The following is a 144,179-nucleotide window of genomic DNA, read 5'->3' as shown; positions in this document are numbered from 1 at the left end:
TGACATGTCTGTCATATCATATCTTCACTTGGCACAAGCGTCCTCTTTAGTCATGATCAATATGGATTATGGCTGTGATATGCTGGCGGATGTCACATGTACAGTAATGTTATGACTGCACAAATCTAACTTACATATCTAAACTAGGACGGGATTGTTATGTCACATGCTACAGTAGGCATAGTCTCAGAGATTCAGAGACGGAGACAGACTCTTGGTAGGTTATATTTATTCAGGTGTGTGTGTGTGTGTGTGTGTGTTGTATCTCGGCAGAGGGTCCGTGTCTCGTCCACACCATCACAGGGGACCTGCTGCGGGCCCTGGAAGGCCCGGACCACTGCTCGGGCCCTCGCCTCATCTCCGTGTCCAGCGAGGGCCACTGCGTCATCTGCTACGAGAGGGGACGCTTCTGCAACTTCAGCATCAACGGCAAACTGCTGGCCCAGATGGAGCTCAACGACTCAACCAGGGTAAGACGGCACTCAAATACTCTTGTCCAGGATGTGGTCAGAATATTGACCCTTTATGCACGGCACATGACCTCGTATTCTGACCTCTGTGATGTACATTACCCCCCCAGGCTGTCCTGCTCAGCAGCGACGGTCAGAACTTGGTGACAGGAGGGGACAACGGCGTGGTGGAGGTGTGGCAGGCCTGCGACTTCAAACAGCTCTACATCTACCCTGGCTGCGACGCCGGCATCCGCGCCATGGACCTGTCACATGACCAAAGGTCGGGCCACCCTCGGCGCGGGAAACCCAAATGACAGGAACAATTGTGACATCACAGTAACAGTAGAGCTTGACCATCACAGTACAGTAGAAATGTGTGGCGTTTGCCTGTAGGTAGGTTGTGATGAAATGGCGGGCGTAGCCGGTGTGACGGTGCCCACCCGGGGAAATGAAGCGTTTGGCAGAGCTTTGTTTTTCTTTAAATAGAAGCTGCGCACCGGTTGCCATAGAGACAGCTGTATTGCAGGGGAGGGCTCTGAGAACGCACTTGCCTCGGAGCAGTACAAAACCGTGGCGCACACAATCGACCAAAGCGCACACACACACGCACATACACACACACACACACACATTGCACATAGGCATGCAGCAGCAGTGTATAGGCTATGAGATATCCACTCCCGCTAGCCAATAATGTGGAGGGACTGTGGAGAGCAGCACAGTGGTTGGGTTGTTTCATGTTTCATGGGTCTATTGATGTCATCATGTGACCCTGGCCTGGCAGCCATGGGGGAGGATAGTCTGGCTCCACTCAGCGCCCACAGACGCGCTCCCTCTCCGCCCAGCGGTGTGAGCCTGCCCTGGCCACAGACGTGGGCTAGCATTAGCGCAGCACCATTAGGACAGCCATGACTCATCTCCACCAGCTTGTCCCCAGAAAGGTCCACAATAACGGCCTTTCATTCACGTCTACAGCGAAGTTAAGCAGTTTTTTTTGTGAAGTTTACAGTGAATTTATGCAGTCCTCAAGAGTTCCACTGCACGAATTCACCTTAGCGCCATGAATTAAAAAGCCACGGATTCTACCCTCAAAAATATCCTGTAGTATGTTTTGAACTTCCTGCCCCTAATGGTGATATAATGATCTCTTGATAAAATCTTATTTGGGGGAAAGCCTTCATTTAGTTAGGGGTGGGAGATGTAAAATTGGACTGCAGTAGCACACCAGAGATCCCATGTTTTGAACTCCCTGCGTGTCCAGACAGCTGTTTCGCTGCGGTCATTGTGGCTCCGAGGAGCCCTGAGGGTGCAGCAGTGCAGGACGATCCTATGAAATCAGCTGCTTCCACACATACCAGGGGCCCACCAACACAGGGGCCCCAGTGGCCGCAGATGGACACAGGGGTCAATGGTCCTCTTGAGCTGTTAGAGGAGCTTCATGATTTACTGTCACAGCCTCTCGGTGACCTTCTGTTCTGCTTCATTCACTCATCTTGGCCTTTTAACAAGCAGCCATTACACCATGAAACACTGCGTGCCAACAAATGCTGTAGGCATTAGGGCATGGACTCACACACACAAACACTTTTACAGTGTTGTAACCATGGGTCAAATGCGGTATGGAAGATGTTTCATAATTACTCTAAGCCTAACAACGTATAATAGATGTAGGAGATAGTTGTAGTTATTTCAATTGTGGGTCTCATTCTCTCAAACATTCGCCCATATTTCAGTCAGTGTATGTCCATGTCCTTTCAGTATGTCTAGCGGTTGTTCATGTTGCTTGTCCTTAGGACTCTGATCACCGGCATGGCGTCTGGCAGCATCGTGGCGTTCAACATCGACTTCAACCGCTGGCACTACGAGCACCACAACAGATACTGAGCGCGAGCAGTGACGGGCAGCGCCAGCGCCAGCCAGGGAGACAGCTGGTTCGGTCGGACCCAGCCAGAGGGCCCTGAGACACGGGCAACAGGAGGAGGGGGAGGATGGAGACCGGAGGGGAAACGGAGAGATGAGAAGAAAACAGATGAAAGTGAAAGCGATGGTGCTGGTTAGACTTGAGCATCTGGCCTCTTGGGGAGCATGGCCTGCTATCCCACTAGCGCCAAGCGCCTGAGTCTCGCTGGTGTTTCAGTTCCACACGGGACGCCAGAGCGCCAGCCGAAGCACATGTCCAGAGGTCAGACGAGCAGGCGCGCCATCTTCTCTTTGAAGAGAGAAACTCAAATGGAGGATAAGATGAGTTAAAAGTGTTCAGATCAAAATAAGTAAGTAAGCTTTTACTCAAACCCATGGTCCTATTTTAAATTGTGAAAAATACAAATAAAACGGTCAGTTAGTAACATTTATACAACATTTGTATGCAAGATACAGATCTTACTTGTGAAACTTTTCTAGAGAAAAAAAAGTATAAACGTGTAAATAAGTATCATGTTAAGTGTATCTTCCCTGAAAACGACATGCTCAAATATGCCACTGTAAACATATTTTTGTGGAAACCTTTTCAAAAGTCTTTGTCTTTCATTTCAGCTTAGTTGGTTAGTACCTGAATATTGTTCAACCATCATGCGTCATGCATCATGTATGTGACAAAAAAAGCAAACTAGTGTTTGGTTGTCTATAAGGTCAATTTCAGACACTGTGTGAAATATGTCCACTGTGAATTATTTGTTTCACATTGTATGACATACAGTGCATTAACAAGAAATAATATCATTGTGAGATTTCCATCTTATTTTCTTAAATGTTGTTTAACATTTTTGCTTGGACAAGAATGTTAAGATTTTTTTTATTTGTATGATCAAATATTCTTGATGAAAGTTAATAAGTCAATTAGTGCCGCAGGTGTCACCCGAAGGTTGGTTTAAACAACATCCACATGATCAGTACAGACAGAGAGAGACTAGCAATGAACCCACACAAAGAAGAAGTACAGACAAATACACTTGTTAGTATATTAATATTATATTTAGAATGGGGTACATGTACATGCTGTGGGATAGGGCTACTAGACATTTTGATATGAGGAGTGCAAGTCCATAGACATTCTCTTAGGACTGACAGTAAAAGGACAGAGAACACCCTTGCAGTCATGCAATGCTTCCCAGGTCATCAATCAAAAGACATCTTTCTGTTAGGACCATGTACCAGAAATATACATGTATCATTCTGGAATATTCTCGTCGCTCAGCATCGTATTTCAAATTCCTGGTTTTAACACTAAATAGAAGATCACATAGTGCCACTATGTTGTAAAGCAACTCAATGGCAAGCAATATCATGAGTTGAAAGCCAGTAAGGACACTGCTTCAGGCTACTGTAGGTTTGGAGGGGCATTTTCCTCCTCAGAACAGTAAAAACAATCTACCGATAAACAGGTTATAGCTATCCAGAAATTGTGAACTATTTTGGGATTTACAAAAAATATATTATATCCATGTTTTATGTTTTGTATGCAAAAGATTAAAAAATACAACATAGTGTGACTTGACAGTTTAGAAAGGAAGAAAAAATAAAAATAAAATATGCAATGATTTCTTGTTTGCATTTTCATTTGCCAGTGGTGTTGGTACAGACCTCGTCCTGCCTGAAGCCATAGCTATGTACATAATGCAAGGAGTTCCCGAGGTTGTAGATGGGCTGAAACATGCAATTCACTTTTCTTTGTTTCATTTGCATAAACACTGACGTACTTTAAAGTCTGCCGAAAATAATTTGGGGATTTTGCTAATGATTTATTTAAGCTGACATTTGGCAATGTTTTTTGATTTTATGTGATAAATACTACTGTATGATTTTTGTTGACAAATACTACTGTACTGTATGATTTTTATAAGTTAACTGTATTTACCTGTTTTGCATATGCTGGACGAAGATTTATTTTAAGTGTTTCTTTGGCGTTGTTGAACGTTTACTTCGTATGCCGATATCTGAATATTGATATTGACTGTAAAATAAATAATTTGAGTTGCTTTTTGTTGTATTTATAATAAAAAGGAGTAAACTATACCTTTTGGATGCTTATTTCTTTGTGTGATATGGAAGCGTTTTACCTGAGTAATACTATTCCATATGCTACTGTCCCACATCCTACCAAAGACTAGACCTAGACAATGTACATTAGGCTTGTCCTATCAAGGACTATAACTAGACAATGTGCATTAGCTTGTCCTATCAAGGACTAGAACTAGACAATGTACATTAGCTTGTCCCACCAAGGACTAGAACTAGACAATAATGTACATTAGCTTGTCCTATCAAGGACTAGAACTAGAAAATGTACATTAGCTTGTCCTATCAAGGACTAGAACGAGACAATAATGTACATTAGCTTGTCCCACCAAGGACTAGATCAAGACAATAATGTGCATTAGCTTGTCCCATCAAGGACTAGAACTAGACAATAATGTACATTAGCTTGTCCCATCAAGGACTAGAACTAGACAATAATGTACATTATCTTATACTGCCATCTACTGTCTGGTGGTGGTTACAGTACAGAGTCTCATTCATTCTGGTGTGTTGAAGAATGACCAGACTTAAGACTGAAATATTTTATTCACAAGTATAGCTCGCTGCTGATTATGCTACATTTGGATGAAAACCTTAACCATGACAATTTACGTCATTTTACAACTGGTCAGAAGAAAAAAAGATTATACTGAATCTTGAGTCCCCTTTTTTATACACTTCAGTTTACTTTCAGTTCCTTACATAGGTGATAATAATGAGGATTATTTTACAGCAAAAAACAGACTTGCTCCGTTTCCACACAACACAGATTTACCCCTCTCTCTCTTTCACAACAGATTAGGTTCAAATTGTGTAGAAGACAATATTAAGTTAATGGATTCCCCCCCCCCATTTCATTCCCCTTAGTTCTATGCAAAGCCTAAAAAATAAAGCAACTATCCGTTTTGTAAGGGATACTTTCATACAGAAAAGTAATGACATGCTCTACTTGTGCTTGTTGGTTCATTCACTCAGACCCAGTGTGCCATCAGCCTTTATGTGGTGAGGTTATACATTTCTAAAACTGATATTTACATTAGTTCTGGCTTCGATTGCACTGAGTAAAAAGGACAGATACTTGAACTTCAAAGACAGGGTAGAGTATATACTGTTAACAGTAAGAAAATGAAATTGGGGTTGACAGAATTTAAGAGCCCACATAAGCCATATGGTCCTGCTGTCTAGAATGTCGTATTGTTGTATGGGACTGTCCACCATGTATTGTCTTGTCTTGTACACTGGATGCTTGTTGTATTTTTTTTGTATATACCCCATTCTTTTTCAGAGTGCAAGAACATCTGCCAAGGGACTGCAGTTGAAAACTAGCCACGTTGGCTAACACTGGCAGATTTACAGAAATGTCTATTAATGTGCACTGTCCCTGTAATTTTAAACCAAATAAAGTAAAGCAGCAAAAGTTGTTCATATTCAGACCCCTAATAAGAAGGTGCTTAAAGGACAACTTCACCCTGTTTTAAGAGGTATATTATTGCCATATCGTAGTTAGTCCACTAATGTTTGATTTTCTTTAACGTAATCACCATTTAGATATAAATATCATATCTTTCTGTTACTTTTTACAATTAGCTACCGGTAGCTTTGTAGAAATTAACCAAATTAGCTGACTTACTGTAGGCCTACTTATTTAAAGGCGCAGCAGTCCACACTGTTCTGGCATGCAATGGTGTCTGGGAACCATATGCTCGGCAGTGCCAGGTAAAAGTGAGGATAATGGTTTGAACTAATTAACCTGTGCTTATCTCTGAAGAGCCTATGAAAACAAGTGTGATATTTACTGTAGCAATATAATGTAATTAATGACATACAGTAGGCTAGGCCTACCCATTATCCATGGAAAATATATACTGTAGGCTATGACAAAATAGATTTGGGGTAAAGTTGTCCGTGAACTCCATAACTGGGCATCGCGTGTTAAATATATATTAAATATAATATAATAAATATAATATATATGGTCACACTTTACAATAAGGGTCACAAAAAACATTAGTTAACTGTTAACTAATGCTTATTTAGGGTTAGGTTACTAATGTTAATACCTTAGTTAAGGTTAGGGTTAGGTGAGTTAACCTTAGTTAACATAAATAACATTAGCAAATGGTTAATAGAGACATTAGTTAACTGTTACTTAATGCTTAATAATGCATTAACTAATGCTTATTAATGTACCCTTATTGTAAAGTGTTACCATATATATTATAATTATTATATAAATATTATAATATATATATATATATATATATATATACACACACACTCCATAATTGGGCATCACATCTTAAATATTTCCCCCGTCACAGCACCTGCCCACAAAGAGTCAAAAAAAATATCTTTGGTGTCTTTTTATGAGGCTTTACCAATAGTATTTGCTTGACGAATCACTTTAAATCATGCATGCTTTTAATTGTAAGACATTGGCAAGAGATTATTTGAGGGTTTAAACTGTAGTCACCTGCTTCAAAGGTAGATATTCTGTACAGTAATTGAGATTTGAGAGGGGGAGTGTTCGTAGCTACCTGATGCAGAATATCATGAAAAATCAACACATCTCACTTCCTGTGTCCGGCCCTGCTGTGGTGGGGCTGTCTGGCCCAGTCACTGAGGAGGAACTGCAGTGTTGCGTAGCGCCGATACTATTACTGCACTACAGCTCAAAATCTCACGGTGCTTAGAAATCTTTTGCACAATGCAATAGGCACAACAAGGTGGCGATCGATGCTGATTGTTGACTGCACAGTCCTGATCCTCTCAAACGAGCCCAGAGACAGTTGAAAGATTGCCTATATGATTGATTTGCATTAGTCTAGATAGGCCTATTAAAAACAAAAAACGCTCTTTGTCTCAGTAGAAGTAGCCTAATCCTTGGTGTCTCAGTAAAAGTAGTCTATAATACTCAGGAGGCCACAGAGTTCATAACTTGAGGTGTTTAGAAGCTATTCTAGTTAATTATTTTTTATCATTTTACTTTTTTCTGTAGTATGACAGGTGCGTCAGAGAAAGCCAATGACCAACAAATCTCAATTTAATAGGTATTTTTCAGTCGTATGACCTTCATCAGTTTGTCCTAAAGAAAGTTAAAATCACTTGAGGTTAGAAAAAACTAATCACTGAAATTTTAATTCACTACTGACTTTTGAATAAATGCTTACATTTTAGACCAAACAAAAAATATGATGGGCCAATATGCCGGCTCTAGATGCATCTAATCTACAAAGACCCACTCCACTTACACATTCAACAACTGTACATGCTGACGAAATGCATCATGGGTAGGGGACGACAGGTTCATTTGATTTAGCCTAAGCTCCATTTAACCTCACATTTGAATAAATAAAGCAATAACCAGGCTACAGTATGTTCTCAATCAATTTGGAAGTTAAGATTTACATAAATGTCGCCACATACAGTAGGCCTACAGTACATGAAGCAGTTTTACAAATCAGATATTATTTATTGGCTAGAGCAAGTATATGTAACAGTAGTCTATTGCACTGAAAACCAACTTCATCTGAAACTCCCGTCTATTGATAACACCTGTCTACACAGTTACTTTAAACATCAAGATCAAACAAAAGAGGCATAGGATACCTGTCAAACACTTGAATCCTGCTTTGTTTTTCTATAACCAATAGAAATAGACTTCTGCAACATGCCACAAGTCTCCTCCTATCTAGACGTATTCCACATCTCGCCCTGCACAAAAACTTCAGCGCCGATTGCCACTTTGCTGTGCCTGTTGCATTGTGGGGACTTGCTCCAACCTGTCAGTATGAGCTTATAAAACTTAAAATTAAAGCTTCCTCAGACGGCACCTAGCAACCCACACCCTGACGGCCGTGACAGGAAGTAGAAGTGTTTTGTTTTCCAAAGAGATTCTTCATATGTCACATGTCACTAAGACACTGCTTCTGAGACTGCTGCATCAGGCGCACCCTCCACCCCTCAAATCTTGACTCTCAACTCAAACAGGACCAATAATACCTGTATGTCCAAGGTACAGTATGAGTAGTGGACCCTAGAAGAGGCATCCCATTTTAGTATTAAGTGCCTGTTGTGCGTGCTTATCTTAACTCTGAAAAAGCCCTAAAGACAGCAGTATAGTACAGTATATAGAACAGAAGAGGACCAGGACGATTCATATCCATAGCATACAGTACAGTGCACATGCAAGTTACATCTGATAGAGGTCTTAGAACATTTAAACCCTTGGATAGTTTGGACGTAGGGGAGTTTCATTTCAGGCAAGCAGACAGATGACTGATGAAACAGCTGTTCAGAAGACATGACTGGACAATATACAGTCCCCGGTTAGTTATAATTCTGATAAGTGTAAACATTGCGAAATTTCATCAGAAATTTCATAGAATTTTGTCGATCTCCTCAAATACTGGTAGGGTAGCCATACCGGGAGCACATCGCTCACTATCACTATCCATTAATACAGAGGGTAGGCAAGCAATTATGCCAAGAAAATACATACTCTACACTTGACGCACATCTTGTATACTGTGCAGCAATATCAAATTCTCATGTTTAGTACCGTCGATCTTAGCTTGATCACAGTAACTTGACTGCTAATGAACAAAAATGTATCTGTGCAGTACTGTGACCAAGCAGACTGTATGCAATTCAGTAGACAAAAGTATTAACAAAAGGATTCAGCGAATGCCTATTTTCCTAAAATGTCATCTAGAAACTGCCGATTGCAATCCAGTGACCATAAAATACTGTATACTGTACATTCTGAACGTATAGTTTGTGGGTATCTTCTGTCTACTGTATGCGGCCAAAAATGCTGGCATGTGAGTGATACTGTGCTCTGGGGGCCTAACACCTAATTGCACTTAATGTGTGCCCAGGTATGTCTGACCTGAGCCACTGCCAATTGTTAAAAACAAGAAACCTACAATCAATTCAGGACAATTATAAGAAATACAAGGATTCTAACATTGGTACAACAGTTTTACACTAACATTCATGACATAGCAGCAGGTCTGGACAGCGTTAGGATTTCTTTGTGAAGTGTGTAGGGTGCCTACACCAGCACCAGTAGCTGACGATAACCTGAACCCTAGAAAGAGTCAGAAAAAGTCTAGAATCCCCTTTGAAACATACCATTACATTTGAATTGTCATGGTGTTATTGTAGGTCTTGAATGTGATATTGTTTTATCAATATATGACCAATTCAGTCACACAAGGAACATGGTTTTTGACTTAATTGTATGATGGCAGATTCATTGGATGACATTTAACTTTATCAACTAATCGAGTTGATATTGAAATTACCATAAAAACACAAAAACTGCTCATTTACAGAGCCTATGAGGTACCATGAAGTTTAATTGGAAGATTTTGAATATGTACTTGCTTCTTTCATTCCTACTCCTGCCAAAACGAAGTTTAGCGGTTGCTCATCTTATTTTTTTTTTACCTCCTTTATGTTTTATAAAGTTCCCATAAAGTGACTAAGGCTAGAAGGTTAGCTGTTCCATACATACACCACCAGAGGGCCTCAGCGAGCTAAAACACTGAACAAAGGCTAAGCCGCAGGAGCCGGGGCTTGTTCTCCAGAAATAAGGCTCAATAATGTCTGGGCTGTCTTGAAAAGAGCCCATGTTAGTATCCAAGTGTGCCCTAAATAAAAAGGTAAACCATGCAGTAACCAAGAAAACTCAATGACCAAGTTATGTAGGCTGACAAGTGGTGCTTTGAACAGGAATTAACTGCATCATTGTGCTTAAAAACATGTATTGTTGCTTCTGTTAGTCTCTAATCTCCTTTCCCTCTCTTCTATCTCCCCCCCCTTCTCTCTCTCTCCTCCCACTAAGCCTACTCATCATCCCTGGGGGAGTGCGCGGCATTGCTGTTAGAAGGGGGAGGTTGGCGAGCGGACGGTCTCGGCTGAGCTGGGGGAGTAGTCCTCGGACTCCGAGGTGAAGTCGGCGGGGGACAGGGTGGGGTTGGCGCCGTGGGCCGGGCCGGAGCCGGCGCCGGGGAGGCCGCTGGGCGCGGGCTTCACGTCCGGGTGGCGTCTTCGCGGGAAAACCTGCCTCTCCTTATCGAGCGCGGTGGTCTGAGAGCGGGCGACACGGTAGAACAAACAACAACGACAATAACAACTGTTAGCAGCGCATAAGGAACAGGAGCTGTTGAGGAACATGGCGCGTTGGTTTCAGTCAGAGGGAGCGGTCTCACGACTCCTGTCCAGCATGGTTGTCCTGCGCCCCACCGGACCAGAACACACAGTAGCCCGACCCCAGGGGGGCAGTGAGGACAGAGCAGAGCAGCGGTGTGTAACACATTCAACATCAGGCGCACCATGTCTGACTCTACCCTGGTGATAGAGAATAGACATTTACACAGCCATCAGACAATGGCGCTTTAAAGGATCTGTGTAAAAATGTATGAAACCTGACCTGTATGTCCTACACCCTAATATGCACTGAATATAAGGGATGAGATGCCTTACATACAGCATACTGTACCCACACAAAAGCAGTACAAACCAGGTGAGAGACGGGATTGGCCGGGTGGCCGGGTGGCAGGCGGGGTGTGAAAAGCGGGCCTTGTGATGGATGGGATCTATTCTGCCAAGGACGGTAGAGAGAGGCGTGGCCAGGAGTCGAGCGGCGTTCCGCCCGGAGGCAGGAGTTTCGGTCCTTTTGGGTACGGAGGATGTCACCATGGAAACACTGCAGGTCAGCACCACGCTGTGGCGTTACCTTATCCAGTACAGTACATCCCTGGGCGCTGGTGGTAGCGTCCCTGACCTCTGACCTCTGGATGGTAAGGCCTGGTAGTAGCCCAGAGACCCTGACCTCTGACCTCTGGATGGTAAGGCCTGGTAGTAGCCCAGAGACCCTGACCTCTGACCTGGTAAAGCCGTCATCCAGCTGAGCAGAGAGGGACGACTCAGTGGATTGAAACTTTCAACAGCAGGCTACTGACCTCTGCTGAGTCAACAACTCTCAATCATCACAGCTCCGATGCCCTGACAGCACATTTGATGAAAAAAAACAAGTTGAAGATTGAAATACTTTTCTTTTTTTTTTGCACTGTCAACTAAAAACCTATGAAAGCTGCTACTGTACGCTTTAAAATACCAGAACATTTCCATTGAAGGACATGGGAAACACAATGCTCGCTTTTCCCTGCAAAGTGAAATTGTCGAAGAAAATGATGGTGATAGATGAAAAATTTAAATATTGTCAAAGCAGAAAGCAACTATAGATTCAAATCTAAGCAGGGTCAATGGGATCCCTGACAACTGTGCTGGCAGTCCATTAAAAGAGAGGAGGAGAGGAGGACAGAGGCCAGGGCAGAGAGAGGAGGGAGAGAAAGAGAGGAGGAGAGGAGGAGAGGAGGACAGAGGCCAGGGCAGAGAGAGGAGCAGAGGAGGAGAGGAGGGCAGAGGCCAAGGCAGAGAGAGGAGGGAGAGAAAGAGAGGAGGAGAGGAGGACAGAGGCCAGAGCAGAGAGAGGAGGGAGAGAAAGAGAGGAGGAGAGGAGGACAGAGGCCAGAGCAGAGAGAGGAGGGAGAGGAGGACAGAGGCGAGAGCAGAGAGAGGAGGGAGAGGAGGAGAGGAGGACAGAGGCCAGAGCAGAGAGAGGAGCAGAGGAGGAGAGGAGGACAGAGGCCAGGGCAGAGAGAGGAGGAGAGGAGGAGAGGAGGACAGAGGCCAGGGCAGAGAGAGGAGCAGAGGAGAGGAGGAGAGGAGGACAGAGGCCAGAGCAGAGAGAGGAGGGAGAGGAGGACAGAGGCGAGAGCAGAGAGAGGAGCAGAGGAGGAGAGGAGGGCAGAGGCCAGGGCAGAGAGAGGAGCAGAGGAGGAGAGGAGGACAGAGGCCAGGGCAGAGAGAGGAGGGAGAGAAAGAGAGGAGGAGAGGAGGACAGAGGCCAGAGCAGAGAGAGGAGCAGAGGAGGAGAGGAGGGCAGAGGCCAGGGCAGAGAGAGGAGGGAGAGGAGGAGAGGAGGACAGAGGCGAGAGCAGAGAGAGGAGCAGAGGAGGAGAGGAGGACAGAGGCCAGAGCAGAGAGAGGAGGGAGAGGAGGAGAGGAGGACAGAGGCGAGAGCAGAGAGAGGAGCAGAGGAGGAGAGGAGGACAGAGGCCAGAGCAGAGAGAGGAGGAGAGGAGGAGAGGAGGACAGAGGCGAGAGCAGAGAGAGGAGGGAGAGGAGGGGAGGAGGACAGAGGCCAGAGCAGAGAGGAGCAGAGGAGGAGAGGAGGACAGAGGCCAGAGCAGAGAGAGGAGCAGAGGAGGAGAGGAGGAGAGGAGGGCAGAGGCCAGGGCAGAGAGAGGAGGGAGAGGAGGAGAGGAGGACAGAGGCCAGAGCACAGAGAGGAGGGAGAGAACATGATGAAGAAGCCAGCGGGAGATGGAGAGACTGGACTCTGAGCCACTCGATGACGTAGCAGAGGTTGAAAGAAAAAAGAAAAAGAGGATGGAATCAAGGCAAAGCAGAACTGGTCTGGCACTGAACACCAGAAAAAACACAGAGTTTCAAACAGCACTGCTTTGTGGGAGGATGAATAGGAGAATAGGAGAAAACAAACATTGGAGCAGAGTTTCTATCCGTGTGTGTGTTTGTGTGTGTGTGTGTGTGTGTGTGTGTGTGTGTGTGTGTGTGTGTGTGTGTGTGTGTGTGTGTGTGTGCGTGTGTGTGTGTGTGTGTGTGTGTGTGCGTGCGTGTGTGTGTGCGTGTGCGTATGTGTGTGTGATCTTACTGTGATAACAGACACTCCCGCTGTGGTGCTGCTGGCTTTCGGTCTGGTGTTAAAGTGCTTTTTGATCTTTCCTGCCACACACAGCTGCTGCTCGTTCACTGACAGGCCATCATCCTGAAACAGAAGCAGAGCAGGATCTCTGCTAAGAACACGTCAACACTCAGAACTGTAATGTCAACCTACCTGACCCTCTGCTCAATCATATACTGGGTAGAAAACTCCTGCCAAACTGGTATAAGTTGATTTTTAGTCTGCTTTTAATACTATTCAGTCCCACCCGTTAGTGAACAAACTCACTCATAATTTGGTTTAGACCATATACTGTACTGTTCATGGCTGATAAAACGGATCTTGGATCTTGAATCTTAAATTATGATTTGTGTGGATTTTATATGTACCATGTGGGTTCTTTAAAGTCTCTTACAGGAAACCAATTACTTTAGCTACAAATAATGTTGAAACTTAATATGGGCCTTCATCTGATTGTATGAATAAGTGTATGGGTGAGCTGGGACTGAGTTGTTGTTGTTGTTTTTGTTGTTGTTGTTGAGCTACTGTATGAGGTGGCTCAGGAGGTAGAGCGAGTTGTCCAATGTTCGTAGGGTCGGTGGTTGGAATCCCGGCTCCTCCTGTCCACATGTTGAAGTGTCCTTGGGCAAAGACACTGAGCAGGCCAGCACCTTTGGTGTGTGGATGTGTGTGTGAATGGCTGAATGAGAGGCCATTGTAAAGCACTTTGGATAAAAGTGCAGTCCATTTACCCTTTATTTGTTGAACTTACGTTGACCCAGGGATGGTCCAGCACCTGCAGAGCTGTGTATCTCTGATCCACCTTCACCTGTAGCATCCCAGTGATCAGGTCCTGCACACAAACAGACAGGGCAGGCTTAGCTCGGAGCAGATGGTCAAATGGAGGTAGTAGTGTCTACTAGGGCAAGTACAAGCACTCCGTAGGCAAACACCCTCACAAACCTTAGCAGGGTCAGACACATTCTCCCAGTATGGTGATGGGAAATCCAGCTGGCCCGTCAGAATCTGGTCAAAGAGAACCTTGTGGTCCTCACTGCTGCTGTTAACAGAACAAATAGAAGACATGTTCTGTTACTCATAACAGTCATTCTCAACATCAGACCTGGGTCGATCATAGATAGTCCCGGTTCCACTTCCTGGCACACTCAACGAAGCCTGATGTTCCCCAGCACGGATGGGGTCCTCCAGATGACGAGCGGCGTTTGCATCCCGATATCATTTGCCAGATTGGGAAATTGGGTCTTGTGACCAGCTCTCTTTCTGGGCTACTGCTCTAGTCGCTCTCTTTCTGGGCTACTGCTCTAGTGACGCTGTTTTTGGGCTACTGTTCTAGCAGCGCTGTTTCTGGGCTACTGCTCTAGAAGCACTCTCTCTGGGCTACTGCTCTAGTCGCTCTCTTTCTGGGCTACTGCTCTAGTAGCGCTCTTTCTGGGAAGGTTTCTTCCTGAGTGACCCCCTGAGTGAGCGGACTAGAGTGACTTTACTCCGCTGGGTTTAACTCAGCTGCGAGTAACTCAACAGTCACATTAAGGGGACTGGTTCTCTATCGAGTTAAGTGGTTTGGGGGCTGCATCTCCAATAAGAAAGAAATAGTTTATTTTAATAAGTGTTAAGTCCTTTAACTGTCACTGTTTCGTTTAGGAAACTTGAATGAATGAAGGGAATGTTTACAGTAAAGTAGGCCTATGTAAGCTACCTGTACAGACGTATTACCTCCGCCCCAGCGACAGCGCAGGGAGAGAGGTAATGTTTTCGCTGACGTGCCTGCATTTGTCTGTTAGCAGGATTACAAAAAAACTACTGGACCAGGTTTCACGAAACTCGGTGGAAGCATGGTGCAAGGTGTAGCAGGTTCCATCTAAGAACACATGACATTTTGGAGCAGATCCGATGCAGGGGTCGGGTCCACGGGCCACCCACACACAGCCGGACTGGCCACTCACCTCCATTGATGTTTTGGACCTCCAAACTCGGTGGAGGGGTGTAGCATGGGCCAATTTACAACCCTTTAAATTTTGGAGCGGATCCAAATCACGGATCGGGTCCACGCCATGCCACGGGCGCCCAAACACAGCCGGACTGGCCATTCACCTCCATTTATGTTTTGGACTATGATAACGCAAAAATTACCTAAACGATTTTTATGAAACTCGGTGGAGGGGTGTATCATGGGCCACCTTAGAACCCATAAAATTTTGGAACAGATCTGAAACACGGGCCGGATCCACGAATGAAAACAAAACTTAGAACGAAGCCAGCTCCCTGTGTGAGGGTGCTAGAGATACAGGCTTTGACTGGGATGCGCGGGGCGAGAGCCCAGAGTGCACCGCACTGCCCCCCGCTGGCTGTGACCCGAGAGGGGTGCTACATAGCCAGACAAATACAGCCACCCATTCACCTCAAGGCATTTTTGCCTCCGCCCCAGCCAGTCACGGGGCAGGTCCACAAGCTTCCCAAACACAGCCCGACTGGCCATTCACCTCCATTCATTTTCTGGACTAGGATTACGCAAAAACTACCAGACTGCTTTTCATGAAACTCGGTGGAGAGGTGCAGCATGGGCCAAGAACCCATTCAATTTTGGCATGCACAGAGCCACGAAATGCATTCAAGGGCAGAGGTCTGTGCTCTCTTAGCACCATTTCTCATTTAAAATGCAATGCAATGTAATTCACAATAGAAAAAAAGACTGCCCTTCAAAAAAAGGAAAATAGGATTCACATGATTGTGTTGTTTGTCCTTCGAAGTGACACTATTAAGCATATACAAGGAATTATGTCTGTTATTTTTAAATTATGTCTGACTCCACTATGTTATTTTTTTCATGGCAACACCACATTCAGATAATACACTGCATTTTCCTTTTTTCCTTTAATAGATGCATTATTATTTGTTGCCACCAGAGGGAGAAAGAGGTCCACAGACTCCGGACATCAGCCAGTGTGATTACAAATAAATTACAGCCTATATACTGTAGATAAAAAGATAAAAAGTCAATGTCAGTGGTTGAATACAAATGTTAGAATACATACTATACATACATACCCACGGAATGGTGGAAACCCACACAGCAGTATGAATGTGATGACACCAGCTGCCCAGATGTCAACCTTGAGGCCATATCTGGAAGATTCGTCAGAAACACAGACCTCATCACTTTTTCCCATTCATCGGAACAGCATTTCACAGGAGTAGATATCGCACTTCACAGCTGCATTCACTCAGCTCACTTCTTCAAATATGTCCCCTGAGGAGACGGTGTGTCTCTGACTCACCCAGTTTCAGTGATGATCTCTGGTGCGACGTAGGTGGGGGTCCCACACACACTGTAGAGGGGCCCGTTCACCACGGTGGCCAGGCCAAAGTCCCCTAGTTTAAGTGACTTACTGCCGTCCTGGTGCTCGTACACCTAGGATAGACACAGTCCAATAGGACATGAGGGCACCAGCACTCAAGACAGTCCCTGACAATAATTTGTTATGGTTTATGTTAATGATATGGTTTATGCTATTCAGAAACTGTGAACTCTACTGGAGAGGTGATGAAAGCTGTGTGTGTGTGTGTGTGTGTGTCTGTGTGTAATAAAATAAAGATTAAAGTGCAGTCTCTTGCCCACATTAGGCTGGCCCCAACGATTCCAGTGTTTAAATCCCGCCTGAAAACACATTTGTTTTCCCTGGCGTTTTAATACCAAGTATCAGAGTAGCACTTTTTATCTTTCATTATGCTTCTATTGTCCTATTGTGTTGTCTACTGTGTTTTTGTATTGATTGAAATGGAAAGCACTTTGGTCAACTCTTGTCGTTTTAAATGTGCTCTATAAATAAAGTTGGATTGGACTGGAAAACTGTTGTCAAACACTGATTCATTAAAACACACTATACACCGTAATCTAGTCCATTCCATCATCCTCGCTTCTCATGCTGACCGTACAAGATCACACTCACCAACAAGTTCTCTGGCTTGATGTCTCTGTGGACGACGTTGAGGTTGTGCAGGTACTTAACGGCGCTGGCCAGGTTGTACAGCATCCCGCTGGCGTCCCTCTCGGTGTACTTACTGGAAGATGTGACTGCGTCGAAGAGGTCGCCCCCCTGTGGACACGAAGAGTCATGACACCACTGAACTGAGACAGGGATGAAAGGTCATGTGCTTAAATGTCTTAGAAATTAGCTGTTATTTTTTATTTCTTATTTATTTTCATCAGGCAAGACCAATTCCTATTTACAATACATTAGCAGCTCAGTGGTCATGTGGTTAGAGTGTCCGCCCTGAGATTGGTAGGTTGGGGATTCGATCCCTGGCCGAGTCATACCTATTAAGACTATTAAGAAAATGGTACCCAATACCTTCATGCTTGGCACCAAGGGTTGGATTGTGGGTAAGTCCCTGTGACACACTAGCGTCATGTCCAGTGGAAGGTAAGGAATCAGTTGATAGGCTCCTCCCCTATGGGCCACTAGGCTCCAGAACCATTGATTCACAAGGCTATTTACAATGGTGGCCTGAAAATGAGCTAAAGATAGCCAAATTAGCTAAAGTTAAAGGATATTTTGAAGGTATTGCTCCATTTTCACCACTCATGCATTTACTAAAATCCCTTAGCTGAAATGGCAATTTAGAGCAACAGTTTAGAACATAGTTTAGTAGGTGATGCCAGTGAGGAGTCACATTGACCCAAACGTTGATTTCAGAGAAAGCGGAAAGACGGTACCTTAACCAGCTCCATGACGAGGTAGAGCTCGCTGAAGGTGTCCATTTCCTCGATCAGCAGCACGATGTTGGGGTGCTTAACCCGGCGGAGGATCGACACCTCGTTCTGGATCATGTGCTCCTGAGAGGTCAACAACAGGCTCCAGTCACATAGTGAACAGCACTTAACCTCATCTGAAGAATCACTGTAGTCAAACATTGAAACATGTTTTTTTTTTTTTTTTTTAAAGACCAGATAACTAGAAGTTATTACAGTAGCACATTGAGCCTTAAGCACGAGCAGCCTTCACCTTTCCCCTGCATTTGCCTTTGTTGATGACCTTCAGGGCGTACTCTCTGCCTGTAGACCGCTCCACGCACTCTCTGACCACCGCGAAGTTACCATCCCCTATGGTCCGGCCGACTTTGTACCTCTCCGCTATGGAGGGAGGGACCGGGGGGGTCTCCTCAATCGGCTCTGCTGCACAACCAGACGATAGAGAGAGAGAGAGAGAGAGAGAGAGAGAGAGAGAGAGGGAGAGAGAGCCTGTTATGAAGATTGTATGAATTAGATTTAATCAATGGAGGTCTTAGCTGGTTCATTCCTCGCTACGAGCCCCAGGGTCTGTCTGCCTCACCTTCACTGGCAGCCCAGTCTCCCTCATCCATAGAGCTGCACACCTTGGTGGAGGCCAGGGAGAGGGAGGAGCCACTGTGCTGGGATCCCTGGTGGAGGGAGAGAGAGAGGGGGGGAGAGAGAGAGAGAGAGAGAGAGGGGGGGAGAGAGAGAGAGAGAGAGAGAGGGGGGGAGAGAGAGAGAGAGAGAGAGAGAGAGAGAGAGAGAGAGAGAGGGGGGGGGGGGGAGAGAGAAAGAGAGAGAGCGAGAAAGAGAGAGAGAGAGAGGGAGAGAGAGGGGGGGAGAGAGAAAGAGAGGGAGCGAGAGAGGGAGAGAGAAAGAGAGAAAGAGAGAAAGAGAGAGGGAGAGAGAGAAAGAGAGAGAGAATTCATCAAACTTTATTTGTATAGCGCATTTCATACAGAGGAAATGCAATGTGCTTTACAGAGAGCAAAAGGTGGGATGGACATAGATCCTACCCCTGAGAGAGAGAGAGAGAGAGAGAGAGAGAGAGAGAGAAAGAGAGGCTCTAATGGTGGTCTCATCCTCTGTACTGTTCTCACAACAGACAGAGATCAATAACAATGAAAGCAATGGCATTTCATCTATTACATAAGCTGATACATCTCTGCTGTTTTAAGTGGGTGCCAGAGCAGAAAGAAAGTGGCTCCTGTTACAGTATGTAAAAATGGACACAACAGCAATTTTAATTTAGAAGCCCCCTTGAATACGTTTATAGTATTAGTTGTCACACAAATCTGTGTGGTGTGCCATTCATGGCTTTACATCCTCTCATAGTACTCTGAACTCTCCTACCTCTTCGTCTAACTCAGTTCATAATCTTTCATTCTCTCTCTCCCATCTATTCAAATCCTTCTACATCCCATCTATTCAAATCCATTCAGTGGCAGACACAATCATTCTAATCCAGTATGTGGATCACAAGGTAACAACACAGAGATCTAACTGTAATCCAGGAGGTGTAGATGGATTTCCTTACCCGCCGTCTCCTGAGGCTGACTGGGCTCGTTGGTGAGGGACTGGGAGATTTCCCTGACCGAGGTGTGGACAGTTGGCTGCCTGCTCCCCCGTTCCCTACAGCAGACCAGACAGGGATGTACTGGACACTCACATGACAACAACAGTCATTTTACTGTAATATAAAATACAATTAGAACCTTTCAGGCACTCCTGAGAAACTTAATGCACACATTAATTTGCTGTCTAAATGGGTAGCAGAATTGTGTTATACAGCTGCCGTCTAATCCCTGGAATAGCACTGTGAGATAAACATCCCAATTCTGGGAATACTGGTACAAGATTTTTAAATTTAAAATGTTTAATTTTTTATCTTTATGTCTTATGTTTGGTGGTGTTTTTAATTGTTATATGTGATTTATGGACCCGAGTCTGCTAAATAAAGCTGATGATGATGATGATGACGACAATTTGAGATACTGTAGATCAATATTTCAAAATATTCTGTGAAATAAATGGCCTCTAAGGATACTGCAGACAGGACTGAAGAAACAGAAGCAATTTCACTGACAAGGCAGACAGAATGTCTTCTACAGACCGTTAAATGTACTGTAGGCAGTGTAAAAAACACAAGTCAAAATAATTACCTTCCAAACACAATCACTCTGCTAACAACAACATCAGCAACAGCAGCAGCAGCAGCAACAACAACAACAACAGCAGCAGCAGCAGCAACAACAACAACAACAACAACAACTGTAAGGAGCACTCAAAAGTCCATAACTGCTTACATCAGGAAAACCCATCAGAGCTTTAAATGAACTTTAAATGGCCCCCGCTGAGGGCCCAGTAGAGCCTGAGAGAGCCTCTCTTCCAGTTGCAGCATGATGGAGTACAGTGCTACTGTATTCCCCTGCTAGTTCCTTCAAATCCCACCTCAAAACCCACCTGTTCAAACTAGCCTACTCATTGTAATTGCAGCACACTGTTATGTTTCTTTACAATTGTCTGTTCTACATCCCCCCTCCTATACGTCCGTCTCCCTAGGCCCTCTGTCCTGTACCTTCTTTGTTTTTAATTGCCCTTACTGTTGTTGTACTTTTTACTGTATATATTATCCTGCTTGACCTTGGGTGTCCTGAAAGGTGTCTTTAAATAAATGTATTATTATTATTATTATTATTATTATTAGTCTAATGAACGAGCGCTGGAGAGCCCTGGGGGGGGAGGTGGGGGGTGCAGGCGCAGGGCAGAGTCTTACCAGAGCCGGTGGAGGCCGGGGACTTGCTCCGGTGGGAGGCCCCTCCCCCACGGGGGGAGCAGCGACCCTGCAGGGAGGAGATCCGGCCGTAGGAGGTGGACTTCACTACTCGGCATTCTGGGAAATGGAGAGAACACGCAGTCAGCTGGAGAAGAGTAGGAGTATAGTAACAGTTATTATTAAAGTATGTCTTATTAAAGTCTGTCTTATCTTACTACTTGGGAGTCTTAGTACTGTGTTGTACGTTTTATCTTAAACTCACTTCAGCATGAAAAACAGAACTCTAGATAAGAGCTTCACACCCAAATAATTCGAGTTTACGTGTGAATTAGTGATGTACGGGTCAGCTGTCTGCTCAACTAAACCAGCACACAATTGCTATCAGCGCACAATAGCCCATCAGCAACTGCCCGACTACCTCTATACGTCAGCCTGCATCCAACCCCACGCTGCAAATACTGAAAATACAACGTGCAGTTCTTTTTTTTTCCCTCTCAAAACAACAGGTATTTATTGAACAAGAAGCCGATCCACACTGTAACGATATTGTACTGTAACTATCACTACTAACTAGAACTAAACAAATATACAGTTAGTTGAGCGACCACACTTTGGCTGGCGAAAGTGGTGTTTAGGAGAGGTGGTGACGTGTGTTTGTTAAGTCAGAGGACGCGAAACTGAGCCCAGGGTGGCGGCCAGAAAGAGTGGAAGCAATGCTGACGAGAAACACAGTGACACCTGTTACAAAAGCACAATGTAAACGTGACAAGGTAATACTGTGTGTGTGTGAATTAACTGTAAATTGGTGCAGTATCAGTGTCGTGTGCCACAGTCTTCGTATTGACCAACACCACCACACTTAACGTTTTCTTACCACTTTCATCCAGGAGGAAGTCATCCTGGTAGCGGAACTTCTCTGGTCCGCAGGCAATGAAGATGTCATCCTCCCCGAAGAAGTCCTGCAGGCATGACAGCTGGAACGGAGAGACAGAAAGAGGGAGAGAGAGAGAGAGAGAGAGAGAGAGAAAAGAGAAATAGTGAGAGAAAGAGAGAGAGAAAGAGTGACAGAGAAAGAGAGAGAGAGAGACTTGTCAGTTTCAGAACAAAACCTCGGTAACCTCTGTATCTTTCCAAGGAGCAATCAGATTGTTGTTGACGGACACACACGTGTGAGAGAGATCCTGATGGAGTTTTGGTGGAGCTCTGTCTCGTGTGCAGCAGTGGGAGCAGGCATTCTGGGATCGCTCATCTACACTAACTATCTGATTCATGTGAAAGTCCCCCCCCCCCCTTTTCTAAGTGTCACTCATTGAAGGCCCCAAATGAAGCCAATAGTACTAGTTTTATTTATTTTATTTACTAGTTTTATTTCGTGGAGCTCCACCGCATAAAGATGCTTCATTCCTAGTACATTACATTTACATTACAGTCATTTAGCAGACGCTTTTATCCAAAGCGACTAGCAATAATTGCAGGAAAAGCCATTGTACTACTACTTGCCAGAACTCACAAGTGCATCTCCTTTCTAAAACTCTAGTAGTGTACCCATGTTGCTTTTAGGCAATGCAGGGATTTTTTAATGTACGTACAATATAGCTAATAGGAGTACAGGGGCCCCTATATAAGGGGGATAAGACCCTGATTCTGTCTCCTAAAATCTTTAGCAGAACAAACATGTCTATTATCTTTTTTATACATCACACTTGGAACAAAATCCAGAGCTCACTAAAGTTGGACCCATTGCATAGTTCCTGCTGCTAAAACAATGGTTTGCTAATGAAATTCAGTATTTTTCCTCCACATACGGGGATGGATCTGTAATATAGAAAGAATGTTTGGGAAACCTCTAATTGAGATATAAACGGTACCATACTATATACTTCCAACCAGCAAAATAATTTTCCAGGCCCTTTAAAGCTGTGAATACTTTCAGACACAGAGCACTTTAAAAGGAACATCACACACTGTCCGAACCCCTGCCTCTATCTGGGCCCAGGCACGCACACACACACAGACACACATCAGTGTTTGCCACACCTCTCCCATGATGCTCTTAGCCTTTCTTGCTCTGAAAATGTAGTTTGACGTAATGTATTGCTCTATATATGGCTCTGTGTGCTACTAACCCTGTTCTGCCTCCCCTCTCCCTAGTGCCTCTCTCTCTCCCTCCTATCTTCTAACCAGGTCCAGTGGATGCCCCACTGTCACCAGCAGACCACCCTGAGTCCGATAGATACCCCTGTGTCTGCTGCAGATGTCGTAGCAAATTAGTTAACACACACACACGTACACACAGACATACACCAGTCCACTTCCGGCTTTAGGCCTGGGCCCAGTACCCCCTTCCCCTCACACGGGTCCGTATCCTCTACCTACCCCCACCCTACCCCTGACCCCTGCCTCTACCTGGACCCAGGCACACTCACACACACACAGACATACACCAGTCCTGGGCTCAGATCCCCTTCCCCTCACCCTAACCCGGGTCCGTATCCTTTTCCTACCCCGATCCTACCCTTGACCCCTGCCTCTATCTGGGCCCAGGCACATTCACGCACACACAGACATACACCAGTGTTTGCCATGTCTCTCCTATGATGTTATTAGCCTCTCTTACTCTGAAAATGTAATTTAAGGTTATTTATTGCTTTATAAATGTTCTTAGCCGGTAGACAAACATACTCCAGGAGCTTGCTCGATCGCCTTGTTGAGAGGGGTCAGGGAAGAATTTTTACAGCTCACTTATCTGGCCCCCGGGTGATTACTGTTTTTTTGCTTCCCTCTGGAATATGTAGGGGTGGGACGTCTGCCCACCTCCCTTGTTCTCTGTAAAGCGCATTGTGTTGCCTCTGGGTATGAAATGCGCTATACAAATAAAGCTTTGATTGATTGATTGACTGTCACTGCATCTAAAACCATACCACAAACTACCACATGCACATTACACTGGTAAACATCTTTCAATGATTTCACCAAATGCAGGCAGATGGTTCTAACAAACAAACAACAACAAAAGTGTCTGAGTGAGAAAACTTAGCATAGTACTGCTCAAGCCAAGGAATGAGACAGAACAACTAGATATAAAAGTGTTTTCTCAAAAAAGGAGGGTTAGGGTTCACTTTTCTTCTGAGCTGAAACCTCCTTTGATGCTGTAAAGATACAGACGGGCTCGGTTATGCAAAACTGTCTCTTCATCTCCAACAAACCATATCAGCTTAACCTGGCCGTCAATGTTAATGATATCTCAGGCACAATAAAAGACAAAAAGGCTCCAGCTGGATCAGCAGAGAACCGTGGTAAAATATAATTCCTGCTCAGAATGTAGCGCTAGGAGGGACAGAATCAGTGTGAATTTGACTGCATGCAAATGTTGTTACAAGATAACAGCTCCGTTATTATTCCGATACAGGTCAGCATACATTACTGATTACACCATCTGATGGAAGACACCATCTGTGTATTCAAAGGCATGACAGTTGGACATGTTGTACTACCTTTCTCTGCCAGTGGAGAGCAGTGTTGAATTACAAAAGAAGGCTACGGTGATTCAAACATTTCTTCATAGGCAATGGCCAACTTAATAATGAATTATTTGCATGCCTTGCTTGAGCATCCAGAGAAAGGGGAGTGAAGTCACAGAGCTGTCCATCGCCTCTGAAACGATTAAATCCACATGAGAGACAAACTTGCCAATCACCTTGGACTGGGCCAGTCAGAGGAGAGGCGCTGGAATATAAGTGGCCGTTGCTTATGAGAGAGAAACACAGCTCTGCTCCTTGGAAGCAGCATGATAAATAAATCAAGACGTTAATAGTCCTGACCTTCTCCCTGAAGGGCTTCGTTGCAGAGCTCAGCGGTCCTGGAGAGATAATGAACAGCACCTGCCGTTTGGCCGTCCCTCTAACTGAATCTGTCCCTAGTAGTGAGGACGGTGATGTTGCGCAATTAATTATAGTACCCAGATATGTTGTTTAAATCAGAAATGGCCACACTAGGTTTCTGGAAAGAGAGCTGTATTAGAACTCCTTCATAATTGATGAGGATGTCTCTTGCATGAGATACTGCTGGGTGATTATAAATAATGGATTTTCCTTTCAAGGATGCTACATTATAGCCTGTACAATAGCAATCACACAAAGACCAACAGAAAAAAGACTGTATCTGCTCAGTTAGTTTTGAGATGCAGTTACAGACAAAACTGACTGAGAAGTGTTGTAATATTTAACTTAAAGCAATTTCGTTTTACAGAGATAACTTATTGTTGTGGCAAAATGTCCTCCTAATTGAGATCATGAGTGTGACAATTAATTTTCAAGACTTGACAATTAATTTTCAAGACTTGGCAATTAGCCGTTTGTAGCCTACATCTAATAATGATATAATTTAAGGTCGCCTATAGCCTAATTCTATGTATATTATTATTAAATGTCTCTCATGACATGAATGGATTGCATTTCACAAATTAAGATTATAGATTATTTTTCCTCCACTTAGAGTATGTTGCTTAAACAGATGTCAGAGTAAAGGTCAAGGTATTGGGTGTTGTTTGAATGAGCCGATGAGGCTAGTTTCAGTATTCTTGAGGTAATGGGGTATAGGGGCCTCATGGAGCGCAGTCTAGCAGGTCAGCTACCACATTCCAAACAATGTACAAACAGTTTCCACTAACCAAATCATAACTTTCATGTCATCACATTGACAGATACATAATAATGGGACTCCTACTGTAACTGGAAAAACATTTCCCACAGGACAAGAGGTAGGTTGCCTTCTCTCCCTCACAGCGCAAAGGACCATCAGCACGTGCAGTTTCACAATGAGGATTATTACCTCCGATTTGCTCATTCAGATTAGAAAGCAAGCTACTGTCTAGGGGGCACTTCCCGCCTTCACTAGTCCCTGCTCTTAGCATGTGAGCATGCTCGAGAGTAGTCAAAGTATGGACTGTATACATCTTAATGGACACAGGGCATAAAACAGGTAAACAGGTTGGGAGAGGTAACTGCCCTCTCCCTAGCAAAGAGAATTAGGGATTCACAATATCGGCAATCATATCGGTATCGGCCGATGCTAGTCATTTTTGTATATATCGGTATCAGTCCGATGTGCAAAACAGGGCCGATGTGAACAGACGATAATTATGTGTCTAGCTGTTGTTGTGTGTTGTTGTTGTTGAGAGGAAACAATGCGGTAAATCTATGATTTATCGACGTTTCAGAATGTTTTGGAAGTAGACAGTGTTTACCTGTGTTTTTCAGAATGTATAACATTTGATTATCATAGAAACTTGTTTTTGTACAGAATATATCGACGTCGGTGAATATCCGTTATCGGCCATGACGGCAATGTTAATATTTGTTATCGGTATCAGACAAACTTTTCATAACGGTACATCCCTAAGGAGAATCTCTGAGATTCCTCTGTAAAAAAAAAGCAACTGAAAGATAAATCAGTATCATAGACCAATCATAGACACCAATACAAGTGGTTTGCTACGAACTCTAACCATCCGTTCTAAAACTTATTTTTAAATGATTATGGTCTTAATACCCTCGTAAAAACTAAAATAAGCCGATAGACTGTATACAGTTACATCCTGTATAAGTCCCCAATGACATATCTTTACAGCAGGCTATTATATAAGTTATAATAACCGACTTCATCAGGGCCATTCAGCAACATGCACTGCCATACAGCTCCATTAGGATGCACCTCCGTTTACTACCCCGGTCATGATTTCCTGTGGAGTCAGCCTCTTCGGAGGAACAGATGATGGTTATTCAGTATGCTCAGCTCATTGTCCTCACGTTAGCCCAACGCTCTTCTCTAGTCTAGTTTTCTAATAGACCACAGTGCTGTCATTTCAGCTACCACAAAAACAAGGAGTATCACTACTGCTTGTGCCTGTGATTTCAATAAGAGCATTGTTGTTGTTTTTTCCTGATGAGAACATTCATTAAAGCCGTTTGGACAAACAGAGTGAGCATATAATGAGGGACTAGGCCTGGTCACATAGAAAACATAGATTCAGTCAGACTACTACTGTAAATGCTTTCAGTCTGTGTCTCCCCTACAATGTACTAGTTATGTCACCATCAAATCAAACTGTATTTCTGTAGCGCAGGGGGAGAGGGGGGGCATAGGTCCCACCCCTACATATTCCATAGGGAAGAAAAAAAAGTTTCACACGGTGGCCAGAAAAGTGAAAAGTGAGCTGTAAAAATTCTTCCCTGACCTCTTTTGACCAGCACCATAGCTGTGTGATAGTGCAAACACTGGCGCAAACAAAAGACCTTTGTGAGTTTACCCAGTAAAACTGTAAAACTACACCTTGAGTACTTTCTGGCCTGTAGCTGGTGAGCGTAGGTAAGCAGATTGAAGTGCCATCTGATGTTTTCATCCGTTTGTGAGGGCAGGCCCGTACCGACTGAAGTGAGCAATCACACGGCCATGTGTTAAGCCTCACTCAGCAGTGACATCATCTGTGATGGCCGCTGTGTGCGATCGCCAATAGAGATTGATTGCACGCACCCCTTGGCCCAAGCAAACGGCTTACTCAAGGTCAACAGCAGTAATTGGATCTGAGTGCAGAGGTTAGCTGACACAGGGGGCACCAGTCGTCCCATAACCACACCCCACTGAATCAAAATGTAAGATCCATAGAATAAATATTTGTTTTTTCAGCCCCGGGAGGAGACATGTATCTGCCGGATAAACAATTTGCAGGCTGTGCAAGCCCCACGTTATCTTGCTCTGAAGACAAAGTCGGTTGAATCCTGGCATGTATTCTGATAAGACATACTGGCTGATTAAACTGACAGACCGAGGTTAGTGATGTGTTTGTAATTATCCAGCTATAGCCGAGGGGATGGGATTTCCACAAAGTCAGACCTACTCAGTCAGTCAGCCAGTCAGTCAGTCAGTCAGTCAGCCAGCCAGTCAGTCAGTCAGTCAGCCAGTCAGTCAGTCAGTCAGCCAGTCAGTCAGTCAGCCAGTCAGTTCTGTATATTCCATGCGAGGTCAGATGTTCACAGCCATAATACTTCTGACGGAACCTGTCCGCCAGAAGTCCGCCTGTGTGCCACTCGCTTTCAAAGCTCTGTTTCACATTCCCTGTAATGAAGCGCATGAAGGCGCATGCACCAATAGAAAGGTAGAGTCTGAAATACAGTGTATATCTGTAACACAGGGCAGGCTGAGAGAGGATTCAAAGCCTCCTGTCTATCTACTAGCTACGGAAGGCTAGGCTGTGACCAGGCCTAGTCCCTCATTATATGCTCACTGTTTGTCCAAACAGCTTTAATGAATGTTCACAGGCAAAAAAACAACAATGGTCTTATTAATCACAGGCAGAGGGCACCTTCCGTAGCTAGTAGATAGACAAAGTGGATTCAAAGCCTCTTGTCTATCTAACTAGCTAGCTAACTAGCTAACTAGCTATGGAAGGGGCCCTCTCTCTCCGTGTTGCCAGGCTAATCCAATCCCTGAGGTTTCTTTCCACAGCTGAGCACCGTGACAGAGTGACTCAGCAACACGGCAGCATGGAGGTGCCTCAGTCATGGCTGCCGCCCGCCACCGCCGCACACCTGCAGCTGCCCCTAGCTCCTCAGGGTGGGGTCTGGGAGCACTCGCCCCTCAGGGTGGGGTCTGGGAGCACTCGCCCCTCAGGGTGGGGGGGTCTGGGAGCACTCGCCCCTCAGGGTGGGGGGGTCTGGGAGCACTCGCCCCTGAGGGTGGGGGGGTCTGGGAGCACTCGCCCCTCAGGGTGGGGTCTGGGAGCACTCGCCCCTCAGGGTGGGGGGGTCTGGTAACACTCGCCCCTCAGGGTGGGGGGGTCTGGGAGCACTCGCTCCTCAGGGTGGGGTCTGGGAGCACTCGCCCCTCAGGGTGGGGGGGTCTGGGAGCACTCGCCCCTCAGGGTGGGGGGGTCTGGGAGCACTCGCCCCTGAGGGTGGGGGGGTCTGGGAGCACTTGCCCCTCAGGGTGGGGTCTGGGAGCACTCGCCCCTCAGGGTGGGGGGGTCTGGTAACACTCGCCCCTCAGGGTGGGGTCTGGGAGCACTCGCCCCCTCAGGGTGGGGACTGGGAGCACTCGCCCCTCAGGGTGGGGTCTGGGAGCTATCGCCCCTCAGGGTGGGGTCTGGGAGCACTCGCCCCTCAGGGTGGGGGGGTCTGGGAGCACTCACAGATCTCAGTCCAGGAACTCACTGCCGTCCACTGGAGCTTCACTTCAGAAAGGGAAAACGATGCCTCTCTGTCCATCAAATGTTGAAGCCTGGTAAGAGACTGTAAATATTATTACAAGATGTCGGAACGATAAAGACTGTATGCATGTGTGCATGTTCATCAAAGGCTGTTCTCCAATGAAACGTTTGGTCCAACTGTAACTAATGTGTAAAAGGCTGTCTTAATTACTGATCAAATGACTGCTAGGATTAAACGCTATCTAAACAGGCAGTTGATTCCTCCACCCCTGGGCCACAGCCAGGTACAGTAACAACCAGAAGGGTGAAGAGCCATGACAACATGCCCAGAAGGGGCAGTATGAGACCCTAGAGAGCTGCACCATGACCACAGACGGGCTAAAAAGTGGAATACTGGACAAACTGCTTTGCCGAGCACAGCACCCAACCACTTAGCAGGAAAGCCTACTGGGCTGGGACAATTTAGATCACTTGACCTGAAGAGATAATACCGTGGACTCGTGTGGGCATAACGGACAAACTTGTCAATACTGTACGAACTCTCTCTTTATGATTTAATTAGTGAATGATGCTAATGCCAGGATGTAACGGGACCGAAACCATGAAACAAATTGAAAACGAACACTGCGTGAAGATGAAGGACACTCATCTTGAGGCGTTTCGGCAGCATGTCACACTACAGACCGTGCGTTACACGGACATATTATGTGAAGTCATTCCATTTATTTCCTGTACAAAGACAACAAAGCTGGTATTTTCTCAAGGCTTAATACCCTCATCATCATAACTTATCCTTGCTATTGCACCAGTCTGCTGCCATTGGTAATAATAGGGGTTGCAGTACAAAACAGCAGCGGAGTCTCTCTCACAAACACGGTTGTGACATCACAACTGCAGAGGCTGTTCCTTAGCAACCATCCCAGGCAACCACCTCACTATAGAAACCATCAATGGCGGGGGGGGGGTTGAATCTCATTCTTTGAAAATGGGACCCAAGGGGAGACAAGATAATCTACAGACATACTGTAGAGACATTCCAACTCCCTAACACTACACTTGTGTTAGTGTGCTTTTTCTTACATATTTCCTTTCTCTGCAGGAACAGATGCTACTTATAGAGTAATGAGAAACATTCAGTGACATGATAATTCTAATTGATAGGTTTTTATTATCCTTAGCCATCATCGGGATATCATCCAGCAGTCATTCTGTCGCCACACCATGTGAGAAATTGCAAGCTGTCGCTGATTTCTGTAAATGATAAAGGGATGTTTGAATCCTTCTTTCTAACGGCTGACAAACACTAACAAAGCATGCTACAGTAGTTGGCTTGTAGATAATACAGTAATCGCCAATATATTATTCATACACTGACAATGACGCGATGGGTGTTGACACATAGGGGAGTCTCTCTGCTGTCCTGGGGAGTGCATGTCTCCCAGCGCGATGTGGGGTCAGAGAGGACATGAGGACACAACAAGATGGAGGCAAACCGACCTGATGCATCCATGCCAGTGTAACAGTTTCTCGTTCATTTGACCCATGTTAAGGGATTGTCCAGGGCAGGATTCAAACCTACAACCCTTGGGCTCGCAAGTCGGATCTGCTGACAACTTTGCCAAGAGAGATATGTCTATCGGCAGGGTCGTTAGCGCATCCTTTATACCAGGGGAGTGAGTTTCACCAACAACTCACTACGACCTCGGAGGGCTACCTCACTCCACAAGGGTTTGCGAGGACTCACCGTTCACTCAGTCACACCAGTGGACCTGCCTCTCCCCACACAGCATGTGCTCAAGTACTTCAGCAGCCCTGAGGAGAAACACAGGCCTAGGCTCTCTTCTCACTGCCATCTTCCCACCACTCCACTTTCAACATGCAGCCCAATGCAAATAATATGAGTGTGGCAGCTGTGGCTCAGGAGGTAGAGCTGCTTGTGTAATGACTGCAGGGTCGGCGGTTCGAATCCCGCCTCCTCCTGTCCACATGTCGAAGTGTCCTTTGGCAAGACACTGAACCCCAAATAAGCAGGCTAGCGCCTTGCATGGCAGCTGCCGCCATTGGTGTGTGAATGTGTGCGAATGGGTGAATGAGAGACCATTGTAAAGCGCTTTGGAAAAAAGAACTATACAAGTGCAGTCCATTTACCATGAGTGGTTTAGAATAGCTATGATGGGCTACAATGCCACAGTCATAACTAAATCAAAACTCCTCCCGCGTCCTCTCCTCCTGGCCATGGTTTAGTCTCTGTGTATCTTACACTTGTGGACAAAGAAAAGTGTTGCTTTTCTCTGATGCTGCATGGACTTCAGGAGAAATACAGTCTGGTCTGCTTTTGGCTACTGATGTACATGCAGCTTGACCTGAACAGAACCAGAGCACATCTCAAATCAGACTGCCCCATGACACAACGGGGAAGCAGCATGAGGGCTTTTCAATCCAAATGGTGAGTGCAATGAACAGCCGGGGTGCAATATGTTCTGAACTCCTGCACAGGAATATTGATGCCAAGAGTCCCACTGCCATGTCAGGCCTCAAAGCATTAGTTGCTATTGGAACCATATATACTGCATATAGAGAAAGGAAAATGCCATGCATTTGATCATACTGTAAAGCTGTGCAACCCAGTTTAGGTGCCGGATGCACACACACACACACACGTTACGAAGTATTCTCTAATACTTCATAACACGTTTGTGTGTGTGTGGGGATGTGTTGAGAAGGATACACCTGTACACTTAATAGAACAGTCATCGCTGATAACCTACCAGTTTCCCATCAACAGTGTACAGTCTCTTGACAACCCCAGAGTCTAGCTTGATGGCCTCTGTGATGTCGGTCAGGACCTGGTCAAAGGAGTGGGCCGTTTTCTTGTTGAGCAGGATGCGTACAGCCTTGCGAGGTTTAACACCGCTGCGAATAATGGTCACCAGTTTGGGTCGAATGAAGTCTCTACCCTCCCTGGCTTCTAAGGACCCACTCTTGTCACTGCCCAGGGAGGAGGGGGCACGGGTGGCAGCAGCAGTCATCGCCCCCACTGACCAGTTGGGGTTAACATTCTTGGTGTAGTCCAGCTGCTTGAAGGGCTCTATGGATCCACACACATAGCTTTCTCCTGCAAGTAGTCAACAAAGAGACACATTTCCCATTGACTTGTCTCATGACATTATAACAATAGCATACATTTAAAATGAAACACATTGGGAGTGACAATTTTGAAAAGGCCACACTGCCACCTCACCTTCTATTAATTGGTCAATACTGGAAATCCTATTTGTCCCTTCTATGGAGTAGATGGTTCGGACACCCTGGGGCAAATTGACATTGTCGGATAGTGACCGGGTGAGGTCAGCCAACAGGGCGTCCATGGACCTGAATCTCTCCTGAGAAATCGCATACACAATCCCTTTGAAGTAACGGTCGCCGTTGCGATAGAAACGGACCTTTATGGCCTTTTTCTCCGAACTCAGTGCTTGGAGGGTCCGGGTTCGGTAAAGGCTACAGTGGGCGCTGTGCGTAGGACTCGGAAGCCCGTTCGTCCTGGAGCCCCTGCGGTTGTACCTCAGTGCTTTGTCACGTTCATCAAAGTGCTCTAGTTCCATGGTTGTGTATGATGATCACCTACCTTAGGTAGGAAGGCGTGTAATTAGAACAAACTCATTTTCCATTTTATAAAAATATAACAATAACGAGACTACAGGTAGGCTAAATGACGATTTATCAAGCTCTGAATTGATGGATGAATACACACGAAATTATCCCACATGCCTATCAAATTCTACAAACGCAAACACTTCAGCCATGTTGACAAGTAGGCTAGCCAACATTATAGGCCTACTATGTCTTAAATGAAACGATTATCACCGTGATCAGTTAATTTAAGTAGCCTAGCGAATATGTTGAAAACGAGCACAGTGCATGGCCAAATAGCCTAGCACACGTAGCCTACCTTTAAAGCATGCCAGATGAAACCAGCTCCTTCGATTTCAAATCAATTGCAAGCTTATAAAGCTGTGCCGCAGATTTGTATAATAGGCTATTGGGGTAAGAAAAAAAAAACGTTTCTTTGTTTTCCTGTGCGCCTACGAGAAAGGCGGAGGGTGCAGGACTGCAGCTTGTTTCTATCCCTTTGCAGTGCTGGTGCTCTCATCAATGGGATGAGAACGATGGGAACCCTCTTAGCACGTTCCAGCCTCTCGTAGCCTAGGCTACTGGGTGTGGCGGTCGCGCCCTGTCACAGCTCTCACATTGCGGGCAGACGGAGACGGCATGCTGTAGCATCATCTTACAATCATGCCACTTCTGTAGCATAGACGGAGTATATTAAATTTACCCTTGACCTTTTCTCTGGTTTTGCAATATTCAACTACCAATCACACACAGGACATATAAACAGAAATAAAATAACCTTTATTCACCCTGTTGATGCTCCTCCGGGAAAAAAATAAAGCAGCTCACACACCAGATTGCCATTTTCTCAGCCAAAATAGAGGAGAAGGAGGAATGACATTTAGATGAGCTGTACGGGCCAACCAGCACAAGGTAATTGACATCAAACTAAGGAGGAAGACTGATATGAACTAACAAAAGCATAGCTGGGGTTTTGTTCACATGCTGTGCTCTCGACGAAAGAGAACTCTTAAATAAAAACAGAGTTGTCAGGGGCAACATGGAAACTATAGGGGTTCTGATGAATCTCTGGGTCGAAAGGAGTGAGGTAAGGCTATGGACTGTTAAGTCAATGGGCTATTGGTCAGGTTACTCTTGCCTTAGAATGAGTTCAAGCTTGGTAGAGAGGATGTGGAGGTCTCTGAAGTCAGGTGGGTGATGGGTGAGGCAAGGTGATCTGGCCATGGCGTGGTTGCTGTGCTGAAACTGTCTTCTCCATCCTCAAACTGTGCTGGTGGGACAAGTGGGTAGTTGAGCACCTCTGCTGGGGGACAGGTTTCCTTCAGGCTCACTGGAGGTTGAAGGGTCTGGTTCTGGAGGAACACACTGGGAGACGTCCAGTTCAGGAACCATGATTGATCAGGAGTCATCAAGACTTGGGTTAGGATTGCTGGTGGTACAGGGTTAGGGATGGGATTCCCCATGCCTGGGTCAACACCAGGCAGTACCAGTGTTGTGGCAGGACAAGCGGACAGGCTCGCTGACATTTCTGATTGGAACATCTGGCTCCCTGATGTTAGACCAGCGTTGGGGGCCAAAAACCCTGGAGGCGATATCATCCAGTTATTTTCCATTGACTGACATAGTTGAGCAGTGGACTGATTCTGGCACACTGGTAGCATTTGCCCATGAGGAACTGTGGACTTGTCTAACAGTAGAGGCCTGGGAGGGAGGGCGGTATGATTTACAAATGGAGTGGGAACCATAATATTCCTTATCAAGGGATGGGTAACCGTGATCGGTGTCGGATCGGCCTCGCGAGCCGGCTGATTCACTTCAACGGGGTTCTTAGGCTCCACGTTTCTGTATGTGTCCAAAGCATGACCAGCAATACGAACTGTGAAGATGACCACACTGTTACTGTTGAGACTTATTTGGCTTTACAGTTACAGTTTAACATGTATTGTGTGTCTGGTGAAAAAGAATGGACATTGTATTATTGTATAATTGTAAATTAAATGAAGATTGTATAAGAGAGGGACGTCATACCATGGGAGGCAATTTTAGTGATAGGCTCTGGGGGTTTCCTCTGGAGCCTGCATGTCTTACTGTAGATGGCACAAAATGCATCATATCACAAACAGGACACTATCTCCTCTCAGTATGGGCTATTATGGAACTGGATATCGTTGGAAGTAGATTTCTCACTAAAATGTAGATAAACATTGCTTACAGCAATACTGTGTGAATCTTAAATTAAACTGTAAAAATAGTGTGTCAATTACCGTTTCTTTGGTGCTTTGCTTATTTTTTTCCATGTCACTTTCCTATTTTTTTCTAGAGCTTTATCCACCTCAAACACAAAAATAAGGGGTTATGGTATTGTCTTACAACAAGTGATATCATAAAAATGATACATTACACAGACATATGACACGGGTCCATGGGGGTTATGGTTTTAAGTTGTGTATTGATTTCATTCCTGTGGAAAGATGTGATATCAACCTTGAAGCAGAACATGTTCATCAAAAGCTCATCAAAACAGCTCTTTAACAGAAACTCAAATAAACAATACCTTAGACAGCATGTACTTGGGAAGTTTTTGCTTGAGATAGCCCATGTACTTGGCAGTCAGTTCAAGCGTAGATGCTGTGTCCAATCGGCCGTTGACAAAAGGCAAAAGATCATGCAAGCGCTGACAGCAACTTCTGATTTGTAACCTAAGAACACACAACAAAGAACACCTAGATTTTCTCTTCAGTCGGTGTAATAAGAAAGCTGAAAGACAAAATTACAACAGCAGAGAGCTGAGCAGCAGAGAGCTGAGCAGTTGAATAATGTGTTGCGGTACCTCCTCTCCTGTTCCTTGCGAGAGCGTAGTGAAGCTTGAAGCTCACTGTCAATTTGGATAGGAGGTCCAGGCTCAGCGTCACTGTGTCCATCAACATGCTCCAGCCTACACCTGCGGAAATCCAGACATACTATACCAACATACAGTACATAGCTGTTGAGAACAATATACAGTGGACATGTCTATGCATTATTGCAATGTTGCTTTTGAAATGATTTTCCCCAACTCATTAACATACCAAGCTGAAGGTCCTGGTATGACTTGAATGTTGGACTGTTGAGATTTCTCTGGTTCCATTCTTCGATCATGAGATCATCTAAAGCAGGTATGCCCGCATGAATTATGTACAACAATTTGCTACTGCAGTACCAACTGCAGTCATTTTGACACTTATGTTCAAGAGAGTGGCTAATTAAGTGGTATAATAAAAAGGAACATTCTTGTTAGCTGATTGAGGTAGATGTCTGCATAGTTCTATGGGGGTATTATGTAGGACCTTTTCAAAGAGGGTCAACCAAGCCTGTCCTGTAGAGCTCTTTCACAGGTATGACAAGACTGTTGTCTGTTCTGGGCCATGTTCCTGTCACTCTCAGCTTCCCATTAGGCAGTAATACACTTAAGCACTTGACTATTTAATCGTTACTCTGATCCTGCTTTTCATTTGTACATGTTATCATTAAGGGCCCAGCAACCCAAATCCTGTGCCAGAGTTGAGTACAAGCTTGTGATGTTTGGTGCGATTCACATAATTATTTTTATTGCTGGTGATTTGCTGTATCAGATTTTTTTTTGACAATACAAAGACAGCCTGCCAGAGTGGTGCTAACAACTAGCATATAACTCCAAGCATGATCGTCTGCATGACCAACGACGCTTGTCATCAATACATTCTAGTCTTAAAACTGACATGTGATGTGATCAAACATTGTCAAATTTAATCTGCCAATGTCTGAATAGAACCGTAGAATCAGTGTAGTCAAGAATGTAGAACCAGTGCGCAGGCGAGTTGGGTGATTGATCATAGCGATATCACATAACTATACATACAGTTATGAGTTGGGCTATTTCAATAAATTAATTCCGTCATAAACGGCCACGTCCAAATGTATCACAAAAACAAGGCTACACGTCCCAATGCGAGCGTCTCAAAGTAGCTAGGCTACGTTCAAGTGGCCTATAGGCCCTAAACCTAAACGCCACGCCAATAGAAACGGAAATGAATATCAATCTCCCTGCATTTAACGTTAGAAAATGCACAATTCACTTTAAAGAATTTTAAAAAGCATGTGCCGTAGTCGATAGGCCTATTTCTGTAAGCTAGTGTCAAATGTTGGGTGCCCGTCTTCCGCTTAGCTTTATACGCTACATTGTTTCATTTGTTTAACCGCAGGTGAGATTGTGAAACAGTAGCCTACACCTGAGTATCCTACAAAATGTCACATTTACGCTGGAATTGCTCATTCAATTATCAAGGAAGGCTACGCGGGCAGCAGTAAAGTGAAATTTATCCTACCTTCTTACTCAGGTAATTTTTAAGTGGTGTGTCCGCGTGGAAATGCACCTACCGGTGAATACATGTGCACGCGGCCTCGCCATTTTATAATTAACCTTCATCGTGAACACCTAAACTAAAGGGTGAGTTCAGCCCCGACAAAACGTTGCAAAACTTTTATTGAAATTGATACGGCGGTGCAAACGTTGCAGCTATGGCAGGGTAGTCTGCTGATTGGGTAAAACCTTTGACATTTTGATCCAAAATAACATAAAGGATCAGTATTAGGCCATTTGTTGATTGTGCACTATTGCAAGTCGCGTAGGACAAAAGTGTCCGCGAAATGACTGTAATGTAATGGCATGTGAGCCCGAGTGCACCGAACCGCCCCCCACCCCCGCCGGCTCCAGCCCAAGGGGGGCGTCACAGAGCCGCCCTACCATGGCCACCCATTCACCTCCATTCATTTGGACTTAAGCTCAGATGATAGATAGATAGATAGATAGATAGATAGATAGATAGATAGATAGATAGATAGATAGATAGATAGATAGATAGATAGATAGATAGATAGATAGATAGATAGATAGATAGATAGATAGATAGACAGACAGATAGACAGACATGTATTGAGCTTCTGATTAGAATGTGAAAATATATAAACATTAATTCATTTGGCTAATTAACTGATGTGTTAATTCATTCAAAGCCTATCAGTCTACCGCCTGGATAGTGCGTGTCACCGACGCGCAATATTTTGATTGGCTATGATCTGAAAAAATGCTTCCGCAAAGCATACACACGTGTTCGCCTTCGGAAGTTGTTCCCATAGGGTTGTTTCGGTCAGATGAGTGAGGTGGGACGCAGCCGCTGACAGACGTCAGTGTCAAAGTGACAAACTCGAAAGATCAGACGCTTACACCATTTGCTGAAAGCCTCGTCTGCCTGGTAGGTACATTGGACACTCATACATTCTAGTCAGGTTACGTCTGTATGTGATGTATACTGTAGCTAGCTTGCCAGCTATATTATGGAGTATTTTGCTTTGTGTATAGCAGCGGTAGCCAGGATTACCCAGCTAATGCCTAATGTTACATTAGCTGTACACCGAGCTAGCGTTAGCTAACGCTGTTAACGTTGAGCTAACAGCAAATGCTTGCTACGTAGTTAGCTAGCTATGTCAAGCTTGTCTAACCTACTTGACGTGTTTACCTTAGCTAGCTAGCTAGCTAGTTATATATTTGTGCTGGTCAAAACTCCTTTAGAATGGCTAATACATTATCATTAAAGGTTCAAAAATGCTTTGGTGGTGGAGACTTTTCCTTTTGGTTTTAATGGCTTGTAAAACAAGCAACACATGAATTAGCGTATTCGTTGTTGTATTTGATTGTTGTGTTCCAATATATAAATGTTATCATCTATACCATGTCTGTATTTAGTGTAGTCCGCAATGGCACACATGAAGTAATTCTAATCTAACTCGATCTTGTTTACAGGAATGGAGAAAGCCAAACAAGTTGCTTTTGACAAAGCCAGACTTCAGATGATTAAGGATGGCTACGATAGGGCCTTCGATTGCATCAACAGAGGACTGACAGCGGACGAGGCAGGTCACAAGGCTGATGCCCTAGAGCTGTACAGGCAGGGGCGACAGTACCTTCTTAGGGCAATCAGTGTGCCTTCCCAGGGAGAGGAGTGCACCGGAAGCTCCTGGGACTCAGCCCGCCAGATGCAGCAGAAGATGGAGGAGACGCTGAATAACATCACCACACGCCTGGCTGTGCTGGAGACCAGCCCGGACCTCACAGCTGCCTTTACCTCCGCTGGGGTAAACGGGGCATGTGCTGCAGGGACAGCCTCCGGAAAGCAGTCCGCCAAAGAGAAGCCAGAGAGGCCGGCACCTCCAAAGTTGCTCTCCGCTCACAGTCAATCGTCCGGGGCTGTGGGAGGGGCACCTTCGCTCGGCAGCGTGGCTCACCCTCTGTCTCCCACCAGACAGGCTGCTGTCCCGGGCGAGCAGCCTCCGGCCTACTCTCCCCAGGCGGCCGATGGTCACCAGACCATCTCCTATGGCACAGAGGCAGGAGAGCTGTCGCTGGTCGGGGACGAGTTCTACAGCCATACGTCCAGCTCCTCCATCTCTCCTCAGAGTCTCTGGGAGGAGGGGGAGGAGATGTTGTTCCTTCACCACGGGGTCCAGATATTCTTCGTCACACCTGAGGGGGAGGTCAGTGCCCCCTCTTACCCTGGCTACCTGCGGCTGGTCAAGTTCACCCATGAGCAGTCAGAGAGGATGCCCAATCGACCTCCAGCCTTCCTGCAGGTGAGAGAAAGGGCCTATACTGTAACTAGGACTTGGTATTGTCTTGGGAGTGAGGTGATGTTTTCCCTCACTCAAAATGCATCTGGGTCCTGATAGGTTGCGTAATTTCAGAGATTTGGGAATGGTTACTATATGTTGCAAAATCATGATTAAATATGAACAATTAGTGTCATTTTGGTATGTTTCTGACAAATCAATTCACGTACGACAATGTGACCTAGCTCTGGGTTAGCATTGAAGTCAAATCAAATCAAACTTTATTTGTATAGTGCATTTCATACACAGAGGCAACACAATGCGCTTTTACAGAGAGCAATGGGAGGGTGGGCATAGGTCTCACCCCTACATATTCCAGAGGGAAGCAAAAAAATCTGTTTCACCCGGGGGCCAGAAAAGTGAGCTGTAAAAATTCTTCCCTGACCTCTCTTGACCAGCACCATAGCTGAGCTGTGATAATCTCAACGAGACGATCGAGCAAGCTCCTGGAAAATGTTTTTCTATTGGCTAAGAAGATATACAGAGCAATAAACATGGGCTAAATACTGACTAACAGCAGAGTGTACAATTAACGCTGTCTTGCTAGTGGAAGGTATGGGAGGCTTGAGCATAGCATCCAAAACCATTGATCTCGTAGGCTGTACATGTTGCACCCTCACCTAATTTCCTAAGTTGTTTGTTTGCTCTCTCTGTTGTCTGGGCCTTCAGAGGGATGAGATAGGCCCATTAACGATCCCTCCGTGTCCCTTATGACCTCCCCGGGTCATGTGAGAGTGGCCCTTAACAGAAAGTGTGCGCCAATGACGTCATCAGGGAGAGCCCCAGTGTCATGTGCTGTGAAATTGTTGTGGCAACATGTTGCAGAAGGAATGAAATGAAGACCTACAAGCGTTTTCCTGACCCGTTGGCCAATGCTGCTCCTCTCTTATGACATCATCATGACCCTCGCCTGCTTCTATCTCTTATCCACATGAATAAAAGATTACAACAGCACTACTCTTTGAACAGCTCTGTAGATAACACAGTGCCTATTAAGCAAGCGCTGTGCACTAGGCTAGCCATAGGTACTTTGCCATATTGATACTCCTTCTATTTACTGTCATACTGTATAGATTAGGAGCCATATAAATATCCAAAGCCTAAAAGTCGCTCAAATGGTGTTGCAATTGGCGAGATTTTTTGCAGGCGAATGTATTTATCATAGCCTCAAGGAATGGCTTAGCCTCGCCTCTTCTGTAATGCATTGTTGTGGAAGCATTATATAATTTGATTTTGGCGTGTGCATGAGTGCTAATACTTAAACACTGCTAATACTGGTTGTGTTCAATAGCAGTTTGCCAGGCACTGCATGTCGGTCCTAACAACTTCCACTACCCGTGAAGATATCCCCATTTGGCACAGCCTCTTGGGTATTTTTGTATAAATAAATCCCAAAACAACTGCTTGATGCGACACAGTATTGTTGTGGGGTATGTTGTACATTCATTGGCTATGACCTTATAAATGTCTAATAATGCCTTACACAATATAATAATAATATAAATAAATACTTACACACTCTCTAATAAGCTACAAATTAGTGCCTAATGTGTACCTTTAAATGAGTGTTACCAAACTCAAATGTTTAGGCTGACTAGATCTTTTTCTTTGCTCTATCTTCCAGGTGTGTGACTGGTTGTACCCACTGATGGCCACCGACTCCCCAGTCCTGCTGTGTAACACGGGGGTGTTCATGTTCCCTGACATGATGGCCCCCACCCCAGGCTCCTACGTCGGAGTGGTGCTGTCCTCTGAGCTCCCTGTCTCAGAGCGGGAGCTGTTCCAAGACCTCCTCTCCCAGATGACCGACCTCAGGGTTCAGGTGAGCAGCTGACACCTCCTCTCCCACCGTTACTGAAATAGCCTGGAGCATGTCTGGGTCAGCCGGCGAACGCCGTGTGACTTCTGAGTCTGTGGTCACTGAACGAACAAGCTCATTCTCACCTGCTGCACACTGATAGCCAAGGGAGTTGGAAGCCCGTTTATTGTCTTAAAATGCAGTCTACTCAATTGTATTCAGATTTCAGGTGTTTTTGAGACAGGTACCAAACATTAACACACCACATATTGATTTTTGAGCTGTTGATTAGTGAAGAGATTAAGAAGTGGGCTGTCTACTTCCGTTCGTAATTGGGGATCATAAAACATGTGATCAGATGATGCCATTTCTTTACCCATAGTGCATTTCTACCAATAATCCCTGTGGAATGAGAGGCTTGGTCTTAAATACTTTGGGTTGAAAATTGATCGTGGTACTGTAGACTTTTAGAGAGAGCTTTGACAAAGCTATGCTTTGATTTAGGATGAACTGATGGGTGCAGTGCAGTTTTAGCAGTCATCAATCAATCAGTCAAAGCTTTATTTGTATAGCGCATTTCATACCCAGAGGCAACACAATGCGCTCATAATCTAAGAAGGATCCAATTTAGCCCTGAGGAGCCTATCATTGAGGGATTTTCATTGTCAATTTAACTACAGTAGCTTAACAAGCCATCTAGCCAATGGAACAAGATCTGTTGGTACAGGGCACTTATTCATGCCACTCGCCTGTGTTTCCTACTGTATTTCTCGTGAGGTGGCGCGCTTCTCTAAATATCTTTCCTACCTCAGCAGTCCAGGGATTTAGAACTGGCCGGTGAAGAGAATTAATGAAGCATAATGCTCTTACCACGGCAGCCATAACACCTCGACTTCAGAGGGCTGAATGAAAGACATGCCAATCGTTACTTTAATCGAGTACAAGGAACCACCTCAGAACTCTATCCAGCCAAATCTTTATTAGCGGATGTACTGTATATAGTATTAGTATCTAGTTGCTAGACTACCGGTAGCCTACACTTCCCATGGACTGCTTCCTGGATCCCAATAAGCAAGTATTTAATGTAGGCACATTATATAAACATAGAATAGCCTACTATTCTGTTCTATTCTATTTGTATTCTGGGCCAAAACTCTAGTGTAACAGGTGTGTGATGTGAATGTTAATACAGTAGTTTTGAACACAAGGCCTCACTGTTTTTCGTGAACAAGGGGACATTTGGAAATGTCTGTCTCACTGCCTCTTTGTTTTGAGGATAATTGGACGCTGTATTAAGCAGCATAACACTGTGAGAAGTGACCTTGAGGTTTCGTTGGTGACACACGGCAAGCAGGGCCACCGAGAGAGAGTACAGCACCACAGAGTGCATTCAGAGGTGCAGTGTTCACTGTTCAGAAAGCGATTGGAAATATTGTTGAAAAGAGTGCATCCAAGAATGCTTAATTACAATGTTATTATCACATACTTTTGTGCGGATGATATAACTCTAGAAGGTGCAGCCTAATCATTCATTACACATGGACTAGTTGGACTATGGATTGGTTGATTTGCTAGCTAACTAAGTAGGCTAACGTGGGGGTGTCTCTTTCAAATATTGATTTGGAATGGTAACAATGCAAAAAAAAGAGATCCTTCTCGGCCAATATTGCTTACAGAAAATCTAAATCGACAGGTCGACCCATCCATTTGCAGGTTCGTGCTACAAATAATACACGGTCTGTTAACAGTTTTAAATTAACCTTCAACAAAAGAAAAATATCCACATAAATAGCTCAACAGCGCCATTCCCAATTCAGTCGTCCTATATCGGACCTAATAATCAGTTATGTTTTTTTTTTTGTCATGGGAAGAGATGGGGGGGGCCTATTGTCCAATAATACACACGTTTAGAGTAGTGGAATAATGCCAATTCAGTTAGTCTGCATATGGACTGTATTCAATATGAATTTGAGTCACTATGCCATATCAGCTAGGCTGCTAACCTCCATCCATGCATGCTGACCAGGACAAGATATCCTATGTGGCCATGCGTTATCCACTAGGGCTTTGGTTTATATCAATAGTCCAAAAAATGTATGGTTAAAGTCCGTCACAGATCCAACAACTCTCATTTGCGTGCTCTCTGTTGTTGTTTTCAGGCTATTCGGTTTATTTGTTGTTCTTTGTTGTCCCCCATAATGCCTCCCATTATTCATGTCTGTTAGCCCCCAGACGAATCAGCAGAAACCCTGAACCTCAGTCAGAAAGTGCCCATCACTCCTCCTGAGGAGCCGCCTGCTGCAGAGGAGGAGAGCCCCCTGCCGGTGTGGAGCGAGAAGGTGGCTCACGGCATCCTCACAGGTAAAGCTTTAGAGCACGGGTTCTCATCTGGGGGTCACCTGGGGGTCTGCCCCCCCCCGGGGGCGTACTGCAGGGAGTCCTTGGGAGGATTTCCCCCAAAATACCCTAGTTATAAAATATAGGCTGTTCTTATTTTAAAATGTTTGTATAAATGTTTTGATAAGTTGTGTAAAACAAAATGTAGGACGGCCAGTAACTCACAGCAGAGCTAAGATTTTCTGCTTTTTCAGAGACAAATTTTGTATATCATTGTGTTTGACATTGTAGTTACAGTTATTAATGTCATTGTGAAACGTGCCTTGGGACACATCACTTTTTGAAAATATGGGTGAGTTTGACACGGTCTGAATTCAGGGCTTCGTCCCTTTAAGGCCAGCAGTACTCGGATGTGCAACGCGACTCTCGCAAGGGCCACGTGTTCTAAGCACAACATTCAGAATTTGCAGAATGGAAATAAAAATGTGGTGTGTTGGCATGATTATATATATATATATATATATATATATGTATATTTTTAAATCACAACATTCAAGAGTAAGACGAGCATAAAATAAACACAAATATTTAAAAATAAGAATATAGTCTATATCTCATGAAGCGATGTCACCAGATCTCAACCCAGCTGAACACCAATGGGAGAGGATGTGTCAGACAGCACTCACCACCGCCATCATCAGAACACCAAAGTTGGGAATATCTTTAGGAAGAATGGCGTTTCACCCTTCTAGTAGAGAATTAATCAATCAATCTATGTATCAGACACTCAACGGAATTCATGGCCTGACGGTTGTGGATGACGGAACGGTGACGTGACTCCTGGAGGTGTGCCCGGATATATTGCCCGGGTGACCCCTCACCCAGGCTCGGGGTGGTAAAAGAATAGCCACTTGGCCCCGAGCGTGGGTGAGAGGATGTAACAACGAACACACATGACGAAGAAGAAGAAGAATTGGTCTATGCAAAGACGATCTGAAGCTGTTCTGGCATCTTGTTGTGTTCCATCACTTTACTAAGACACTTTATGTTGGTTTGATTTTATTTTATTTTTTAAATGTATTCAAATTGGGGATTTGGAGCACTGCCAAGCGGCCCTGACTGAATCTTTTTTATCTTGAATCTCCAGGTGCGTCCTGGCTAAGCTGGGGACTTGTGAAGGGGGCAGAGTTCACAGGCATGGCCATTCACAAGGGGGCATCCAAACTCCGGGAGCACATCACTCCAGAGGACAACCCCACACATGTCAGCCCCACTGTCACCAAAGGCCTCCATGTAGCTAAGCAGGCCACTGGTGGAGCTGTCAAAGTCAGCCAGTTTTTGGGTAAGAAGGCTATTATTCAGTAATCACTTGTCGGGTTTCCTTCTGACATTGATTTGCTTGGGTCTGAGTTTTCAATTTTTTATGTGTTGCAGCAGTTATTTATTTTTTATTTACTTTGATTGCACCTTTAGTGGACGGGGTGTGCACTGTTGCTGGCCACGTTGGCCGAGAGCTGGCCCCGCACGTGAAGAAACACGGAGGCAAGCTGATCCCAGAATCCCTGAAGAAAGACAAAGATGGCCGCTCCAACATTGATGGAGCCATGGTGGTAGCCGCCAGTGGAGTTCAAGGTATGGTACTGGCCACTTCATCTGTTCACCACAAAAACAGGGCCAAAAAGATTTAACAGAATTGCACCATATTATACCATTTACCGCTGTTCTCATAGTTTTGTCTGTTTCCACACAGGATTTGCAACCATGTGGACGGGATTGGAAGTAGCGGCGAAAAACATCACCACAAGTGTCGCTTCAGAGACTGTCACCACCGTTAAGCATAAGTAGGTCTCTCTCTTTTTCTCTCAGATCCCTCTCAACGTGTCAGTTGTTGTCTCACTTCCGTAAAGCTGCAATATGTAACCCTGTGCTATAGGCCAGCCACAAGCTACTATGAGCCAGCAATGATGGACATTTTGTAAAGTAATGTAAAATTCAGTTAGCTTCAAACTCCGGGTTTGTGGGTTTGTGTACCCATAAGGCTGTAGAAGAGTAGCCCATGTTGCTGATTGGTTCTCAGCATGTGCACAAGCTTTGAACCAGGTGTGGCCACACCCCTAAGCTTTTTTTGTTTGTTTGTTTTAATGCTCCCATGTCGACCCCACACCAAATTTATAGAAATAATTGTATTTTGCCAAGCAGCAATGTACAAAGACGCAGTTCAGTTGGTCGGATAAATATTTAAATGTTTCAATTCTGGCTCAAATAGTCAGGGTCACATACTGCAGCTTTAAATGTACTTCATTTTCAAGATGGTCACTCTGCCAGTTTGTACTTTGTATCTTGCAAACAAGCACATGCATTTTACAAACAATAGCAAACACTTACATGTCTCTCCTCTTCCACTTACAGATTAAACCTCTTAGACCCACCTAATGAGAATGACAATGAGAAGAAGACATGTACTTTTTCTTAAACCCATATTAAGAAGCTAACCCTTACCATGACACATGATCACTAGCACGGCTAATGCTCTGTGTTGGAATGATTTATCCCTGTTGGCATTGGGAACTGTGGAGCAAATATACCCTTTGCTATTTCTGCCTGTGCAGCCATAATTTACAATGTAGCCTTGAATAATTTATCCCTTTGCTTGTAATAAAAATTCCTCTTAATTTGCTTTTCAATAATTTGACAAGAATATAGTTCTCCTAATTGAAGCACATTAAATCATATGGGGTTTTGCATGAGGTCATGTATCCCAGAATCCCATCATTTCCTTAGATTACTTAGAGGTGCTTACTTGTTGATAAAATCATCCTCAGTCAGATAATCCAGAATGTTGTGTGCTTGGGTGTTGCCACAATCCTGCACGCCTTCATCTTTCCTTGCTCCTATCTAGTACAGTATAACAACCCCGGCCGTTCCAGCCTCCACTGTAGTCCCAACCCTTTCACCAAATCTTGCTGAATTTTAATTAAGGTATGGGGCAGCAGCAGGCCAAGCCACAGACCATGCTGTCAACTCGGCCATCAATGTGGGCGTAACCGCCTTCAACGTCGACAACCTGGGGATCAAAGCCATTGTGAAAAGGACGGGCAAGCAGACAGCCTACGCCATCCTGGAGGACTACAAACTCCAGGACAGACCCGAGAATCAGAAGAAAGTGGAGAAACGAGGCGAATAGCCTCCACGTTCTCCTCCTCTCTTTTCCTTGCCTTCACAGTGGTTCTCAGACTCTTTTGGTCCAGACCCCCTTTGATAATGGAAAATTTTTCAGCACCCCCTCTAACCCACCTGTCAGTCAAATTCGTTCACGTTATGTTTTATCTCAGAGCTATGTTGGTCAAGTAAGGCAGGAGGGACGTGCATATATTTAGGCTATATACGCTGTGTGCATGTATTTAGACTATATACACGATGTGCATGTATTTAGGCTATATACACTCTTGTTAATAACCTTGCATCTGAGATGCAGAAAAATAGGGGTCAATTTTCAAACAGAATCTGAAAGTGTTGACTAAAATGTCACTGTTCATCAGATCAAATGTTTTTGCAAATAATCCATATTTTCCTTGCTTTTACTCTTCTAGTGGGGATGCGGTCATTAAAATGACATGGATTTTTGGGGGTGATATTTTCATAGTTGAAAGTTTATAGTTATCATATGGATGGCCCTTTACCTTTTCTGTTTCACTTTTTTTTGTTTATCTTCCACTGTTTGAGAACCGCTGCCTTAAAACATTTGTATTCTCAAAGAAATCTATATATTCAAATGTTTTATTTATAAAATGTATTTAAATATCTCAGAGTTTGATACAACTGCACTTTAATCTTTACAATGAATAGTATAATTATATAAAATGGACATATTATATTAATACACGTGTGTGTAGATGGGCTGCAGTGTAATGATTAATGTGTTTGTGTGCAATGCTTGTAAGAAGAAACGAGTGTAGTGTAGTGGTGCGGTTGATATGAACTGAAAGTTTTCAGATTGAGTCGTATCACTATATCATGTTACACAAAAGCTTACTGAGATTATAGGGAGGAAATCTAATTTTATAATATTGTATTTGAAGCGAGGAGGAATGCCTCTATTTTGCATACTTTAATCAACTTAGAAGAACACTAACACAATTACGTTTCCTGTACACCCTGTTGATCTATAAGGCTTACTGTAGCATTTCTACAACTGCAGTGTTGTTCTGTGGTCCAGTTCATTGTCTTGAGAAAATACATATTGTGTACACAAATAATGCCTACATAATTGTAACTCCCTGATCACTTTTTAAATGTGCTTTTGGCCATAGGCAAACCAAACTTCTGAGACATTAAAATGTTTGTCTTGAAAAATGTATTGTTATTTGTGTACGTTTTCACAAAACATCTAAAACTAGATTCAGTAACTAAATTGTACCACCTAGTGACTGTACAATATCACATGCATTTAGACTACAGACTACATCCAAAAGAGTACCACAGTCTGAGGACACATTGTTCACCCTTTGCCCAAATTTCTGGATCTAAGCATTTTGCACTTTGAGGAAAAATGAATAGAGATTGTACAGTGAGCTGCAAAAATTCAGGGAATAATTTTTACAGCTCACTTCTTCGGGCCCTGTGGGAACTCTTTTTTTTTTGCTTCCCTCTGGAATATGTAGGGGTGGGACCTATGCCCCCCCCCCTATTGCTCTCTGTAAAGTGCACTGTGTTGCCTCTGTGTATGAAATGTGCTGTGCAAATAAAATTTGATTTGATTTGACATGATTGTCACAGATTGTCTTCTGTGGTTAATACAGGATTTGTCACTCATGCCACACAAATGCTAAAAAGTTCACACAGCAACCAGATAAAGCTCATAATCATTTTTGATAAGGTTTGAAAATTAATTTTACTTACAGTATATGTAACAGTAAATGGTTATACATTTCCATACAATTCCCATGGAAAGTTTCCTTTTGAAAATTCCTGGAAATTTGCAACACTAGGAGAGAGTGCTGTTCTTCAGTTGTTTTTCCTAGGCTACCATGCCATACTATAAGTATATAAACCCATAACCAACATGTTCACCTTAGACACCTGGATTCCCCTAGGTGCACCAGAATATTCAATTTTAGTGAGTGATTATGTGGGAGATGATTTAATGTATGTGACCTCAAAGAGGGTCCGCCTGCTTTCAGGTAGAGAATGCACTGATGTGTGCTGAAACTGTCATCTTAATAAAATGAAGTGCAGTCTGCTCTATGGCAGACAGCCACAATACTGAGTTTACTTTTGTGAGAGAAGAAAGGTTCATTTCTGCCTGTCTAAATTCTCAGGCGGGCGGATTTGATCCCTTTAGGAAATCCCTTGAGGCCAGGACCCTCCAGGCAAGGCGCAAAGGTGCCTGCAAAGTGCTGTAGGAGCATATTTACACCTAGCCCGCCCCTTGAATTCGGGAAGTTCCAGGTGATGAAGATGGATTTGATTCCATAAACGTTGAAGCGCTGGTATGCATCGCCACCTACATTGGAGGTATTTATTGCAAAGTTCATACACGTCCACGTGGCCAGCTTATGCTAGCAGAGTGCAACCCCAATGATGAAGCGGAACATTCTGTTCGAATGCGGTGGCAGCATATACTGTATCCCTTCACTTTTTCCACATTTTATGTTACAGCCTTATTTCAAAATTGATTAAAAAAAAATCAAAATTCTACACAGAATACCCCATAATCATAAAGTGAAAAAAGTTTTGACATTTTTCCAAATTTATTAAAAATAAAACACTCAAATATTATGTGTGCATACTGTATGTATTGTATGTACAACCTTTACTCAATACCTTGTTGAAGCACCTTTGGCAGCAATTGCAGCCTCAAGTCGTCTTGAGTATGATGTCACAAGCTTGGCAGACCTATTTGGGCAGTTTCTCCTATTCTTTCCAGATCCTCTCAAGCTCTATCAGGCTGGATGAGGAGCGTCGGTGCACAGTCATTTTCAGATCTCTCCAGAGATGTTCAATTGGGTTTAAGTCTGGGCTCTAGCTGGGCCACTCAAGGACACTCCGTTGTCTTGGCTGTGTGCTTAGGGTTGCTCTGTTGGAAGGTTAAAGTCCCAATGATTGTCACACACCTGACCTGAAGGTGGTGAAATTAGTTTTCTGCATTTGATCCATCCCCTGGAGAGAGAGAGAGAGACTGTGGTCTCATTATAATGTGTCTCGTAAGTTGTATGTAACTTTTGCTCCATTGTAAATGTATTATGAGAGGTCAGAGACGGCATCTATTAGATATTAGTTTATACATCAATCTGTCAGATCAGCTGCAAACATAACAGACGCAAGATGGCACTGACACCAGACAAGGTGATTATACTGTATACATTATTGTTTATATAGTACTGTAGATGCATCACACTAATGTTTCACTATGATCATTTCTGCTGTGTCTAAATATGTATGTTCTTCAGTTCTTCAGTAGGGTTGCAACATTGGAAACTTTCCGTGGGAATTAATGGGAATTTATGAAAATTAACAGGAATAAACTGGAAATTTGGGGGCTATTTATACCAATTGTAATAACCTGGTCATATACAGACATACATATTTAAACAATTTGTTTTGTCATAAGCAGACACGCAGACAAGTATTTCTAATACACATTTTATGTTGACATTTTGACATTTATATTGACATTTGACTCTAATTGCGGAGAAGTGCTCTACAGCCCTGTTGTAGTGTGTAAGATGCTAGGAATTATCTGTGCCTGTGATGGAGGAATGCACATTGCAGGGTTGAAATTCAACTGGATTTGCACTAAATCAGGTTGTTTTAACCAAAATCATGCTGCAAGATCTAGAATTGCATTTTATGTTGTTTTTTCCCCAACTACATCTAATGCATCGTGTTCCAGTGCAGCTGCCCACTGGGAACTGGTGGTCTTGCCAGATCCAAGTATGGCCGGATCCCAGAGGGAGTGGCCTATTGGGCCACCGCTCCCTAAGGGTGGTTAGTTTAATCTCAGCTTGAAAGTTCGTTGCACCACAGCAACCCTGTCTGGTGTCAGAATTACGGACACCGTAAGTTGTCTCTCCCCTTACGGACACCAAGAAGTTGTCTCTCCCCTTCGCATCGCAGACCACCCCCTGTAACAGTTAATAGGCGGCAGTTGGACGCTAGGTCATGGTCAATTTGTTACAAAATTGGGTGAAAATGGGGAAAAAATCCTAAAACAAATTTCATAAAATTTATAAAAAGTTCCCTTTTTTCCCCAAATTCCTGAGCTTAACTTCCCATTCTAAATTTCAGAACATTATCCACCCCTTTGCAACCCTATTCTTCAGACATGGAAAAATTATCAACTTTAGACGTAAAATTCCTAAAATAGTTTCCCACTGGATAGAATAGAAGAGCGGCAGGCTCAGGATCACAACGTCCCCGATTCCATCCCAGCTCCTGGAGTTCATGTGTCTTGAGCGAGACACTGAACCCCAAAACCGCTCACGTGCAGCACGGTGGTGCAGGACCCATAGTACTGTAGTACTGTCACCTCACAGCAAGAAGGTCCTGGGCCTTTCTGTGTGGAGTTTGCATGTTCTCCCCGTGTTCCCAATGGTTTCCTTCCAAAAAGAACCCATATCGAAAAAACATGCAGAACAACGGATCGCTAACAGTCTGTCCCTGACGAAGACGGACAGGAGCGCTTGGTTGGTCCCCGTGGCGCGTCCCCTGCATGCTGCCTGCTGTCTGCTCCCGGCTGCCCTTGGGGGAAGGACAACGTGATGGGTTAAGAGCAGAGGAGAATTTCATCAGTGGACACTCCTGTCACTCTGTGTGTGTGTGTGTGTGTGTGTTTCGGTGTTGACGCCCCATCACCGTGTGCTGTGCAACCACTGTATGACAATGAAAGTTGTTTGTGTTGTTTTTTGTTTTGTATAAAAACAACTTTGAGAGAAAGAAGAGAGAATGATTGGTCCAGATCACCAGCAGCCTGGAGAGTACTCAGGAGCTTGACCGGTATTAGGATTTCAATATCCCAACATACACTGTCCAATATCAAGCCTGATAATTCACTGAGCACCAGCAAGCCCTGCTTCACTTCTCATCCCATCCTTGTACAGTAAGGTGTTAGACTGCCCTCCTTTTCCCTGTGAGACACTGAGACATAGCCTACGGCACTGAGACAACACTGAGACATACAGTGTAGCCTACTGATGATGTTGAGAGTGCTCATTTTCTTTTCTGAGTGTACAATCCATCAGTTCAACTAACATTTTCACATTTTCTCCGTCTGGAGATGTCGGAATCACTGCGACCTAGGTCTCTTACAAATGAGCACTGCAATTACAATACAAAATAACAATATCAGTATATGAATAAAAACAGATGTAAAACCAAACAATCATACAAAACACACTTATAGGTAAAAAGGTTCTTCAGCTCCTTAAAATGTCTATATTTTGAACGTTATTCTACAAAGATTGTACATAGAAACTATCGCCACGTAGATGGAATTTCCTGTGTTTCCATGGGCCAGGTTTCCACTGAATGACATCCTCTCTGACCAGCCACTCTGGTGTGTTTGGCCTTGGCTCTATATCGTCACTGTCAGATGAAACACACTTATCTCCAAAATGCCAAGTTTTCAGAATGTCGAAAAGAAGATTCCAATATCTATGTTTTTGAACATAAAATCACATATGATGTTTAGAAGACATTTAATAGGTCCCAGAGGCTGTAAAGGGTAGTCCCAGCTTTCAACTGATGTTTAAAAAAAAGTATCTGAAATGGAGTTCCATGGTTTTCATCTAACAGCGACGATATGCATCTCCATGTCAGCACATATTGCATTATATAGCCTAATATAATCGTTGTGTATGAAAAACACTGCAAATGCAATATAAAACAGATGTTCTCCCAGTCTAGGTCAATTACAAAATCAATAACTTTATTATGAGAACAGTATTGGCCAGAGTGTTGACGTCAGATGCAGCTAAGCAGGAATGATGAGCCATGCACATCTGTTCTCAAAACACAGTTAGTCTACTGCCCACTGGATATACTTGCTCTTGTTTTAGTATGGATATTTAGGCTGCTTTCAGACTTCAACAATACCAAATAGACTACTATATTCATGTTGTGGGGGAAGCAAACCATTTGAATGTCATTTTGAGGAAGGTTTGATGCAATAATCCATCACTCATTACATTACATACATTAGTCATTTAGCAGACGCTTTTATCCAAAGCGACTAACAATAATTGCATTTAACATAGGAAAAGCGAGTATACTACTACTTGCCAGAACTCACAAGTGCATCTTCTTTCTAAAACAAGTGACTAAGAGCATAATCTAGTGCTGAAGGCAAAGTGCAAGAATAGCAATCTAAAGTACAGTGCAATACAATAAGTGCTTAGGAGGGAGGATTGTTGTAGTACTTCTTGGAGAGATGAGTTTTGAGCCTGCGACGAAAGATGGGCAGCGACTCTGCTGTCCTGACATCAGTGGGCAGTTCATTCCACCACTGCGGGGCCAGGACAGAGAAGAGCCGTGACCGTGTCGATCGACCGCAGGGGCCTCGGAGTGACGGGGCAACCAGTCGCCCCGAGGTAGCAGAGCGTAGCGGTCGGGAGGGGGTGTAGGGTTTGACCATGGCCTGGAGGTAGGAGGGGGCTGTTCTGTGATGGTTCGGTGTGGGACCCAGGCGCAACAGGAATGGAGGAGGCAAGGAACGGTTAAGCCCGGAGGGGCGATTTAATAAGGTAACACAAAGGGGGAGCCACAAAAAGGGATGCCACAAAATATAAGGGGAGAGAAAAAATAGGAGCCACCAAACTGCCACTAAATAATAAAAATGTTCTTGGCTCAAGGGAGCCAGAGGGATCCGGAGGTGGAGCAGGGTGAGGGCTCTGCTGGCTGGTATAACACAGCAGAGGGGGTCCGGGATACTGGAGAGACGAGGAGGAGAGGCAGGGTGAGTGATAGTAATCACGAGAAGGGAACGAGAAAGCACTACAAAAACACAGGTAAGTATAATCGTAGGCTAGGCTATACTTTACCACATATGTTATGGTAAGAGCTGGCGATGAGTGGAGTGTAGACCAGGTTCTTGAAGGGGTTGAAGGTGATTGCAGAACGAGGGACAGGTGTGGTGATGATGAATGGGAAACCGGTGAGTAGAGCCGCGCCCGCGTCATCGTCGGAGACGAGCGCGCCGTTCTTGTCGTTGCGCACGGGCCGATGTGCTGGGCATGTCGGGATCCGACTCTTCGTCACCGGAGTGGGAGGAGACTGCCGAGTCCGCGGAGCTGGCCGGAGACGGGGAACGCCCGGTAGTGGGGGGAAACTCCGGAGAGCCAGAGCGTCGCATGCCTGGGCCGATGCGACGTGCGGTAGAGCGCGTAGGACGCCCCGAGCGCGCAGCGGGCCCAGAGGGGAGAGAGGGAGGCGGTTGTGGAGGCGAGGGCATGCGAGCCGTAACATGTTCCTTTCATTGCCCTGTAGGTTAGCGCCAGAGTTTTAAACTGGATGCGAGCCGCTACAGGGAGCCAGTGTAGGGAACGGAGGAGGGAAGTTGTGTGGGAGAACTTGGGGTGGTCCACTCCATATTTTCCAAGGCAGCAAATGCTAACCAGAGATAACATGATTTCTCCCCATACGTGTCAGAAACAAGTGCGAAGACAAAATGTTGAAAGTGTTAAAAATCTTGGCATGCACCTTTAATACGAAGTCTAGAGGTCAAAGGAGAGGGCCTGGTTCGAATCCCGGGTCAATCAGAGAAATTTGTTGTAGACGGTTACTGGTTTCACCATTGTGCTCTTGAGCAAGGCACTTTACTCCTACTCTGTTCCAACTGGCCAGTGCTGAGGTAGCATTGTGCTGTGACCAGCTGTATGTGTGTCCCAGGAGAGCATCAACCTGCAACTTACTGCACTACAGTGTGTGCCCCCTTCACCACGAGGCCGTTGCTGCAAAAAAGAAAAAATTATTCGTTTTTTTTTTAAGTTTACTTTTTTCGGAACATACTTCCCCCATGATCCCCCATAGACTGCCATTCAATTTCTTCAACAATCCAGACTGGGCATTATTGAACCAACACACAATATAATAGATGCCTAAACTGATGAGTGTTATAACTATATGGCTTAATAAAATCTACCCAAAGGTCAAGGTCCATCAGCACCGGCTCCCCCAAAGGCTACGTCCTTTCCCCCCTACTCTTCTCCCTGTACACCAACAGTAGAGTGGATTAGCCACCAGTCTGTTAGGCTCCTGAAGTTTGAGGACGACACCACCCTCATCAGATTGATCTCTGAGGGAGATCTCAACACAGTGGAGATGATTGTAGACTTTAGAAAGAAATCAGCCCCCCTCCCTTCCCCCATCACACTGAATGACACCCCAGTGACCACTATTGACTCCTTCCGCTTCCTGGGCACCACTATCTCTCAGGACCTCAAATGGGAACTAAACACCAGCTCCCTCGCAAAGAAGGCACAGCAGAGGATGTACTTCCTGAGGCAGCTGAAGAAATTTGGACTACCAAAGAATATGATCCTCCGTCATTGAGTCCATCCTCACCTCCTCCATCACCATCTGGTACTCCGCCACTACAGCCAAAGACAGGGCCAAACTGCAGCGCATCATCCGATCCGCCGAGAAGGTGATCGGCTGCAACCTGCCCTCCCTCCTGGTCCTGAACAACTCCAGGACCCTGAAGACCGGGCCAGGAAGATCACGGCTGACGCCTCTCACCGCGGCCACAATCTCTTTGTGCTACTCCCCTCAGGCAGGAGGCTGCCATCCATCAATGTCTGCACGCCACAGAGGCAGCTTCTTCCCCACGGCCATCAGCCTCTTCAACAAGGCTTGTGTCCCCCTCTGACCCCGCTCCACCCCCGCCCACCACAGACCCCACCACCGCTGAGAGACACCGTTGATAGACATGACCTGAATGTACTGTATAGGGCGCACCACACTCACATACTGTATCACGCCGCACACACATATACACATACACACACTTGCACATGACCCGAATGTAGGCTACTGTATATACTGTATACTGTACACATCGCACTCACATCACGCTGCACACACATATACACATACACACACTCACTTACACATTACACTAAGCTCACGCACTGTATATACACTGACTGCACTACTTTTTGTACATTTTTCTTTTTCTTAGCTTACCCTTTTTTGCACAAGCATTTTGCACTGGCTCTTTGCAATGTCCTGTCTCATTCCTGCACCCTGTCCAATGTTGTCTCAATGTTATGCACGACTGAAAGCAAATTCTTAGTACGTTGAAAAACTGCATGGCAATAGATGAATTCTGATTATGTAACCATTTGTACAACTGACTAACATAACACTGACTGTCTGTCCCACATTTGGTTCCAGAAGAATAACTCAAAGGGTTGAATGAGTTATAACCTCCTTGGCAATATCATGTAAGCTTTCTTCCAAGAAAGCGCTCGTAAAAAGTAATGCAATTTGCAGAACTTGGATTGGCTCAGACAGAGAGAGGCTTTGAACTTAAAGATACACCGAAAGCAGGCCCCCAGGATTTGAAATCTAAAGTGAAGCCCTATAGGACTGCACCATCTTTGAAAAAAACGCGTCATTGATACCTTTGACATGGCAGTCAAAGGTATCAATGACGTGTTCTTGTAGTCCATGAACAGATTGTTCAGTCAAACCATGTTCAGTCACAATTATACTGTTAAAACTAAGATGCCTGGATTTAAAAAAAAGAAGTTTTCCAACGGATATATTTGACGAAAATAGATTAATAAGCAAGCCGCTTTTCATTGCTAACTCAGAGCGGGGAGAGCCATGAACACGCATTTGCATTTCACATGAACGCAATCTGTTCGTGGTCTACAAGAACGCGTCATTGATACCTTTGACTGCCATGTCAAAGGTATCAATGACGCGTTTTTTTGAAAGATGGCGCGGTCCTATAGGGCTTCACTTTTCCGAGCAGTCAAAGTGACATATTTCCGCCTGAAACGGGCTGCAAGGGCGGGACATACGTTTAGATGAATTTCATTGGAACGTTATCGAGCAGGCGGGATATTTAACACTTGAGGCTGCAGAGTAGTTGACGTTTTGATTGACAGGGTGGATGTCGTGAGATTATTGGCCTAAAATCTAAGGTACCTGGTGTTGTAATTGCACGTGACCTACCGTTTTCCAGTAAGTAAGAAATTATATACTTTGATATAAGATTACAACAAAAGTAGAATATTGTAATTTTTTTGACATACATAATTGAATAGGTGAACACTATGACCAATTATGTGAACCAAAATGGGACAGAATGCTTTTTCCATTTCTGTGCGACTAAGAGTGATTCGGCAAAAACAATTAGGACTTATGGTGCATTCGTTTATAACTGGGAGGTGGCAAATTGCGACTTTCTTCTAGGAATTATTAAATAAAACACCGCATGAACTCGCACTTCCTCGTCGCAAATTCGGATATGTTTCTCAGCCCCCAGTTGCTCGAATGCACTAGATATAACTAGGTAACTGTGATATAATGGTATATAGCTCGAATGCACACAGGTCGGAGGTAGGTATTTTGCCACTTGCGACTTGCCACCTCCGACCACAAACGAATGCACCATTAAGCCTCAAATAGGCCTACCCCGATTACCACAGGTGTTACTTCGAAGCAGGCTCCAAATCAAACCAGTCACTACACTGTTAAAAGATGGGGGGTCTGCGGTAGTGTAGCCTAACGGTCTAATGAGTCGTTCTTTTGAGAACAGTAGCCTAGTATGAAGCGGGCAAGAAAGATTGTGGCCGACCCCTCCCACTTTGGACACAAACTCTTTCAACCACTCCCCTCTGACAGGAGGCTGCAATCCATCAGGACCAAAACCGCTATGCACAAAACAATATTCTTCCTGACTGCCGCTGGCCTCATCAACAAGGCCCGGGAACCTAAGCAAATTCCGAGTAGGCCTATGTGAAATCCATACCCGACCATTTTATTTCGATGCAGTTGCCCACTGTGTACCCGGGTTCCTGCTTTGGTCTTGTCAGATCCGAGTATGCCCAGATCCCACATGGAGCGGCACATTGGGAGCTCTCTGAGGGTTGCTCGTTTACTTTCAGCTTGAAGATTCGTCGCGCTCTGGAGTGGGATCACGGTCACGAGCCAAGAGTCAATTAGTTGTATTTCTTTCGTATTGTCGACCAGCAGTTATGCAACGAATATTCAACAGTAAGTAGTGGTATTAGACAATATGCCAGGTCAGTTGGCTACCAAATTGGGATGAAAATCGAAAATACGTTTATTTAAAAGGGCAATAAGGCTCAAAACATTCAAAATGTATGGTAAAAGTAGTGGCCCCCCCAGTTGAAGCGATGAACATTTTGAACTGTGATGAATTTCACACTCAGAGATGATACAATGCGAGGAGAGTCTGGCAAACCAGCGCTACAAAAGTATGGGGAGCAACAGAGTCTCCCAGCACATATTCATCGGTTCATCTCAATGTCTGTTGTCTATCCAGCAACACCCACGAGACAACCCACATAACGCAAACCATCCCTCTGCTCTGGTCCACGCCGTTGCTGGCCGTATGTCTCATCAGGTTTCGCAATCGGCAAAGCAAATGATTGGTAGGATGGCAGACTCAGAAAATGAAACATTTCAGAAACACCATCAAAACGGCGCATTCAAGAATACCAAGACAATGTAATTCTGTGGGGAATGACTGTAGCTCTCTAGTTCAACCATTACACAAGGACAGAAGTTGGCTAATTAATTATTACTGTATGAGGGTCTTGATTTCGAACGGTAACAAGGCAAATAGCAGAGGTGTGTATTTATTGAAAAATAATACACACCTGAATGATTATAAACTCACTTGGGAGCTACATATGTCATGGATATCTGGATACTTCTAATGAAAAATACAGTTGGTTGTGAACACCTAACAACTGTACAGTTAAGTAACTATCAACATTAAAAGCCAACTTTTGGGTGAAATTATACAAAGATACATGGACATGAAAATAGAAAATACTTAGCCTATAATTTAGATTTTTGTTTTCGAGAGCACCACAAAAATATTACCATGCTGACAAAAAGTATTGTTTTCATCTTGAATCAACCCCTGGCAAGGCCTCTAGCTTGGTTTAAAGATCAGATTTACCGCTCATCTCCAATGTTCTGCAAAAATCAACAAATAGGTTTACGCTATTTACATTAAAGGGTGACTTTTATCATATTTGTCCCCACTATACATTTTAATCCATTTATTTTTGCTCATAGGTTTATAAGCACAATTAAATTGTTTTTGATATTGCTTTATTCCACTAATTTCAACCACATAGGCTACTATATCAAACATTCCTCAATCATTTTTTAATGTAGACCTAATATATGGGACCACTGCCATTGTCTATTGTGGACCCCAGGAACATTAGCTGTTGTTCTGCAACAGATAATAGGGATCCAAAATAAACATAAACATAACATTGTCTGGGATGTTTCTTTCTTTACTTTTGCCATACAGTATCTTCAGTATTCTGGTGTATCTAGCATGCGCTAGATACGTCTCTTCTTAGGAGTTTGTCCTCCTCCTCTGCCCCGCTAGAAACAAAGGTAGAAGAAAGTTTATGCAATCACTGGTAGACTGTGAATACAGAACTTCAGTAAAGCCCAATTCATACCAACCCAACAGTCAGCGTTCCTAACCACACTTATCATGAGGGGATATTCCTTTCAATTCAGACCTGCCTTCTGCCCAAAGAGACTGCAGCAAGCTCACATTTAAACTGAGGCGGTGCTCAAAGTGAATGACATGACATGAGCTTAGGAGCCTAAATACGTTTAATGATTTACGTAACTAGGATACTTCAACTGATTCTGGAGCAGCACTCTGACTGGCTCAACTATAAATTGTACATAGCCTATTGAGGACAAAAAGTGAGTCCAACCTCTTCCATTCAGCTCAAACATCGACCGACAAGGTGTTCACACCAAACTGAGGCGTGTCGCTGGTCGGACCACTGTTTTTCACCAAATGTTGGGTTGGTGTGAATTGGGCCAAAGATGAATAGTACTTTGCAGATTATTATCATTTACCTGGAATTCTTCTACCAGGTACTCGTCTCACTGTCTCCTCTGTAGACAGATGCACATTAATAAAGTTGCAAGTAAAGTCAATTAAAAATCCACTGCAATCCATGTAACAAAGTTGATGTGGTTCTTACCGTAAGCTATGACTGGTTTCGTCTCAAAAAAGTGAAACTTAGAAACCTGTGGACCTGTGGATGAGAGTATCCAGTAGATCCAATAAGGACAGCTCTACTTACAGTATATAGTTTCCAGCAGGAATGCTGTTGGAGCCATACAGTGTACTATAGGGTGGTTATATGTGAGCTTCCCTCAAAGTTCTTTCACATCTTTCTACTCTGAGGGTGTATTTGATTTGATATTCTAGGAAATTATAGTTCTACAGTACTTGACATTTCTAAATAGCAAAATATTAAAAAAACATTGCTTTATGTTGTATCTGGTCCGTGTGTAGAATGTGTGTAATTGCTGTTACTTGTCCAAGTCAGGGGTTTAGGGGTTTTTGGACATTCTTTTCTTTTACTGGGTGACAACAAGATACAAGGGCCATTGGCTGCCTACCATCTACAACCAATCCATGAGTACATTAAAGGAACAGGCCAATATTTGGGGAAATTAACTTATTAACCATCTTCCCCAGAGTCAGACAAGAAGATATTCCCTTCTCGTGTCTGTGCGTGCAGTATACTGTAGCATTGAGACATGCACTGTTAGCCTAGCTTAGCTGCAATCACTGGAAGTGGCTTTGAACCATTAGCCTAGCTCCCTCAAAAGTGACCAAATACACTTTCCAACAACTCCAAAACTTTCATATTTACATGTTGTGACTTGTAGACGTGTAGAAATATATTTTTTAAATTCCACATCTGTTGACGGAAGTTACAACGGGGCTTTTGAGATGCCGTGTGCAATCACTAGGGACTTTAAAGGAATAGTAAAGGGAAAATGCATGTTTAGCCCTGTTTTAAGCACTTTTGAGAAAGTCTGATAATTGCTCTACTAATGTTTGGTGACAAAGTCTAATTGCTCTACTAGCGTTGGTGTTCTGACATCAAATTCGCCCCAAAGTATGAATCCTGTAGGGTTTTATTGATCACTTTATGAAATCCATTGACTTGTATTGAAGCGACCGTTGTAGATGTGTAGATCAATCCGCAGAGGGGATTCAGGAAGCGGAACTACTTACGGTAGCTATTGTTATTGTTTATGTTGCTAGGCTACCTCGTTTGCGGAAGTTTACACACGTATGTGCTGCGACTAAATAGTTCTATGCTAAATATTTAAAAAAGCCTTTCCAGGTGAACTAGAATCTCACTTTATGGCGAATTATATGTCAGAACGCCTCGGTGAGTTTCTTGTCTTTGAAATTGACATGTTTTTTGAATGATTTTTCAAGGTGCCCATTCACATCCATTGTATGACCAAAACGGTGGTAGAGCAATTATCAGACTTTCTCAAAAGTGCTAGTTTTGTCAACGTTTTGATCTGAACCATTGTATATGATCATGAGTAACCTTAAAACAGGGCTAAACATGCATTTCCCCTACTACTCCTTTAAGCAACGACGGTTTTCAGGACTGCTACGGTGGCCGGAAATAGATCTGCTATGACGCTATCGCCGTAGCGTCAAAATCGTTAAGAAAACAGTTCAAATCTGCTTCGAAACTTACGATGCCTAATTTAAAATTGTTATTTCCACACATCTACAAGCCACAATGTGTAAATGTGAAGGTTTTGGCTTTGCTGGAAAGTGTATTTCGTCTCTTTTGAAGGAGCTACTGGAGGCTAATGATTCAAAGCCACTTCCAGTGATTGAAGCTAAGCTAGGCTAACGGCACACGTGTCAATACTGACTACTGCACACACAGACACGAGAAGGGAATATCTTCTTGTGTGACTCTGGGGAAGATGGCAAATATGCTAATTTCCCAAAATCTCAGCCTGTTCCATTAACTTCACTAACCAATGCAAACGTTGCGTCATAATGGTTGACATGTTAACCTGTAGTTACAGGTATCCAGTTGCAAAGATGTAATGGCCATCAAGTAAGGCTGTCTATATGAGTTGTTTTACCTGGGACTAACTGAAACTTGGAACTTGTTTTCTTGATGATGGACACTTGGTAGAGAAAGAAGGCAACACATTTCAGCACATCACAGGGAAAACAGAAGAAGAAAGGACTGGAGGGTAAACTGAAGCATTATTATCAGTAGCCTTTCACGGGCTTGAAATGAATTCAGGCAAATGCAAATACAGTATAATTCATATTCAAAGGATTATGTCCACACTGTCTCCATTTCTATCCTCAGAGTGAAATGCTCCAAGGCTTTCTGGAGATAAACTTGTTTGCGTACAATTGACATTAAAGCTTAAAGTGCATTACGTACTACAAAGTACTTTATGTACTGTACAAGTATCATTCATTTGGCTGAATGTCTAGTACATGTGCATGTGCCTAAGCAACCAAGATAGATGATCCCAGGAACATGCAACATGGCTTGTTATCTTATATGGGCCTGTGTATGTGATTACAGTATCTGAATAATCATAATGGTTCATTCTTAATCAGTCATAAGTCCTTGTCCCATCATACAGGAGCCTGCCTGTGCATGCCAACTCTTACATCAAGTCAGAATAAAGACATGTTCTAATTGTAATACTGTACTGCATGTAATTTGGAGAGAATATCACACAGTGATGATACTTAGCTGTCCTTTACTCTACCTTCTTCAACATGTGTGGTTGTCCTCGCTGGATAACAACAGCACAGATAAAGTGTTAGGAACTAAACCAAAACATAGTTGTAGCCAATTGAAAAATCACAACTTACCTCCAGACAATATGAATAAACTGTATACTGTTATGTGGACAAGTATACTGCTGTACTTACTCATGAATGTGAGGGGAATTTCACGATAACTGTATCCTGACACATACTGTAAATAAAAGGAAAGCATTTACAGTATTGTATGAAGTCTGTCTGATACTAGACACACAAGTCAGTCTCTAAACACTGCGCTCATCTAGTCTGGTGTTGCGAGACTAGTCTGAGTCATGCAAGGGCAACCGTGAGCATGTTGGTTCACTAGCTGCCTGGGGGTTGCATAAGAGCATATCTTTTCCCCATTATGATTGGACTACTTTACAGTATATTACATTTTAATTGGGTCTATAGAAAAAAAGGAATTGAATTGAATTTTAATAAATAATGTGTGCACCTGCTATATACAAAGTACTTAATGGATATATTCATAAAAATTGCCTCTCGGAGTATCCTCCATAGTTATGTTACAGTATGTGGCTTAAACATATGGACATTCACTGATTATTACCTTGATATTTATATAATTGATGAGCCTCTTCAGGAGGTCGAAGAGATCCTGGCTTCCAACAGGCTGGTCTAGAGACAAGTACACAACAAGTATACAACCACACTGAGATGCCAATTATACTGTAGCGCTGGCAATGAAAACAGTATGGAACTTCGGTGCTATGAGCCTGCTAGCCAACTACGAGCTTGCGCTGAAGGAAAATTCCATCTGCCAAGTTAAATTCAGTCTGCTTTAACCTCACAGTTTGTGGATTTGGGTACCCATAAGACCGTAGGAGAATGGTCCGTGTTTCTGATTGGATCTCAGCACACCCACACACTTAGAACCAGGTGTGGCCTCGCCTCCCGCTCCAGGCTTTTTATTCATGTACAGTATTTATTTATTTATTTTCTTAATGCTCTGCTGTCAACCTGACATAAAATTATAACTATAATTATTTTAATTTTTGCAAACAGCAGTCTACAAAGATGTGATTTTCACAAAGTTGCTCAATCACTTATGCCTCTTGATTTATCATAGTAATAACTTATAGCAACATTTCCATTTTTTAAATCTTACATACTGCAGCTTTAACTGGGGAATGGGACATGAGTGGCCCTATGAAAAACTGAGGACTGAGGAACTAACTCTTACCTGCAGGATACAGAAGACGTTCGGTGAAGTGAATGACTCCATTTGTAGCCATGATATCATGTTCAAGAACCTCAACAGTATTCACTTGCACAGTGTTGTTAGCCTAAAAGGGATGAATATGGGAAGAGAAAATACACAAAGTAAGAGGGGCAGTGACTGGTTATAAAATGTAGAAAATCTGGAGTGCCAATCATTTATTTTGCTCAAAAGGATTCTTTCTACATGCAATAAAAATTGATTGATGAGAAATTGTTTTTACAACAGAATTTCCAAGTCCTTACATGGCATTTGATAACTACATGTGCTCCAATAGCTGCTTGTATTTCAAACCAAGCAATATTTTACTTATAGTGTACCGCTAGTTTAGGTAAACTTCAATTGTAAAAAAAAAAAAAGCCTAAACGGAGGGATAGGTTTAAAGCGTGTTTAAAGGTGTACATTAGTTTAAAGGGATATGTTTCAGGTTCATGGTAGACAGACCACAAATAGGGCTAAATGTCCAAAATAGCACACTACCACTTAACATGTTTTAAAGGTGCACATCATAGTTAATTACTTATTCTTTATGAAACATTTTACATGTTTATAAAATGTATTACTTTTATTTTGAAAATAATTATTGCTACAAGAGGGTGATGCATCAAGGGAGTCTTATGTTTACTGTGCACTTGTTCATGTTAAAGAAAGCAATGGGTTTCAATGTGGAATTGTGGGTACTTCCAAGTGACAGGGCCTTGTGTTCCTGTCTTTGGAATACTCACAAAGAGCACTCTGAGATTGCTGCCCATGAGAGTCTTGAGGAGGTTGGTCACTCTGGTCTCCAGGCCTCCACCGATGAAGACACCTTTACTAAAATGATACAGCAGGACCGTCCTCAGGGCATTCATGTCACCTGCTCATTAAATGAACGAAAAGAGACATGAACAACAATAATGCAGCGGTCATATCTGAGATATTAAAATGTGACCCACCACCTTCAGGACATACAGCAGAAACACAGAGACTGATATGGTTAGAGAATGACACAGTCTGAGAGACTGACCCATCAAAAAAACGTCTAGATCACTGGTGGTCATGCCATCAAAGGCATCATCGCTGGGGGCGAACAGGGTAAAATCGCCTTCCTGTTTCAGCAGGTCAGTCAAGCCTGCAGCCTCCACCAGATACAAGAAGATCCTGCAAACAACATTTGATTTGTCACAACTAATACTGACGGCAGGCTGTAGGAGTGTACAGGTATTTTGATACTCTCGTACTTTGGCTTCAGCACTAGATTATGCTCTTGGTCACATGTTTAGAAAGGAGATGCACTTGTGAGTTCTGGTGAGTAGTATTACATTGACTACATTAAATGCAATTATTGTAAGTTGCTTTGGATAACAGCATCTTCTTAATGACTGTAATGCAATGTAATGTAAAGTTCTTCGTTGCCAATTCTCCAATCCACAAGTACATTTCCACAGCTTACTTGAAGCCTCCATTGTTAGTAAGGATCTGGAACATGCTGGCTTCTGCAGGTTTCATTAGCATCTTCATAAGGTGGAGGGCTCCGTTGCTCCCCTCCTTACTGCCCCTCACCAGGCAGGCGTTCTCAATGCAGACAGCCTACAGACACGTGGTATAGGTAACGGAAGGGGCTACGTTAACACCCACTCTGAGGCGACAATGTCACAAAAACTGTATAAAACCAGACAATGTTTGGTGACAACATTTTAGTTTACTTTGTAGCTCAAAGTGTCCTCTAAACAATTCCGGTTTTCAAATACAGCTGTGTCGGTTTTAAACTGGGTTGCTAATTTTGACAATAGCGCTGCAATTTGGAATCCTGGAGAGGGGCTCCATTAACCTCCATTCCACCAACTCCTATGTACAGTAACGTTGGTACAGTAATATGGAATTCTCATACAATGACCAGGCATCGCCAAGCAATATTTTCAAGGCGACACTTCACAGAATTCATAGTGATGGTTTGTGGTTGTTTTAATACAACTAAATATGCACATAACAAGCAAAAAATATGAAGGTAGACTCTATGATATGTAATTGTAGGAGAGTCGGTTACTTAAATCAGTCTTGTCGCAGCGTTTGGGCGTTAAGACCGCCCCTCTCGAACGTGGGAGTTAACACCACCCCTTACGCTAATGAACAGAGGTCAGCGTGTTGGATTGTGTAGGCTACTGAGAGAATGGAGCTGTACTCACGGTGCGATAGACAAAGACCCTAAGGAACTTCCCTCCGATGGTCTCCAGTTGCTGACCGTTGTACAGTTGACCTAGCACGATCTTTTCCTTCAGAACATGGTTCTCCAGGATGACCTTGAGGAGCGCATGGTCCATCGACATCACCTCATCTGTGATGGGAAAATAGATACATTTTATGAATTTGTAGATTTAAAAGTAACAAATATCTTGATACATTTTTGTCATAGTCATACAAACTTTTAGCTATAGTCATGCAACCTTTTTATTAAATCAATTGCAATAGACACCCAGACTGACTCATCACAGAACATTTTGTTCCTGCTATAGACAAGGATATATAGTACAACACTATCCTTGGAGGAGAGTCTTGCCACTGTTAAGCAGTTTGCTAGTAAACAGTACATTGATGTGTATGGACCATGAACAAATCATATTTTGGTTCCAAGTGCACAATTTATAAGTGGATTTAACAAGTATCCCTGGATGCAGCATCTTTCCTCAGAGGGTAAGTGTATCCCTCAAATGAAGAATGCTTTCCGCATAAATAAACAACATGGAAATTCATTACAAAATACTGGATTAAGATTCTGAAATATTCCCTGGGCAGAGTTAATGGTGTATTCTGAAGGCTTGGCATGACATGCTACTTCCGCAATGCTATATCCCAGTGCTCAGCCCACAAGAGACCCTTATGGACAGAATATTGCACACTAGTGAGTCAGCCTGACAGAAAGAAAAATGCCCAGTGTTTTACAGACCAGAGCAATGTTTTCAACAGACTGTGCATTTACCCACTTGTTTGGGGGGAGAGGCAAGGCAAGTTTATTTGTATAGCACATCTCAGCAACAAGGCAATTCAAAGTGCTTGACATGAGACATTAAAAGCACCAAGATAAAGTGCAATGCATAAAAGGTCATATAAAACGAAATGCAAAAAAGGACATTTAAAACAAAATGCAGGAAAGATTAAATACAGGAATAAAAGTTACAGAGCAGTGTATGAAAGTTACAGGGCAGTGTATGAATGAATAATTATTTGATTTAATAAAAAGCAGCAGCAAAAGGTGAAGTCTTCAGTCTTGATTTAAAAGAACTGAGAGTTGCAGCAGACCTGCAGTTTTCTGTAAGTTTGTTCCAGATACGGTATGAGGAGAGAAAGCGATGTTCTGGGGGTAGGGATATGTGACTCACCAGTGAAGGCCGTGTTCATGGGAGCCAAGAGAGTGTACTCTGCCTTCGGTCTCATGGCAGCGGACAGGCCCAGCTCAGCCACCATTTCACTGAAGGTGGACTGAGAACTGCCAACCAGCTCCATAACCTGCTTGGCTAGTCAGAAACAGGACATGCTCATTTTTAACACCTTCATTACATCCAGCACATTTGTACACCGATTTATCATTTTCACGTGATTGGTGAGAAGAGGACAAAGATGGCGTCCCCTACCAGAGTCAGGCATGAGCACTTGGTCGATGAGGTGGATGACACCGTTGGTAGTGATAATGTCCTTTTTCAGCACCATCTTGACGCCATTAACAGTGAGGCTGTCTCCATCGCAACCAACTACAATATTGTGACCCTCCAGAGTCTCAAAGGAGGTGCCAGCCATGATGGCCTCTGAGCACTGGACAGAGTTCAGGAGGTGGAAGTTCAGCAGGGCTGCAGGAAAGACAGAGCGTCATTTCAACCATGGTCTGACTCCGTGTTTTAAAGGTTCCAAAAGATGTGATGACACAGTGGAATTATTTTATGACTGCCTATTATGTAGAAGAACTGGATGGATTTATAACAGATACAGTATGAATGTGATATGAGAGGAGTCAAATCAGCAGCAGAATATGAAGGTGCCATCCATGGGATTATGCTTTTGTCCCATAGATCCTTGTAAGGGGAGACTCATACTTTTATTTTATTGCTTGATTGATTTGGTTTCTGTGAACTGGTCTGATCTCTCAGGTTAGGGCAGGCAGCTTGGTAATTATGAAAAAGTTACAGACTGGGTGACTGCCAATTTGCCCAGCTGTGTTAATGATGCTGCGTCCTGCCTCATGCCTTTGGGCACTATCTTTTATAATTTAATGTTGAGGGGCTTTCAGAGAGTCTGCTATTATTATTACAGAGTGACTGCCCCAATTTGCCAAGCTGTCTGAATGAGGCAGCTGTTTCTTGCCTCAAGCCATTGGGCACTATCGGTCATAATTTAATGTTGACGTGCTTTCAGAAACACAAATTACTGCAGTATTTGCCTTATAGTATGTTTTGTTTTGCTTGAGAAGTACTTTTGTGCCACTCAGACATGATCTACAAGTGACAGTGAACACTTTTTAACATGAAACTGTCAAATCCAAATGCTTTATCACCAGAGAGATCTGAGCTTTGTATGAATTTCCAGCACTATGGTCTTATTTCAGTATTTCATACATCGTTTGAAACTAGAGCCTTTCTTGTCTTTACACACTTGCACGACAGCGGTCAGTGTTCAGTTTGCCAAATGTCTGAGAGTTACAGATCCATAACTCAGACTGTAGTGCTCCCATCTGTTGAATAGGGAAAACACTTACATTTGGGGCTTTAGATTCACTCAGTCTAGCAAACGTGCCAACTGGAACCACTGGGTTACTGTTCCTGTACCTTCATCTTATTAAATATGACCCCAGGTAGGATATCTCCTGTCATCAATATAAAGTCTCCCTTTCCCTCCCTCTAACTCCCTCTCAAAGTAAATCTCTCATGTGAGCTTGACTTGGTATGCACTGTGGAGCCTGTTCTCCATCTTTAACCTTGGGTAGGAAACAGCCTGAGGCATTTTTGCACTACAATCCTGCTACGAGCTAGCAGGGAGGGAAACTTCTGGCTGCTTCCCACTCACGGTTTGGGATCTGTGCTTATAACCAACATGTCCCACGTTCGACCTCAGAAAAGTACAACATTTTTTGTTGTTGTTGTGCTTTTTGTTGTTTAAAACCTAAACCCAACCCTAGCCCTAATCTTAACCCTAGCGCTGACTACTCAAGTAGAACGCTTAAGCTTAACTGGCGGGCTTGGTCATTGCGCAGGCTTGGTAACGCATTTCTAAGCGTGTACAGTACTTAACACTTTGGTTTTGTATAGGTGAAAAAGCCTATTTACTAAACTAAAGCATTGCCAGGGTGTGATAGAATTGCGAGTCTAGCCAGTGGTTTGCTATACCTTGGAGGACATCCTTGTTACTCTTAAGTCTTTCTAGTACACCTGTATCCAGCTTCTCAAAGGCTTCGTTTGTTGGGGCAAAAAAGGTGTAATGTCCTGGCTGGCCCAGCTTGTCCAGCAAGCCAGAGGCAAGAGCCACATCCTGAAGGGAGATGTCACACACAATAGAATGTATTAAGACAGCATTCAGCTGCACATTAAAAGACCATTAAATGAAGAGAAGAGAAGAGAAATGAAGAGAAGAGAAGAGAAGAGAAGAGAAGAGAAGAGAAGAGAAGAGAAGAGAAGAGAAGAGAAGAGAAGAGAAGAGAAGAGAAGAGAAGAAAAGATGAGATAATCATTACAACTTACACTCAGTGACGTCAGGTCATCATCCACCTCAATGAAATCTTGTATGGTGGTGCCGACAGCTTTGATAACACGGTCGATGACATGCACCACGCCGTTTGTGGCCACCTGGTTACCATTGATAATTCTGGCGCAGTTCACAGTCACCACCTGCACACAATACAGCACTGAATACATAACTTCAAACGATATGTACATTCTGAATATATGTAATCATAACTGCACTTAGACTCACCCCAGTGGAGTAGTGGTTGATGTAGAGGCCCAGATCGCTGTACATTGAGGTGACCGTCATGTCATTCCTCAGGTCTTTGGTTAGGAAACGTCCGTTAGCCATGTGGTAGTGCAGGGCATTGTACAGCTCAATGTTTACATTGCTGACCAACGCACTCCTCACTGTCTGTTAGGTAATGAGGTAGAGGAAGGAGGTGAGGTGACATGTTTTCCATGGGAGAAATACGGACGCCTGAGTGTCTCCTGGCGCTGCACTTACCTCATCCAGGAGATCCCAAGCCTCATTACTCGGGGAAAAGAAGGTGTAGGATCCAGGTCCCTCGATCTCAGGCCTCAGCTTGGAGACGTCAGAGTAATGTTGGGTCGCAGAAGCCTTCACCAATCCCAGAGTCCCATACACATTGTCAATAGGGGCCACTAAGGAAAGAGTAAGACACCAACATCATTACATCACATTCAGTAACTGAATCGGAATGTGAGGCAGCAAACTACATCCAATTCATATTGTTGAATTTCCTAAATCAGTAATGTATTGTGTGTGAGAGGTCCGAAAATGCACATACAGTATTTAACCTTTGTACACTGAGAAGGGTTTTTCCTGCATGGAGGATTTTTTGGCACCCCCCCAAAGAGATTCTAGCCAGAGCCAAAGGAAAATCACCAATGCCAAAATGCTAAAGTTTTTGAATAAAAATAGCAATTCAAATCCTCTCCAAATGTGTTTGATAGCTTGTATCAAGTGCAGCCCATCCCTCTTTCTTGCATTGTCCATGGTTTGGACCACTAGTAATCGAGATAATTAATAGACAGGTTATCAGTATCTTAAACATTTTGGCTTCATATCCATTTTGTGTCATGTCGGGAGATTTCCCACGATTGTGTAAAGTGAGCTGTCAGAACGACAGTAAAGACTATAGGCCTATATATGCTGGTAGACTACTCGGCATAACATGGAGGTTTCCCCCCAAAATTGTGTACGCCCCAAAGACCCATTCCGAGCCAGGAAAAACCCTTCTGAGCACACATTAACCTACAGGACGTGACAAGTGTATCAGCACAAACAGCACTGTACCTGCAGGACAACCTCGCATACCATCCAGCTTCATGTACCCAGGACAGCACTCATACAGCACCGCTCTGCAGGCCAAACACAGAGACACACTCCAATCACCGGCACACAGATAACAAGCTCTCCACCACATGCACTGCGAATCGATCAACACACCATCTATCAACACACCATTGCAGAAAATGTATTTTGGAGACCGTCTTGTTTGTTTTAATAGCCTGACTCATCACAAATGGTTGGATTGCCCGGGTCTCGATTCTGTGTTTTTAACATTTCCACATGGTCATCATCTCTTTCGTTAGCCATACAGGCCATGTGGTTCAATGGTTTGGGCCGGGATCCAGTGGAAATGCTGCCTCCAGGATTATGTGGCCATTACACTGGGGGATATGAACTATTAAGGCTTTTGAACCTAAACAATTAGCTTGGTTTGAGAATTTAGTTTGGTTAACCTCTAGTCTAGAATATGTCTGGGTCTTGAAATGGTGCAGGGCAATGAAAGCTTTGAGTAGTCGGAAACCTTAGGCAGGATGTGGAACTTTTTAACTGGTGCCACAGCGTTTAATAAGACTGTATGGAAAAACATCCTATGATGAACAACCAGAAAGAGAAAATACTGGGACGGATGAGAGATATTTTTATATAATCGCTGTCATAGCAAAATACAACTGTCCATGGCTTTTAACTTGATTGTAGCAAATTCGTATTATTTCAGACTTAAACATCTATGGAGTTCTGTACAGTACGTTAAAGCAGATGAGTTATGAAAGCCACTTCATTTGCATGTGTGCGATCATATCTTAACTCTGTCAAAAGGAACAGGACTGGACAAAAAAAGTAACCATAAATCAACATGAAGATGAGGGAATCCATCCTGTAGATACTGGGTCTGAGAAACGATACTTCAAGTCTCAAGATCTTCAAGTCTGAACAAGTGGGAGCTGCAGTATAGGTATGCAGTAGGTACCCAGCAGTACTTTCCATAAGAGCAGGGCCCCAAATATTTTAAATTGAGTCCTGTTAATTACCATATTAAGTAACAATAAAACCATCGACCCTAACATACTCTTACAGAGCCATTAAAGTCAACCATATCCACATACAGTAGGCAGTAAATTAGGGTGGGAGTTTAAATATAGTTAAATATAGAACGGTCCTTCCAGCGCGGTTGCCTTTACAGAGAGAAACCTCCAGAGAAGGACACCTGAGCTCCCATTTCCCCTGTTCTATTTAACACCCTATAAAGCAGAAGAGTTTATGGCCTGTCTTTGGAGTATTTCACATCCTCACAGTTTTTAGATGTGTTTCTTATTTATAGTAGTAGTTAAGGTAGTTTCCTGAGACCCAAATATCTGTTCATAAAATGTCCCTGTGAAAGCGACAGAATACTATGGAATACAACGATAGAGACACCGCTGTGAATTAAACAAAAGAGATATCACTATAGATGAAACAAAATTAAAATAATACAACAAAAAGAAAAGAACATGAACACTGTACAAATATCCAACCTGGTTGAGATACTCAACATGAGTCGTAAAAGAAAGATTTCATATACTTTCAGTTTTGGAACCATTTTGTGCACCCTGCTCCGCTCTGCTCCCGGGGTCCTTGGCTCTGTGCCTCCTGTCACTCCCCCTTGGCATGGACCCCCCCACCTCCCCTGACTGGTCCCTGGTTACCCCCCTCTGGTCCCTGGTCTGCCTGCTGGACCCCTTCCTGTTTGAGTCCCTGGTCTCCCTGCTGGTCCCCTTCCTGTTCTGGTCCCTGGTCTCCCTGCTGGTCCCCTTCCTGTTCTGGTCCCTGGTTACCTCCCTCTGTTCTCTGGTCTTGGCCCCTTCCACTGCTATGCCCCCTGCAGTGCAGGGCATGATCGTCCTCTGACTCTTTCTCCCCGGGCTTCTCGGCGCACGCCATGCCCTGAGGGCCGCTCTCGGCAACGGTAGCGCACCTGGCCCGGCCCCACTCCACACCTGGCGCAGTCTGGACTATTCATTGCCAGCTCGTGCCATAAGCAATGTAGTGACATATTGTACTGTACCTAGACGATTTTCCAGTGTTCCTAATGTTCCATGATCCATAGTATTCCTAGCGTTCAGAGTTCCTAGTTCTATGACTATTCCTTTGTGCCCAGCCCTACCCATCTCTCCCTCTGCCCAGAACATTCCAGTCTCTCCCCTGGATCCCACGGGGCCTCTCGCCACTCGCCCCCCCCCCCCATGGAGCCTACCACCTCAACACCAACCCGCCGTCCTGCCACCCCCTTCCCTCAAACGCCTGCTGGGCTTTCTCCTCTGCCAACGCCATAAGTTCTGTGGTGCCCTAGCAATTTGGGGTACAAAATGTTACTAGAAATGGAATAGCGTCTCGTTGGGAAAGGTAATTGAATATTTGCATGGGCTTTGTGCTGTCTGTGCAGTTCAGAACATACCACATTCATTCAACAGTAGCAGTAGAACTCGGCTTCCAAAAGTGCAGCTCAAGCATAAACCCTGAGTAGAGTACAAGCTGTGGAAATGCTGATTGGAAAACTAGGCATGGCACAGATTCATGTCAGAGAACAGAAGTGCTGAGGGAGCTGGAACAACATCAAAGTGATCTTCTGAGAGAACATGTGTGCAAAATTGCTGGGCTGAAGTTTCCACTTAAACCGTAAATATGCTCCACACCATCAGTGTGGCATCCGAGGACCACCACACTGACTCCCCAATAACCATGACCTTATGTTACATTGAGTTGCATTGAGGGAATTAATTTTTAATCTTACAGTGTTCAAGGTCTTACATTGTCTCCTCTCATCTACTCTCCCTAACAAGTATCTTTTGTCATACAATATGTTCTGAATTTTCTCCAAAACCTTCAGACTACTTTGTTTTAAGTGATCAAAGAACTGACAACCATCTCTACATTTGTAAATTGCTCGCTCTAAGCTTCGAGACACAGAGGGAAACGCAGTGATATCCATACCCTTCCATGAGATGCTGGAGATGTTGTTCTGGGTCATGGAGTTCACTTCCCACCTCTGAATTTGAGCGTGGAAGATCTTTGAACTCAAGGAAATAACTTTTCCTGAGGGGGGCCATAAAATGACACTTACGCTTTCTTTCCACAGATGGCGCGTTGGTACCAATTACGGCATGTGCTGAAGTATTTCTTCTTGGTCCCCAAGACCTGCTGGAGGGCGCAGAGATTGGGCCTGATATGCACCAGGAACACAGAGGAGAATAAGCGTGTAATACATTACCATATTTAACTGAAACATTTTGCTTGCATTGGAACATGTAATTGATATTACTGTAGCTTTGTATCAATTAGTAACTTTTGCAATGCATACATGTATAAAACTTACAAATATGTGGACAAAGAATTATCCATTGTGCATCATTTACTCCTTAATTATACTTCCCCCATTTGGAATAGCTAAACCTTAGATCCATGTGCTTTTCTTTGTGATTGACAGATCTTCAATAACAAGAACTAGAAAACTATAATATAAATAACAACAACCACTAGTACTTCTTCTTCTTCTTCTTCTTCTTCTTCTTTTTCCTCTTCTACTGCTACTACGACTAATAATAATAATCATAATAATAATAATAATTATAATAATACGAATAATAATATATAATAATTATAAAATAAAAAATGGCAAATGTATGTGCTTGCTGAAAGCAATATTAAGAATTGAAATAAGATATACTGTATGAAAGATGATGGAGGATCTTGAGAAAGAGACTTTACATTCTGAATGGAGGGTCTAGCTGAAGAGATGACAGAGATAAAAGGAAGTTCTGTACTGTATACTGTATCTCCCATGCAATTCCATGTGGTTTGTAGGAGCGTCTTAAAGCTTCCATAACATAGCCTACGTATTAATGGTACCAAAATATGAGCATAACACTTAAATAAGTGTGTTGTTGTTGTTGTTGTCAATGTTTCAAATGAATCACTGGCTTAAAAAAGTAGTTAAAGTAGAGACAGACAGTGGTAATTAGTCTCCAATAGATTAACAGTCATTTTGAGTTTCAAAGGTTAGCTCAAAAGGTACAAAAGGTATCGAGGTGAAAGTAGCCTTAATGAGTGTGAGTAAGATGTAATGGAAATTTCACTTTAACAATAGGCTACAGTATATCTCCCATAGACATCCATTCATTTTGGGGGATTTTCACGAAAAGCATAAATGCTCTAGGACACTGGGATTTTATATAGCATTAATACGCTTGCCATTCAAAGAATTTCGAGGCTCAGATTAAGTGTCTATTTTAAGAAATTAGTGAGTGGTTAATGAAAGTCTGTATCCCATAAGCATCCATTCATTTCCGGGCCCCTTTCAACATCTGTGGTATAAAAAGTGTAAGCAGTGTCAAAGTGAAAAGATTAGGAAGAAGCATACTGTATCTGCTTTCACAATAACGTTTTCTAGAAAGGGCATTCTATCTTCAATGGTTTTAAAATCGTAGCGATCATAGAAAACAAATGCATGCAAATGAGCCTACTTTCAGCAAGCGCACTAATAATGCGTTCTTACCCTTCCTTCCTTGCCCTGATGCGACTGTGGGACACGATTTTGTCATAAGCCGAGGAGTCAGCCCTGTCAAAGGCAGACAGCACAAAGAGTGAAAAGGCTGCTGCAAAAATGAGCTTCATCCTTAGGTCATCAACTGGACCCAAACCCTGAAAAATGTGAGCAGGCTCCCAGAGAGTGAGTTTATATACCGCCTGTCTCTCCACATTAGGAGTATGGCAGAACATTTGACTCACACGTGGAAGACAGAAACCCCCCCCAAGAGATGTTTTTTCCTCCAGTGCTACAGCCTAATCTATGCATGCCTCTGCAGTAACCTATGCGTTGACACTAATTACAAATATCTAGATTTCTAGGTGTGTAAATGAAATGCATAGGCTACTATAACTAACATTTCTCTCAAATAGGCTACTATGATTATTTTGTACAGTATTTCAATGTATTTAGTTGTAACTTTGTATTGATCGGTAGCCTATACAATCAATGAACATGGTTTGTAGTATGAATACAATCTTTTTTTAAATGATCATTGCACCATACTATAGCCTACATATGGTTCTCATGCAAGGAATGGTAGGCTATGTGGGAACAAAGAGGGTTGTCTAAGAGATTCGTCATCCTTATCGCGAATGGTAGGCGTTGTTTTTTATGGAATCTGGGTATATATACCGACATCCTCCAAATTTGGAAACCATTAAATTCAGGGAACACGTCAGTTTCTTGAGAACACTTCTGTTTCTCGTCTGTGGTAATCCCAGTTTATTCATTTGGGACCCACAACAAAAATAGATAGGCCTAACTGAAACTTTGAAGCACCATCATGCTGAGAATGGTCATGCTGGCCAAAGTAGCTTCATCAGAGTGCAGCGTACTCCATCTAGTGGTGAGTGATGGTAGTTCGACCTCATGGTAAACCAGGACATGAAGTTAAAGGACTACTGTAGTTTGGTATTTAGCATTAGAGCCCTGATATAAGGATCATATACAATGGTCCATATCAACATTATGACAAAGAGGAAACTCACCGAGCCAACCGCACAAGACTGCTAGTGAGCAACAGAAAACTACAAACTATCCAAAACAATTAGTCCAGTTTCAGGCTGTGGATGAATGAAAATGTATGTATCATTTTATCTTGGCATAATGCCAAATGCAGGTCTCAGTTGTTAAACTTGCTCTCTGATCGTATCTTCTTATTTAGATTTTGACAGACCTTCAAATTGCCACCACCATAACTCCACTAGATATGACATTCGCGACTCCTGCCAACCATGTGTTACAAATGAGCGTGACAGTAATGCTTGCCAACAAGAGGTGTTCCCGAGAGCAAGAGAGAGAGAGAGAGAGAGAGAGAGAGAGAGAGAGTCATCCAGACTAAAGCCTGGGAAGGGCTCAATGATGTAAAGGGGTAGTTGAGAATTCTGGACATAGAGCCTCATTTACGACTTATGTTGGCTCACACTACAGAATAATAAATAAAGAAAAAATCATAATTGATTTTGAAATCAGGTTGCATCACGCACATAAGGAGAATCTTAAAGGAGTAGTAAAGGGAAAATCATGTTTTGCCCTGTTTTAAGGTTACTTATGATCATATACAATGGTTCAGATCAAAATGTTTTTGAGAAACTTTTGAGAAAGTCTGATAATTGCTCTACCACTGTTTTGGTCATACAATAGATGTAGGTGGGCACCTTGAAAAATCACTCAAAAAAGATGTGCCTGAGTGGGAGTCTGTTATACAGTATGTAGCTGGCCTCCAGTACAGTAACTAGTGGATATAAACATATATATAATTCAGCAAATTATCTCCCACCGCACCCCTATTACCATAATGAAACAGTCAGGTGGATCTAATATGAAAAACCTGATATCCGTTCCAGTGAATATACCATCCAGGCCTACTAGTCAGGCGAGCCAGCCCTTTTCTCCGGAAGCTATTTCAATGGCGATTCTGAATGTCAGGTCCCTACCAAGCAAAACTTTTCTCATTAATGATCTTATATGTGAACGTAAATTAGACTGTATGTTCCTAACTGAAACCTGGCTAAATATAAATGGACCAGCAGCCCTCATTGAAGCCTCTCCTCCTAACTACAGCTTTTTTAAATCTATCAGAAGTGGGAAAAAAGGTGGAGGAACAGCCACCATAGTTACAGATGCCCTCAGCTGCAGGACCATCTCCTTTGATGATTTTGCCTCTTTTGAATACCACGCTATTGTCCTAAAATGCCAGCCCCCAGTTCTGGCAGTAACCGTGTATAGGCCTCCCAAACAATGCTCTGCCTTCTCTACAGAATTTTCAGAACTCCTGTCCATCATCCATACAAATTATGATAAGATTATCATCATTGGAGATTTCAACATACACGTAGACACTGAGGCGGACTCGAAAGCTAGGGACTTTATCAACCTCCTAAACTCCATGGATTTTACCCAACATAACTCTGAGCCAACCCACAACCGCGGCCACACCCTTGATCTAGTTATTACTAAGGGCCTGACTATCATTGTTTCCTCTATTAGTGACCTCGCCCTCTCCGACCATTTCTGTATCACTTCACTGCATTGGTTCCTAAAGTCAAAAGTAGTACTGAGCGCTTTATCAAGAAACGTTATCTTACCTCCGCAGTAGCCGATAGTTTTAGAGAAATAATGACCACAAACAATTTATCAACTCCAGAAGTGGGGCCCTTAGGAACTATTGAAGATTTGGCAACCACCTTTAACACCAGAGTAAGGGCAGCCTTGGATTCTGTAGCACCTATTAAACTAAAAAGGATCACAACCAATAATAAAGCTCCATGGCGAAATGAGGAAACATATCAACTAAAGAGAACCTGCAGAAGTTCTGAGCGTATATGGCGAAAAACCAAGCTTCAGGTCCACCATGATATTCTCAAAGAACATCTCTCTGCTTTTAATAAAGCAATAAGAAATGCAAGGAAAGACCACTTCTCAAAATTGATATCTATCAACCGAAATAATTCAAGAGTGCTCTTCTCAACAATTGATAGCCTAATAAACCCTGCCGTAAAAACACCTGATAACCTGCTCTCTACCTCCAAATTAGGGATGGGCACGAGTACTCGAGTACTCGAGTACTCGTTGTTGACGTCAGTACTCGAGTAACCATGGCGAGTAATTGTTTCACTATGAAAAAAAAAGCTTCGTTATTCATGCACCTGCGCACTGTGTTTTTGGCTACCTGCGTGAGGCTACTCACATCAGTCGCAACATGTCTGCTGCTCGTAAAAGTACAGTCTGGAAATACTTTGAGAAAGAAGGGGAAAACAGTGTGCAGTGCAAAATCTGCAATGTGAAACTTGATTATCATAAGCAAACCAGCTCAATGCTCAACCACATGTGGTTAAAGCACAACGAAACAATGAATTAGACGACTGGACAACAATCCCGAATCACATCATTTGCTAGCCCGGCTAGCTCACGACGATGCGATGCCAAACGAACGGAAAAGATAAGTTAAAGAACACAGTATGTCCGCTGTGACGTTTGTTCTTTAATAAATGCAATTGGATTGAATGGCTTAAATTGTTGGTTGTTTATTCATATGCAAATTCGCTATAACGAAATACGTCGGGATAATTTCTAAACAGTCGGGCACGTTTACTTAATCGGGCCCATAGCCTACTGTAGGCCTACATCGATGGCCACGGACCTCCCGGATTTATTTTTACGGTAGGCTACAGAACAGCGAGTACTCGAGTACTCGTTCATTATGAATATAGAGTACTCGAGTATTACAATAACTGAAAATGCCCATCCCTACTCCAAATGTGAGGAATTTGCAGCTTACTTCAGAGATAAGATTATGAATATTAGGAGGAATATCACCCAGGAAAGGCCATGCATCCCGTTCACAGATCCTCTCCCTCCATGTAATGGACATATGAGCCTGTTTACACTGATGGACACAGAAATGTTGAGAAAAGTAGTATCCAAACTCAAAACCTCCACATGCCTGCTGGATCCCATCCCCACCGATTTTTTCAAAACTATTTTTGACTGTATCTTATGACATTTTATCCATTGTTAATGACTCCCTATCTACAGGTGTCTTCCCACCAATACTTAAAACTGCTCTGGTGAGACCCGTACTGAAGAAAAACAACTTAGACACTTCAGTTTTTAGCAATTTTAGACCAATCTCCAACCTTCCCTTTTTGAGTAAAATTCTGGAAAAAATTGTTTTCAAACAGATTAATGATTTCCTAGCTACAAGTTGTACCCTTGACCTTTTCCAGTCCGGCTTTCGTGCCCACCATAGCACAGAGACGGCATTAGTCAAAGTTGTAAATGACCTCAGAATTAATGCTGACTCCAAAGATCTCTCTGTTCTCGTCCTTCTGGACCTGAGTGCAGCCTTTTATACTATAGATCATGCAATCCTCATCGAAAGACTGGAAAAGTGGGTTGGCCTCTCTGGTCCAGTCCTAAATTGGCTTAAGACCTATCTAACCGGTCGTGATTTCTTCATTGCCCTCTGTGAATATAGCTCAGGAAAGATCCCTATGACCTGTGGGGTGCCCCAAGGATCGATCCTAGGACCTCTACTCTTCAGCCTGTACATGCTGCCCCTTGGCAGTGTTATCAGGAGGCACAACATTAGCTACCATAGCTACGCAGATGATACCCAACTCTATATTTCCGTAACACCCAGAAACTACAGCTTGGTTGACTGCCTTGTCAAGTGTATTACAGATATAAATGTATGGATGGCACATCATTTCCTCCAACTAAACCAGGACAAAACAGAAGTACTGATCATTGGAGAAAAAGCTGAAAGAGAGAAACTAGCTGCACACCTAAAAACTCTGGAAATTGACACCAATTGCCAGGCTAAAAACCTAGGTGTCATACTTGACTCAGATCTTAATTTCGAAAACCACATCAAGAATATTACAAAGATATCCTTTTACCACCTAAAGAACATTGCCAAGGTGCAACATTTTCTCTCTCAGGCTGACACCAAAAGATTAATGCATGCTTTCATCACAAGCAGGCTGGACTACTGCAATGCTCTACTATCAGGCCTACCAAAGAAAGCAATCTCTAAGCTACAAATGATACAGAATGCTGCAGCAGGAGTCCTCACTAAGACTAGACGAAGGGCACACATCACACCAGCCTTAAAATCACTACACTGGTTACCAGTCAACTCTAGAATAGACTTTAAAATACTATTACTAGTCTATAAATCTCTCCACAGTCACTCACCAGAATATATTTCAGACATGCTTGTTAAGTACATGCCCAACAGACCACTCAGATCCTCAGGTACTGAACTTTTAACAGTTCCAAAAGCCAGGACCAAGAAACACGGAGAGGCAGCTTTTAGTTTCTATGCCCCCAACCTCTGGAACACCCTACCGGAGTCCCTAAGAAGGGCCGAAACAACGGAGGTCTTCAAGCGAGACCTCAAGACGTACCTTTTCGACCTAGCCTACAATCACTAGCTAGGACCTTGAGACACAGAAAGGCAGCCTCAAACCTACCTACCTGTGAATCCTCTGTATACATTGGTATTTATCCTGCTATGCAATGTATGTATATCAAGTAGTGTACAGAAGCTGGTTATCCTGAAACAGGCTTGTTCTGTTCTGACAGCTGTGTTGCTTCAATGACTCAGTGTGCTACTAACCGTGCCTCTCTCCCTCCTATCCTCTAACCAGGTCCAGTGTCAGCTGTGGAGCTGTGGATATCGTAGTACTTAGTACACACACACACGTACACACAGACACACATCAGTCCACATCCGGCTTAGGCCTGGACCTGATGCTCTTAGCCTTTCCTGCTCTGAAAATGTAATTTAATGTAATTTATTGTTCTTTAAATGTTCTTAGCCATTAGACAAATATATTCCAGGAGCTTGCCCCAGGTTGCCTGTTTCAATATCTGTGTGGTCTGTATGGCTCTATGTGCTACTAACCCTGTTCTGCCTTCCCTCTCCCTAGTGCCTCTCTCTCTCCCTCCTATCTTCTAACCAGGTCCAGTGGATGCCCCACTGTCACCAGCAGACCTCCCGGAGTCCGATAGATACCCCCGTGTCTGCTGTGGATGTCGTAGCATGTCCGTAGAATGTTCTCTCTCCTATGATGCTTTTAACCTCTCTCACTGTAAATGTAATTTAATGTAATGTATTGCTTTATAAATGTTCTTAGCCGGTAGACAAACATACTCCTGGAGCTTGCTCGATAGCCTTGTTGAGAGGGGTCAGGGAAGAATTTTTACAGCTCACTTATCTGGCCCCCGGGTGATTACTGTTTTTTTGCTTCCCTCTGGAATATGTAGAGAGTGGGTCGTATGACCACCTCCCTTGTTCTCTGTAAAGCGCATTGTGTTGCCTCTGGGTATGAAATGCGCTATACAAATAAAGCTTTGATTGATTGATTGATATCTTTCTACCAATTAATAGAGTGAAACCCATTTATAATCATCATCAGTCTTCATTTTCGCTGCATTGAATTACATGTCACTCTTTATGTTAGCTAGTGCTTAGCTGAGGTTTGCTAGCTAGCTATGGTAACATGTTTACAGCTGTTTGGATTTGAGTCAGAGAAGCCGGTGATGTAATGTTCCTTAGCTGTTGGTAGGTTCTGTAAGAGGATCTTTACACAAAAAGAGAACAATGAATCGACCTACGTGACTTGAGAGAGGGCCTGCATTTATACAGTGCACAGTAGGCTATAGTCAAGTAGGCTAATAAAATTCAGTGCACTGTGATAGACTGCATAAAGTGGTTTTAATAGCCTACAGTTAACTTTTGTTTGCGTTGTGTTCAACAGTTCGAGCCATGTGGGCTTGCCCAGGACAGGATTTGAACCCCCGTTCTACAAGTTCTCCTGCTTGTGAGGTAGACACGCAGACAGGGGTGTGCTGGAAAAAATGATGAATTTGCTAACGTGATTTTGAAGTTGGAATTACGAGTACTAGAAAAAAGACCTCATGCAGTAGGCTGTATCATAATTAAAGCAATACATAGCGTTTTCTCCGGTTTTCTCGGAACTGCGCCCACACAGGCTCTGCGAGTAAGTGCACTGTCGTACTGTAGTAATGTTATCAGATTGTCTTTTTCTTTTTCTGGCTTCCTATGTGATGTTTCGCTTCGGTTTTCTCACCTCCGTCATGATATCATTGAGCTAAAAAACGCATGATATCCATAGACGCCGGAATAGTTAGCTACTACTGTGTTGTTTAAGCACAACGTTGCGCATGCGCACTTTGACTGAATGCTGTGTCCCGGGGGCGTGAGTTTTAAAAGGTAATAAATGTCAATGTATTATTTTTATGAGTAGACTGTTTGGACGATTCAGCTTACTTTTAATAAATCTAATTGGAGAATTAGCACCAGACATGTTTGTAAAGGTCCAAATATCGCGATGTATTGCTTTAAAGTATGGGTTAAATCAGAATACTAGGAATTTGTTTCGGGCATGGTGCATAACATGGAGACAACGTTGGACAGGTTTTGGGATGAGACACAAGTCCTGAAGAGAAGCAAGCTGGAATGAAGATTAGTTCGTTGTTGGTCTATGACTTTTCTTGTGTTATATCGCCATCTTTTGGTACAAGCAGTAGCAAGACTGGACAAAAGCCCGCGGTTTAAGGCCTGGACCACACGAACACAGCGATTTCACCCACTCAATCGGAGATTTCTTTAAACGGGTAAAAAAGTGAAGAAATAAAAAAATATCCGATTGAGTGGATCCGTGTAGTTAGATTAAATGGAGCTGGTGTCGATGCGATGACGTCAAGCGTCAAGGGTCAAGCTGTTCACACATGCGCATTGAAGCAAAACGGTTTTCTAAAACAACAATGGCGGAAATGTACCATATTATTCTTCGCCATTATTTTTCTGTCTATTTTGTACTTTTTTCTGTCTGTTTCAAAGAGTGCTCTGTTCACGTTTTGAATCACTGCCGCCGTTTGAGTACAACTGGCTGCGCATGCTCAAGGCTTTAGGGGCGATCGTGTTCGGTTTTGGCTGTTTGTATGGTTGGAGTTATTTTTTTAAACGAGGACGAAAAAATCCACGTAAAAAAATATCCATGTACGTGTGGTCCAGGCCTAAATTAGTTTTATTTGGTGACATGGTACAAATATAAATTATACAACTTGATCTAAAGTGTTATATAAGTAGCCTATGAAAATGTAAGTAGAATAATGGTGTCTTCATTTCCTAAATGCAAAAAATATGCAGAATATCAACATACAAATAACACGTGTAATGGGATGAGGGCGGTGGTGTCCCCATTCAGGACCCAGGTGGCCTGAATGCCTTTAATAAGCTCACTAAAGGGTCTAAACCATTGCTTTGATATTTTATATTATTATTTTAAAACTTCACAGTAACAAAATAGCTAACATTACAGGAATCATCATTGTAATGTTAGCTAACTGCTTTAGCCACCAACAGCCAGGGACATACACAGATAGACACGAGGTGGTGCTAGAGCACCTGCCCTTTGCCCTCTGGACAAGGCAAGTGCCCTTTTGAAAGTTACTTTTTAATTATTTATTTTTTTACAGTGTAGGCCTACTGTATGTGGCCCATGGTGACATCGATCAATTCTCGATTAAAAGCGTGTAATAATAATGCCCCAAAATGCGTTGTAATTTTGCCAGACCCAACCCCCCCACACACACACATGTGCCCGCGACACACCCGTGCCCCTCCCCTCCCTCTCTTCCTTTGTCAACGCGAAAAACGGACACAAACAGAGGCGCGCTGCAGCAGCACTGCACACAGCACAGACATCTCCTCCCTGCCCTTTCCCCATCCAGAGTGCCTGAGTGATGACAGCTAACCAGCCAGGTAACACATAAACAAAACGAGTGTATTGTTTGCCCCCTAAGCCTCAGTTGCCAAACTATAACTTGCATTTATTTGTCTCTGTGAAGTAAGTCTCTTACAGTGCCAAACAGCTGAGCCTAAATTAGCCGACTGCCCACCTGCTTAACAAGCTAGCTTGTCATAATCAATTAATGGATTTAACGTAATGATGACCACCACATGACCACCACACAGCCATATTTAGTAGCCTAATATGTAGTAACCTTACAGGGCTGCCAAGTCTCACGCATTGAGCGTGAGACACACATGTTTCAGCCTCTTCTCACGCTCACACGCCACACTTCACAATTCTCACGCAGAGAAATGACCAAACCCTACATACTACAGGCCCGTAGCCAGGGGTGGATCGGCGGGATCGAATGAATCGAACAGGGCAAACCCCCCCCCCCAGGTCAACAACTTGTGCAACAATCAAAAATCTCTGTCAACCCCGTCAACATCTCGCCACGCAAGGTGCCCTCATAGTGCTGGATTAACATTGGAAGCATTGGAACTGATGTGTCCAGGTGATGAGACATCTTAATTTGGCAGACATTAGATGTCATGTCCTTTCAGTTCACAGCTAAACAAACAAGCTGGCATCAGCCCATAAACCAGGCTTGACCTGGTCTAGTTTGGCTCCATCTATCATCCTGCTTACTTCATTTCTCTGTTTCTTGAAAGCCAACCAGTGTTCCTCATCCAGTGTATATACAGTGTAAAGCACCTACTCAAGTATGAATGATGCTGTTTGAGACTGTTTGAATCCTAATTATCCTGTCCAGTGGTGAGCAAATGTTGTCTGAAGTAGGTCTATGTAGACCAGCATAGCTACAGTAGGCTACCTATCTGAAGTGTCAGATGCTGTAAAAACCTTGTACGTGCATCAGTAGGACAAGAGTTGGGGTTGTGGAATTAATTTGAATTTCCTGTCTTTTGAGGGTTTTGACAAACCAGAACTGTTTTTAATTTACTTTATTGTACTGGCAAAGTGAAACTTCAAATTGGGCAAAGATCTAGTAAGAAAAGCATAGATTACCACAAGAGGGAGCCAGAGCGTATCACCTTCCACTGTCCATTCAACATACATTTTCCTAATCACCCTAATTACGCACGCGGTCGTAGCCAACTATACAGCCTTTAAAGGCCGCACTACATCTACTGTATTGTTAAACCAACACTATTGTCATATATATGCTAATTTATTTTGCATAGACTCTGCTGTTTTTGTTTAGGCTATTCTGGTTATTAACTCATACAAATCAATTTTATATCTTGTGCATTCCTTGCTATAATGCTTTCATTGTAGCAGGAAAAAACAGGAGTATAAAGGGCACAAAACAAGCCGGCCAAATGCATGTTATAACTAGGCTATAAGTGTAGATAAGTGTAGCTATTAGACTGAATGAAAGATTGATAATTGATTCTTACTACCTGCTCACACTAGTCTTCTATTAGCCTACTGTCACTTTATTCAATCTGCTCCCAATGTCCACCCACGCTGACGCCCCCCCCCCCCCTCCACACAATACACATTCACAGCGAAAAGAGGGCGTAACTTACTCTGGGTTTCGAAGTTTGTCTTGGAACAGCTGTTGTGAGAGAATGGTGCCCCATAGCACGGATGCGTGTGTGATATTTCTCATCTCAGATTTTTTATTATTATAACTGTAATCACTGCAGCCAGTTTTAATTTGTTTTTGAGTGGTAAGCGTCTTCCCCGTGGCCTCTCTCTACAAATGGCTTGGATTATCCCCCCGCATCGGAACGGGGCTGGCGCTGTTTGTATTTTGTTTGCGGTAATACTGGCAGGGGATGCAGTTGCACAGTTTTTTGACAGTAATGGATTATCATATGCCTTGAGATCGGAATTGTCAGAGGATGCGATATTGGTTACCAACAACGGAATACGCGTGCCTTTTGGGAGATCGGTTTTCATCGATCCCATAAATGACTTGGTGATCCAAGTCCAGCCGGGTGACACATGCAGTATAACGGTGCTGGATAATGACCCGCTGTCCCAAAGAACCGGGCATCTATCTCCTAAAAAGTTCCCATGTGAATTTGGTCCACATGACGCGAAGTACTCCCACTTCGGGTCCAGGAGCCCTATAAGGGATAGGGTCCAATTACAACTCAGGTATGACACGCAGACGGAGACCATCATTATACCATTTATGATGGAGGTGGAAGTCATTTTTACGCAATTGGAAGTGTTAACCAAAAACATGCCCCTCACGGTTGAGAAACTGCTTGGCACTAGTAATCCTATTGATCGGAGAATTCTAGAGTTTACCTTTGATAGAAGTGCACATAAATGCAAAATGCAATCTCTCTCAAGTGGAAGCGCATTGCCCATGTATGGCAAACTTGTGGACAATAAGCTTGGAAAGATGGTGGACTGTGATGAATTTATTAGAATGAATATCCGTTACCAACACGTTTTTGCGCACAGATCTCCAAACAGAGATTATATTCCAATGCTGGTTGAACTGCAAGACAAAGAGGGTAATCAACTCAAACAGGAGTTTTTCCAAATCTTGGTGCGTATCAAAGAGGGCGAGGAAAACTCAGCCCCCAAACCCAGCTTTGTGGCGATGATGATGATGGAGGTGGACCAGTTCGTAATGACCGCTATAACTCCTGACATGCTGGCGGCTGAGGACGTAGAGTCAAATCCTGATGATTTAATATTCAACATCACATCACCTCTCTCCTTCGATGAGGGCTACATCGTGAGCACAGATGATAGAAATTTACCAATAACGTCATTCTATCAAGTAGACTTAAAAGACTTAAAAATAGCCTACAAGCCCCCCTCTGTGGACTCTGACACTGAACGGATTATCCAGATTGAGTTTGAGGTAGTGGACACAGAGGGGGCTGTGTCTGACCCGTTTGCTTTCATGATTGTTGTTAAGCCCATGAACACTCTGGCTCCTGTGGTGACCAGGAACACAGGTCAGCTGCTGTACGAGGGCCAGTCGAGGCCACTCTCCAGCTCACACAATCTGGAAATCAGCGATGAGGACAATTTGGATCATGTGAGGGTCAGTGTGATAAATGGGCTGCGCCATGGAGAACTAACTGTTCTGGGCTCCAGGAGGAAATATTTCACCCCAGGGGACCTTGATGCAGGAGTTGTCATTTATCAACACGATGGAAGTGACACCTACAGTGACAACATTATTTTCAGGATGACGGATGGTAAACACGAAGTAGAATTCCTGTTCCCCATCACTGTTGTGCCAACTGACGATGAGCCTCCTATCATTAATGCCAATACTGGCCTGGCACTTTTCAAGAACCAGATGATGCCTATCTCTCCTTTAATGCTCAGTGCAGCAGACATCGACTCAGAGGATTCTACCATTAAGTTCACTATAAAGCCTCCTTTCTCCTTTATTGGAGTGGTTCTGCTGCGCCAGGCTGAGGCACCAGAGGACCCGTCGACCTGGCAGTTTAATGTGGAGGATGAGCTGTATGAAAAGGTAGTAACAGAATGGCTGCAGCAGGATATTATTGATGGTAAACTGTTCTACAAGCACACCGGGCCACACAGCACCTCCACAGTCATGGATCAGTTCGTCTTCGAGGTCCAAGATGACAATGACCCCCCAAACCAATCGGGCGAGAGCACATTCCTCATCAAGGTTTGGCCTATTGATGACATACCCCCGGAGCTGTTCCATGGCACCACTCTGCAAATGACTGTTCATGAGTATCAACTTACCTCCTTCCGCAAGAAATTCCTCCAGTACACTGACTTGGACTCAGAGGATAGGGATCTTAAATACACAATCACTCAGCCTCCGACCGACACTGATGAGAATAACCCTGTTATACTGGGATCTATAGTTCTAACTGAGAGATCTGACACAGAAGTGACAGAATTCACCCAGGCACAGATAAACCATCATAAGATCGCTTATAAACCCCCTGACCTTGAGCTGGGAATCACTGCTCGTGTTCTACAGTTCCAGTACACGGTTGAAGACACTTCTGGTAATACTGTTGCTGGAGTCTTCTCCATATTTTTGCAGCCTGTTGACAACAAACCGCCCCAAATAACGAACACCGGTTTTACTATATTTGAGCGGGGCACACATATCATTACCAGTGCTGAACTGGACACCATAGATGCAGACACTGACAGGAAACAGATATCATTTACCATTACTCAGCCCCCACTGCATGGCCAGGTAAGGTACACGTTTGCTGACCTGACTAAAGGGGATGCCTTCAATCTAGAGGACATTGCAAATGACAAAATATCCTACAGTCACAACGGAGATGAGTCAACAAGTGATTTCTTTCAAATAGACGTTAGTGATGGCATTCATGTTGTTCCAATCGTAGTTCGGATTATTGTGAAGCCTATTGATGATGAGACACCAACTATCAGTCTCCCGTTCGGCACCATAGGCTCTTATATTGACGTTTTAGAAATGGGAGCCACTGAGATCACAACAAATGTTATTCAGGGGAGGGATGAGGACACTGATGACCTTCGACTGACCTTCATTGTGGAGGACCCCCCAGTTTTGGGTGAGATCCTTGTGAACGGTGTTCCCTCAGGGAGATTCACCCAGGCTGACATCATCAGTGGGCTGGTGATCTATGCGCACACTAGCGGAGAGATAGGCCTGGCCACCAAGGAGGACGTCTTTAACCTGACCCTTACAGACATGTCTGACGAATGGACAGTGGGGGGCAATAGAGTCAATGGGGTTAGAGTACAGGTCACCATCCTTCCAATGGACAGCAAGGCCCCAGACGTCTTTGTCGGACCACAGTTCAGTGTCGTGGAGGGAGAGAAGGGGGTAATTAACATTCTACACATAAGTGCTGAGGATGTGGACACTCCGAACGATGACCTCCTTTGTACAATCATAGTCCAGCCCACCTCAGGCTATGTGGAGAATATTTCCCCAGCTCCTGGCTCAGAGAAGTCAAGGTCCGGGACCGCAATCAGCGCTTTCACCATCAAGGACATAAGACAGAATCACATCTACTATGTACAAAGCATTCATAAAGGACTGGAGCCGGTGGAGGACAGGTTCACATTCAGGTGCTCTGACGGCATCAACTTCTCTGAGAGACACTTCTTCCCCATTGCCATCATCCCCGCTAATGATGAAAAGCCAGATATTTACATGAGAGAGTTTGTTGTTATGGAGGGCATGAACATAGTGATTGACACACCCATTCTGAATGGAGTTGATGCAGACATCCCCTTTGATGAACTGACATTCATTATCACCAGGCCTCCCAAGCATGGATATATACTTAACCAACTGACCACTGGCACTGTCCAAGTGACCAACTTCACCTTGGACCAGATAAGAGAGGCCTCCAGTATTGTGTACGAGCATGATGACACAGAGACCTCAGAGGACAGCTTTGACCTGGTTCTCACTGACGGGAAATTCAGGGTGGAGAAAACCATGATAGTCATGATTATCCCCGTTGATGACGAAACACCGCGAATGGCAACCAATGACGGTCTTGAGATAGAGATTGGTGATGTCAAAGTTATTGATGACAATGTACTGAAAGCCACTGACCTGGATTCTGAGGATGGCACCCTGGTGTACATTATCCGCTATGGGCCTGATGAGGGCTATCTACAAAAGAAAACACCTTATGGGACATTAGAAAACATAACAGTGGGGATGAACTTCACACAGAATGATGTCAACCAGGGTTTAATTGTCTATGTCCACAACGGTCAGGAGGGGATCAGAGATCTTATCAAGTTTGATGTGACTGATGGGATCAACCCTCTGATTGACAGGTATTTCTATGTGTCAGTGGGCGGCATAGACATGGTTTTCCCTGACGTGGTCAGTAAAGGAGTCACTCTGAAGGAGGGCGGGAGGGTGACCCTGACCACAGACCTACTCAGCACCAGTGACCTGAACAGCCCAGACGAACACCTGGTCTTCACAGTCACCAGAGCCCCCATGAGAGGCCACCTGGAATGCACCGACACCCCGGGCATGCCTATAGTCTCCTTCACACAGCTCCAGCTGGCTGGCAACAAGATCTTCTACATCCACACGGCGGACGACGAGGTCAAGATGGACAGCTTTGAGTTCGAGGTGACGGACGGTTACAACCCGGTGTTCCGCACGTTCCGGGTGTCCATCGCGGACGTGGACAACAAGAAGCCGGTGGTGACGGTGCACAGCCTGGTGGTGAACGAGGGGGAAACCAAGCTGATCACGCCGTTTGAGCTGACCGCTGAAGACCGCGACACGGCGAGCCACCTCCTCAGGTTCACAGTCACCCAGGTGCCCGTTCACGGCCGGCTGCTCTTCAACAACACGCGGCGGATCGCCTCCTTCACCAAACAGGACCTGAACGAGAACATGATCAGCTACAGGCACGACGGCTCCGAATCTGCCGAGGACAGCTTCTCCTTCACCGTCACCGACGGAACGCACACAGAGTTTTACGTGTTCCCGGACACAGTCTTCGAGACCAGGAAGCCACAGAGGATGAGGATCACGATCCTGTCTGTGGATAACGGCGTGCCACAGATTGTGGTGAACAAGGGCGCCCCTACGCTGAGGGTCCTTGAGACGGGTCAGCCGGGCTTCCTGATCACCAGTAAGACCCTGAAGGCTGAGGACAGGGACAGCCTCCAGGCTACAGTGACCTTCAAGATCACCGTCGGCCCACAATACGGCTACCTCATCAATCTGGGCAAGGGCAACGCCACCATCACCACCTTCACTCAAGGTAAGAACGGGGATCCGTTTTAAATTACGCTCATAAATCAAAGGTGTTATTTTTTTTGTCATTCTCAATGCTCATATAATTCCTAAACTTTGTTGACTGCCCGTAAGACTTTAAGCCACTATTGAAACAGGCGTCAGCTCTGATCAAATATTCAAGCGAGCTAATGTTTAACATTATTGTTGTTTCACTCTAGACTAGTGGCTGTGCATAACTGAAGTTTAACAAATGCCCTAGACAGTTAAGATTTCCCCTGCAGCACGTTCACATACCTCACCTATTCCACTCCAGGATGGCGTTAGTGGGGTTCAGTAAATGTAGATGGGAAGAATGGAACTTTCAGAAAAAATGTTAGTCTGTGGGATTGAGACTAGTATTAGTACTGTAGTAGTAGTAGTAGTAGTAGTAGAAGAAGAAGTGGTACTAGCAGTAGTAGTAGTAATAGTAGTAGTAGTAGTAGTAGTAGGAGAAGCAGCAGTAGTAGTAGCAGCAGCAGTAGTAGTAGCAGCAGTAGTAGTAGTAGTAGTAGTAGTAGTAGTAGTAGTAGTAGTAGTAGCAGTAGTAGTAGTGGTGGTAGTAGTAGTAGTAGGAGCAGCAGCAGTAGTAGTAGGAGTAGTAATAGTAGTAGTAGTAGTAGTAGTAGTAGTAGTAGTAGTAGTAGTAGTAGGAGCAGCAGCAGTAGTAGTAGCAGCAGTAGTAGTAGTAGTAGTAGTAGTAGTAGTAGTAGTAGTAGTAGTAGTAGTAGTAGTAGTAATAGAAGAAGAAGTGGTACTAGCAGTAGTAGTAGTAGTAGTAGTAGTAGTAGTAGTAGTAGTAGTAGTAGCAGTAGTAGTAGTACCGGCAGTAGTAGTAGTAGTAGTAGTAGTAGTAGTAGTAGTAGTAGTAGTAGTAGTGGTAGTAGTAGTAGTAGTAGTAGTAGTGGTAGTAGTAGTAGTGGTAGTAGTAGTAGTAGCTGTATTTGTAGTAGTAGTAGTAGTAGTAGTAGTAGTAGTAGTAGTAGTAGTAGTAGTAGTAGTAGTAGTAGTAGCAGTAGTAGTGGTAGTAGTAGTAGTAGTAGTAGTAGTAGTAGTAGTAGTAGTAGCAATAGTAGTGGTAGTAGTAGTAGTAGTAGTAGTAGCAGTAGTAGTGGTAGTAGTAGTAGTAGTAGTAGTAGTAGTAGTAGTAGTAGTAGCAGTAGTAGTAGTAGTAGTATAAGTAGTAGTAGGGGGTGGTTTCACTGTTGCAGCATCAAAAGACAACGAACATGAAAATGTATGGCAAAATATCAGATACAAATATACAGTGATCATTTTCAGTACACAAATGATACAAGCCACAAGCCAACACATTTGTTCTACCCACATAAAGAGTTACAATCTAGCGCAAATGAAAGTGGGGATTTGAAAAACACAGCATATCAATCTGTCTTCACATAGGACTACTTCCTGATAGTATTTAATGGTCCAATTCTCTTTGCTGCCTAATCAATATTCTAGGAGGATCTCACCTGGTGTAGGCAGACTGTAAATAAAGCAGTCGTCCCATGGGCATTGGACAATTGTGGCTTCACAGTACGTTTTTATGAGCCAACCTAAGGGAAACGTCTTGACATAAGATTTTGAAGATAGCAGGGGCTGTAAACTATTGCTATCTTCCCTGTCATTAAGCAGTCTAATATACTGTCTATAGAACCCTTTTCAGGCCCATTTCTGGTCTCACATCCCTCTGACACTAAGTAGTGCCCCATTTATCAGCCTTCATATGAAGTTTTTTTTTTGGAAGGTTTTAATGCGAAGTATAGGGGTTTTTGAGCTATAGGTATTAAGTTGATCTCAACGAGTCAGCGGACAATGAGATGCATGAAGTTCATGGAACTATCTTAGACTTCGTAATGCCAAACAATATTCTATATTTATATTTCAATATGCTTCTTTTCCCAGCTGAAATTAATGAAATGAAGATTTGCTATGTGCTAAGGGATGGTGAAAACGCTTCAAGTGACATCTTCCATTTCTCCATTGAGGACAATGGTAAGTAATTTATATTTTGCATAGATGGATTATGGATTGCGTTCATTTATTGCTCAAAGAGATTTCTAGATGTTCAGACACTAAAGACTGATTACGGTAAACAATGACAATAATAAGCTTTTATTTCAGTATTTATACAAGTAAATAGTGGTGTGAATTGCACAGTATGTGAGGCTGGTGATCCTCTGTTGTTGCCTTAGCCAACATGACATGATATACTGTAGACTATGATATTTTATCATGCATGCACTGAGAGGGTAACTGGAAGTGGACTGGAAGTCGTGTGTGTGTGTGTGTGTGTGTGTGTGTGTGTGTGTGTGTGTGTGTGTGTGTGCGTGCGTGCGTGCGTGCATGCATGCATATGTGTGTACTATAAATTGAACAATAATGTCATAAGTGATTGACAGGCAGAAAAAGCACCTGGAAGCAGACAGATTCTACGTTTCAATATTTTTTTCTCCCACTAAGCCCATAGGGGAAAATCACCGTGTTCCACTGAGCTGTCATGTCCAACCCTCCTGGTCCATGACGCTCCTCTGCTCTGAGACACCCTTGAATGGCTAGAGAGCATAAAGGGAGGTCGATGACCGGGCCTCATCCGCTGGCTCTCTGAAACACAAAGAGATGCTCTGTGTCCACGACGCTGGACCGACCAGCTCAGGCCTCTGACACCAGCATGATTTGCCCATTCATTTTTTTTGCATGTACTGTATGGGTGACTAGAGTTAACAAAAGAAGGACCTCACTTGTAGGTATGCAAGTAAGGAGAGGCTACGTGAATGGTCTCTGGACGGTCATGCTGGTGTTACCGATTAGTCGTAGCAGAGCGGCTGACAGTGTGTCCTTTCTTCTTCTCCTCTGTGGCGGTGAGGGAACACAAAGGCCTCCTCTGACAGAGGCCCCACTTTCTCACAGCCACCTAAGTGGGCCTCTAAAGACATTTCCCCCCACGCATTTCATTGAAGAGTGCAGGTTAACAGTAGTGAGAGCAGGTGGATGTGGAGCTAATGAGAGCGCTGACCGGCAGTAACGGGGCTGCGCTTTATGTCAGGAGGAGAGGACGTTTGGTCTAGGCAGCCGGAGATGGTCAAACTGATTGAGAGCATCATCGCTGGGCTTTCAAGTTCAGTCACTCCTGTTATTTGCTCAACTGGCTTATTTGTCATGGATCTCTCTCTCTCTGTCTGTCTGTCTCTCTCTCTCTGTCTGTCTGTCTGTCTCTCTCTCTCTTATTGCGTGTTCTATAGCACACCTTTCAATTCCTTCAGTTCCATAGAATAGTTTTCAGTAAGTGGAAAATGTATCTAGTAGATGGCTTCAGTATGTAGAACACTTCAATGCGCAGTTTTTCCAACATCACCATCAGAGAGGTACAAGGTACTGGAGCAGCTGTGAGCCAGTGGAATAGCATCTAAAACTGCTCAGTGACGGGGGCCCCTGGGTGTGATGGAGGGTTGCCCTGCAGATAGCTAGTAAAGGAGTCACTCTGTGGTGTTTTTATAGCTCTGTGGCAGCTACTCTAAATCCCCAGGTACGGTAGCTCCTCCGGGTCTTGGCGAAGCAGTAATGGGGAGGTGGGAAGGGGTGTTAGTGCACTGGCACAGCTGTGTTCTGTCATGTTCAGCTTGCCAGATGCTCTTTGCTCCTAGCTGCAGCTTTGCTGGGATTTGAATGCAAGGCCGTCCGACTAATTCTTTTTTGTATTTTATTTCTTTTTAAAAACTTTTTGTCGCAGTTTTTCAATGCCGCTGGTGGAAATTGTTTCAATGGCCCACAGTAATATTGTGTGTGTGGTCCCTTGACACAACAACAGACATGCAGGCTCCACTGTTGAGTTGAAGCGGATTAGCCTAATGATAGCAGGCTTCTCCCATAACGGCAGGTTAGCCTAAGCATAACAGACTTCCTCTTCCATAACGGAGCCAATCTCAGCTAAACTACACAGTTTATCTAGCTACCATTCAGCTTTTAAATCCCCCACCCTCTCTCTCTCTCTCTCTCTCTCTCTCTCTCTCTCTCATCTTCCAACATTCCCTTCTGCTCCATATACTGTAATTCAAAGCAAACAAACACTGTAGACTTTTGTCCTCTTCACTATCTCCTCTTACCTCAACGTACTTATATGGTCCTTCCTCCATGGTTCCTCTGTGCCTGTTCCCTGACGACTGCTATAGCAGCAGCTGGGTTGAAAGGCTCTACTCCCCTCATTGTGCATGTGCCCAAAGTCAAAGTGAAAATTCAAGGAGTTTTATTTATCAAATGCACATAAATAAATTCAGAACAATGCAATTCTTAGGACAAGCAACAACTACTGCCTGCACTCATTACAAGGCATTAGTGCAATTTGCCCTATGTGACTTTCACTCGAGGTGGAATCCATGTTTAAATTTCAAGCAGCTGATATTGGTCTATTATGGCAACCGTTTATTTTGAAGTTGGTCATCCGTTACGGGATTATCGGGTTATCTTGATGGCACCACCTTACTTACGAATTTAGCTACATATTTTATTGGAAATTAAACTGCTACATTTGGAGGTGTGGTTTTGCTCCAGTACAGAGAGTAGCCTAGATCTGCCGGCACTTAGAACTTGTTACTCTGTCTTTTTATTGTGCATGTACCCTGCCAGGCTGGATGTGAAAAGCTGAGAATGACCTTTGACCTTCTTACTGTAGATTTGGGTCTCTGCCAAATGCCATCCGTGCTGGGAGATTTATGATTTCCCTGTTCTGCTAGAAAGAGGTGCAACAAATCAAAGTTGGTGCAGCGTTAGGAGAGAATGCTAGAGGTAGTGAGAGTCATAATTGGATCTCGGTATTTTCAGTCTGTGTCCGTCATTGGGGAACAACATGTATTCTCTTAAATTCCCTTGAAGAACAAACACTAGATGTTTAGAAAAAAAACATTCTTCACCTCATTTACCTGCTTGAGATAGAACTGGAACATGGTGAGCAGGATAGGAACTTGATCTCATTCCAAAGCATTTATTTTAATACTGAAATATTGAAAAAGGAGTCCCAGGGTCTAGCGCTGGTTTTAAGGTGGATGAATCCTGTGAAAAGGAAATTATGGATGGTAATGTTTGAGAGGTATGTGTGTGTGTCTTACAGTGTTGGGCAAGTTACTGAAAACATAGTTATTAGTTACAGTTACTAGTTACTTCTTTCAAAAGTAACTGAGTTATTTTACTGCATATAGAAAGCAACTAGTTACTTTCTACGTTACTTTTCAATTCTCTTATTAATGCACACACTATAGTATATTATTATTATTATTATTGTTATTATTAGTATCATTATCATTATCATTATCATTATCATTATCATTATCATTATCATGATCAGTATCAGTATCATTATTATGATTATTATTATTATTATTATTATTATTATTATTATCATTATTATTATTATTATTATTATTATTATTATTATTATATTTAATGCTTAACAAAGGGTACCCAGCGGTACAATGGGTTAACAATAACTCCTAGGCGACCTCACGGCGTTAACAGGAAATATAGGCTCTTTGTCCATTGCACAAAAGTAACAAGAAACAAGCCCATTTAAATTGCAGTACCTGGAACTGCGCTGATTTAATTTGAAAAGTATTAAGTTACATTACAAGTTACCACCAAAAGTAGTGGCGTTACAGTAACACGTTACACATTACTCCCAACACTGGTATCTCGCTAGTCGTCAAGATTTTTATCAAGATTTTAAATGAAATGTCACACCTGCACTCTGAGAGCAGACATCTCAGTGAAACTGAAACCAGCTTTAATTATGTAAACAGTGTGAAAAGAACGTATTTAGAGCTAGATAGGGTGGGGGGGGCAGACACATTTCATGTTTAGGCAGTTAATTGTTGTGTCTTGGTGCAGCTCCAGCACTTCACCTGTCTCCTCTGGACCCCTGCACATTCAGGGGAGCTTATCTGAGCACACACAAGCCCTGGCAGTCCCAGGCAATCCCTGTCTGCCTCCAGCCCCTGATCCAGACAGCCAGTCAGCATCAGGGATGTTCCCACTGACAGACAAACAGCTCAGGGTTTTGTTTTCCATTCCAGGCCCCTCTCTCTCTCTCTCTCTCTCTCTCTCTCTCTCTCTCACACACACACACGCACGCACACCCTCCCTCCCTCTCCTCTCTCATTCTCACTCTCCTTCACTCACAAACTTTCTGAACTCCCTCAACTTTCTGCTCCAGGGCCAAGCTGACAGGATGGGACGATGGTCTTGTAGAAAGGATAATTATACTTTTCACTCATCTTTTCACTCACCTAATGAAACTGGATAAATTGAGATCTCCCTGGATGCCAGGTTCTCAGAACCTGACTGTCTGTGTTAGCTGTGCTCTTGCTGATCAACTATAAATAATGAATAAAGTATCAGCTATATCGCTGGTGATTCTTAGTGCATATTTAAACACATCTTGCTCTCCTTTCCTGGGCTCTAATCCGATGTTAGGGGGGATTATCTTTCTCCTCATAGCATTCAGCAGAGCACCAAACGTAAGAGTGAACATGTGCTCACATGCTAGTGGGAGGTCGGAGTGTGTGGGATATTCTATAATCCCCTTCAGCACAGCTGAGGACAAATTTGATTCAGCAGTTTTTTTTAATGTTTTGCTATTTTTAATTTTTCCATCCTCAGGACATACTGCTGCTACAGGCAAGACTGTGGTTTAAATGATCACGCTTTTTTTTGTTATTGTTTTTTTTAGAGGTTGAGAATTCTCTCTTTGTGTGGAGAGTGTCAGGATCTCCATGTTTGAGAGTTAGAGAGATTCCTCCACACACCTGCCCGTTGCTGAGGTGTGTGAGGTCAAGACGCAGACAAAGGCCGAAAGGAATCTCTGCATACTCATTTGCTTATTGCAGCATGTGCTGAGCTTTTCATTATCAGACCTTTATGGGAGAATATACAGTACAAACGCACAATGGAATAGGAAACAGGCCTAGTGCTTCAGTGCAGTTAGACATGAATAAGGACGCCCGCAGCTAAAGAAGCCCAGGGCGCATAACTGGGCAGGGTTCAGCAGTGGAAAACTACACTCAGCTTTTGAATTCAGTTTGTTCAGCCCATGTGTTCTACTTCATATTTACATTCTCAAATGTCTATAGAACATAGTAAAATCACAGAGTAAGACACGGGTGTCCATCTGCAGTACCCCTTATAAAACACATTCCGTGTTATTTTGTTGTGGAAAAATGCTCGGATAAAACATCTGGGAATTGATTACAGACTCTTTTCCAGGTAACAGCTTGAGCAAAGTAGGAATGAAAACTAAATTATAGAGAGGATTTTATACTCGTTGGTGGAATGCGATTATACCTCATATGCTTCCTTTTTTCTTTTGTCACTTTGATAATGAATGATGAAAGAATGTAACATAGTAGATATAATAATATCTTTATTTTATATAGAAATTAACGATGATGAATGAATATAATGGACAAAGGAACGATTATATTTAGTTAATACACCAAAATGTTTTGTTTTTAGATGTGTCACTTCCACTAAAGTAACATCCAGAACAGGGTTTTATGTGTATAGGTGTGGGATTGGCATGTCAGGGTTCACACAGTGTGTCAAGTGTCTCAATTTCTGCCCTCTCTGCATTGAGAACATGAGCACACTTCAGTGTGGAGGTATGATGAACAGTAGTAACTAAGGACAAAGCACTGTTAAAAAAACGATGTCTGGACAGCTTCCAGATCTTGGTGTCCTTTTGTCTGTTTCAAAGGGGAGGGGCTCACAGTATCTGGTACGCAGGGCATGTGCTGTCGTCTTGCTCATTCCTCAGGGCATGTCTGGTTTCTTTTCCCTCTCTGGCAGTCGTGAATGTGAATGAACGCGTGAAATATGAATGCGTTAATTAAGACAAAGTAAAGGAAACAACAGAGTTTTAGAGAACTAGGGGTGGCTTGGCATTTGTTTGACCTACTTTGCTGGAGTGCCAAGTCCTGGAGGCTGCCACGACCCTTTCACAGCATTGACTTAGTGCCCTTATTATTCCTCAGAAAGAGGAGAGGAGGGCCACTCCTTCAGGCGCCCTCTTAAGACTGGGAAAACTAATAATAATAATAATAATAATTATTATTATTATTATTATTATAATAATTCTCCTCTCAGGCACCCTCTTAAGACTGGGAAAACTAATAATAATAATAATAATAATAATAATAATAATAATAATAATAATAAAAATATGGCAAAATATATGGACATACAGGCACCGTTAAAAGGAAATAAAAGCCAAATAGATTATATTTTAGAAATGTGAAGTCCAGCAGCTTATCAGTCAATATTTTCTAACATAGCCCGTTTATTTTGAGCCTGAATTATCTTTAACAATGTTTTTCACAAACATTATCAAATTATTTAGAAACGCAAATTCATATCAGAATTCATTTTCTGCTCACGCGCAGAACAAACTGAGCTTATGAGCTCACAACCGTCACCTGGTGTGGCTCACTCACGTCTTTTGACGGCCTTGTGGGCAGGTGGCTAAACACGTTGGTTGCAGTCTTTGTGACTGAGGACTGAAGTATGCTGCCAGAGTCAGATAAGGGAGTCAGGGTTCACATAGTGGGGCTCAAATTCCCAAGCCGATGAGAAGTCCAGGCCCGGGCTTGTTCCGGGGAGGATGGTGTGTGTCGTCATCCCTGCCTTAGGATGTCGTTCTAGCAGAACTGAGGTTGTTCAGGCACAGCAAAGATCTAGTTCTAGAGCACAAAGGTGGGGTGCAAGGCAGTTCATTTTTGTGTTTTGGTACAATTGTCCCTTGATTAAAATATTGCATATGTATATACTTTTTTGTGACCAAACATTTCTCCAGTTCCAGTTAGGATTTGTATTTTTATTTATTTATTAAAGTTTATACTTTTATTTATTTGCTCTTTTGTATAAGAGAGTACAGCGACAACAGAACATAAACAGATAATGCAGGTGAACATGTAGAAACCCCTAAAGGGCTTATAAAATTGATATCACCTCAAAAGATCATTGGTACATAGTCATTTGTACACTACTAGTTACCCAACCCATCCACAGAAGGTTCTAGTTACCCAACCAATCCACAGAAGGTTCTAGTTACCCTACCCCATCCACAGAAGGTTCTAGTTATCCTACCCCATCCACAGAAGGTTCTAGTTACCCAACACATCCACAGAAGGTTCTAGTTACCCTACCCCATCCTCAGCAGGTTGTAGTTATCCTACCCCATCCACAGAAGGTTCTAGTTACCCAACCCATCCACAGAAGGTTCTAGTTACCCTACCCCATCCACAGAAGGTTCTAGTTACCCTACCCTATCCACAGAAGGTTCTAGTTACCCTACCCCATCCACAGAAGGTTCTAGTTACCCTACCCCATCCACAGAAGGTTCTAGTTACCCTACCCCATCCACAGAAGGTTCTAGTTACCCCACCGCATCCACAGCAGCCATGAATAGAAATTGAAGTCGTTGGCGGAAAAGGACTAATCTTGGAGCCTTTCTACTAGATCCCCAAAACTGGCCATGACTGTAGTATCGATGATAAATTTTCAGCGGTTCCACTGTGGTTGCTGCTCTATCGAGTTGCGTCTGAGCTCTAGCTCAATAGATCACTCTTGACAGTGTGTTTTGGTCTCTGGTTTCCAGCAGTGGGCCTGATCAGCCCTTCTCTGTGCCCTTTTCAGAGGATATTGACAGCTGAATCAGAATTTATTTAGCCAAGAAGGCTTACACCTACTGTACAAGGAATTTGCCTTGGTCTGACTCTGTTGGTGCATGGCAATTAACATATTGCAAGGATGAGACAGGACAGTGCAAAATGCAATAATGAAATGACAGAACACAATATACTGTACGTACAAAACAATCTACAAAAATGGGCTGAATTTGCAGCCTGACAGCTCTTCTTTGCTGGGCCCGGTTGTTGTGCCTTGAGCATGATGAGGCCATCCATCACACGCGGGCACACACACACACACACACATGCGTGTGCACACACCCATGCGAACATACATGCCCGCACACACATACACACACACTCACACGCACACACACACTGCTGAACCGCCTGCAAGAATCTGACCGCTATGAACTCCATGAAGCTATCAGCCATTTCAAGCAATAGCGGTACTTTTGAGTGGCACTCTATGATGCTCCCTTGACTGAAATATGATCCACATATTTATTTCATCACGGAATATCCACATTATGAAAAATGTGTGTCTGTTTGAAGATAACATTTTGAGTCCGTTGGTAGTGGAATCTCGACCTGTGTCTCTGGTGGCGAGGCGCTGTATGCGGGTCTCTCATCTCCCCTGGGGTTCGTGTGGGTAGAGCAGAACACGCTGTTGAAAAGCTCCGGAGACGTGGACATGTGTGGTTCACCCTCCCCCTCGCCTCCTCACTGCTTCCTGCCTGAGTGGAGGTTGATAGGCGAGATGTGAGGACTCATCTGGCTGGGAAATGAACGGATAGGACAGCCCGTGGGAGAAGAAAGGTGGACGTGTTCTGCAGTCCCGGTGGGTACGAGGTGAGGCGAGGCGAGGCGAGCTTCCTGCAGCCTCGAGCGACGGTATCAACGTGCTGATGTGCAGCTCATTCTCTCAACACGGCCTGTGTTGACAAGTTGTGAGGGCCGGGGTACGCCTCATGGATACTAAATGAAAAGATCATTTTTGAGAACCGTCACGGTTTGCTTTGGCTGTGCTTTTGAAAGATGGTTTGTAAGCAATGCTTACTCTACAACCGTGTCTTGAGAGTAACTCAAATTAGAAGATTCATAATGTGTTTAATATTTGGAGTGAAATTGTGTTTTTCCTACCAGGGTGATTTTTCTACCAGTGCTGGAGAGAATTTCTCAGTTTCCGAATATTTTTTTAGGCTACAATCAGAATCTGAATTAATTTATTGCCATTGTACTTACATATGATTTTTTTTTTTTTGACCTGTGATGCTTACAGAAATACGACAATGGAAAGGTGCAAGGACAGGACAGGACAGGACAGTGCGTGACAGGACTCGTAAAGTGCAATGATACAAACATAGTGCAAAAAATAGCAGTGCAATCATTCGTGGTTTGTACCACCTTTCTTTTTTCAGCTACGGCAGCTATGGATCAAGGGTTCAAACGCACTGGTCTTTCAATCAGCAGCAAATTAGGACTGAAAGAAAACTGAGTCAAAACATCCATTTTTCCTTAGCCATGCGTTTCCTCTGTAGCAAAGTGTTTCCATTAATAGCACGAAACCTATAGACAATAATAATATCATTATCAGAATTAATTAATAATATTGTTAGTAGGTATTGTGGTCCAATTAAACAATTTAGGGAACAACACTGGTTGCCCGTACAGGGATACAGTATATCTACCGACTCCCTAGGGATAGTGCAAAATAACTAAAAGTTAGACAGACTTTCCCAACTCTGTTGTGACCAAAGGGAAGCATCCATCCCTGAGACCTAGTGCAGCATGTCTAAAATCGATTAAAGAGGGAAGACATGAAGGTAGCGTCATGCTAAGAGGCATAATACACAAAAAGAAACCAATGAATTGACCTACCAGCCTACATTATTAAACAGTGCAATGTGACAATGTGCACTGAAATGGTCACCAGTAATAAAGCAGCAGCAGCAACAGCAGTCCACTGTTATAGACTGTACATGTATAGTGGTTTTACAGTAGTAAGAGTATTCATATAGATAATATCTCCATAATCAAGCACCTGCATAGAAGTAGGCTGGACAATTTGTTTTATACAGTGAGAGGCATGTCCTATTAGTACTATAAGACTACTGTATACTGTACAATAAGCCCATTATTACTTTGAACTTCTTGTCCAGCTCATACTGTATTTTATTTTTTAAGGAAAGTGTATCATTTATCGAAATGCCCATGTACTTGTGACATAATCAATATGAGCACCATCTGAAGTAACTGAGTACATGTCATCAGATGCATTCCTATGTGATTGTGGAGAATAACATACTGTACCTTTTGTTTTATCATTATTCAACACCAATTGTAATTCAACTTGGCTACTCATGCACTTTGGCTTTAGCACTAGATTACTGTATGCTCTTAGTCACTTGTTTAGAAAGGAGGTACACTTGTGCGTTCTGGCGAGTAGTAGTATGTTGACTACCTACGTTAAATGCAACTATTGTAAGTCACTATGGACAAAAGCTTAATGACTGTAATGTAACAAATGAGTATTGTGAGGCAGTGAATGCAGATTGCAGCTTTGGCAGAGCCTGGTCATTTGTGGGGGCAATAGCATACACCACATTGCCATCAGCATACAGGTGCAAGCTCCAACCTCCGACAGCCAAACCAATATTGTTAATGTAAAGATTGAATAAAATTACACCAATAATTAATCCCTGTGGGTCCTTCCTTGTTATGTTCAAAAGAAAGATTTAACTTCCTTGTGTGTACACACTGAAATCTGTCTGTTCAATTGCTTTCAAACCGGCTATGTACTGTATGCGGTCTGATCCAAACCAATAGATGACAGCCTTTGAATAAGTAGTGTCTGATCAACAGTATTGGAAATGTCAATAAAGAGGGCTGCACCATGCCTCTTTTGATCAATATAATTTATCACATAATTTAAAATCAGGGATGCAGCAGAGATGGTACTATTACCTGGATATCCAACCGATGAACATTTAAAATACAGTTGGCAGTTGAATCCCTGATCATTAATCAGGGATTCAAACATTTTAGCCTTTGGGATTCAACCTGAGTCAATCATCACGTAAAAATTTGTCAATGAATCAACAGTCAGTGGGGCAGCAAGCAGCAGGAAAAAAAGGTCATGCAAATCTGCCCCCGTTGACTAAACATCGTTTCTTATAAAGGTATCCAACACCTTATCTGTAGAAAATTCTTGGAGTGAAAACAAAGATTAACGTGTTGTTGACTAATTTTTCGCTTAACCAATTTGAAGCTAGCTGGAGGCAGTCTTGCCATGGCCAGGTGATACAATTTCTTTCCCACGAAAAGCCTGCTGAGAAAAAATGTTGATTAAAAGCCCTCATACCTCTGTTTTATCTGGATTAAGGCCAGAGTAAGAGAGGATTTGCTTATGTACTGTAGGAAAGCAGAGGACTTGCCTGCTTCAGATTATTCCAAAATCTAGACGGATCTCCAGTAGAGGAAGCGATGAAAACTTGACCAAGCTTTTCCTAGCCTTATTCCAGGCCTGATTTCGCTGCTGATGAGTTCTGGTAAACAACAAAATATGCTACCATAGCTACGCAGACGACACACACATTTATATCACCATATCACCAGGGGACTATAATCCCATACAAGCGCTGAATACATGGGTGATTTTATAGGTGGGGCAGGGGGGGCATCATGACCCCTGATTGGCCAGCCCAACTCTTCTCAAATTCTTAAAAAAAATAAAATATATATATATATATATATATATTTTTTTTTTTACTAATTAACACAATTATTAAATACATAATTGTGGTTTGTACCAGTTGTGTTAGGTCATCATTCATTTTAAAAGTGTATGTATTACTTAAACTAGGCTACCTTTAAAAAAATATATAGTCATAATCCACCAATGGCACAACTCGTCCGTCGACCTCAACTATTTCCGGTTTGATCTGTTACCGCAAAAAAATTAGATCTGGCTGTACTGCTCAGTGCTCAACAAGCTAGAACTAATCAACATGCTCACAATGGCGAAAAGAGCAATAAAAACAATTGACCACTTCTTCATAAAAAAAAAAAAAGGCAATGCTAATGAAGAAGCTACCACTCGAAATGAGGTGCAATCGAATGCAGAAGTGCTCCAGAGGCTATCGAAGCTAGCACTAGCACTAGCAACATCACCATCGGCGAGGAAGCTAGCACCAGCAGGCAGTTGCCATTTGATGTTGTGATGTTGGGTATGGCCTAGTGCTCGGTCATAAAGTCATATTGACATGCTTGTGGTGTCTAGATGAAGTTTGATGCGTTGTGCATATTGAGTCGTCATATGGATTACTTATTAGCATACTGTTCACAACTGGCATTCTCTGTAAATAGATGGGATGGGACGGCAGAACTGTTTTTTTTTCTCACGTCAAAATGTTGCCCTCCCTACTCTCAGAGGGTAAAATCGTCTATGGCTGAGTAAGTGCATTGAACAAATCAACGATTTGATGTGCCAGAACTTTCTTCAACTAAACAAAAATAAAACTGAAGTCATTGTCTTTGGAGACAAAGAAGAACAATTAAAAGTCAGGACTCGGCTCCAATCAGTAATGCTAAAAACCACACACGAAGCCAGAAATCTTGGTGTAGTCATGGACTCAGACCTGAATTTCAACAGTCACATTAAGACAATTACAATGTCAGCCTACTATCACCTGAAGAATATATCAAGGATTAAAGGATTTATGTCTCAGCAGGATCTGGAAAAACGTGTCCATGCGTTTATCTTCAGTAGACTTGACTACCGTAACGGTGTGTTTACAGGTCTCTCTAAAAAATCGATCAGACAGCTGATTCAGAACACTGCTGCTAGAGTCCTCACTAAGAACAAGAAAGTGGATCACATCACTCCAGTTCTGAGATCTTTACACTGGCTTCCTGTCTGTCAAAGAATTTACTTTAAAATACTACTGTTGGTTTATAAAGCACTGAATGGTTTAGGGCCAAAATATATTTCTGATCTGCTGCTACGTTATGAACCATCCAGACCTCTCGGGTCGTCTGGCACAGGCCTGCTTTCTGTCCCCAGAGTTAAAACAAAACATGGAGAAGCAGCATTCAGTTTTTATGCTCCACATATCTGGAACAAACTTCCAGAAAACTGCAGGTCTGCTGCAACTCTCAGTTCTTTTAAATCAAGACTGAAGACTTTTCTTTTTGCCACTGTTTTTTTTATTAAATCAAATAATTATTCATTTATACACTGTAACTTTTATTCCTGTATTTTATTTTTCCTGCATTTTGTTAATGTCCTTTTTTGCATTTCATTTTATATGGCATTTTATGTTCTTGCTTTCTCTTAATGCTTTTAATGTCTCATGTAAAGCACTTTGAATTGCCTTGTTGCTGAAATGTGCTATACAAATAAACTTGCCTTGCCTTGGTAGCTCTAGATGGAGGTAGGAGTTCTGGTAGCTCTGGATGGAGGAGGTAGGAGTTCTGATAGCTCTGGATGGATGTAGGAGTTCTGGTAGCTCTAGATGGAGGTAGGAGTTCTGGTAGCTCTAGATGGAGGTAGGAGTTCTGGTAGCTCTGGATGGAGGTAGGAGTTCTGGTAGCTCTAGATGGAGGTAGGAGTTCTGGTAGCTCTGGATGGAGGTAGGAGTTCTGGTAGCTCTGGATGGAGGTAGGAGTTCTGGTAGCTCTAGATGGAAGTAAGAGTTCTGGTAGCTCTAGATGGAGGTAGGATTTCTGGTAGCTCTGGATGGAGGTAGGAGTTCTGGTAGCTCTAGTGGAGGTAGGGGTTCTTGTAGCACTAGATGGAGGTTTTGTGGAAATGGGGCAACGGGGCAGGAAATGGAAATGGGGCAAGATGGCGGTGATCGTGGCAGCCATAGCGTTGTGGTCTGCACTTTACGAGTCCGGTCATGCACTGTCCTATCCTGTCCATTGTTGTAAGCACCACGGTGTCTGAACAAATTCCTATGTATGTTAAGTAATGTACAATGGCAATAAACAAATTCTGAGGTAGGAGTTCTGATAGCTCTAGTTGGAGGTTGGTAGCCCAGTCAAATGCTCTCACTACAACTTGACCGCATGAAAAAAGCTATGACTCATGCTACCGTTTGTATAGAGCTAGCAATATAGCACTATACGATGTGGTTATAAGCTATGTAATGGAAGTATTACTGTATATAATGAATAGTGGAAAGCAAGGAGGTTGGGTGTGCGTACAACGTGCCGTCCTTGGGATCTAGCGATTCATGTTCACTCCCAATGTGATTACATTTCCAGTTCTACTCGTTTCTATCTCTAACCCTAACCCCTTTTCATGCCTAGACTTAACCTAATCTGGATACATTACCAGAACTAAACCACACATTGCCTTCTTCAGTTACAGTAGGCAAGACAAATTGCTGTTTGCCTGACAAAAGCAACAACTGTGTAATGTGGTTGAAAACATGTTACACTAAACGATAGCAATGTGGCCTCAGCTTTGAGAAAAGGCTGGACAAGACCCACCGCTCTATTAGTATGGACCTCACGGTTCTCTGATCGAGGCCCAGGTTTGATATTCTATGGCCTCACACCGCTGCTTTCAGCAAACAGTCTGCCATTATTCTGCTTGATGAGAGTGTGAACACGGAGCTTTGAGGCCACGGAAAGGCACACCCTCTCTCTCTATTACAGCCCTTTATCCTGAATCATCATGTGTCTTTGTTTGCTCTCACTCTGCTCCCTTTTTATTCTTGTTACCTCCCAGTTCTGCCCTTTTTCCTCTACCCCTCTCCTCACCAGAAACATTAGGGAGCTGAGATGTCTTTAACACATGTGCAAGTCACAATTCAAGGCTGTCTCTCACGGGGATCCAATGTTTTCTGTGGCAAATGTGTTGCGGACATAACTTTTAAAGTATTGTTTGTTTTTCTGAGCATGTCAGCTGCAAAGGACTGTTACCTACTGTTCTTTTGAACCTCAGGTCTAGTATGATATGATTTTGGTCAAGATTATGGATATTTTTTTATGTGATGTGTTAATTTTTTTTCTTTGATAAAAATTGAAAATGGGGTCTCTGGCCTGACTGTGTCAGCTGCTGGTTTGTTCAGCATATTTCTCTCAGTGGGTAACTGCAGATTTGTTAATGTTACTTAAGCACCTGTGGCAGCCGGAGTGGTCATGCATAATTAATGAGCAAGGGGCTGTCAATATGTAGCCTAATCTGCAATGACCTTTATGTGGGAGTGCCATAAAAAGCCCTGCAGCTGCTAAAACAGGCCTTTACTGTTCTTTCCAAAACCTCACAGTATCCAGGCTTTTATTGTCCCTCCCTGCATGAAACTAACTGTTAATTAAGACACTCTGCCTCCCTGACAGACAGATACCTACAATCAGTCCAAGCTCAATCAAGCAAGGTTTTATCCGACCTCAGCCAATCAAAACCTGCAGTTGCCTACGCCTGCTGGATCATTAGTTGATTGAATCAGCCCTAAAAACTGTACTGCTGTTGCTGTTCAGGCATCAACAGTACAAACAAACTCTGCAACCTTAGAGTTGATATGCATAGTATACAGTGTGATCCCGGCCACATCATGAGAGAGAGAGAGAGAGAGAGAGAGAGAGAGAGAGAGAGAGAGAGAGAGAGAGAGAGAGAGAGAGAGAGAGAGGAAAAAAACAACTTGTTGAATAGCTGGTGTCCACTCATGTCTGAAAAGCCTAATCTGCAGATTTAGCAGTGCTGCCTTGGCCGGGGATAAGGCCTGGAATTGGGTGCTTGGCAGTACACCCTCCTCCCCTGGCTGGAACAACCCTCTCATGACAGACTGGGTCTTCTGCAGTGCTGGCTATGACGAGTGGAGAGTCTAACAAAGTATATCTACAGTACAGTATTACTCTTCAACAGTTGTTCTTGTCTGTGTTCAAATTGGCTTCATATTACACTTGCCTACAGAGAGAACATGTATTTATTATAGAATGGTCTTGAATTTGCTATGAGATGTACAGTATACATTTATTTTAACATTAGACTAATGATGTACTGTAAATGAAAGCAAACATGAAAGTAGCCCCAAATTTACAATGGGCTACATGATGGACCTAATGTACTGTATATGCCTACAGTATATGCCTATACATATAACCTATATGGCCTATAGCCTATATGGTGTGGCTAGTTTGAGGCAAGACAGGTGTTGATGCAATGTCTGTGAAGTACAATTAGCTGAGAGTGATCTCACCCTGTCTCATCCTGGGCACAAGTATGGCACTGCAGGATTGAGAGAGCATGCATCTGGTTCTGCCCAGGGCACATTTGTTTATGGGGGATTCAGTTAAAAAAGATGGCGGTGAGATCACTAAAACCAACAATCTGATGAGTGACAAGGCCAACACAGAAGAGGTTCAATAAGATTTTTGGCTCAGTACAGAGTAACAAGGGCCATGTTATCAGCATACTGCAGTTTCATTTCGTCTGTATATATTGACAATAACAAAGGTGATAGAACACAGCCCTGGGGTGCTCCTGTACTCAAGACAACCTCACCAGAGAGCATTTCATTAAGACAAACCTTCTGTGGGTGATCAGTTAAAAAAGAAAAAAAGAACTGGCTCTACAACATCCAGGTTATTCAATGTAATTTCATTGGTGGGTGATTGAAATCAGGGACATTGGGTGTATCATTTGGAATTCAGAAATTCTTACAAAAGTTTTCTCATCATAAGGCCGAATAGTTTCTTCCGTTCGGCGTGCGTGCATTATATTGGAGATATAGGCCTAGTGACGTTAATATGAATGGAATAATACAATATGAAGAAGAGTTTAATAGAAGATACCAACAAAACAATTGTTAAGTTGTTAATAATAAGTTACTTATTACTTATTACTGTACATACATCGTGCCCATCTTGATACTGTATGTAAATTGGAATGCCACTGCGCCTATTGTCCCTTTTGATAGACACCTCCTCCCGACACTCCTGTGAATTGCTTCACCTACTTCGAGAGAAAAGCCCCTGTAGATGGGGCAAAAATTCCAAAATGCCTATTGCTCTAATTTCTGTTCATAGTGGCATTGTGCCATTGTATGGGCCTAAATAGAAAAAGTGAGTCTTCATTTACATTCAATTGCTATGTCTTTGAAGAGAAATTAGAACACAAAACTGTGTTGCGCAACATGACTGGGAAACATACAGAAACAGATAGGATGACTATATAGGTTACCATAATCTGGCCTGGCACCTTGAACAGAAGTTAAACATTAACCCTTTTTTCCCTTGAGGCCCTTTGAAATGGATTTACTCCAACCCCTGCTTATCTAAATTAGAAACAAATTGTGACTGAAGTGGTGCTTTTGCAACACCCTCCACACTCTTTCTATGGAATCCATTTCTTGGTTTTGAATGTATGGCCCTGCTATAAACTTTGCTCTACATCGCTGAATAATGGGCAACTTATATTTTATATACTGTACACAAAAGTATTGGGGCACCTACTGTACACATTACACCTACAGGAGTTTTTTTTTCCATTTCTGGGAAGGCTTTCTACAAGATTTTGGAGTGTGACTGTAGGATTTTTAGCCCATTCATCCAGAAGAGGATGACCCTTCTTTGGCACCGGGATGATGCATGAGATCTTCCAGAGCCGCGGCACCCTCCTCACTCTCAATGACAGGTTGAAGAGGTGCTGGAATTTATCCGCCAGATCCCTGGCGCACACCCTGAGCATCCTGAACTCCTCCGGCTTTGTTCACACTGACCCTGGAGAGCCGTGACCTCACCTGGTCAGTAGTAATAATAAAGGGGGAGTGAGGCTGCCTCCAGGTGTGAGGCCTGGACTATGGTCTTGCATGGCTTGTTGTTAGGGAAGCATCATACATTTTTAATGGCCACAATCCTATCCTCGCAATCCTATCCGGTCTTGTTTTACAAGTGACAGACTGTGTGAAGTTCGTCAGCCTCCTTGACACATTGACATGGTTAAATCACCATTAACCAGTATGAATGTGTTGGGATGAAATTACTGTAAATAACAGTATCCAAATAGTTGAAAGTTAAATGGTGAGGAATTCATTTCGTGCCAAATTCAAAAAACAGTTATCACTGAAAACAGCAGTTGTTGACGAATGCCAACTGATCTCTGCCCATTCTGTTGCATATTAATTGCAGTGGCCTGTCTCCCAACAGTGGGACCAATTCTCTCCTCAAACTTTCAGATAACCTGGACACAGGACACAACCCCAGAATCCACCTGTGTTCAACATTAATGGGGCACCCCAATATTTCTAACATTTAGCTTATTTTTGCACATATTATTGGAAGTATAGTAGTTTTATTATATATTGTAAAGCTTTTTCGAAACACCATCACTTTGTGGGCTGCAGGTGTACATCCACACAACCAAATACATTTTCTAAAGCTACTGAATGGTGAAAGTGTGTTCGCAGAGTCAATAAAAAAAGCACTGTACTGTAGGTCCTCATTGACTGATCCCTCTTGATCATGTTAAAATCATACATATTGTTGGTGTAAAAGATTGGCTGTGTTTTTGGATTCCAACAATTACTACAATGTCCAGATAGACTACCAAGGCAGTTAGTTAACAAACAAGAGTTTTGGATGGTATGCTCTAGCCCACATACTTTCCTTTAGCAAGGCGGCTAATGCTAACTGGAGGTAGCACAGCTTGTCCGATGTTCGAGCTAAGACACACTCCTTTAAGTGGGTACTGGCGCCATTTAAGCTCATCCTTGCAGTACTATGAATGTGTATATTCAACATGTCATACATTATAAATTATAAATTATACAGTATGCAGAATGCCAGTGGACTATACCTATAAATGGTCATGGAATGTCCTTGCCTTATATCAAGTTAATATCAACAATGTAATCTAAACATGCGTTATGCCAATGCCTCCACAACTTGCCCTGGCTACCCAGTCATCTCCCTCTCTCTTCTCTCTCTCTCTCTCTCTCTCTCTCTCTCTCTCTCTCTCTCTGTCTCTCTCTCTCTGTCTCACTCTCTCTCTCTCTCTCTCTCTCTCTCTCTCTCTCAGAGAAGGTCATCAATTTTTGTATTTCCTCTCCAGGAATGGAGCAATTGCTTTCAATTAAACTTAAAAAAAGATAAAATAGCCCAGCCCCAGTCTAGATATAAAATAGACAACTTATATTTTTAAAATATTGACTAAGCAATTAAACACTATTTTTCCTCTTGTGAGCAGATACCTCCCATGGAATATTGACAGGGAGCCAAGGGAGACCGCTCCTACAGATACACAAGAAATCATGTTAATGAAAGAATATTGACATTAGATTACATTACATTAGTCATTTAGCAGACACTTTTATCCAAAACAGCTTACAAATATAGCTGCAAGCAGCAATGTGGGGGCCAAGCAGGACGTGCGACCAGCTCATCAAAGACAACAAGTGAAACACACCATAGCCGCATTCGAATCCCTACCGCAGTTAGGCATACGGTTCAGAATAAATGCACTTCCAGCTTTGACAGGTTAGTGGCGCTAGAGAGTTTGAAGTGTCAACATAGACTTGGTGACAGAGGTCAGGGGACTGTCCACGATGAGTGTGCCTAATGTGGTTATGATACATCAAAACGTTACTGAGATATGACCACACTTCCTGTTTGGCGGCTTGGATGCCAAATTCGATTGGCTGCAGCGGGTGAACGCCTTCGTCAATCAAAAATCCCTGTAATACATTTGTGGACATTGGTCTAGAGAAGGTGTACAGCCAGTTTCATGTAGATTGGTGAAAATTCCTAGGAGGAGATACATTTTAAGTGTACAAAATACAAAATGGCGGGAAATCCAATTGGAAAATCGGTCACACAGGTCAAACGTTGTGTGCCTAAACGCACTTCCAACTTTGACATGGTAGTGGCGCTAGAGAGTACGAGCTGTCGCGATGACCCCGATGAATGTACCACATGTGGCTTTGATACATTAACAATTTGCTGAGATATGACCCCATATCCTGTTTGGCAGCTTGGACGCCAAATTTGATTGGCTGTAGCGGGCGAATGCTTTGGAAAATCGAAAATCCCTGTAAGGTCGTTTAGAGAATGTGCACACTGAGTTTCGTGCAGATTGGTCGAAAGTCTTAGGAGGGGATACATTTTAAGTGTTTTTCACAAAATCTCAAATGGTGGGAAATCCAAGAGGTGGAAAATGATGTCATAGAGTGCGTTGAACTCGGCTTAAGCCAAGGAATCCAATGATCCCTCGGTTTTGAAAATCGGGCTTACAGGTCAAAAGTTGCATGCACAAACGCACCTCCAAATTTGACATGTGGCGCTAGAGGGTTCGAGGTGTGGACATGAGTCTTGGTGACAAGACTCAGGGGACTGTCATGAATGAGTGTGCCAAATTTGGCTGCCATAGACTCCCATGGCAGAAGAAAGAAAGAAAGAAAGAAAGAAAGAAAGAAAGAAAGAAAGAAAGAAAGAAAGAAAGAAAGAAAGAAAGAAAGAAAGAAAGAAAGAATAAGAAAAGGTACAAGAACAATGGTGGCCTACGCAGCTTCGCTGCTCTTGCCCCCAATAATTGCATATGGCAAACATATGATATGAGGAACATAATAATTATATGATGAGAGGAATTTGTTCCTAAAGTTCATATGGAATCTCCAGAAATGTTTTGAATAAAAAAAGAAAAACATTATCATAATGATTGTATTTATTTTTTGCATTTGTTCTTCTTCTTCATCGTCGTATGGGTAGGTTGGTTACGTCCTCTCCCCCCAGACTCGGGGCCAAGGGGCTATCCTTTTACCACCCCGAGCCTGGGTGAGGGGGTCACCCGGGCTATATATCCGGGCATACCTCCAGGAGCCACGTCACCGTTCCGTCATCCACAACCGTCAGGCCACGCATTCCGTTGGGTATCTGATGATAGGTTTGCGATTTGATTCACTTAAAATGCCATTTTTAACTTACTTAAAAGTAATTATTTGTATTTTATTATTTGAATAAAAATCAATTTCTCCAGTCAAATATATAACAGCGTAACAGCGTTTTAAAATGAAAATCTCCATCCACAAACGTTTTAGCACAGTTTCAGGTATAATCTCTGTTCTTACATGCCTGAAAACATACAAAGACATGACCATTCACGCACACTGGGCATGTATGTGCCGGTGTAAACAGGAAGCAGATTGTCTACTCTGTGACTACTGAATTGTTCCTAGCAAAAAAATAAATATACAGTACCCACTGTTTCCCATCAGTGTCTGCTCAATCTGGGCTTTGGCTAATTGATACACAAACGGTTAACAGATCTCATCACCACTCAATTTCTAGTTGTAAAATGCACGCATGGTGCACACTATGCCATTTGACAACAATGTCCATGAAACAGTACTTGTAGTCACACAACACATTCAAATTAAGTTTCCCCTTTCTGTAGTCTGTGGATTTAGCAAGTCAAGATTACAGCAAAAATAGTAGTCTTCATGACTGCATTTCACAGGGACAAGAAGTGAAGTCAAAGCATAATTGCTTTCTACTCTCCTGAGGTGCGAGGGAATGGACCATATGGTATATTTGTCATCATTTGCTAATTTTCAGCATGTAAAATGATGTTCCTGTTTGTCTCTTTCCCAAAAATTTAAGTAGGCCTATCGAGCTATCTTTCTTTGGGATCTGCCTGTGTAGTAAGATAATAGCCTGAGTTGGAATGTAAAGCGGGCTAGCTTTCTAAAAGCTTGACTAGGTCCAGCTTTCTTCGTAGAATACTCCTCTGATTGTTTGTGTGGCACTAGCTACAATATGTGAACAGCATGAGATGAAGCAGCAATAACTGATTGAATGTGATAACTGTTACCTGTTCTCATACAAACAGTCATTCTTTAATCAAAACAATGGTTTAGTGGCTGGTGCTTCGACTGCCACAAGGGTTCTAACAATATATTGGAAAACAACAGTACATCAACAACAAAACAAATAGCTTCCTGAAGACATATAGTATTAGAGGCTACTCATGAAGTAGGATCCATGACACTCAAAATGCAATGTGTTGATCTACAGCAGGCAACAAGCTGAAGAAGCAGCAGTATCGTCTGAACTGGGCCTGGATCTCTCTAGAGAAGGAGTACTATGTGGTGGACGAGGAGGCCAAGTTCCTGGAGGTGGTCCTCAAGCGCAGGGGCTACCTGGGGGAGACGTCCTTCATCAGTGAGTGCATATTATTTTACACATTATCTCAGTGTAGGTATTTAGACAATAATAATGCTATCTTTAGATCATATTTAGGCCTGTGGATGCAGTTTTATACAACATGGAAAATACCCTTGTTATATTGTCTTTGAAGTCCTTTGAATACAGATGTTTACCATCTAGAGCTCTTCCCCACCACCTCTGCAGCGCCACTCTTAGTGGATTACACTAATACACATTAGCCGAAAAAAGCATACATTTTCTTCCATATGTGCCTAGGAATTACACTACCCTGAAAACGACCCTCGAATCCGGAGTCCTTGGAGAACACTCCGAGCTGCGTATTCGGGCTAGAAACCCAGAGCAGAGTTGAATTACTGGGCCAAAATGGCCGTGTAATCATGGATTGTTTTCGCGGTTTGAATACGTAGCCATGCACATACCCATGAGTGTCATCCAGGCCTCAGGCTCAACAGGGCAGTAGAACACTTCAATTTCACCTAATTGTTAATTGCCCATGATCACTCCAAAGCAGGTTCTCAGTGAATGTGAGACTGTCAGCCCGTCTGAACTTGTATTAATTACTGCAGGAAATTGTTTAACCTCACAATGTCAGTATAATCTACATTACAGTATATGATTAAAGAAGAGGGAAATGCATTCCATAACAGTGTTTAAGACAACCTGAACTGGGAATACATTTACATTAAACCTAGATCACTGTAAAATGATCACATGTTTAAGATGAACTCATAACGAAATGCACATCTTTTGTTGTGATATTAGCACCTATGCACAAGCTATAGATATAGCCTACATATGCAGTAATTATAGAACCAAGAGACAGTGTCCAATGTTCAAAATGCAAATGAGTAGGAGCACGAGACACAGTACAAGGAACAATGCATCACAGGAAAAATGAGGCAGAGATGAAAGAATTCTAGCACTGCACACTGTTTACAAAATGTAATATGTAGCCTACAGGGAACAAACTAGGCTACTTTTTACATAACCTCATTACCAGGCGGTGTCACTATATTCACGTAATAAAAAAAGACAGTTTGATCACTGGTGATTATATAACATGTCCACAACAATGCATTACAGAAGAGATGAGACTAAGCCATTCCTTAAGATTATGATAAACACATTTGTTTGCATAGCATCTCACCAATTCTGGTCCCTCCCTAGGTATTGGAACCAAAGACGGCACCGCGGAAAAGGATAAAGATTTCCGTGGGAAGTCCCAGAAGCAGGTCCAGTTCAACCCGGGTCAGACCACGGCCACCTGGAAGGTGCGGATCCTGACCGACAGCAAATACGAGCAGTCTGAGACCTTCCACGTCATCCTGTCAGAGCCTGTCATGGCGGTGCTGGAGTTCCCAGACAAAGCCACCGTGGAGATCCTGGATCCTAGTGATGGTCAGTATCACAAAGTAACTTGTGTTTTGATTTGGTTCTCCTTGGACCAGCAGGCTCCTGAAAGATCGCAGGCTTGCTACCCCAGTCATAGTAATGCAGAACAGAGTGGAGGTGGAGATAAGAGTGGGATATGGGGAAGAGAGGAGAATGGCCAGTAATACAATGACATGTATTACTTGCACGAATGTCTCTGCTTGCAAGTCAATAAAGTCGCATGCCTGGTTTATCCAGGCTAACTCATTATTCCGCTTTGCATGCATAGTCCACAATGATATGTTTTATCTGGGATTATTCACAATCAAAATACCGCATAATCATTCTCATGCAGTACTACCTATGCATGTAATTAGCTGTTTGAAGGATCCTTATCTACTCCTGGATGGATGGATTCTTACTGTACTCGTTTTCACATAACCATCCATCCGCTTGACCTCCTGGCTGAACAGCGGCTGTTATCTGTGTGTGTGATGTTGGCTTAGGGGAAGGGTTTGGAACATTTGATCAAAGACAGAGGAGCACGAGTAGAGGGGGCTCTAATGAGAGCGCAGTGTAGGATCTTGGCTTTTTATTGGTCCCAGTGCGTCCGTTGTCAGCTAGACATTCTGTGCCAGCGACTGATGTTACAGTAGGTAGATCCTGTCTTTTGATGTTCTCAGTTTACTGGGCCAGTAGATCCGGATCAGTCTGGGCTAGTAGATCCGGATCAGTCCCCACGGGACTCTAACCTAACAAGGTCCCCAGCGATAACCACTCTAAAATGAATATTGAAAATGTTACTGTATATCCTAATACTTATCAGACAGTTTGAGTACTGTACAGTTGATGTGATGGTGTGTGTTTGTTTTCCTCTACAGAGTCCACTGTGTTCATTCCATTAGCTAGCTATTCCATAGAGGAGGACATTGGTGAGCTGCTCGTCCCTGTGGTCAGGAGTGGTGATGTCAGCCAAGAGCTCATGCTCATCTGCTATACACAGCAAGGTAAAAAAAAAAATATATAGATACAGTATATAAATATAAGATATAAATAAAACACACACACACATATATATATATATATATATATATATATATATATATATATACACAGTATATATATATATATTCTTTTTTATTAAATGTTTTTCCTGAGAATGTTTGCATAGGGCACTGTGACTACTGTTGATATGATTTCCAAAAATATTAAATCAAGCTTTTCTCATGCAAAATAGCTCTCATAAACTCAAATCAAAATCATGAAAATCACACTCACAAAAAAAACCTCAATAAATGTCTTGAAATTCAAGAGGGTTCAAAATGTAACATTCCTACGTCAGTAGATGATAGCCAAAGCTCCTCTGAAACATGCGCAAATCCGTAATAGCTGCAACCACGTATAGTACGCGCACGCATCCACGTACGCATGCATTCACATCGCCTTGGTCATGCCTCCAACTTTGCAGACATTTTTGTAGACTGACTGACTGGGCGAGATCCGCTGGGTGAAAATGAGGGGATGCGTGCTCCGGCAATTTCAGTAGCGACAGACGAGCCTGCCCAAAGGCACGCTTATATCCATGCAGCTAGAGCTGGAGGGAGATTTACAGTAGATTTCCAATGAAGTTAAATTGTATTGCAACTCCCAATAGTGCCTGACTGACGATTCAACTGATTCAGCTTCCTCATAATCTTGCCTTCTCACCGATGGGACCACTGACATTACAGTATGTGTCAACAAGTCAGGGAATATATGCAAGTATTTGAGTATTGTGACACTTAAAGTGGATTTACACTCAAACACCCTCCAAACACCAGATTTCCGCATTTGTACAGTACTTTTCATGACTTTACCGCACAGTGTTGGTATTTCAAATCTTTCACATGTGTAGTGGTTGTCATGTAACCTGCTGTACAGTCTACAGTATTATCATCTTCTTTGCATGGTAGTGCTACTATATAAATAGAATCAGGCCGATCTCAGTCGCACGCAGAGGGCTTTATACCTGGAGGTTTGTAGTGGTTGGGGGCCCTTTTAATATGAAAAAGAAAAAGTAGCAAACGGTAAAATCCACATCTAGACTGTAATACGATACGAACTCAAGTGGGTCCTGGTCTTATGTTCCCCTCAGCATCAGCCACAGGCACCACACCCACCAGAGTGCTCTCCTACTCTGACTACATCTCCAGGCCGGAGGACCACCACAGCGTCCTGCGCTTCGATAAGGGACAGAGAGAGAAGCTCTGTAGGGTGGTGATCATTGACGACTCGCTGTACGAGGAAGAAGAGAGCTTCAATGTGACCCTCAGCACGCCCATGGGTGGAAGGCGGGGCCAGGAGTACCCCTCTGCCAGGATCACCATCCTAACTGACATGGATGACGGTAGGAAGAATCCTCACTTGTGAATCCACTTAGCTGGGACCATTATAATAGCCATGACAGTAATGACAAGTGAAAAATGTAAGCATTCTTGTTATTTTGCATTTAAAAAAGAATATATGTTTTATGCAAGTTAGGATTGGATTAAGACAAAATTTACTGCAGGCTATTGTGCAGGCTGCTTATCAAAGGTGGTCTCCTACTTGTGTGCACACGATGCTCATGGGATGAGCATTTAATTGAACAATGAGCATTTTATTGTTGTTCATTTCATTGTACATGGTGTCTGTATCTGATATGTAATAAACAGCCTTGGGGCTGGGTGTCAAGTTCTAGGTGTTGGAGATCTATGAGTGTTGGAGATCTATGAGTGTACTGAGTGCACAGTAGACTATTAAGACACATCCTTCATCACAGTGTTTCTCTGCTTGCACAGACAGCTGCCCACTAAATTCCTGATGTTTGACAGTGGACAGTCAGGGCGTGTAATAATGCCTATATCCATATATTTACCTCTGCTCATGAACATAGAAAGACTTGTCTTTTCATGCAGAGGTAATTACTGTTTAATATAGACTAAATTGCCAGTACTAGCATCCGGGGAACTTGCTGGTAGGGCTGTAAAACATGAAAATGCTTGTACGGCAGGATTAGAGGCGTGGATTTACGGTCGTGTCCTGAAAGTATGTTTGGTTCTGATCCGTGTCCCCTGGGCAGGGATGAATCAAATCCTAGCAGAGAACTCCAGAAGCCCTGTCATTACGCCCCACCTGAACCTGATACTGTATGTATAGATGAAGTAGAAAAACATCCGGTTCTATGAGAAAAGCCACTGTGTGCTGTGGTAATGCTGTGTCAAGTTTAAGTGTGATCACCCAGCCAATCAGAGTGCAACAATCCCCTCAGGGATTCCTCTGTGTTGTGCTTTGTGCTCAAACATGCAGTACACACACACACACACACACACACACACACACACACACACACACACACACACACACACACAAAACCATCATGAGGGATGAGGACATTGTGATGGGACAGACAATGGACTATTTGCATTTTAGTGACACCCCGTTAGAGAGCAAAGTCGGTGAGCGCAAATCAGGACAGCATACAGCAGACACATGTCTATTCTTCTTTGGAAAATGTCTAACTAAGTAACTATGGGGTAGACAATTTGCAGAATTGCAGATAAATTGCAGATGTCAAGGTACTAGACACAAGCGCTAAAGCTGCGATATGTCAGATGCAATGCCCTTTTAATCATTCTTTTTCATGATCAAACATAGTAGAGTGAATCCATCAGCATACAGCAGGACGACATGCCAAAAGACCCATGACCCATTCTTATTTCTAGTAGACTAGCCTTTAGCCTGTATACTGTACTGTAGATTGGTTTCCCTTCCCTAAGCACCACAATGCAGGTGTTACATTCATAGTCATGGTGACCATGATACTGCGCATAGCCACCAACATTCACTTCATTAATTTATACATTATGCCTCCTCCAGTCTGCATAAGGCTCTCTCATTGCTCAGTAATGCCATGTTCAGGTGACTGATGAAAAAACATGAGTTTGACCAATGTAATCAATTAACATTTCACAAGGCAGATGTGAATAATTCAGAGCCAACCAGGTTGTGTTTCTGAATCAGTTGTGATGTTAGTTGACAGAAACTCCCCAAGACAACTAACAGAGCAACAGAGCCAGAGAGAGAGAGAGAGAGAGAGGGGGGGGGGGTGGGACTGTGTAATACCAGTGGGGGCTGTAATGGAATCTCAGCTTGTAGACGTGCTGCATTGCAGTCAGACAGGCCTGGACTGGCAAATCAACCCCTACATCCCCCAGACCTCCTGTCAGATCTCCCCCTGTCGACTTCACAGCACTGCTTTGCCAAAGACTACCACACCGGGCTCCTCCTTAAGAAGACCCCACTGCATCATATAGTATACCACTTTAATTAAAAGTAAAATGTATCAATTTAATAAATGTATACATTATAAATTACATTAATGAAAACGAATAAATGAAAGTTATATCACTTTAATTGAGGCTAGTGCTGGAATTACAGTGGCCCAGTTGACTGCCTACTAATTGCTCAGCAGGAAAATGTTTAATAATCAATTAATCAATGAATGTGCTCTTTACTCCTCTAATCAGTGTTAATTGTACTTTATGCAAATTCAACTCAATAGTTACATAAGGTTTTCTGACATCCTGCTGTGAAACAGACTGCATCAGGGTAATGATGTACTACTGTACACTGTTCTCTTTCTGGTTTTGCTGCTCTGTCTCCCTAGCCCCTGTCTTCTACTTCGGGGACACAGACTACCACGTGGATGAGAGTAATGGCTTTGTGGAAGTCCGCGTGTGGAGGACTGGGACTGATCTGTCCAAAACAGGGACTGTCACCGTGCGCTCCAGAAAAACCGATCCAGTTTCTGCTGAAGGTAGGGGTTTTACAATAAACAGCTGCCCATTTACACCTTCTTTATCAAAGTTTGGCTTATATGAATAGAATAGAATAGAATAGAATAGAATAGAATGTTTATTTGCCATATGTAACAAGTATGATACAGGTATTGGAATTCTTGTAATCACTTGTCTTATCAATGCTAATCAGATCCTCATTTCAGCCCTAGCTACTCAGCTAGACATTTAAAGGTTCCCATACTGGCAATTTACTATACTATCCGCTGTCTATCAGTCTTATCAGTATCATCCTCATCTACTTATCCCATCCGATCATGGATGAGTATGTCTGTGTCCATGATGTAGGCAGTGCAATTAAATAACGCTCAAGTATACAGTTGTGCATAGTGATCATTTGTTCAAGTGCTGTCAGGTTCAAGGTTGGTTTCAAGTGTGCAGTAGTGCAGCGTCCAATGTGTATTGTATAGACAAGCTGCAAGGTGTTCAGAGTGTCAAGTGGTCAGTTGTTAGTCGAGGGGGGGGGGGGGGGGGGGTCTGACCAGGGGGTGTCTTCACAGTCACCTGGGTGAACTAGGGGGACAATAGGCGTTTGGGCAGCAACAAGGCATTGATGGAAATTACAAGTGCACAGTGAACCTGTGTCCCCACTCCTGACGCATGTTGTCAGCATGTACAGTTGTTGTGGTTGACCCTTCTGGCAGTCAGTATAATCGTTCCGTTTTGACAACTGGACAAGTTGGTATATTGCATAACCAGATAGACGAAACGATAGCCAAATCGACTTTGACTATCAACAACCACTTCAGCCAGACGATCTGTGAACGTGTGCTGGTGCCCAGTGAGAATGCCTGTGCTCTCCTCCTTTAGCGCACTATGTTGAAAAACCGAATGGCCTCCTTGTTCTGACGCTGAGTGAGAACAAGGAGGCCAAGTGAGAAACTTGGCCAAGAGGGCAGCATAAATACATACATTTATTTTTCATACAAACAAACACATATCTGTTCCAACTGAACGAGCTAAGCTGCTGACCTACTGTACATTTCCTGTGCTGTCTGTTGTGCTGCAGCTGGTGTGGACTATGTGGGGATTAGCCGGAACCTGGACTTCGCCCCAGGGGTCACCATGCAGACGCTCCGGGTGACTATCCTGGATGACCTGGGCCAGCCGGTGCTGGAGGGAGTAGAGATGTTTGAACTGGTCCTCCGCATGCCAATGAATGGCATCCTGGGTGAACCGGGCAAGGCCACTATCCTCATCAACGACTCTGTCTCCGACTGTGAGTCCAGTGTTTTACAGCAGGTCATCCTAATGGTACACGTCCTGAACGACCTGTGTCGTAGATCGTGGAACTTTCAAAACGATGAGATGAGAAGATTTTGTCTCCACCGCTTCATCCGATCATCAGATATCACTGCACCCCTATTGCTTTCTGTAGGACGTTACACAAAGTTTGCAAAATATGAAAATCATATCGCTTCACTACTAATCAAACATGCTAATTTTTCAGTAATCTGGAAAATTGCCAGATAATGCTCCCTGGCTAACTAGACCAGTGTTAGGCAAGTTACTCAATAAAAGTAATCAAGTAAAGTTACGGATTACTTTCTCTAAATTGTAATTATATTACTTTACTAATTACTTTCTCAGAAATGTACTCGGGTCACTAATTACTTTACTTTTGAGCCACTTTCTAACGCCAGATCATTGCTTACCCGAATCATAGAAATGCTGATCTAGGATCAGTTTTGCATCTGAGATCATACACTAGAAAATCTGATCCTATACCAGCACTCTTGGTACATCTCGACCCTGATGACATACAGTAAACAGTCAGTTCAGCCTCGACTGCGGAGACCGCATGCGCATATAAACCACATGAAAGGGAGCAGGCACGTGCTAAGTAATCTCATTTTTATTGGGTCAGTAAATCTGCTTAGTGAAAATATCAAACTTAATCCCTTACTTACTTAGTTACTGGAAAAAGTCATCTTCATTACAGTAATCCGTTACTTTATGATCAATTACTCCCAACACTGAGCTGGACAAATACATTTTCATGCACACTCCCAAACAATAAATACTGTACCCACAACTTCAAAAGTGCTTGGCTATTCGAGTTACTTTACTAGACATTGTATGTACAAAAATGCCAAACCCAAATCATTTGAGATTGGGACTATTATCACCACATTGTAACCAAGGTAATGCACATCAGCACATTTGTGCCAGAGCAACGTAATGTATCGCATGAACACTTATGAGATATTAGATTGGATAGGTCAGTGCTGACGTCATTATCTAACATGAAACAATGACTGTGACTCACCATAAATTCTTGAGTTATTATCTGATAGTTACATTTATTAATTGATTGATTTTGTTTTTTTTCAGTGCCAAAGGTTCAGTTCAGAGATGCCATGTACACGGCCAATGAGAATTCGGGTCAGATCTCGGCCATTGTCTACCGTAGCGGGGATCTGAGCTACAGATCCACAGTGCGTTGCTATACCAGGCAGGGGACGGCTCAGGTCATGATGGACTTCGACGAGAGGCCCAACACAGATGCCTCCGCCATCATCTTTCTACCAGGTGACAAACTGCGTGGGGCAAACGTCGTTTCACTCTTCATCACATTATACCTGTATGCATTATATATCTCACAAATACCTCCCCTACCCTGCAAAAAATGTCGGAAGTCCCAGGCACTCGAAAGTTAAAAGGAGGAAGAATGTAGATTAAAAAATGTATCTACACTCTGATTTAATAAAAATTTAATTATGGCTATGGACAGAATAAAATTGGCAACATGTTTCGACCTAATTGTCTTCAACAGGGCAAACTTTCTCTCAAAACAAAACTCTCATTTACACTCTTCCTCCTTTTTACTTTCGAGTGGCTGCGACCTTCGACATTTTTTGCAGTTATCCATTTCCCAAACCCCCAAGAGCACCGCTTCATTTTTGAATACACTCACCTGAGCGCCAGGTGGACTCTTCTTCTAATTACCTCCCCTACCCTCGTCCTCCATGCCCAGGGGAGGCGGAGAAGCCGTGTGTCCTGTCGCTCGTTGACGACACAGAGCACGAGGAAGACGAGGAGCTGCGTCTGGTGCTGGGAAGCCCCAAGAGCGAGTCTCCGTTCGGGGCATCCATCGGAGTGCCGAACGAGACGCTCGTCAAGATAAAGGATGACACAGACAGTATGACTGGGTTTTGTCCAAAAACTTTTTTTCTTCGTGTGTGTGTGTGTGTGTGTGTTTGTGTGTTTGTGTGTGTGTTTGTGTGTGTGTAACATATGCAGCATTTTACAACTAGTAACTGGTGTTAACTCACCGATTTCCCCACCATATTTTTCCAGAGGCCATCATCAAGTTTGGGGAGACCAAGTTCAGTGTGAGTGAACCTGATGAGGCTGGGCAGGTGTCTGTGGTCAAGATCCCCGTCCTGAGACTGGGAGACACCTCCAAAGTGTCAGTGGTCCGAGTTCACACCAAGGACGGCTCTGCTACCTCTGGAGAGGACTACCACCCCATATCTGAGGGTGAGCACTGCTAAAAAAACACTCGCTGATCAAATGGTAGAGAGTTTTTCACTGTACTTGACTTATATTGTATCCTTAGACGTTGAATTCAAGGAGGGCGACACGGAGCACTATGTAGAGGTGGAGATCTTGTTTGATGGAGTACGAGAGATGAGGGAAGCCTTCACAGTCCACTTGAAACCTGATGAGAACATGGTAGCAGAGACCCCGGTAATTACCGGACATCCGGCTGCAACTACTTCTGCGCTTGGATGGAATTAACAGCACTACATCTCCTATTGTCCTGTACTTTGAGATGTGTAACATTACGATTGTACTTTTGAATGTATGTTTCCTTTATTTTCTCACCAGATAAACAAAGCCGTCGTCTACATCGAGGAGACCAACAGTATGGCAGATGTCACCTTTCCCTCCTTACCTCAGGTGGTGTCCCTGCTCCAGTATGACGACGCCAGCAGGACCAAAGACGTGTTCCCTGGGGCAGGCTACCCTGTCATCTGTATTACGGTAGGGCCCAGGAACCCATGTGCTAGAAAGTTAATGTTGCACTCATGTGTTTTCACAGTTATTCAGTGGGGGTTTTCCTGTGTTGAAGCATAATCTTGTTTTGAAGCGTAGAAAAATTATGTTTCTACATAACAGCTTAACCCGACCTGAAATCCAGGTGCAACTGAGGTGAAAGAGTAGTTTGGTATATAGTATTTAATGTAATTCATTTTCAAGTGATTGAAATCTGCGTTCACATTAGTTTTTTCACATTGGGCAAACGGTTCCGGTTGAAATGTGCATAAAATGTTTTGTGTATTTTATGTACAATTTAGTCACAAAATGGTACTCCAGAATTAAATTAGGACCAGAGGAAAAGTACTCTATTAACTCTTTCTGCTGATTGGAGAATGTACTTGGCAGACATTGTGCCACATGATAAAACCTGCTGACGTCCCCATGGGAGACTGAGGTTCAATCCCTGGTTATGGCATTAAATGGTTGTTCAGTACAGTACTTGTATGGAAAGACCGGTATGGCAGAATGTGCTTGAGTGCATATTAACTATATACTGTCTCAGAGTAAGTAAAAGTGCATGATACTGGAATATCCAGTATCCAGTAGCTCCTTGCACCACATGAAACAAATCCTGATCCCATACTCTCCCAATTCAGGGCTAACCTTAGCATGTGGTTTGATTCCTGGGTGTACATACAGTATTAAATTATTGATCTTATGATGCCTGTGATGATAAATGTATACGTTTGTTTGTTGAATGAGCGGTGAGGAATAATTTAGTGTTGAAGGAAATAGCTATGCAGGGCATGTTTCACCAGAAACTACCAGATAACACCAAAGCCTCTGACCATTCAAGCGCCCAAGACTGCCCCGCTTAATGCCGGCTGAGACTTTTATTCTCACTAGCATCCAACTTGTGCTCCCTCTCCAGGCTTGTAACCCCAAATATTCAGACTATGACAAGACAGGCTCCATCTGCATTAGTGAGAAAATCAACAACACCCTGACTCGCTATCGCTGGCTGGTCAGTGCTCCCACCGGACCTGATGGTGTGACCAGCCCCATGAGGGAGGTGGACTTCGACACGTTCTTCACCTCCTCCAAGCTCATCACCCTGGACTCGGTATACTTCCAAGCCGGCTCCAGGGTCCAGTGCGCAGCACGGGCGGTCAACTCCAACGGGGATGAGGGCCTGGAGCTCAGCAGTCCTATAGTCTCCATCAGTATGGATGAGGGTGAGGACTTGGCCTGGCTCTCCCAGGCCGGATTCATCTCCTAATAGGAATGACTCATCAAGCATAGTCATGTTCAGTTTTTCAGCCTGTTGGTTGTTTGCGCGCTTAGATTCCAAAAAGCAAAAGATAAAAATGTGTTTTAGTCTCTTGTTTTTTCCCTATGTTAAATACAATTATTCTTAGTCGCTTTGGATAAAAGCGTCTGCTAAATGACTGTAATGTAATGTAGTGTAATGTTTTTGTGGTTGTCGATGGGTGCAAAATCAGGTTTTGAGTGTTTGTGTGACTGATAATTTGGGGTGTGGTTGCAGGGATGTGCCAGCCACGTGTGGTGGGCTCGGTGGGTGCTGAGCCCTTTTCTGCCCGGCTGAGGTACACGGGGGAAGAAGACCCGGACCACTCCAACCTCATCAGGCTGACTGTAGTCATGCCTCACATTGACGGTGAAGACCACAGATTATTGATGAAACACATACTGATACTCTTATCAGAGATTAGATATGCTGTAACGCTGCAATGTCCAGTATCAGGGTCTTTGCCAGAATAGCTTGTCTGCTATAACTGATGATTGTGTTTTGAATCAAATAGGGCAGTGTTTTCTTTATTAGTTCCGTCTCTCTGTTAAATCTGATACTGCACTGTTCTCTTTTACCAAATCCTCTTGTGAAGCTACTTCACTGCCTGACTCATCTCATCCAATCAGCCTGATGCCTGCTGTGTGTCTTCTTACCCATCAGGGATGTTGCCTGTGTTGTCAACACGGCCCCTGTCTAACTTTGAGCTGACTCTGAGCCTTGACGGTACGCGTGTCGGTAACCACCGCTGCTCTAACCTGCTGGACTACACCGAGGTGAGGACCCGCTACGGCTTCCTCACCAACGCCACCAAGAACCCCGAGGTGATCGGGGAGACTTCGCCCTACCAGTACAGCGACGCCCTCAGGGGCTCAAGTGCACTGCGTTTCTACAGGAACCTCAACCTGGAAGCCTGTCTTTGGGAGTTCGTCAGCTACTACGACATGTCTGAGCTGCTGAGCGAATGCGGAGGCACCATCGGCACTGATGGACAGGTGAACAGACCCGCTGTCACCCCTAGGGTAGAGGGTATCACTAAAGCAGTAAAGTTTGACCTACTTAAAGGAGTAGTAAAGGGAAAATGCATGTTTAGCCCTGTTTTAAGGTTACTTATGATCATATACAATGGTTCAGATCAAAACGTTGACAAAGCTAGCATTTTCGAGTTGATAATTGCTCTACCACCGTTTTGGTCATACAGTGGATGTGGATGGGCATCTTGAAAAATCATTCAAAAACATGTTAAACTCTCGATTTCAAAGACAAGAAGCTCACCGAGGGTGTAATTGGTGTCCGTTGGTGTTCTGACATCAAATTCGCCGCAAAGTATGAATCCTGTAGGGTTTTATTGATCATTTTATGAAATCCATTGACTTGTATTGAAGCGACCGTTGTAGATGTGTAGATCAATCCGCAGAGGGGATTCAGGAAGCTTCTTACGGTAGCTATTGTTATTGTTTATGTTGCTAGGCTACCTAGTTTGCGAAAGTTTACACACGTATGTGCTGTGACTAAATAGTTCTATGCTAAATATTTAAAAAAGCCTTTCCAGATGAACTACAATCTTACTTTATGGCGAATTATGTCAGAACGCCAACTAACACCTAGGTGAGTTTCTTGTCTTTGAAATCGAGAGTTTAACATGTTTTTTAATGATTTTTCAAGATGCCCATCCACATCCATTGTATGACCAAAACGGTGGTAGAGCAATTATCAACTTTCTGGAAAAAGCTAGCTTTGTCAACATTTAATTCTGAACCATTGTATATGATCATAAGTAACCTTAAAACAGGGCTAAACATGCATTTTCCCTTTACTACTCCTTTAATGAAATCCAGGATTCAACACTGTTTTACCTATGCAACATTAGTTTACCACCAGGAGTGAAGCGCCCCCGTGGGCCAGAATACCACAAAGTAGAACTCTTATTCACGTCAAAACGGCCTTTTAAAAAGGCCTAGGCCAGTCTTTTCTTTTCTTTGAACCTTTTTACTAGCTGCGCTCCCTGCGCCCATGCCTCACTGCTCCCCACATTAACATTCACCCTGGAAACCCTCCCTATTAGCTGGTTGGCAGTAAGGTACACTGGCGTCATGAAATGGCTCGTCACTGCAGCTCCCCTCCCTGCTGTAGATGATCAACTACCGTCTCAAGTACCGTGCCTCAGTCTCAGGCTGTGGTTGAATATTTACAAGCAAACTCAGCAGACCCATGCAGGATTTCTTTGACCCTCTCCCTTGTAATATATTGAGTGGGTGAACAGACGGCACGGCACTAAATATTTTCAAGGATTCCTCACTCTGCAGTGGAACAGTGGTTAAATGCTGTTGATCACTGTAGTGTATAGCCTACAGTACTGAGTCTATAGCCTTCAGTATTCCCCACAGGGCCCAGTCCTCCAAGTACACACGACATGTGCCTACAGTATCCTCTGTCCTGGGAGGGAGATTGCAATACACAATGTGTTTAGTATGTTGCCATGGTAATTGGTAAACATTCACCAAAGCATAGAAAGGTCTATCAGTTCACAGAGGGGAGCAGGAGGTATATAATTTCGGCTTGTGAAGTTGGCCAAGGAAACCCATAAAATGGTCGGTTAAAATAAAAAAGTAGGTTAAAATGATTTCTCTCAATGCGCACACACACACATGTATATACTGTATGTGTGTGTAAGGACCTTTGATTAGAGGAGTGTGGTCATCCTTTGCTGGGACGTGTTCGCACTAATGCACATTTGAGTCTCATCTCGTGTTTTTGTTTCCAAATCCTCTTACTCCGCCTCTCAAATTACCTCACCGCACCGGAATCTTGAGTTCCATTCATGAAAAAGATGTAGCCTAAAAACAGCTCACTTTAGCGAAGTTCAGGTATGTCCCAATTATTTTTTTTAAATAGCAGAGAACAAGGCCATCAAAATTGTCCTTTTTACATAGAGAGCTGATGAACTCTTAATCAAGAGTGTGCCATTTATAATGGGTGAAGCCATACTGTATGTTTATACAGCATAAGTCATATGTGGGTCTGAATCTTGTCTGTAACAGGACTCACAGCAGAGCTTTTACATCTTCATTGTACCAGGAATAAGACCAGAGACATGTCATTGAAAAGTATTTCCATGTCTGTGTGCTATGCTTGTAGGTGTTGAACCTGGTCCAGTCCTACGTGACTCTGCGGGTGCCCTTGCATGTGTCATACGTGTTCCACTCTCCAGTGGGAGCCGGAGGCTGGCAGCACTTTGACCTGCAGTCAGAGCTGCGGCTCACCTTCGTGTACGACACTGCCATCTTGTGGCGGGATGGTATTAGTAGCCCTCCAGAGGCCGAGCTACAAGGTCAGTGTTGTTGCTTTCTAGGTAGAGCATGAGACTCTCAGGGTTGTAGGTACAAACCCCACACTGGGGGCAGCTAAGCATTTCATTGTAGGGTACAGTGCCTTTATCAAGCATGACAAATAAAGAATCATTGAATCCTGACTGAAAGTTATTTATTTACATCATACCCTGAAGGTAAATTAACTGCTTTGTGATGCTTTAAGTGAAAGTACAGTACAAATTCTCAATGTGATTTGGAAGACTAACCCACTTCTGACTTGCAGGCGCCTTGTACCCAACCAGCATGCGCATCAATGAGCACGGTCGTCTGGTGGTCAATTTCAGAACTGAGGCTCAATTCAGAGGCCTGTTTGTCATTTCACACCCAGGTAAAGGCATTTATTAACTCGATTCATTTAGATTCCCACATTATTTAGGCTACTCAACCTGATATTACTGTATGCATCCATACGATAAATTCAATCCGAGCTCCCGGCAATGTGCCAAAGTGCCCTTGAGCAACTCACTGAACCCCAAATCGCTCATGTGCAGTACAGCGGCGTAGTACCTAGTACTGTCACCTCACAGCAAGAAGTTCCCGGGTCTTTCTGTGCGGAGTTTGCATGTTCTCCCCGTGTTTGCAAGAGTTTCCTCCCAAAGAACCCAATATGAAAAACATGCAGAAGAACAGATGCTCCCCAGTCCGGTCCCTGACCAGGACTTGGACTGAGCATTTGGAATTGGTCCCCGGGCGCCACTGATGATTAAAAAGACAAGGTCCTGGAATTTAATTTAAAATTTTGACTCACAATTGTGTTCTCCCACCAGGTTCATCCCTGTCGTCCATGGTAATGTGTGCGGACCACCCTGGCCTGATTTTCAACCTGAGCCTGGTGAGGAGCGAGCCCACCTACAACCAGCCTCTCCAGCAGTGGACCTTCCTCTCGGACTTCTCTGTAAGGAACTTACCTCATATATACTTTTACTGACCTGGGTAGCTCTTTCATGGTTCTCCTCTAACAGTGTTAGTGGGGCTGTGCCCCAATGACAACTTGCCTTGCCAGCATGTGAAAATAAGTGAAGTTTATTTTGTAACGTTTGCCTGTTCCTACTATGTATATGTGTATCAGCACACCTCCTTGTGTTTGATTAATGTAGTAGCCAAGTAGGCTCGCCCTAAGAGTTGTGAATCGTAACGGAGCGGAAAATGCGCTCGGAACGCAAGACCAAATATTTAATATGACCAACCAACCGACGACTAACGAACCAACATACAGTAGCAAGCTATAGAGCTGCTGATCACAGCTAGATATTTGAAACAGGCGGATCAAAATCCCCCCCCCCCCCACACTGAGAACCCTGTCTTCATCTGTGTGAGTTTGAGCATCATCTGTGACCGGCTCACTCCCGTCCTCTGGCTCTGTCGCTCCCCAGGTGCGTGACTACTCCGGGACGTACACGGTGAAGCTGGTCCCCTGCACCACCCCTCCTAGTCTGGAGTACACCGTCCCCCCTGTCTGTAACCCCCGTGAGCCCATCACCTTCAACCTGGACATCCGCTTCCAGCAGGTGAATATCCCTCTGAAATGATACGACTGTATGTGTCTTGTTCAGTTATGGTGTACAGTATGTAACACTTTCTATCCTTCATGTTAACTCATGTTGTGTTTCCTCCCCAGGTCAGTGACCCAGTGGCAGCTGAGTTTACCCTGAACACCCAAATGATCCTGCTGTCCAAGAGAAGCCTTTGGCTGTCTGACGGCTCCATGGGCTTTGGGCAGGAGAGTGACATTGCCTTCTCACACGGTAAAATAACCAAACCTAGTTCTAACTAGTTCATTATAGTGTGTTTGTATGTATTTTGTAATAACAAACTCATTCCTCATTACACAGGGGATTTAGTCTATGGCCGAGTGATGGTGGATCCGGTGCAGAACCTAGGAGACTCCTTCATCTGTAACATAGAGAAAGTATTCCTGTGTACCGGAGCTGATGGATATGTCCCCAAATACAACCCTGACAACTTTGAGTTTGGCTGCCTGGCTGATGCGCCATCGTTACTCTACAGATTCAAGATCATCGTAAGTGTAGCAACTCCATAACTGTGAAACTGAGATTGAAACCTTCTGTGTTTGTCCCACGAGATATACCAGAGCCCACTAATGTGGATGCTCCACAGTTCATTTTTCCCATTGCCCATACATATTGCTTTCTACACAAAACTAAACTTTGTGTTGCAGTAAAAGTATAGTCTATTCCAGCAGTTCTCAAACGTTTTGAGGCCAGGGACCCCTTAAAGGGGAGAACATTTATACTTGTGTGTGTGTGTGTACTGGATGTGTGTGTGTGTGTGTGTGTGTGTGTGTGTGTGTGTGTGTGTGTGTGTGTGTGTGTGTGCGTACGTGTGTGTGTGTGTGTGTGTGTGTGTGTGTGTGTGTGTGTGTAAAGTGGACGTAGTTCTGCAGGGTTTTTACTGTATAGAGGATTTTTTGGTGCCCCCCAAAGAGATTTTAGACAGAGCCAAAGGCAAATCACCAGTGGCAAAATGCTAAAAACTGAGAATAAAAATAGCAATTCAAAACCTCTCCAAATGTGTTTGATACAGTAGGAAACAGACAACAACACTCTCTCTCTCTCTCTCTCTCTCTCTCTCTCTCTCTCTCAGGATAAGGCCCAACCAGAGACCCAGGCCAGGTCGTTTGGAAACGTGGCCTTCAACGCTCTACTAGCCGTGGATGACCCCAGGGCTCTGGCCCTTGTCAAACAACCAGGATCAGATGGCTTCAGGATGGACTCCTCAGCACTGTTCCAGGTCAGTCCACTCAGCCTCTTAATACTGCTGTATACTATGACATGGACCCACAACCACAGCATCGGTGCTGATCGATACTCCTCTCCCCAGGTGTCTGCAGGGAGGGAGTGGTATATCCACGTCATATACACGGTCCGTTCCAGGGAGAACGCCAACCGCGGCATTGGTAAGAGAAGTCTGGAGTACCACTCGCTGACACAGAACTTCAGCATGGCCAAGGCAGGCCAGTCTCGCTCCAGGCGGGCAGCCATCGCAGCACCGGACATCGCGGAGGAGATCAGCCTTGACAATAACCGGGGCACCAACATCCTGCACCTAGCCCTGGACTACAGCAAACAGCCGAGGACCAGCCCGGAGAGGGAGGCCTTCACCAAGGGCATCGTCCCTAGCAATCTCACCCAGACGGACAGCGGCGATGACAGACTGGTGATGATCATAGGGCTCCTGGTGGGCCTGCTCCTCACCGTCCTCATCGTCATAGTGGTGGTGTTTCTGGTGCACTCCAAGCAGGAGAAGAAGATGAAGGAGGCACCTCCAGGCTCCAGCAACGCAGTGGCCATGGTGACACGCGGCTACTCCAGCAGCAGCGACAGCTCTGAGGTCTGATGGAGGGACAGCCTCCAGCCTCTGCGGCTCCACAGATACTGTCAGTAGGGTTTTGGTTTAGCTTTTCATTTTGCAAGTGCCTCATATTTTTTTTACATTGTAACTTAAAGAGGGAGGGTGAAACAGAAGAAGAAGAAAAAAAAAAAAAAACACACCCAGGCGGTGAAGTAAGCGGTGCAGGTTTATGAGCAATCTCTACTGGCCTCTGCTGGTGTACAGCGGTATTGCCTACAAAGTAGGGTCTAAATCTCATGCTACGAACAGACACACACACGGATGGACGGACAGACACACACGTCATGTACAGAAGCGACTGCACTGCTTAACAACAGGAGCTTTGTTTTGGTTCAAATTACTACTTGAAATATAGCAGCACTTGGGCTGTAGGACAGACCTGACAAAAGCAGGTCATCCTAATAATGTAAGTGTATCGATAAACGATATTTGCCAGTGTTTGTTATTGCTTTCTTTATGTCACTTGATCCAAAAATGTTTTATGTTTCGTCCAAAGGTGCTACAGAAAATGTATCTCAACATGTATGATGTTAGTGGTTAATCAAATAGGTCAACTTCGGTATACAACATATTTGTGTTGAAGTTCAACAGGTCCCTAAGAAAACCACTGGGATTTTAGGCTTTAGATTATTTATCACTTTACTGTCCGATCAGCAGGTCACCATACCGAATGTGACAAACAGAAAACTAATTTCATTTTGTTTGTATATTGTTATATATGATTTTTTTGCATGCATTTGTTTAAAATTGTATGATGATATCATACATGAGTTCTGGGGGAAAGTCCAATCTACTGTTAAATCAACTTATTTGTACTGTATTATGTCTAATTGTTTCCTTAATAGTCCCAGTGTGGTAGTGATTGTTTTAACAATCTGTAATTGTCAGGCCGTGTATTTGAGTATAGCACTGAGTCCTATGAGAGTAAAAAAAATGAACCTGTTTTGAGTTGATTTTAAAGACAGCAGGTCAGTGTTGTACAGTCTAGGAACAGTTCCAGATCATTTTGGTGTGTGACTATTCTGGCATAAAAATGGCCTTGGATTGAACTCACTCAAATCTATCTCGCTGCAGATTTTCATATTGACTGAGCTGTTTCAAATGGTCTCAAAAGCTTTTACAGTAGATGAGATTTAGTTTATCCAATTTAGTTTGTCAGGGAAATGTGTATCTGAATTGAGTAATCTAACCCTTGTTTTATTGGTTTTAGAATTCTTTATTTATTTTAGTACATATTTCCCATGGATTGCCAACAATAAAGGTGTATTATATGATATAAGATTCTTTCTACATATCTTCCTCTGTATGTCAGAAAAAATGGGAATGGTTTTAATCTAAAGTACCTACATGTGATAATTTCCATTTCTATTATCCAGAACAGAGTAAAAATCTGTAGTTTTAAAATTTTCCAGTTACAATGTCGGGACATTTTTCTATAATTACCTCACACTGAATCTGCTGTGTACTGTTTCTCTGTTTTTTGTGTGTGTTTTTTTTTTAGATGTGTGCAACTCTTTGCTATTTTATTTTGAAAACTTGAGTGCTATGCAACCTTAAATTCCACACTACTGAATTAGTATTCATTACCACTAGTCAATATTCTTTTTATTTGCTTATTTTATATTTTGCCAATGCATCAACATACTTTCATTCTAATTACTTTTGACACCTTTACGATTGCACAATTGTATTGAATGCATTTAGTGTATATATGTAGGTGTGTTTGTATGTATGTCTGTATATACAGGTGCATCTCAGAAAATTTGAATATTGTGACAAGTTCATTATTTTCCATAATTTAATTCAAAAAGTGAAACTATCATATATTATCGATTCATTATACATGTAGTGAAATATTTCAAGGCTGATTGCCTTCATGCCATGCTCCACGCTGATGCAGTAATTTGTGCAAAAGGAGCCCCGCCCAAGTACTGAGTACTGTACATGTATAAATTAACATACTGAACAAGCTGTACAATCATAAAGATTAAAACAAAAAGGCTTGAAATATTTAACTTTGTGTAATGAATATAGAATACATGAAAGTTTCACTTTTTGAATTAAATTACGGAAAATAATGAACTTTTTCCACAATATTATTATTTGGGATGCATCTATACATTTGTATTGCATATACATATAGCATGTGGATGTTTTGGGAATGGTCAGTGTTAAGAAATGCATATTGTATGTGCTGTACGTAATTTTAACATAGACCTGAAGCACAAAGTGGTCTGCAAATAAAGTTTTTTCCAATAATTTGATTGCTGCTGGTTTTGACTTTGAAATGCCCTTTCTAAAATAGTCTGTAGTGTATTTGTGTAAGAGAATATGATATTTAGATATTCTGAAGTGTATGTGTTTGAGAATATGATATTTAATATCCGGTAGTGTTAGAGATATATTTGACTGGAGACGAAATCTGGATTCTTGGAAATCATGTGACTTCTTTCACAATCTCCCCCTGTCCAATGCCATGTTTGGAATGTTCCTCAGTGAATCCCAGAGGAATTCCCAGAGATGTATGTTGATGCTCTGCTTTGCTTTTTGCAGCACAAACAAATAACTTTTCTTCCACAGTATTTTGAAAATGTATTGTCATTTGAACTTTGTTGCTAAGCTGCAGTCTGCATTCACTGCCTTAGGCTATCATTTGTGCAATCTGCATTCACTGCCATAGGCTATAGAAACAATTCATGGAGTTACAGTACACTTGGTGTTTAATGTTGTTAAAAACCAAATGTATGTTATTCTCTTAAGTCACATAGATGTACTTTACCTATGTAGTATATTTTTATACGGTATTACATCAATATATTTGGATTACTCATGTAGTAATCATTTTACTAAGAATAAAGAATAAACTCCATTTTAGATAGAACTTTGTAATTACAAGCAACTTCATTGCAGTAGGAACTTGGTTAACTTAATTAGATTAACATCTAGATGACAACACATGTCCTTTCCTGAGTCAACATTCCTTTGCCCCTGAGGAACAATAGAGATGGCACCTCTGAAGTTGATCAAAGCAGGACACAGGAAGAAACCCAAGACTGCCCCCAGTCCGGAGGGGGGCAGAGCCCAGTGACACCTATTGACCAATTACAAGACTAGTTGTAAATGTACCTCCCTCGTATGCTAAATTGTTTGTCGTGTGTGCATTGGCCTGAAGCCAAGTATATCAACTCGGATACCACCTAGTGTAAATCAGTACCGCCGAAGATTTGACCTGTGAGGCGTGCTCAATAAATTTGGTTTAAACTGCATTTTTCTCCAGAAGATTCTTTCCAAGTCAAGACAAAAAGAAACGACATATTGACGACGGGGACGGGACGGCGATTCTAGCTACGTTTGCAAGACCCTTGAAAGATAGCGACTTCAATTACCTCACGTGAACCTAACGGCCAAAGGAAGACAAAGAGTGAACGACTTCGCGAGTCTTGATCGAGGTAAACTGTCTTGCAAATTATTTTATGCTTTCGCCGTAAAGAACTTCCAATAAATAAGGAGAATAGATTTAAAATTGTGTACGCATTGTTGCGCTGACTTCGTAGGGCCTAGTCTTGAAAAGACGCATACGAGTGCGCAAAGTCAGAGAAGACGGGAGCTCCAGAGTGGGGTTCCATGTCTCTAATGAAAACCGGTTAAATTAAATGCATAGGATTGCATATTTTTGTTAAATGTGTGAGGTACCAGTAAATGTAAAAGCAGGCTAAACCGGAGTCCTGTATGTCTCGTTTAAGTACGTTTTAAGCCGTCTGCTTATTGTCTGGTCTTTCGTTTCTTGTAATTGTTGTATATTTGAGATAGGTTTAATGTAGATATTCTTACTTTCTGAATGATGTTGAGGGGATAGAGATCCTTTGTTCTCTCCTCCACGTGTGTGTGTGTGTGTGTGTGCCTGCCAGCATCCTTTGTGAGGAGACGGGGGCTGTGTGAGGTGTGAAAAGAGAGAGTGAAAGGAGAGCGTGAGGAGAGCCGTGTGTTGTGGGTTTTGTGCTTTAAAGTTTAAAAGTTGAGATTGTGTGTTTGTTGGTTTTATACATTGTAAGGTTTGAAAGTTGAGTTAATGTAAATAATATTGGCTGATATTTCCTGTTTAATTGTCTTTTGTGGGTGAGCCGTACCCTGAGTTGTAAATTCCCAGCCCTCATAAACCAGCTGTGAAGAGGGGGGGGTCGGTGAAATGCGTTCACTGGCCAGGGGGGTTGTGCTGTGGTTTGTAGGTGTGAAGTCACCCAATTGTGGTTCTCTCTCTATCTATCTGTCTCTCGCTCTTTCTTTCTCTCTTATTTCTCTCTCTTTCCTGTCTTTAGAAATTAGGGAACGATAATTCATCCAGTGGGTCGTGCGGTGTATGGGACGACTGGATTAGATAAGAATAAGTTAATTTATAAATCCATGAGGGGTTGCTGAATCCGGGCCAGGTGGACACTGATCGAGAAATCGGTTATTCAGCACTCAAACCCTAGCAGCAATCCACTAGTCAATCATACCCTTTTGTTACTTAAATCCTTCTCAATCCTTTAATAAATTGTGGATGGAATAGTGTAACTAAGGTGAGGGACAGTTCATATTTCATTCTTTCTTCTTTAATTTTGCTGTCCTATGCCTCCATCTAGTGGTCATTTATAGGTAGCAGTTCACGCTGGTTTGGGTTGTGTTGATTCTTTAATTCTGCTGTCCTATGCTGCCATCGCGTGGCCATTGTTAGATATGACCGCTTTTTGGGTTGTGTTGATTCTTTAATTCTGCTGTCCTATGCTGCCATCGCGTGGCCTTTGTTAGATATGACCGCTTTCTATATTTGTTTGATTATTCGTGTGTTTTATGACAGTTTGACTTTAGAATAATGGATTGTTAATAGCACATTTATTTTTAATTATCATTGCTTGGTGATTAATTGGTTTCTCCCCTTTTGAGTCAATCTGTTTACAGTTATATCCGGAAAAGCTTTTGTCCAAACCAGCCACCAATACCAGCCATCCATCCATCCACCCATCCATCACCTGCTTGAAAAGTAAGCCTGAATTGCTGATTAATGCTCATTAATTGAACTAGACTGATCACCTGATTTAATTGTTTTGAGTGGTTGACCTGCATTTAGGGCTTGGTATTTTATGATAAGGTGATTGATTGGTTTGGTTACTTGATTTGATAATAAGGATACATGGTTAGTTCATTAATTGATTAATTCTTCAATATTTTATTGATTACTTGATTAATTATTTATAGTTATTCAACTTTTTGTTATTATAAATATTATATATATAATAATTCTACTTGATACTGGATATAAGTGGTTTTGTGGGTGTTTAATTGTTAAATGGATGTAGATGGTTTGGTGATGAGCTTTGGTTTTGAGTGATTGGTGGTCTGTTGGATATCTGGCTTAAAGGTGTCTTGGTTTTTGATAGAATAAACATCAGTTTAAGCGTTGCTTTAGTAGAGCGATATAGACGTACATACATATACTACGCTTTGCATATTGTGTGTATGGAGTGAAAGGACTGAGTGAACGGACAGTAAGACTCAACTTGCTGACAGGCAAAGTGGTGTGGACATTTCGATGTCTACGTCAAAATATTTTTTATTTTAATTCATTATTTTCTGGCATACAGCGATTAATGAGGGGATTGTCCTCTGGTGCACAATACCCTAAGCTTGCGTCAAACCGGGCCTTGTGGTTTTTAATTTGCAAAAATTAAAAGTGCTTAAATGGGACCGATCGCTCCCTGTGCTGAAGACTAGGGTTGAGATTGAGCAGGAGTATATCTGGTTAGGAAGTTTTAGTCAGAGCAAGAAGTGTCCTATGTCCGTGAGTGATTGAGTGTTCATTTCTTTATTTAATTACATAATTGATAAAGCTTCATTTTTATAGTGTTAGATTCTTAATAGGTTTATTGATAGTTTGAATTGTTAACAGTTTATCAAGTTATGAGGATCTTAAATAGTCTTGACGCTGTTCAGTAAAGTGGGATGGATACAGAACACAGCATTGGAAGCAGTAATTATAGCTCCAACCGAAATAGAGGAAGTCAACAGCACAACGGACAAGCTGTTGAGTGTGTGATGCTCTGTTCTCCCACATGAATTAAGTTTTGACTTCGCTTCCTTATGAAGCTCAGACGGAAGCTACTAAGGCTTATCCACAGCTACCCGTGATAAATACGGAGGGAAGATATGTAATCAGAGATGATAATAATGATATTATGCAGAAGGGAAATGCCAGGACGACCGTTGTAACTCATCTTGATGTGAAGCGCAAAACCAAGAAATTAGATAAGCATCCGACACCAGCTGAAGAGAAGAAGAAGAAGAAAAGCAAAAAGGGCAGACATGAAAGTGACAGTGGCTCTTCTGAAGAGGAAGGAGTGGATATTGGAGGATATGATGAAAGTATTAGAAAGATTATGACAGGTGCTGTATAGAAAGGAAGTGTTGCTAATGAAACAGACTAGTAGTAGTAGTGAAGAAGAGAGTGAGGAGTCTGACTCGAAGGAAGATGATACAACATGGACCAAGGATGTACCAGATGAAGAAGAATTGAAGGTGATTAGGAAGTAGTTGAAGGAAATTGCAAAGTAGTTGAAGGAACAAGATGCTGAGCTGAAGAGGAAACTCACTCAAAGTCAGTTATTGAATGGAAAATGGATAGAAGAGGAGTAGAAACAAGCTGTTGTTTTGCAGAACAACAACGACGACAATAACCAATGATGTAATCTTCATTCTGTTCCCTGTTTTCCAACAGCCTCAGACTGGGGGAGATTATTAATTCTGAAGTATTCAAAAAGAAAAAAAAAAGAAAAAAAAAAGGGGGGGGTGAAGAGGAAGTTGAACATGTCATTGGCTAGATGTCATCAGCAATTTACAATACAATAAGTATTTCTTAAGTTTTTAGAATCAATTTTTTAGGAGAATGATAGCGGTGATAACCTACGTTGTCACCTCTGAGCCTGAGTTCATTACTGAAGTTGAAGTGATGAGGAATATTTTTTATTACATCTGTGACATTTTGGAGAAACACTTGTCTCCAGAAGATTATTATAGAAGCAAACTAGTTGAATATGGACTCCAGAGTATGAACCATCTTTTTGTTCAGAAAAACTAAAACCAAAAGTCATGTGTGTTGAATGGTTATCAATGATTTGATGCTAAGTTCAGTTTATTACAGGAATTTCATAATAGTAGGAGTATTCAGTTATGGTTTCATATAACATCAGTTTAGATAATTGGTTTACAAAGCTGTTTAGTCAATTCAAATAAGTTATGTTTCTCACTTTGATTTAGGAGTTTGTGTTTCAATAGTCAATGAATGGCCATAAGCTGTTCGTTTATGCATTCTATTGAGGAGTTGGCTTTAGGCCTCCCCCTCTGTCATTAACCTCGGTTTGTGTTGAGTGTTGTTTTACAGGTACCGTGGACCCTAGGGGCCGGGCCCTAGCCATGCCTGATTTATGCCATCCTGGGGGCTGACGGTCATCTGTTGTTTGTATATTGTTTTCTTGTTTAATCCTTTTTTACCTTTTTGATATGTGTTGGAACATGAGGTTACTTGATGTTTAGCATTATAGGTCATTTCTGTTTAAGGTTTCTTGTTTAATCAGACAGCAGGGGGTCGTCTACATTTCACCTGTGTTTTTGATTCAGGTGTGTGTACGCGTCTCCTTGGTTAGATTGTTCTGGTTTGTAGTAATTTAGGTTTAGTCTATGTCTATAGGATGTTGTTTTCTGTGTAGTTCTGTGTTGATGTTTTCAGATTTTCCTGGAGTGCATTTAGTGGGCTACCAAGGCGTGGTTGCCCCTCACCAGCATGAAGCTATGAACTGTGTGGAGTCACGGGTGACTTGAGGGTCATTCTTGGACACTTCTGGAGCGTTCTCCCTGTTTCGGACGGGGTGAGCTTGCCATCTTGCTACGGACATTGTTCTCTGGGTGTCAGAGAGGATTGCGACACCTGGGGGTTTGATGTCTGAAGATTGCTCCAGCATGGAAAGAGGAGATGAGACAGCGCTGAGGGCTGTTCTCCTTCGGAGGGGCTAAGTGCTAGTAACCTCTGGCCCCCGATTTGCTTTGTTGTTGTGTGATAATTTGGTTATTTGTATGTGTTTTGGGGAATTGTTTGTTATGTTTAATGTTGTTTTGTGTCGAGGCGTTAGGACGCCTCGAAGGGGGGATATGTAGTATATTTTTATACGGTATTACATCAATATATTTGGATTACTCATGTAGTAATCATTTTACTAAGAATAAAGAATAAACTCCATTTTAGATAGAACTTTGTAATTACAAGCAACTTCATTGCAGTAGGAACTTGGTTAACTTAATTAGATTAACATCTAGATGACAACACATGTCCTTTCCTGAGTCAACATTCCTTTGCCCCTGAGGAACAATAGAGATGGCACCTCTGAAGTTGATCAAAGCAGGACACAGGAAGAAACCCAAGACTGCCCCCAGTCCGGAGGGGGGCAGAGCCCAGTGACACCTATTGACCAATTACAAGACTAGTTGTAAATGTACCTCCCTCGTATGCTAAATTGTTTGTCGTGTGTGCATTGGCCTGAAGCCAAGTATATCAACTCGGATACCACCTAGTGTAAATCAGTACCGCCGAAGATTTGACCTGTGAGGCGTGCTCAATAAATTTGGTTTAAACTGCATTTTTCTCCAGAAGATTCTTTCCAAGTCAAGACAAAAAGAAACGACACCTAATTAGTTGATTTAGTTACTCTGAAAGGTGTTCACATTAAGCGTGTCCACCCGCCCCTGCTTACCTGCATTTTTAAAAATACGTTTTCCTTCAGAAAGTATAGATGAGCTGGTCACGACGACAACAAAAATGGGCTTCCTTTTAAATGAATTGGGCATGTCTTTCAGTGAGTAACACTTTTTTTAAGCTACCAACATACATGTACATCACAAACAATATAAGCAATATAAAAACAATTTAACAATATAAAATCACATTCATACATTTTACACATTTAAATACAATGACATTTGCCAAAACATACACAGACCGTGACCCCATATTCCTAATGTAGGTCAGGGTCAATAGACCTTTCCGACATGTCAATCACGTGGAGAATAATAGCCAATAAGGTTGCTTGATTTCTTAAGACCACGCCTCTGATGTCCCACAAACAAAGCTTGCAGTTAGTGATATGCTAAAATGTAAACATTTTTATGTGAAAATCACATCCATTGTATGACCAAAACGGGCTGCAATTATCAACTTTCTCGAAAATGCTAGCTTTGTCAACGTTTTGATCTGAATCATTGTATATGATCATAAGTAACCTTAAAACAGGGCTAAACATGCATTTTCCCTTTACTACTCCTTTAATTATCATATAGGCTATAGCCTAAGGCTCAACTAGTGTAGCCTAACAATACGTACAGTATAGTCTACATTGTGGAAGTTCGAAACAGGCTAGGAGTGATTCATAGAGCAGGTTTCATTTCACTATCAACAATTGGAAAGTCACATAGTCACGTTTCTATTTAACATCAGGTATAGAAAATGCAAAATTTAAATATTGCAACCAATTACGTATTATTCTATATAGTCACGTCATTGATAAAATTAAACTGATAAACGTTACACGGACCATTGTTGATCCCCAGTGACTCCGCTGTCCAGTGTCCTCGAGTTTCAGCAACCTAGCACCCCAGAGCCTCTTTTGTTCAGCACTCTGGCGCCTCCTAGTCTTTGCACCGTGGGCACCTCCAGGTCTCCATGCCACACACGCCCCCTGTGTTCCATGCCGCAGCAATCCACGGAGCCCCAGCCGCAGCCATCACCCATCAGTGCGCTGCAGTGTTTCCTGGACACCGAGCTGCAAGCATCTCCAGTTCCTCATGTGCACCAGCGGCCACCTGTGGTTGCTTCCAAGCAGCCCTCCATGGCTGTGCTCCAGCAGGCCCCATTGGCTGTGCTGTTCCCTGAGCTACAACAGACTCCTGTTCCTTGTGAGCCCCAGCAGCCTTTCATGGCTGTGCTCCAGCAGGCCCCCTTGGCTGTGCTGTTCCATTACATTTTTTTTTTTTTCCCTGAGCTACAACAGACTCCTGTTCCTCGTGAGCCTCAGCAGTCCTCCATGGCTGCGCCCCCACAGGGCCCTGACCCAGTAGGTCTTCCTGTCCCAGGCCCTGTAGTCATCCCTGGGCCGGCAGCTGACACTGACCCTGTAGCCGTAGCCATTGCTGTAGCCATAGCTGTGGCAGTAGCAGTCCTCGTTCCGGTTCCTGGCTCCAACTCCATATCTGACCCAGTCCCTGTCCCCTTAGTGGTGGCTGTCCCTGACCCCGGCAGCTCTGTTAGTAGCTCCAGCCCTGTTGGCTCCAGTCCTGTTGGCTCCAGTCCTGTGTGCTCCAATCTGGTTAGTAGCTCCAGTCCTGTTCGCTCCAGTCCTGTTAGTAGCTCAAGTCCTGTAAGCTCCAGCCCTGTTAGTAGCTCTGGTCCTGTTAGCTCTGGCCTTGTTAGTGGCTCCAGTCCTGTTAGCCCCAGTTCCTCAAGCCCCAATCCTGTGAGCCCTGCTAGCCCCAGTCCTGTTGTCCCTGTAGTCATCCCAGTCCCTGTAGATGACTCTGCCCCTGACCCCATAGTCATAGTCGTAGCTGTAGTTGTAGGGGTAACTGTAGCAGTTGCAGGTCCTGACCCTGTCTGCCCAGCTAGTCTCTGTCCCGTTAGCCCAGCTAGCTGCAGTCCCGTTAGCCCTGTTAGGCCCAGGCTAGCTAACCCTGTTCAGGTAGGGGATGAGAGACTCTGAACTCCTAGCTACCCCTGGCTCAGCTGCCACGCCAGGCCCTGTGGCCACCCCAGCCCCAGGGCTGGTCCTCTGGCGATCTTCCAGCTCTGTTCCTCCGGACACCGCTCTTCCTGCCCTCTTGCTTCATGGCCGACCACATGAGCGGTTTCGCCGGCCTAAGGGCTTCTGTCTACGTCGCCAGCTGCCTTGTTGGGTCCTTCTGTGCCGTCGGCCCCCTGGGCGGGCTCTCCTGCGCCGTCGGCCCCCTGAGTGGGCTCTCCTGGGCCGTCGGCCCCCTGAGCATTCCTGTCTGCGCCGTCGGCCCCCTGAGCGGTCTCTCCTGCGCCGTCGGCCCCCTGAGCGATCCTGCCTGTGCTACAGGGTGCTTTGGTGGTCCTGCCATCGCCACTGGAGGCCAGCTCCAAAGAGTAGAGAAATAATTGGTGCATAACCATAGAGAGAGAGGAAGAGTGGTAAATAGACGCGTTTCCGCCACTCGTGGTTGTCTGAGAGGCTCACCGATGACGCGGATGGAAAGCTGGCCCATGAATTAGTGGGGGGAGATCTGGGCGCAACATTCTGCGGGTCCGTAGGCCACGGGGATCATGTCTTGCTAGGATCCGTTGCACGT

General features: G+C 43.3%; 5 protein-coding genes across 9 annotated transcripts in view; 3 read left to right on the top strand and 2 right to left on the bottom strand.

The window, feature by feature from the left end:
- nbeab (neurobeachin b) overlaps positions 1–2,336 on the top strand; it is a gene marked incomplete at both ends in the record, with an annotated part of 276,067 nt that extends 273,731 nt beyond the window's left edge. For both annotated transcript variants that reach the window (XM_084443780.1, XM_084443779.1), the window contains 3 exons: positions 274–470; positions 581–732; positions 2,246–2,336. In XM_084443780.1, the coding sequence (XP_084299906.1) occupies positions 274–470; positions 581–732; positions 2,246–2,336 (440 nt within the window). The remainder of the gene's footprint in view (positions 1–273; positions 471–580; positions 733–2,245) is intronic.
- Positions 2,337–10,355: 8,019 nt separating this feature from the next.
- Positions 10,356–32,594, bottom strand: dclk1b (doublecortin-like kinase 1b; the record flags this gene model as incomplete). Of its 3 annotated transcripts, none has more annotated exons than XM_084446281.1 (15): positions 10,356–10,562; positions 13,213–13,326; positions 13,994–14,074; positions 14,185–14,281; positions 16,288–16,365; positions 16,518–16,651; positions 17,190–17,336; positions 17,957–18,076; positions 18,246–18,415; positions 18,573–18,660; positions 19,551–19,645; positions 20,790–20,906; positions 21,664–21,763; positions 31,761–32,107; positions 32,234–32,594. In XM_084446281.1, the coding sequence occupies 15 exons, from the start codon at positions 32,592–32,594 to the stop codon at positions 10,356–10,358; spliced, it is 2,256 nt and encodes a 751-aa protein (XP_084302407.1). The 3 variants fall into 3 exon arrangements, with proteins under 3 accessions (XP_084302407.1, XP_084302408.1, XP_084302409.1); XM_084446282.1 differs by having other exon boundaries at positions 18,246–18,412; XM_084446283.1 differs by having other exon boundaries at positions 18,579–18,660.
- Positions 32,595–37,795: 5,201 nt separating this feature from the next.
- Positions 37,796–48,171, top strand: spartb (spartin b). 2 transcript variants are annotated; one of them, XM_084437774.1, is made up of 8 exons: positions 37,796–37,892; positions 38,441–39,267; positions 40,928–41,125; positions 43,327–43,462; positions 44,586–44,780; positions 44,912–45,070; positions 45,189–45,279; positions 46,418–48,171. In XM_084437774.1, the coding sequence occupies exons 2-8, from the start codon at positions 38,443–38,445 to the stop codon at positions 46,620–46,622; spliced, it is 1,809 nt and encodes a 602-aa protein (XP_084293900.1). In that variant the 5' UTR covers positions 37,796–37,892; positions 38,441–38,442; the 3' UTR covers positions 46,623–48,171. The 2 variants fall into 2 exon arrangements, with proteins under 2 accessions (XP_084293900.1, XP_084293901.1); XM_084437775.1 differs by having other exon boundaries at positions 45,848–46,558.
- Positions 48,172–48,744: 573 nt separating this feature from the next.
- Positions 48,745–75,174, bottom strand: postnb (periostin, osteoblast specific factor b; the record flags this gene model as incomplete). The annotated part of the gene is made up of 18 exons (XM_084460680.1): positions 48,745–48,941; positions 59,662–59,715; positions 62,415–62,460; positions 62,857–62,924; positions 63,490–63,592; positions 64,251–64,381; positions 64,532–64,665; positions 64,958–65,094; positions 65,691–65,839; positions 66,882–67,016; positions 67,134–67,346; positions 68,877–69,018; positions 69,228–69,374; positions 69,460–69,624; positions 69,718–69,875; positions 70,531–70,595; positions 73,625–73,723; positions 75,056–75,174. 18 exons carry the CDS (start codon positions 75,172–75,174, stop codon positions 48,745–48,747), a joined length of 2,262 nt encoding a protein of 753 aa, XP_084316806.1.
- A 10,379-nt stretch (positions 75,175–85,553) lies between these two features.
- frem2b (FRAS1 related extracellular matrix 2b) lies at positions 85,554–135,011 on the top strand. Its single transcript, XM_084443767.1, has 24 exons — positions 85,554–90,653; positions 92,570–92,659; positions 114,355–114,501; positions 115,675–115,905; positions 116,760–116,885; positions 118,013–118,264; positions 120,566–120,715; positions 121,765–121,974; positions 123,090–123,287; positions 123,733–123,897; positions 124,056–124,238; positions 124,318–124,448; positions 124,590–124,745; positions 125,674–125,977; positions 126,289–126,420; positions 126,715–127,046; positions 129,190–129,382; positions 129,646–129,750; positions 130,190–130,317; positions 130,796–130,930; positions 131,041–131,167; positions 131,255–131,442; positions 132,027–132,173; positions 132,264–135,011. Exons 1-24 carry the CDS (start codon positions 85,646–85,648, stop codon positions 132,777–132,779), a joined length of 9,354 nt encoding a protein of 3,117 aa, XP_084299893.1. The 5' UTR covers positions 85,554–85,645; the 3' UTR covers positions 132,780–135,011.
- Positions 135,012–144,179: the final 9,168 nt, after the last annotated feature.

The sequence above is a fragment of the Borostomias antarcticus genome, assembly GCF_949987555.1.
Source record: "Borostomias antarcticus genome assembly, chromosome: 1".
Lineage (NCBI taxonomy): Eukaryota > Metazoa > Chordata > Actinopteri > Stomiiformes > Stomiidae > Borostomias > Borostomias antarcticus.
The sequence above is the reverse complement of the archived record's forward strand: the minus strand, read 5'-3'. Positions and strand labels throughout refer to the sequence as shown.

Bases quoted from the DNA above. Each gene is read 5' to 3' on its own strand.
- spartb (XM_084437774.1), top strand. From the start codon at position 38,443: ATGGAGAAAGCCAAACAAGTTGCTTTTGACAAAGCCAGACTTCAGATG. The intron at 43,463-44,585 runs GTAAAGCTTTAG...TTGAATCTCCAG, and splicing joins GGCTCACGGCATCCTCACAG to GTGCGTCCTGGCTAAGCTGG. The intron at 45,071-45,188 runs GTATGGTACTGG...GTTTCCACACAG, and splicing joins AGCCGCCAGTGGAGTTCAAG to GATTTGCAACCATGTGGACG.
- frem2b (XM_084443767.1), top strand. From the start codon at position 85,646: ATGGCTTGGATTATCCCCCCGCATCGGAACGGGGCTGGCGCTGTTTGT. The intron at 130,318-130,795 runs GTAAGGAACTTA...GTCGCTCCCCAG, and splicing joins CCTTCCTCTCGGACTTCTCT to GTGCGTGACTACTCCGGGAC. The intron at 131,443-132,026 runs GTAAGTGTAGCA...TCTCTCTCTCAG, and splicing joins TCTACAGATTCAAGATCATC to GATAAGGCCCAACCAGAGAC.